The sequence below is a fragment of the Eptesicus fuscus genome, chromosome 22, assembly GCF_027574615.1.
Source record: "Eptesicus fuscus isolate TK198812 chromosome 22, DD_ASM_mEF_20220401, whole genome shotgun sequence".
Classification (NCBI taxonomy): domain Eukaryota; kingdom Metazoa; phylum Chordata; class Mammalia; order Chiroptera; family Vespertilionidae; genus Eptesicus; species Eptesicus fuscus.
In genome coordinates this window covers 28,295,297-28,428,729 of record NC_072494.1, presented here as the reverse complement: position 1 = coordinate 28,428,729, position 133,433 = coordinate 28,295,297, and the positions used below count along the sequence as shown (strand labels likewise).

The 133,433-nt window shown below is 41.4% G+C and overlaps 1 protein-coding gene across 1 annotated transcript; it reads left to right on the top strand.

The window, feature by feature from the left end:
• Nucleotides 1-17,094: 17,094 nt before the first annotated feature.
• Nucleotides 17,095-66,356, top strand: CENPF (centromere protein F). Its single transcript, XM_028152196.2, has 20 exons — nt 17,095-17,182; nt 19,864-20,065; nt 20,825-21,021; nt 23,538-23,659; nt 24,500-24,591; nt 26,051-26,342; nt 27,465-27,667; nt 31,513-31,638; nt 33,529-33,657; nt 34,900-35,022; nt 40,868-41,003; nt 43,295-46,689; nt 47,931-50,738; nt 51,980-52,132; nt 54,635-54,811; nt 55,156-55,317; nt 58,109-58,274; nt 59,388-59,843; nt 61,726-61,904; nt 65,431-66,356. The coding sequence occupies exons 2-20, from the start codon at nt 19,904-19,906 to the stop codon at nt 65,626-65,628; spliced, it is 9,276 nt and encodes a 3,091-aa protein (XP_028007997.2). The 5' UTR covers nt 17,095-17,182; nt 19,864-19,903; the 3' UTR covers nt 65,629-66,356.
• Nucleotides 66,357-133,433: the final 67,077 nt, after the last annotated feature.

The window sequence follows — 133,433 nt, the reverse complement described above, 5'->3', positions numbered from 1 at the left end:
TTCCATATTTAGACTGAAGCAGTCCTTGTTGTCATCTTTAGATACCTTCCTGTACTTAACGCAGAATTTTGAATGAATATATGGTTTTTGATAAAGACACAGGGTCTGGTTTTTTAAATTATACAACTTGTGGAAAATGGTGCATAGCTAGTTTTCTTGAGAGAACATTATTACCACCATTTTCTGTATTATTTAATTTAAAACATTGTTCAAATGAAATGACACTTGGCATAAAACTTCAAAAAATAATGACATCATTGAATCATGAAAACAACATTAAGATTTAAAAAAAGTGATCCTAAGCATGGAAACACCATTTTTGGCAAAAAATAACACTTTTCTGTAAGATCTGTAAAAGGATAAAAATGGATTCTAACTTCAAAATTCCTGATATCTGAAAAATTATACAAAGGAAGAAAACAATGTTAAAAGAAGGAACAAAAATTTTAATGTAAATAATGGCTGTTCTGTAAAGTAAGTTACATTTTTGTATGATATATATATAAAATGTATAAATATAATGATATATATATAATGATATATATAAAAATGTATATATATAACTGAATATTTGTTTTTATTGATTTGCAGCCCACAAAGTCATTGGTACAAATTGTCGTGTAGAAGACAAGTACTCTAGAAAAATCAGTTTGAGACATCTCCCCTATATTTGTGGGGGAATAGTCATTTCTGAATCGAATTCTGTTACTAAGAAAGCAAATATTAACATATGGCCACACAAATCTATCAATTTCCTAAAAAAATGCACAAAAATAAGCGAGTTGTAAAAAAATTGGCAGAATGGGGATATATGATTCACGTATAAGAGACCCTCCACTCCAGCTGTTGGTAGCCATGCCTGGGCCACATGGCTCTGACCTCAGGGTGTGACACGTGGTGAGCTCACCCAGGTCTTAGCAAGAGTTTGTAAGGGGAGAAAGTGACATTTTCACTTGTACTAAAATTGGGATTTCACCCGAGTAGTTCAACTGTGCCTCACTTTGGAGAAAACCTAATTAAAAAATTCCAAACTTATGAAATAAGTATATTTGGGGGTGGTATCTCATTTAAGGTAAATCACCAAGGCTATCACCATAGGCTTATCTGTATCATGTGTACCAGTATTAATTATAAAAAAGAATTCAATATTTACACAAACTCAGTGTTTACACACACACACACACACACACACACACACACACACACACTTCCTGATCTGGACCTGAGGTCAGACATTATTACAGGTTGTAACCACTGGGTATTGGCCTAAAGCCCCTTTTAACTCTAAAACTGTATAGTGCTCTGATAGTTCTCTAAGATGTTTCCTTCTGCACCAGTGGCATGAGGAGCTCACAGTCCCCTAATATGTCCCTTCCCCAAACCTCCTGTTTGAAGAGTAGTGGTTGGGCCAGTGCTTGAGGAACTACACAAGTAGTGGACTTCCCGTGGTTCTAGAACTATGGCTGTTGTACACCTGGATTTTGCTGGACATGTCAGTAAAAAATATAACCTTTCAATCCCCAAACACCAGTAGAGTACTGAGGTAAAATACACACACAAAAAAATAATGTCTTTTCTAAAATCTCTGAAAAAAATAAGTTAATACATAAAGTTTTCCCAACTTCCTGTGTTTCTCCCATGTAGTTTCTTAAATTTCCAGTGCCTCCCAACACTTGTCTATTAGTGGAGGATAGCAGTGCAAAAAAGTTATATATATGGAATACATATATATATATATAGATATATATATATGTATATACATATATATATCTATATATATATATCAAATTATATATATGGAAATACATAAAAGACCACTGACTCTTAGTTTACTAATTTATTTATGCCTATAAATTTAAGCCTGTAATTTTTATTCTTGCATAAACTATCATCATTTAATTCAACCCCTGTATCTTTTTAAAAATATTATTTATTGATTGATGTTAGAGAAAGAGAGAGAGAGAAGAGAGAGAGAGAGAGAGAAGTATCGATTTGTTGTTCCACTTTTTTATGCATTCTTTGGTTGATTCTTGTATGTGCCCTGACCAGGGATCAAACCCGCAACCTTGGCATATCAGGATGATGCTTTAACCAACTGAGCTACTGGGTCAAGGCTCAACACCTCTATCTTGAACTTTCTATGTGCCAGGGCTTGTGCTGAACACTAGATATAAGAGGGTGCTAGACATGCTCTTTGTGTCATGAATGTTAGAAGTAGTGCAGACAGAAATGTTAAATACATTATTACGCCAAATATATTCACATGGACAAATTGTGCTAAACATAATAAAGGGGAAAAATAATATTGAGAGAAAAATGTGTCTCCTAACCTACAATTGGGTATACTTGAATCTTCAGAATAATTCATCTTTTATATAAGGTGTTTCTTATCGATCAGCATGATCTCTGAGTCTGGGCTGGGGAATGTGGAACATCCTGTCCTTCCTTTTCCCATCTCTCTTCCTTCCTCTCCCACAGGTGCCAGGTACCAATTTCTTTTTTTCCCCTCCCTCCTTCAGAAAAGACAAACAGACAAACAAAACAAAACAAAAAAAATAGGCCCCACTTAGATCCAATTATGAAAACCAGTACCTAGAAGAGCCAGCGATCGTCTAGAATTAGCCATGAGAGTGCTCTGCCTGCTGTAAGTGTGAAGAGCCGAGCTGAGCCCCAAAGAGCCGAAGCTAGCTGGGTTGTGGATCATGTGGGCCACTTGCTTTGCATCCTTCTTCTAATAATGAACTTCACCCCACTGACCAAGCACTGGGGGCGGGTGGCGGGGGGGGGGGCGGGCAGCTGTGTGTGGGGCAGTGGGCAGTGGGGACAGGATATTAACTTCAATTTGGTCTACCTTGGTTTTCTTTAGCAATACCAACAGAGGGGAACAGGGGTTGAAGTTAATGAAGTGGAAATGAGATTCTGAAGGATCAGTGCATTTCAATGATTTCTGCTCACCCTCACAGGCTGACCGCAGGCAATTTCCTTTAGACTTCCCTGGGTAGAGCAGCCTAGACTCATGAGAAGAAATTACCTGTCTCTCGTGGAAGCTCTATTCCCTCTATCTACCTCTATCATTGTAAAGGAAGACTTAATAACTTAGGGAGGCTTGGCACACCCTCCTTAGGGCATGCCTACTCCAAGCCCCTTTTCTTTTCTTTTTTTAAATATATTTTTATTGATTTCAGAGAGCAAGGGAGAGAGAGAGATGCAAACATCAATGATGACAGTGAATCAGTGATTGGCTATCTCCTGCACGCCTCCTACTGGGGATTGAGCCCAAAACCCCGGGCATGTGCCCTGACTGGGAATCCAACCTGGTTCATAGATCGACACTCACCCATTGGTTCACACCAGCTGGGCTTGAATCTCCTTTTCAAGTGATTTATTTTCTTTCTCGTAATCTCTAAGAGTCTTCACAAGACTTGCAATCACGGAAGCATTGGGCAGCAGCAGCTTGTCCCTGAACTTGTCTCCAAGGCCCTCTTTTCCTCTAACTTTCCAGAGAGCTAACGGTAGCCCTGCCGTGGGTCCCTTCTTTCCTGTACATTTCCAGAGAGTCACAGCGGCCCTGCCTCGTCTCTCTCCTGTTCGCTTCGTCTATCCTAGCCCCTTCCGTGTTTCACTGGCCCGGGTTTTAATAAACAAACAAGCAAATAAACAAAAAACGTAGGGAGGCCTGGAGCAGAAAACATTTCTACTTTCTGTTTCTTCTAAAAAGCCTTTGAGATATTTTTGTTAAGAGAGAAGGGGTGGGGGGGGGGGAGAGAAAAAAAAAGAGAGAGAGAGAGAGAAGGGGTTTCCCTAGTGTCTTTGGACCCATATTTCTGAAAAGTCCCTCCATGTTACTTCTCTGCATATGGAATGTAAGTAACATCGTATATCTTCTATGTACTAATTTCTTCCTCAGTTCCTCCTGTCCTTTTTGGAGAAATAGCTTTCATTTTTTTCAGAATGCTTTTAAATTCTAATGTCAGAGAACGTCTGCAAAAACCAAATATAGGCTTTGTTGATGTGCCGTGGAGGGAGAAGTTGAAATAACATCGAGGCTGGATGTAAAGCAGCAAAAAGTCATTGATGTTCTACCTACGTGGAACAGTAAATGATGATAAAAGTCAGCAGGAAAAAAAAAAAAAAAAGAATGAAAAGGATAGCCAGAAAAGAAAAGAAGGGCTTTTGTCTTTAATTGACCCTCTAGCTCAAAGGTTCTACCAGAAGTAGTGGAAATTTTAACAGCTCTATGTAGCGAGAGTGCCATGGGTTGAGGTCCTTTATAGGATATTTTTTGAGGACCTAGAGTTTGGCCTGGAAAGAGGTGAAAGGTTGGGCTGAAGAGAGGTGGAGAGAGAGAATTCCAAGCAGAGTTTGAAAGGGGACATAAAGGTCAGAATGAGCCCTAGCCGGTTTGGCTCAGGGGATAGAGCATGGGCTCACAGACGGAAGGGTCCCAGGTTCGATTCTGATCAAGGGCATGTACTTGGGTTGCAGGCTCGATCCCTGGCCCTGGTCAGGGCTTGTGCTGGAGGCAACCAATCAATGTATCTCTCTCACATCAGTGTTTCTCTCTCTGTCTCCCCCCCTCCCTTCCACTCTCTCTAAAAATCAATGGGAAAATATCCTCGGGTGAAGATTAACAAAAAAAAGAAAAAATGTAAAGGTCAGAATGAGCACAGTGGTGGTGATTGTGGTGGGGGCACTGAGGAAGGTGGTCTGCCTTACCCAAGGGAGGGGCTGCCTCAGTGGAAAAGGATGAAGCCTCAGAAGCTTGAGGGTTAGGGACAGGGTAGCAGCCTGCTCTCGGTCTGTCTGGTAGAAAGCCTTCATTAAGAGCTTTGTGAACTGCCAAGGAAATTAGTTCCCAATTCCTCTGAGTTAAAGTTCAACTCCCTCCCCCTCCCCCACTCCTTCAAGATCCTGTCCTTTGGCCATAAGACCTTACAGTTGCTAGAATAGTGAGGCAGAGAAGAAACGGTTGACATGTTTTCCCTAAGCAATTAATTTGAATAACTAGTGTTCTAGTATTCTGTTCATTTGTTTTCCACTTGAAATTCAAAACAGACTCATAACTGCTCCACACAAGGACAAGTTCAGCCATTCTGTCTCTCCCTCTGTTACACACACACACACACATACAGACATACACACATACACACACACATACACACATACACACACATACACATACACACACACACACACACAACACACATACACACACCACACACACATACACATACACACACACACACAGCACACACACCACACACACACACACACACATACACACACACCACACACACCCACACACACACACACACACACACATACACACACACACACACACATACTGCCGGAGTTACCATCTCCTTCCCTCCCTCAGTTTCCAGTAGGTTCTGGCCTAGGCCCCTTTAATAGCACTAGCGGGTGAAGGCAGTGGAGGAAATCTTAGCATCTGACCTTCAGCTCATAAATAAGTATGGCTGTGTATATAGTAAGTTGCAGAGGAAAGCAATTAATTGTCATACCACTTAAAAATGCATGCAACATGGTCCCCCCCCCGAAAAAAAAGATAACGTTGGCCCAAGAATCTTGTATTGTTCTTCTTCTTCTCCCCCCGACCCCAACCCCACACTTAATTTCTGAAATCTACCAGGAAGATCTCAGAGAGTGATTAGAGTTTCACAATTCTGGTCCTTCATGAGGTTCTGAAACACTCCTTTTTGGGACATACATGGCTGTGTTGATCTCTATTAGATATGGTCTTTGCCCAGATGCCTAACTCAGTCTGCTCTCCCACTCTTATCTTCAAGTGAAATCCAAATCTCCAGGAGGAACTTGAAAAAAAAAAACACACCACACAAACACCTGGTCTGGCCCAGAACCTTAAGGGCAGAAAGCCAGAGTAGACTCTCCAGCTGTAAGAATCAAACCATTCATTATCTGGCCTCGGGTCTGCCAGCCCAGAGGGAACAGGAAGCTTGCTTGTGAGTCCAGGGCAATGGAATGCAAAACCCCAAGCAGTTATTGCTGTGGTTTTAAGCTTTGTCCTGGGAGTTAAGAACAATCTGAACTTTCTTCTAAATAACATTCTAGTCAATAAATACCTACCTAGCACCTAGGTCTTAGAATTTACTCCAGTACGAACCCTTTACACGGTATGTTAACACCCTATTAGTTTTTAAAGCCAATCTAATATGGGTACAGAGTGCCCAGGTCGCCTGGCTGATTAAGTTGCTATTTAAGACAGAGCAGATCAAATACCCTCCCTAAAAAGCCTCAGTAGGCATTTGAATGCCTTACGTAAACCTCAGCCAGCTACTGGACAACATTGCCCATGGGTCGCACTTGATTTATAGTTTACAGATTCATCTAGGCGTGAAGAGCCCATTTCAGAGGAAGGGTCCGAGTTTACCATAGTTAACATAGATGGGCTTTGAGACTCCAATCTTGTCAGCAATCCAGTTTAATAGCTCATTTCCAAATCCCTTCTTGGAAGAGGAATTCAGATTACATAATCATGAAAAACAAACCTGTTGCCACCCAGCATGAACTAACATGTTACAGTACTTTACGGCCGAAGGTTATTAAGCCAGCACCCAGCTTCATGCACCAAGGAGAACAGTGGGAAAATGAAAACCTGCCAAGTTTAAGTTATGCCACTTAGTAGTAGTGACAGGGGCAATCCACCTTAGGACTTGGGGTGGATTAAATAGGTGCTCATTACTGCTGATTAGGACTGTATAGTCATTAGCAACCTAGAAGCTATTAGAGCAATTCCTTAGATGAGCTCTTGTTAGTAGGAACACCACCTTGGGAGTTTCTAGTCAGCCTCAAGATTCCCATCAAATGCCTCCTCTGCTGGGCAGCCTTCCCTGACACTGTCCCCCTAGGCAAGTGAAGTAATGAGCTCTGATCTTAGAACACCTATTGAATTTAACCAAAGAATTCTGGGATTGTGGGTTTTTAAATATTTCATTGAAGGTGAACTTGGAGGTAAAAGACCCTAAATTAAAATTTAATTTGCCCTGGCCAGTGCTGCTCAGTGGTTAGAGGGTCGGCCCCACACTCTGAAGGATCACAGGTTTGATTCCCAGTCAAGGGCACATACCTGGGTTGCATGTTCAATCCCTGGCCCTGGTCCGGGCCTGTGCGGAGGCAAACAATCAAATGTGCCTCCCTCATCTCTCTCTCTCTCTCTCTCTCTCTCTCTCTCTCTCTCTCTCTCTTTCTCTCCTGTGTCCCCCGCCTTCCATTCTCTCTAAAAATCAATGGAAAAAATATCCTTAGGTGAGGATTAAAGAAATGTATTCTTTTTTAAATCTACACTTCCTGGTTTAAGAGCCATACACAGACTGTCCTAAGAGTCCTGCTTCAGGTTCCCAAATGAAATCTATCAACATGAGGCTGGGTAGACAACCAGACATTAAGGAGGTTACTTTCTCATTTCAGACAGGTAGCCAAATGAGAAGGCTTTTCTGCCTCAAGCAAAACTTTGACCTAAATTTCTGTTTTCAACACAGAAGTGAAAAAACGAACACAATTTGATTCATCACCAGCTCAGCACATAAACCTTTCCCTGTGGCTAATACACTTCATAAACTTACTATGAGGTGTAAAAACCACCTTAGTTCTTCCAGCAGAAATTACAGGTGAGTGAATGACACAACCTAGCCAACAATAAGTACCAATAGCTATCTATTGACTGCGCACCATGTGGCATGGTGCGGAGAGCTTTACACAAATTATCTCACTTAATCCTCATAACAGCCCCAGAGTGAAGACAGGTTGAGCCATGTGCCCAATGTCTCCAAGAGGGTAGGTGGTGGGGCTAGGAGGTTCTTTGGTTTGATACCGACACCCCTGCACTGTGCAACCTCCTGGTTATCCGATGGCATTAGAATCTAGATGACAAGGAACAAATACACTCTTTAATTGCTATGATCAGCAGGTCACCTTTATACATCCTGAATACATATTCTGTTATCTTTGCCTTTTTCGTGAAATAATACCCTTTCTCTTGGGAATTAAAAATCATATGCACCCCCGAAAAGTGTTGATTACCTGTTTTATAAATATTCAAGGGTTCCTGTTTTCTCGTTCTAGGATCTCAAAAGCACATTCTTCTGGAAGGGAAAATATATAAGGGATAATCTGGTTAGCAGATACCAGTCAAGAGAGATGCCGAAGTCAGATGCCTCCACTGCCTTTACCTTTAGCTGCTCCTGCTTCTCCGAATTCCAAGAAGCAAAGGAGACAGGAATACACAGTTTTCTTCAGTTCCTTTGTGGGTCATTTGCACTTTACCTCATCCACTGAGCTCTTGGGTGGGGCAAAAAGAGAAATGGTTATTCTCCAACATTTTCTCTGCCTTCCTCTCCTAATAACTGTCTTTTACCAGGTAGCTGGGAGAGTACCGTTTGATGAGTTTCTACTATTTGGGGGCCCTTTGGTCTCTCATTCACACATTCTGCATATATCTATTGAATATTTACTATGTGCCAGGCCTTGAACTAGTCCTTAGTGTTCAATGCCCAACCTTTTTGGTGGCTACTCAGAGGACTGGTTTCCTATGAAGTCGGGCAGGCTCCAGACGCTGTTGAGATATCTCATCCTCTCTCAAAATCAGGAGTAGTTTTAGGGTTGGGAGTGTGAAGAAGCAGAAGTCAGGACCCGGGTAAGAGGGGAAGGAAGTGAACCATCATAAGATATTTGTCTAGGGTTTGAGAAGTGAGGAATGTATGGGAGCCACAAAAGTTGCTGCCTAGTTATCTTGCATCATACTGAAGGTAAAGAGCAACTTTTCTGAAACCATGGCTCAGAGACTTGGTATTTACGACTTCCCTTCTCCACAGGCCAACGGGCCTCACCTAACACATTGGGATCTGAATGCGTGTAACAGATATAGGGAGACCATCAATCTCAATTTGTCGGAGACTGTCTAGGGCTCTTCAAAACATATATTATCCAAGCAAAGTTTTGAAACATTTTTAAAAAATGTATTTTAATTGATTTCAGAGAGGAAGTGAGAGGGAGAGATAGAAACTTCAATGATGAGAGAGAATCGTTGATTGGCTGCCTCCTGCACATCCTCTACTGGGGATAGAGCCCGCAACCCAGGCATGTGCCCTTGACTAGAATCGAACCCAGGACCCTTAAATCCGCAGGCTGACACTCTATCCACTGAGCCAAACTAGCGAGGGCTTGAAACATATTTATATTGATTATCAGAATATTAAAAATAATATAAGCAGAATAACTGTTATATATATAATAACTGTTATTTATATATATTTATTATATACTAGAGTCCCGATGCACGAAATTTGTGCAAGAGTAGGCTCTTGAAGCCCCGGCTGCCTCAGCCCTCACAGCTCTGGCTGCCTCGTGGCACCACAGCCCCACACTCTCCCTCCCAACCCCGCCCACTGGTCGTTCCGGAAGGTTGTTCTGCCATCTGGTCTAATTAGCATATTAGCTCTTTATTATATAGGATAATACATATATTATATATATTATTCAGTTTCTTAGCATTTTCATTTGCTAGTGCTCTGTTATTGAGATATTTCTGAAGAATGTAATTTTTCAGTATGGTCTTACTATATACATATTTTTTTCATAAATTTGCCACAGTCTTTCTCACTTGACACTTCTCTGTAGCCCACAGTATTTTCAACTGCGAAATCTCTCTTCAGGTGGTGAGGCTCACGGTATGCTCAGAACAAATTCTGCTAAATGGAGGAGATCCCCAATTCTATTCTTTTTAGTTTGAAATGTGTAAATATTTCAGCTGAGATATTTTCACAGATCCCTTATGTTTGGCTCTATTCAGAGTAAATTTTTAAAACAAATACATTTACAAGGCAAAACTTGCCTATATGTTGTCTCTATTTATATTTTTTAAAAAATATATCTATATATATAAAAGCCTAAGAAACTGAATAGTTGACTGGTCGCTATGATGCACACTGACCACCAGGGGACAGATGCTCAATACACAGGATCGGGCTCCCTCCTGTCTGGATTGGGCTAGCGGGGATCAGGTCAAAACCAGCTATCTGACATCCCCCTAGGGGTCCTGGATTGCAAGAGGGTACAGGCCAGACCAAAGGACCCCTAGTTTTGTATAATTTAGATGCTTCAAAATTGTTAGCTTTTGCAGTTTCATTCCATCCTGGGATAGGATATACATTTGTTAAATAAAAACAAGGAGCTTCATCAAAATATTATCCCGCAAGTCAGGATATTTCAGGGCATAATTATAGAATTCATAATTAAATCCTATAAATTGATTAAGTGCTTAATGTTTAATTTATTCAATTCTTCCCTTGCTTTTATAGTATAAATTTTAATATATCCCCATTTCCAAATTTTATTGTTAATAACTGCAGTTCTCTAAAAGCGTATTAGAGCCCAGCTGGCATGGGTCAGTGGTTGAGCATCAACCTAGGAACCAAGAGGTTGTGGTTGGATTTCCGGTCAGAGCACATGCCCAGGTTGTGGGCTCGACCCCCAGAGTGGGGCACGTAGGAGGCAGCCAACTAATTATTCTCTCATCATTGATGCTTCTCTCTCTCTTTCTCCCTTCCTCTCTGAAATCAATAAAAATATTTTTTAAAAAAAAGCATAATAGAACATTTCTACTCTATAGATTTTTTATTTAGCAAGAAATTTATTGACAAGAAATAGAATATATGAAGAATTTGTATTTCTTTGATCTTCACAATAAAAATTTTTTAATCTTCAATGTTATGATTTTTAACTAAATTTATGATAGCATTCATAATAAAGTCAGATGAATTTTTTTACTTTGATTCTATGAATTTTATGGAAAAAATTGAACAAAGATTGGAATTAATTTTAATTTGAAGCATCTGTTGACACATAAGAATGGAGTCATTTAGCCGTCTGCAGAGTTCTTCTGTTAATTAAACGAAACACATTAACAGCTATTGCTTCATATTTCATGCTTGTTCATGAAAACCTTAAAATAATGTCTAAGGTTTAAAGTAAATTCTGGGGCCTCTGTAGTATATTTATGACTTATATTTTTCATTACTACAAGGCCTATGGTAAATGGTAAATGTTGGCAAACATTTTATTTATGTTTGTACTCATCATCAACTTTACTGAGAAATTAAAATTGTGTACTTAATTTTTCACTAAATATGCATTTTTGTTTTGGTTCTTGAGCTCATTGCTGCTGACAGAGTTCATTAAAAAATCTTGAAAAAGATGAAATAGTAATAAACAATAAAGTAAATAAATAGAGCAGTTGTAGATTTATACGGTTTAGTATATAACAAAACCATTTTAGCAGGATTGTTCATGTTACTCTATATAAGCTCTATGGCAGGCATTCTCTTTTTATTTGTTTGTTTTTTTGTTAATCCTCACCAGAGGATAGTTTTCCCATTGATTTTTAGAGAGAGTGGAAGGGAGAGGGAGAGAGAGAGAGAGGAACATTGATGTGAGAGAGAAACATCAATTGGCTGCATTCTGTGCATGCCCAAACCTAAAACCTGGGTTATATACCCTGACCAGGAATCGAACCGGCAACCTTTTGGTACACAGGACAAACCTCAACCAGCTGAGCCACTCCGGCTGGGCCTGTGTGCTATCCTTAAAGTGGAGGAGTTGGTTTCCTGTGTCAAGAAAGGTTTTGAAAAAGTGGGAGGGGTTATCACTGATAGTTTGGATTTAACCACTTGTTACATGTCTTTGCTTAGGCTATCTCACATACTGCCAGAGAACACCATGGTAGAAAGTGGAAGTACAAAGTGATCTACCAAATCAATCTAGCATTATTTTTGATACACCTATTAATAATAATATTCTGTTAAAAGCAGTAACAACAACTCTGGGACACATTAAAGCAGACAGATACCAGGACAATAGAAGTAAACCAGGAAGTATATTCACCTTATCTATTGACCACAGGAATGTTTCATAAATTAACTTTTTTTTTTTTTTTTTTTAACAAGCAAAAGTTTATTTAGAAAGTCACAGAGGTAGAAGAAGTGAGTCATAGAAGAAATGGGCTCAGGAAACAAATTACAGAAGCAAAAGAAAGACCTATGAATGGATTTCTGTACTACACCCCAAACCTTTTTCCTTTTAGCGTTAACGGTTTTATTGATTTTAGAGAGAGAGAGGGAGAAGGAGAGACAAACATCAATTGGCTGCCTCCTGCATACTCCCTACCAGGGATTGAGCCAGCAACCTTTTGGTGCAAGGGAGGACACCCAATCAACTGAGTCACACCAGCCAGGGCTACACCCCAAACCTTTAAATCAGAACTGGGTATAGCCTAAATTTTTGCATTTTAGAAAATCTTTTCATGATATTCTTAGGGACACTAAAATTTTATTCCTGGTTTAAAGGAATTTCTTCACTTTTCATTCCAATTAGTCAAACACCTGATCATAGGGGTTGGGAGAATCATGCACTTTATTTCATGGTGAACCTAACACCTGGATCAAAACTATTATTGAAAATGAGCTGGAGACCAATTGAACTGTCATCTCCTTGAACAAACTTGTCTAGCAGGTTGAGAGATTGACTTTTGACTATATGTATATTGTCGTCGTTTTGGAACTTTGGGCCTGTACCGGCCGCTTTCTTTCTTTGGGCATCAGGTTTCCAACAAAGGAATAGAAAATATGATAAACATTGATTTTTAACACTTTGGCAGAAATAATCACCACGTAAGCATTCTGTCCCTAAGAAATGCTACTGAAAATTTAAAATTATATAAACAATTCCACTTTATTCATAAAATTACTGTTTCAAGACTCATTAGAATGTGTTTTGAATTTCTATAAGGCAATTAATTGCAGAATGATGAGGGTTTATCTGTCTAAGGTGTTTTCTTTACTTGCTTTGTTTTTTCTTTTTTGCCTGTGAATTTTTGAAAATAGCTTAATCTCATTGACCTCAGCTAATAAGGATTTCAGTCTAGAGGGAATCCAATGCTTGTTCTACTTTCCCAAGTTCATCTTTTATATCTTTCTTGAATGTTTGGAATTTCTTATTATGTGCATGTGTTATTACTTTGTTAATAAGAAAGACTATATAAGCAGTAGGATTATGGATTATGGGCCATTATTTTTTCTGTGGTTTTCCTCTACTCTAAACAAACAAATGTTATATTAAAACAAAGTAAACAAGAACATTAGATACATTGAAGGAAGAGGGAGAGACAGAGGGAGGTAGGAAAGAGAATGTAGTGAGTCAGGGTGTGGGGCTGCAGTGACTTTTAAAGATTTTTCAAGGCATAGGGAATCACCTAGTGGTTGGAATAGAAAAAGCTTTTTAAAAGTTCAAGATCCCTTTGCTCGTGCTTTAGTTCACATCACTGAGTCTTGTCCATATGGCTTGTAATCAATTTGCTTAAAACATATAGCCTTGGCTCATTTGGTTGAGTGTCATCCAGTTCACCAAAGGGTTTCTGGTTCGATTCCTGGTCAGGGCACATATCCAGGTTCCAGTGTGATCCCTGGTCAGGGTATGTGCATCAATGTCTCTTTCTCGCTCTCTCTCTCCCTTCCTCTCTTTCTAAAATCAATAAAATAAAAAAAACCCAAAATGTTGAATATGTTTTTGTAATCAACTTTATTTAAATCATACAAATGTGTTGAATATGTAATATTTACTACCCTGAGCTTTTCTTTCCTTATCAAAAATTCCTTAACATCAAACTTTGAAATTCTTGTTTCAAAGAATGTGTTAAGTTCACTGGTACTTCAGTCAAAAGAAGTCCAGATATGCACAAACCAAGCATAACCCTTATCTACCAGAAACCCCTGGTTCTAAAACCATCCACTACCAGGCAAATCTATTATAATTACACTTCGAATATCACAGATGAGGTAGGTGAGGTCCCATCTACATAATAGAAGCTTCTGATACATTTGAGAGACCAAGACTGATTTTTCACTCGCTGAAAATAATAAATCATATGTGCAGTTTGGGTTATGATTTATTAATAACCAGAGACTGAGATAAGGACGGAGATGGAAGTTTAGTTGGGTGATGATTCCAGGAAGCAAAGTGAGGAGAAGGGAGAGTGACAGGGAAGGAGGAAAAGCCAGGCGTAGGGTGCTGTTTCACAATTGTTGCGGTAGGTGCCAGGGGTCTGATTCTTCCGGGATCTCTCAGAATAGCCCACGTGAAAGATGCAACACAGGCCTTTCTTTATCCACTAGTTCCTGACCCCACTCATTGAGGATTGCCCCTGGACGCTCTAACTGCCCTCAAAATTCCTGGCTGTTCTTGTATACTGGCTTAGCAGGCTGCCTTAGTTTCGGAGAAAGTTCTAGAGCAGGGGACTGGAGTGATCCATGGCTTGCACTTGAGGTGGAAACAGTTTGAGCCCACCCAGAACTACCTACCTACCACAGCTGTGGCTGCCATCAAGGTGGGCCAAGGGGATGGCATCAAAGTCCTTGCTATAGAACACAGCTTAACCTACTCCACTTGTCTTTGTATTGTTTAAAATATATATTTTTATTGATTTCAGAGAGAAAGAGAGAAGTAGAATCATCAGTGACGAGAGAGAATCATTGATCAGCTGACTCCTGCATGTCCCCTACTGTGAATCAAGCCCGAAGCCCGGGCATGTGGCCTGACCTGGAATCAAACCGAAACTTCCTGGTTCACAGGTCTGCGCTCAACCACTGAGCCATGCCAGCCAGGCTCTCTCTCTCTCTTTAGCATGCTGTCACCTTTTCCCACCCAATTCTTTTTCCAGGAGCACCCTCTCTGAAGCACACCCACACTTTCCCCCTCGTCTTTCCTCAAGGCAGGTGAGTACCTTTGCTGGGTCTCTCTCTGTCTCTCTGTTTCTCTCTCCTAAGCTCCAAGGGCCCTTCTTTTGCCTCTGTAACAGCTGGCTCACTTCTACCTCTGTGAATTTCTAAATAAACTTTTGCTAGTATTAAAAAAATTAAAATGTAGAAATATCACAGAAGCTGCTAGAATAGTTTCCATTACATGATTGTTCAAGAAGTGAATGTATTTCTTCACTATTACAGAAGAGCATAGCATAAGGCTTGGCCACATCTAATAGCAAATGTAAATTTCTCATTCAAAACACTCTATTACATGTCTTTCTATTTCTGTTTTCTTTAGGCAGCTAACAAATCTATATATATATATATAAAAGGCTAATATGCTAAGTGTCCCTCCGCCCGTCTGACTGGTCGCTATGACATGCACTGACCATCAGGGGGCAGACACTTAATGCAGGAGCTGCTGAGCTGCAGAGACTTGGCAGCAGCAGTTCTCGGGTGACACACCCTGAAACCAGAGAGGAGAGAGCCCGATTCCTCGAGGGCCGTGCAATTCCACCTTCAGCCATGGGACAGGCCTACCGGAGGGACCCCGCTCACTCTGCAGACGCAGGGGAGGAACCGAAGGAGGTTGGCTCCAGGGCGTGTCTGGCCCATCTCGCCCAGTCCCACCCCACTGACAACCTTCTAATTAATTTTCTTTCAATGTGCACGAATCCATGCACCAGGTCACTAGTAGTTGAATAATAACCTGGGAAGCAATGGGTTTGTAATTGGTGTTGGAGTCAGAATTTGGTTAGAATCCCAGAATGACCAGATACTAGACTGTATGTGTGAAGTACAGGGAATTACAAGAGACACAAGGATGAACTGAAACAGATTTTACTCTATAGGAATTTTTGAGTCTGGTGGGGAAGCCAGACATAGAAATAAATATAATGTGTAAGCATTATATTTCTAGGAAGTAATTATTTCTAAGAGAGTGGGTGAGAATAGGAATGTTTTATGAAGAAAGTGGCATTTGAATTGGGTTCTGAAGTAGAATTTCAGTGAAAGGATAGGGGCAATATAGGTTGTGCTAACTGTCTAAGGAAAGGTAGAGAGAGGTTTACACAAAATTTAGATTCTATTGAGGAGCATAATAACACCAGAGATGTGTTAATTTAACAATCTACCCTAGCTGGTTTGGCTTAGTGGACAGAGTGTCAGCCTGTGGATTAAAGGGTCCCGGGTTGGATTCTGGTCAAGGGCGCATGCATGCTGGGGTTGGGGACTGGATCCCCAGTAGGGGGCGTTCAGGAAGCAGCTGATCAATTATTCTCTCTTACCATTGATGTTTCTCTCTCTCCCTCTCCCTTCCTCTCTGAAATCAATAAAATATATACTGTATATTTAAAAAAAAAAAAAGGACAATTCATTGTTTTGCTCCTGCCTTCAGGAGCTTCTTTTTAGTTGAATAAGGAAATAAAACAAATACATAAACACACACAAAACAGTGGGCTTCATAAAAAGGAGAAATTACACCTTTTTGGAGATTCTTCTGGCTTCAATGCCCTCCTGTGGAATCCCAGCTAACACGTGTCCCTAATCACTCTTTAGAATATGATCAATGCGGGGAAGGGAGGGGTAGCTACGAAGAGCAGAGGGGGAGGGTTTTTTTTGTGTTTTTTTTTTTTAAAGAATATGATCAATGATCAATAAAGGACAGCGGTTAAGAGGTCCTGGGTTGGATTTCAAATCACATAGCTTTTGTGTGCCTCGCTTACCTTTTAAATAAAATGAGAAGACTTACCTAAAAGAATGATTAAGAATGACACTGGATGAAGAATGCATGGCAAGCATTGCTATTTAGTAAACAAGTGAATGCTATTTAACAAACAAGTAGAAAAGTAGGTGCGGTATTAAATGTTTTCACCAGAGAGCACTCTCCCGCTGGCAGCAGGTGATAGACCACACCCGCCTAATCAGCGGCCGGGTCCCCAGGCTTTTGCGGAAAAAGCGGTTCAAAACTTCCTCCAGCAAAAGCACGTGGGCCCCGCCTCCCGCTTCCCCCCTCCCTCCCCCCCGCCACTCCCCCTTTTTCCAACAACAAAAAAGCACTGGAACTCCGGCGCCGGTACCTCACGTGGGGGAAGGGGGGGGGGGACTTGATTTTTAAATCCATCCGAAATGGCCAATCAAAGGCGGGCAGTCCGAAAGCGCGGAAGCGGATTGGTCCACCGCTGCTCCCAGCGACCAATAGGTTTGGGAAGCGAGGTTGGTCGAGACCGGAAGTGGGCGAGTCGCAAACGGGTGGCGGCCGCGGGCCGTTTGAACTGGGGTCTGGGCTCCGAGCCGCGGAGGCTGCGCCGGAACCCGACGCTGCGAGGGCATGTTTTTCCTTCCCCGCTGGTGAGGTGAGCGTCCTGCGTGGGTCCCGGCCACGCGGCGGGCGTGGGGGCGGGGGGACGGGGAGGGGATGCCTGTGGGATGGCGCCCCCCCCGGGGCCCCCGGAGGTGCAGCGGACCGCCCCCTCCCACCTGACCCGACTGGAGAGTCTGGTCCCGGGAAAGCTGTGTTCGCGCTGGGGGCCCGACACCCCGCTCGGTCATGAGCTCGCCCTTTGGGGGACCCGTTTCCGAGCCTGTGGGGTAAAGGAGTTGGAGGTCAGCGTGTATGTCCTGTAACGGGAGCCAGGGGCTCCCATTTGATAGGGGGACGTGGGTCCTTTGTCGCCTGGGAGAGAGAGGCGAGCGTGGGTTTTGGTCTGGGCGGCGGCGGGCCGAGGGTTCGTCGCGAGAGCACGGCCCCGTTGCCTTCCACGTTGTGTGGACGCGTTTGTGCTCCTGGCTCTGCTCCGCTGTGAGGACCCAGAAATAGACGGCGTGGGCCCTGGCCTTGAGCGCGGTCTGGAGGAGCAGGTGTTTCCATTCTCGCTCTCAGCACTGGAGGCGGGAAGTGGGGTTTCTTGGTGGAAATGGGGGATTCTGATAAGGAGAAGGCGTACAAAACGGGCCTGCAGTGCTGGGATCTGTGCTGAGTCACAAGTCGGCTTCCTCGGGCGCTTTTCGGGGTTGGGTGACTCGGGCAGGAAGAGTTGTCCTGCAGATATACCTGAGAGAGCGCATTTTCTGGAAGGGACGATGGTCCTGTAAATCCTCTTTGCAGGAACCTTGACTTCCAAGGGCTTTTCTACACCAAGCCCCCTACATCTTATTTTTAAGGTTTACATATTTTTTTAGACCCCCCCACTCCCCCCGTGGCTCCATACAGATTCTTGGTGCCTTAATCAGAAGAAGTCTGCTCTAATCAAAATGAGCCTGGGTCTGGTCGTTGCTTTAACCCCTTCTTTATTTTTTATTTTTTAAAATATATTTTATTGATTTTTCACAGAGAGGAAGGGAGAGGGATAGAGAGCTAGAAACATCGATGAGAAAGAGACATCGACCAGCTGCCTCCTGCACACCCACCACGGGGGGATGTGCCGCAACCAATGTACATGCCCTTGACCGGAATCGAACCTGGGACCTTCCAGTCCGCAGACCAACGCTCTATCCACTGAGCCAAACCGGTTTCGGCTTTAACCCCTTCTTTATCGCCGTACCTTAGATTTTTGAATTGGAAAAGCATCGGACTTGCCAGCCTTCCTTGCTTATTTCATAACCTCACCTCTGTCATCCTTCTGCATTGCTCCTTTTTTTATATTTCGATGTCTGTGGCGTCTTGGTGGTATGGTCTCAGTGACTGGCAGAACTGTTGAGGTCAGTCGCAGTGTGTGTCTCTGGGATCTGTACCCCCCATCCCTGAATGAGCAAGCTAGGTTTGGAATGGACCGAGCGCCCTGCTGGGACAGTGTAAATTGTTCTTTGTTGGTGGAGAGGCTTGAGACTCCCTTCAGGAGTTTTTTTGGGCAAATGGGAGGGGAGTTTAAGATGTTGCGTTCAAAGAACTGACTTCTGGAAGCAAGAGAATTAAACAGGCAGAGAAAACACCGCTTTCCAAAAGCGTGATATCTGAATTGTTTTCCCAGACCTTTGCTTCTCTCTCTTAATAATCGAAAATCTATTTTTTTTTTAAATCATCCTTAGTACTTTCATCAACTATTTATTAGTTTTTCTGATAAAAAATTTCATTGATACAGTCGATTGAAATAAAACACTAAAATGGTTTTGGGCTTCAGTTAGTAAAAAAAATTTTCACCCTGTTGCCAAAATAACTGTAAAATGAATGTTTTTTTTTCTTTCACTTAAGTACTAAAGGCTAAGGAATAAAGAACAGTTACCATGCTTTTTTCCCCAGCTGATTTAAATGTCCTAAGATTTGGCTGAGAAGGAGGTAGGCCACTTCCCTTTTGGTACCATAAGCTGAAATACGGAAATGAGAAAGTGTTCTGAGGCTATAGAAGTTGCCATCATGATTATCCCCATTTTGCAAAGGAGAAAAACCACGGCACAGAGCAAGTTAAATGACATTCCCAAGGTCACTGTTTCCTGGTCAAGGTCTGTCTGCAGCATGACTTGACTGCATTTTGCAGTGGTTCTAGTACTAACATGTAGTCATAGCTTTGCCACTCATAACATTAATTCAACAAATGAGAACGGGGAAGGTGAGGGAGGTACCTTTGTCACGAGAAACTATGACCAGGTTGTGGATCTCCCAGGGGAAGAGGGTCAAAGAGGCAGTGGGAATTGATCGCATGAAGGGGGGGGGGGGGAGAGCATTTACAGAATAACTTATGTATTTTATTTGCTTATAGAACCCACTTCACCCAAAACATTATGGCAAAATATTCATATTTTGTATAATGGAAACAAACAGTAGTAGAAAGCAGGTAGCAATCTAAGAAGTCAAAAAGGAGGAATAAAAACAGAAAGCCAGGGGGATGCCAAACAAGCATACTACGTGCTTCACACATCAGGTTTATTGGTGATCACCTTCAGAGGACGGGGAAGACAGATGTTATGCTTTGTATCTTTTGCAGTGAGAAGTTTTCAAACTTGATTCTTGGGAGTGGTTCCGCAGACTCATTAATCTCTGAGACTTGAAGTGTCCTTTTCCTATCTATAGTTAGACCAGCAGCCTGGTTCTTCTCTTCAGTTCACTTACAGATGTTTGAATAACAAAGAAAGGAGTCAACATGAGCTGGGCTTTGGAAGAATGGAAAGAAGGCCTGCCCACAAGAGCTCTTCAGAAAATCCAGGAGCTCGAAGGACAGCTGGACAAGCTGAAGAAAGAGAGGCAGCAGAGGCAGTTTCAGCTGGAAACCCTGGAGGCTGCGCTGCAGAAACAAAAGCAGAAGGTACCCCTGACACGCTGGTGTTTACAGCCCGGCACTCATTCTGTGGATGCATTGTTTCATCTTGGCCTGTTTGGTTTAGAGCAAAATGATTTTGCTATATCTTTAGGTGGTAATGACCCCTGTCCTTTTTAGACTCATTTTAATTTCATTTACCTCGTTTTTCTCCATCCTCTGTCCTCATTTCTGCTTACCTGCTTGTATCTAGGGGGGACAGGACAGAATACTTTGTGGTCCAAATAGCAACCACTTTTTGAGAGTGGGCTTTTCAACTTGATATTCCCAGACCTGTCTCTTCAGGGCTAGTAAATGAAAACTTAAACAGCTCCTCTTTCTTATCTCTTCACTAACCAGCAAAGTGGTGATACAGTTACTGCTTCTAAAATGTTTTTGCCAGTGGGATAATTTTCCAGTTTCGTACAATAATGGATTTTAGCAGTCAGTTTTGAAAATGAGTTGCTAAGGAAGATGTATAGGGCTTGTTTTTGTTGTTTTAATTCTTGAAAGCGTACGAAAGCTTTTCTAGGAGGGGTACATGTAGCCCTGACCAAAGGTAATGTAATGCATGACTTTGTAGAACTTTTCTCTCTAGAGGCTTTAAAGGGAGGTCTTTTAAATATCTGCATTCATCGAGCATTGCCACTGGATTATTGCAACCCTGTCTCAGAAAATGAGTCGTCAGTGTTAAGCTCAGATTTACAAATCATACCCAGCAAGTTCACGAAGTAAGAGACCTCTTTCCTTTTAAATAATCCCCGTTAGGTTGAGAATGAAAAAACAGAGGGCACAAACCTGAAAAGGGAGAATCAAAGCCTGATGGAAATCTGTGAAAACCTGGAGAAGGCTAAGCAGAAGATTTCTCACGAACTTCAAGTCAAGGAGTCACAAATGAATTTCCAAGAGGGACAGCTGAGTTCAAGCAAGAAACAAATAGAGAAACTGGAACAGGAACTTAAAAGGTAATTTTTTAATGGTATTTATATGGATGTCTGTGTGTATTTATCAGATGCATTTCTCTTTCCTTCAGTGATGCAATTATTTTTCCCAGTGGAAAAAAACCATGATCTAAGGAAAATTGATTCTTATATACTTCAGTCCTATCATTGCATAGCTCAGTACTATTTAAATTCATTAAATGGTTGCTTGCTTCGCCGAAACCGGTTTGGCTCAGTGGATAGAGCGTCAGCCTGCGGACTGAAGGGTCCCGGGTTCGATTCCGGTCGGGGGCATGTACCTTGGTTGCGGGCACATCCCCAGTAGGGGGTGTGCAGGAGGCAGCTGATCGATGTTTCTCTCTCATCGATGTTTCTAACTCTCTATCCCTCTCCCTTCCTCTCTGTAAAAAATCAATAAAATATATTAAAAAAAAATGGTTGCTTGCTTCATTTAAAAAAATATATTTTTATTGATTTCAAAGAGGAAGGGAGAGGGAGAGAGAAACAATGATGCGAGAGAATCATTGATCGGTCGTCTTCTGCACACCCCCTATTGGGGATTAAGCCTAGTGTGCAACCCAAACAGTGCACTGACTGGGAATTGAACCTTGACCTCCTGGTTCATAGGTCGATGCTCAACCACTGAGCCATGCTGGCTGGACTATAACAACTATTAAGAGTATAGTTTTCTATAATCTAGAAACTGTTAAGAGTATAAAAACTAGACTACAAGAACTATTGAGGACAGTGTTTAAATTCTCACTGGTAACCTTCAAGTGCAGGGCAGGAACTTAATTTCTCCATCAATATCCACAGATGTTTCAGGAACATCTCAAAACATGTTAAGTTTGAAATGTGGATCAAAAACTGTTGACTATTGGCAATCTTGTGTAGTTAAACTTAATAGGAAACATCCTCATTGAGGGCTTTTGGTGGTGGTGGTGGTGGTGGTGGTTTTTGTTCTCTCCCTAGGAAAAAGGAGAAACAGGTTTATAAAAATAATAGGGTATACTTTTATTTAATATTTAAAATAAACTTTTTGTTCTTTAATGAAAGGATAGGGAAAAGGGGGTAAGATGTGAATTTGAGAGGAAAAAGTAACACTGATTTTTCAAGGTTTTTAAAAATTCTGGAATTATTACCAACCTTGTAACACATTAGGTGGTCTGTAGATACAGCTCCACTGTCCAATATGGTAGCCACTGCTACATGTGGCTCTTTAACTCTTAAAATGTGGTTAGTGAAAACTGAGATGTACTCCAGGTTCTGAAGATTTAGTAAAAAAATATAAAATACCTTATTAACAATTTATTGATTACAAGTTGAAATGACAGTCTAGAAAACATTGAGTTAAATATTGAGATGAAATTTACTTATTTCTTGTTCCTTTTTTTTTTTTTTTATGTGAATGGAACATTTCTGTTTGAACAGTACTGTTCTACCTACTGAGAGTTCGAATCTGAGATCTGATTTGCTGAGCAGTCATTTCCAGCTCTTACATTGCTTCTTCCCAGGTTGAAGTGGAGGCTGGGGGAGCTAGGGCACCGAGGCACTTTCTTCACCCTCTGCTTTGAGGAATGCGCCCATGGCAAAAAGAATGGTGCACATCGCTAGCCATCCTAATAGGATGTTCATTATATTTCTCTGTTAAGCTGAAATCAGAGACATTAGAGACTTGCGAGAATCGAATCCTCTTTTCACTTAGGTTGCTTGATTCTGAAAGTTGCTCAGAACTGAAGTGGTAGGAGATTTTGTACATATATACAATATATAGCTTACTTTCCCCATTTCTTTGTTTTCAGTCACATATTTATGCATTATGTTAACTTGATTCTTTTTTTTTTAAATATATTTTATTGATTTTTTACAGAGAGGAAGAGAGAGGGATAGAGAGAAACATCAATGATAGAGAAACATCGATCAGCTGCCTCTTGCACAACCCCTACTGGGGACGTGCCCACAACCAAGGTACATGCCCTTGACTGGAATTGAACCTGGGACCTTTTAGTCTGCAGGCCGACTCTCTATCCACTGAGCCAAACCGGTTTCGACTTAACTTGATTCTTACATCTGTTTTAAAAATGTCATAAAGCACATGGTACATATGTCACATCTACTATGCTTTTGTCATGCCTTGATAACATATACCATCCAGTTTTGTGATTTCAGCCCATGCTTCAGGGTTACCAGTTTTCTGTTTCTGAAGTTGTGGGTTCTTTATATCCCTAGACTTCAAATATAAAATTTTATTGGAATATATCCCCAGCCTCCCACTTCTTGCTTGTACTATATAGTGGATATTACAGATCTTCATTATAGCCTTTATGACATTGTATTTATTGGTTTATATTTCTGTTCCCTAACTAGTCTGAGTTTGTGTGTCTGTCACATAGCCAGGTTAATTAAATGTCTGTTGGGTAAATGAAGAGGTTAGAATTCTTAGGGTGTATTTTGTCAGGTTATTGCTCTGGGAATGTATGGTGTTGGCTTTCTGTAGCTTTCGCTCTGATTTGGCATCCTCTTGGGTCCTTTTCTAACAGGTGTAAATCTGAACTTGAAAGAAGCCAGCAAGCTGCACAGTCTGCAGATGCCTCTCTGAATCCATGCAATACACCACAAAAAATGTTCACAACTCCACTAACGCCAAGCCAGTATTATAGCGGTAAGGAATTTTTCCCTTCCAATAAATAGTTCTCTTATTGAGATTTCAGTTCTGCCTAAGAAATGAGTTAATTCAATTTTGAATTAAATTTCTATCTGGGCATTAAAAAAATGCAACTACGTGCTATAACATATACATTTGTTTATCTGTTGAACTATATTGAGACATTAGATTAATAAGTCTTTATGCTTTTTACTTAAACATTTTTTTTTTCGTCACCTGAGGATATGCCTTTTATTTATTTGAGAGAGAGAAACATTGATGTGAGAGAGAGAAACATCAGTTGCCTCCCATATGCCCTGACCAGGGATCAAACCCACAACCCAGGTACGTGCCCTGAAAGGGAATTGAACCTGCCACCTTTCAGTGTGCAAGACAGTGCTCCAACCCAACTGAGCCCCACTGGCCAGGGCTTAAAATTTCTTTTACTAAATAGGAATTCCACCAAATTGTTAGCACTAATTAATAGGGAAGCTTTAAAGGAAGCTCCCATTTTCAGGGAACGTAATGACTTCAATGTCCACTATTGCCACGTTCTTGTAAATTTCTGCAGAAACACATTCAGGTAGCAGACTTGTTGACTGGCTTACACTTTTCACTTTATCCTTCTATGGTGTGTTTCAAAAGTAATTCAGTTTCAGAATATTCAAAGCACCTGTGTTTCCATGGATTTTGATACTTGAGTAATTTGATCAGTATCTGTTGCCCGAACTGAACTGTTCTTTTTGGTATACTAAGGTAGTCATTTTTCAGCTATCTATTGCATTCATTATTGATCTGAGAATTCCTTCACGGAATCAATGATCAAAATAAAACTGTTATCTCCTTGTGTGTGTTTAGGTTCCAAGTATGAAGATCTAAAAGAAAAATATAATAAAGAAGTTGAAGAACGAAAAAGGTTAGAGGCAGAAGTGAAAGCCTGGCAGGCAAAAGTAAGTCAAGTATGAGCCTTATAACAGAGTATGCAGTCAAGAAAGTACTTTGGTACAGGCTAGAACAAGGTTAGAAAAATCTGCTTTGCGTAGAGCTGGTACATTTTTCTTACACCAAGAAAATAAGTTCCTGCCTCACTGGTTATGACATTTCTTAATTTAAAAATAGATAAGGAGTGAGTAAAATAGAGTGGGAGATTGCATTATCTCTAAATGTTAAATGTTCACCGAATGCCATAGAAACTAGCAATACAGTATGTTTATTTCCCTATTAAGGTCTAATGATAAGAATCATGTTTGGAGAGGGTAGGACCAGTTCTTCCGACACTGGCGTTGTCACCTGGAGGAAATGGCTTATGAGCAGAGAGGTGGATAGAGAGATTTGTTTAACGTCAACAAAATAAAATAAAAAGCATATTTTAGAAACCCTTCCTTCTAGTTTAGGTACTTACTCTAAAATATCTGGTATCTAGAATTTTCCTTCACCATTTTTGCTCATGTGATATTATTTCTTTAAAAAGTACATTTTGGCACTTAATAGTGTATTATATTTCTGCTAAACCTAAGAACTTGATAAGATACCACAGTTTTGCAGATAGTTGAATGACAGATTTATAAGTAGATACATTAAATATTGAGGATCAAAAGTTCTTAATAGAGACTTAACAATTTTAATTCTTTTTGTGCCTTTAACCCTTGTTTTGGAGTCACCAGAATTTTCATTTGTGACAACAGCATTGCTTATGAAGATGAATAATTATTAATAATTCTATGGTTTATCCTAAAAATATATGCTTCATTATCCAGTTTAGTCATTGTTATCAATTCTGCCCCTGATTCCCAGCTATTCTATGGAGGAGTGGGAGTCTCCATAAACATTAAACCTCTCGCTGTGGCAAGAAAAGCACTTGCTATAAAAAAATGAAGTGTAGCATCTACAGCCATGTCAGAGTGGAGTCTGAAAGAAGAACCAAAAAATCCAAAGCATTAGGAAAATCCATAGATGACTATTATATAACATAAAATATCTTACAGGACATTTTCGGGAAAGTGAGATTCTTGAAAGTTTTTTAGGTTAATTTTTGTTCTCTTTGTGTAAAGCTACTGTGGGGGGTAGGGAGAGCGGGTATGACCAAGGACAGGGGGAAAAAATAATCAAATTTCAGAATTCAAAATTGCAGTGAATACTCATGTGTTTAATGGAGTATTTGAGGGATGTAAGCTAAATACAAAAACTGAGCTCATGTGAAATAGCACTGGCTTAACCCTTCAGTGCTGGTCTGACCATTAGAAATCTCACTGGGTATTGGAGCTTAATGGTTCCCTTGACTTGATGAACGTTCTTCCTTAGTACCCAATGGAGATGCTAACCTCTTGGCATGACTTTACGTTCTATTTGAAAATAAGTAGTCTTGAATATTGATTTCTAAAGGGCTCTAAAGAGTTTCTATCTTAATAGAAAGCAAGCCAGGCTATTCCACAAAACACCATGAATCACCGGGACATTGCCCGACACCAGGCCTCGTCATCTGTGTTCTCATGGCAACAAGAAAAGACCCCAAGTCGTCTTTCTTCTAATGCTCTACAAACCCCGAGTAGGAGAGATTTCTCTGCATCTCACTTCTCTGGGGAACAAGAGGTGACTCCAAGTAGATCAACTTTGCAAGCGGGGAAAAGAGATGCTAACAGCAGCTTCTGTGATAATTCTAGCAATTCTCATCTTTTGGATCAGTTAAAAGCCCAGAATCAAGGTAAATTAAGTTTAAATTTTCCTGAGATAATTTTAGAGGTGATTCCAGACATTGTTGGTCTGAGAAAGTGCTCATGTGTTTCGTTAGACACATCAGTGGTGAGCATCCCAGTCTGATGATGTTAAATACTATCTTTTCGATAATGAGAAAAGATATCCCAGTTTTGGAGTGTATATTGATTTGTACTAAAAAGCTGGGCCCCTGAAGCCTTCAGAAGTAGGATGAATGGCTTTGATTGTCTTTCCAGAAGCTGGGTGAGTAGGTTGGTTGCAGTCGACACTCCCCACGCTTCTCATCTGGCGCCTTTTGTGCCCCATGGAACAGCCTGTGTTCTGGCCAGTTTGGGCCAGAGGTGTGGCATGTGTCTGCAGAACAGCTTTGCTCTGTGCTGCCAGCTTGTCCATATGGGAGCAAACCTGTAACCTTGGCTGCTGCACCATTCTGCAGCTGACAGCCAAGGGTACCAGGTGGTGTTTTGGAATCTTCTCTGCAGACTACAATAATTTCCAGGGCTATGATATATTGAAAATCACCGTCAGTGTTCACTGGTGAGAGCTGTCACACTGCCAGTGCCATTGGAACCAATAGTGTGTATGTGGGGGGAAAATGAGAAAAAATTATTGTTAATTTTGGCAGTATAGGAGGCTCACACTGTCTTGATTTTTAGTGGAGGTAAAGCTACCCCAGGATATGGGAGGGTGAATTTTTCACTGTTTATCACTTATTTGCATTGATATGGGCACAGAACACATATTAGTCTGCCAGTGTGTAAAACCAGGTGGTAATTTAAGTAAGGGTGTTATATGTGATGCACTTTTTGCAGCCTTGATCAGGTAATATTTATGATTTTAGAAAAGCATTTTCTTCTCCAAGTTTCTCTAGTAAGAAGAAAATTTGTTTCTCCTGCTTTCTATAGGTTATTTAATATAAATAATAATAGAGACTAACCATTGAGATTAAATCCAATGAAAGTAGCTTCTGTGTTTAATGTGAATTGACTTTTGTTTATCTCACCAAAGACTTCAGAGCAGAGTGACATAAATGATAAATTCTGAATTGAGTTGTAAGTTTTTTGTGAAAAGTATATGTTAATTGAAGTATGGGTTTTGTTTGTGATTTAAGAGCTAAGGGGCAAGATTGGTGAGTTGGAACTACGTCTACAAGGACAAGAAAAGGAAATGAAAGGCCAAGTGAATAAATGGCAAGAACTACAGCTCCAGCTGGAGAAAGCAAAGGTGGAATTAAATGAAAAGGAGAAAGTTTTGAATAAAAGTAGGGATGAACTAGTGAGAACGACCGCACAGTACGACCAAGCCTCCGCAAAGGTACGTGACTGCTCATGAGTTACTGAAAAATTTCCACTTTTTGTGCAATTATTTGGGAAGCGCACTTTACACTTAAATTATGAAATAAATGATAAAATGAACCTTATTAATAAATTCCAGGCAATATCAATGCCCTTGAACTAGTAAGTTCTTTTAGAGTTGGGTATATCAGGGCTCAGTTCTGGATTGCCTGTTTTCCCAGCTGAGGGACTTGAGCTAGTCACTTCTCTCTTACATCTCAGAGGGTGAAGAATAAGAATAAGATTATGTATACACAATACCTGTCACAGTTCCTGGCCCATATAAGAGACTTAAAGAAATGGAGCTTTGAATGACATTTAGGAATTATGATAGAATGTAATTGAACTACTCTTGGGATCCAGTATCCATTTACTCCTAAAGCTCCAATTAAGGCCTGTTATTTGAGGGTTGCTTTTTTTTTTTTTTTTTTGTGGTGGTGTGTGGGGGGAATTTGTTGCTTTGGCTCCAACCTATCTCTCTAGTCTTCTGTTTTTTCTATTATTCATTCACTCACTCATTTGACAAGTATTTATAGACTGCCTACCTATGTCAGCCATTGTTGTAGACTTGGGGATGGAGCAGTGAGAAATTAGACAAAAATCATTGTCCTGTGGAGCTTCATCCTAATGGATGTATCCTTAATATAGAAGTCACAGGTAGTGTGGTGTATGGGGACGAGTGTAGAGAAAAATGGATTATCTCCTAGAACCACCGGCCTTATTTGATGTCTCCTGGACGTAATCTTTATCTGGGCCCAGTGTCTTTCTGCTTCGCATACTCGCCTCTTGGAATACTCTTGACATGCTCCTCTTTTCATCCTTTTATCTCGCCCCACTTTTATGTAATTTTAAGTGTTTTCTCTACATATATTTAGAACCATATCTGACAGTGTTGTAATTTTTGCTTCAGCCCTAGCTGGTTTGGTTCAGTGGATAGAGTGCCGGCAGTCAGACTGAATGAAGGGTCTCGGGTTAGATTCCGGTCAAGGGCACATACCTTGTTTGTAGGCTCCATCCCTGGCCTGGTCACAAGGATGTTTCTGTCATAGGGATGTTTCTCTCTCTGTCTTGCCCCATTCCCGTCCACTCTCCAACAACAACAAAAAATTATTGGGTGAGGATTAACAAAAAAAATTTGTTTTTCCCTTCAACTGTCAAATAACTTAGAAAACTAAAGAGAAGGGGAGCCTTTTATATATACCAATATTGTTGCTTCCCTTCCTCTTCTTTTCTGGTTCCTTTCACATGTCCTTTCATCATTTCCTTTTTGTTTAGACAACTTTTTAAAACAATTTTTTTAATGTTGGTCTGTTGGCTATGGGTTGTTGGCTCTGCCTTTCTCTGAGGATGTCTTGGTTTCCTCTTCATTCCTAGAAAATACAGCCTCAGGGTATAAGATTCTGGGTTGACTGAAGTTATTTTCTCTCAGCACCAACATGTTTTTCCCTTGGGTCCCAAGGGCCCCAATCAATCAGTCTTCTCTCCTTTTAGAGCATTCTTTTTTTTCTTTTTCTTTTTTTAAATATATTTTATTAATGTTTTTACAGAGAGGAAGGGAGAGGGAGAGTTAGAAACATCGATGAGAGAGAAACATCTATCACCTGCCTCCTGCACACCACCTACTGGGGATGTGCCCGCAACCAAGGAATCGAACCTGGGACCCTTCAGTCCGCAGGCCGACGCTCTATCCACTGAGCCAAACCAGTCAAGGCTAGAGCATTCTTATGTCTGTTTTACTAAACAGGGTTTTTAGTTGTTCTTGAAGGGAAAAATAAGGAAGTGTACATCTGTTCTGTCGTCTTGGAAGTGGTAGTCCAGGTTCATTTTTAGATATTCTCCGACTGCAGGACCTGGCACACAGAAATTGTTGATAAATATTGATTAGATCTATGAAGGTAAAGTGGAGGGTCAATGGGACCATAGCCTGCTTTGATCCTTATATGTGTTCTCTTTGTGCAGTCTTGAGTTGGTTTTTTAAGTTAGAAAGACTTGGATTTGAGTTCTGGCCCTGCGACATCTCAATTGTATTGCTTTTGGAGCTATTTAATTAACTTCTGAGCCTCAGTTGTCTAATCAATAAAATGGTGTTAAAAATGCCTGTGTCATAGGATTGTTGTTCTTATTGAAGTAATTTTCATAAAGGCTTTAGCATAGTACTTGGCACATGTGAGTTATATTAATATTCGTAATGATTTTTGTTATATGGAGTTCTTTGTCAATTAAGCTCATTTTCAGTTGCATTTCTGCCAGCTCAGGCCTTCACATATGTAAGAATTACACTTACCCTTTCACATTATGTGCTGTTGATTTTCGTGTAATAAGATCACTGAATCCTTGTTCCATCTGACACATCTGATATAGTGTCTTCTACCAGGTCATGATTGAAATATTTGACTGGACAGTGCTGAGTGCTGAGAACACAGCTCTGGCTTTCTTTCTATTAGTCGTCCCTCCAGGTTAAGACTTGTTTGTTCCGTGTTTCCTGGATTCCATTTTCCCGTGAGCTAAAATCCACCTGACTGAAAATTTAGTCTACCTCTCTCCGCCTTGCCTCTAAGGACAATATAACCTTGTCAGATATGTTGCTGAAATCAAATTATGCATTGTTTATGCTCTCCCCTGAATCTAACCTTAGAATTACCTATTAAATAAAATGGAGCTAATTAACCAAGTTCAATACCATGTTCTTTAGTTTTAGTGAACGTGTGCTGTTTCTGGTATGCTTCTTTTCCAAGTTTTTGTGAACCGTGTGGCATATAAAGCTGTTGAAATCATATAGAAACAAAGTGTTGGGGCTCACAGCAAACCCGGAGTTGAGCACCCACATTTTAGAGATGAAACACAGGCCCAGAGCGGTGAGTGCTAGTTTCATGTGCTGCATATTTTCATGGACTTGAGCTCTGGACACTATTTTAGAATATTATGGAACATTCATGACATCTAGTGGTAAGCTACTCTTACATGGATTGTGCATGAGAATGCCATTTAAAAATTTTTACATAAAATACAAATATCTCCTGAAAGCTCTTTTCTAAGGTATTGCTTCTAGTAATAAAAAATTACTGCTTCTGAGAAACTTTAATGGAATGAGTTGCAGATTGAAGGAGGGCCAGCAGAGGGCGCCAAGGGTTCAGTCCTCTACAATGCCTGCCAAGTGTGGGGGGTTTTCCCATGATTGTCAACCATCAACATTTTGGACCATGTGGGCAATGATTTTTATCTGAATTATTTACTCCTGTATCTCCAGTATCTGGCACGGTGCTTGACATATAGTAGGTTTGCAATAAGTATTAAATTCATATTATAAATAATTTCTATAATACTTTTTCTTGGGGATTAAAATATTCAAGAACAGTTAGGATAATGACAAAGGTGTCTTAAGGTCCAAGGCAATGTATTAATTTTTTAAAAATATATTTTCATTGATTTCAGAGAAGAAGGGAAAGGGATAGAATGATGAGAGAGAATCATTGATGGGTGCCTCCTGCATGCCCCACACTGGGGATCAAGTCTACAGCTGGGCATGTGCTCTGACCAGGAATGGAACCGTGACCTCCTGGTTCGTAGGTCATAGTGTAAATGAGAAGTATTAAATGGTCTAAGGCTTTACATCCTTGCTACTATTTCCCAAACAAATTTTATCTGTTCTAAAATAATTATAGTGCTTTTGGTATATGGCTAATAGTTTGAAACCCAACTTTTTATGAAATATAAATGTCAAAGCATAATGTTAAACTTGAACCAGAACTTGGTACTAATTTTTTTAAAGTTCAAAATATTCTTTCCTTGAATCGTTTTGTATTGCACATTTTTATTTGTTGTTAGTGTACTGCATTGGAACAAAAACTGAAAAAATTGACTGAAGATTTGAGTTGTCAGCGACAAAATGCAGAAAGTGCCAGATGTTCTCTGGAACAGAAACTCAAAGAAAAAGAGAAGGAGTTTCAAGAGGTAAGGTAAATAGATTCATTAGGAGTTTATCAGGATGTCACAGTTCACTCATTAGAAAAGAGCCATTTGTCATTGTTTGGGTGTTCTACTAGGGAAATGCTCTGGGGGGGTGGGGGGGGAGAGGTCACTGTATTTTCCTTCAGTCTTTTCAGTCAGTTTTTGATCAGAGAAGGAACTCAGTAGTTAGAATGTTCTTTTTTATCCATATTTTCCGATTAGTTTGAGATTATTATTCTGAGTAGGAAAGGGTCATATTTCTTCTTTCAAACACTCTCCATTGTGAAAGAAATTGAATTACAATCTCTGGCTGTTTGTAAAGCTTGTGGGTTGGCAAATACATTAGAACAGTAGCTGATGAAGTGGGCAAAGGCTTTGGCAGGCAGGTTATAGCTGAGGATGCCCTTTTGTAAGTACAGCTGCCAATGTGAGGCGAGTTAGCCGGGAAGTGTGTGTGTCATACAGATGGAGAGTCTGTCTGCAGACTTCCAATAGGAGTGACTGCAGACTGGAGCTCACCTTGGTCAGACACCGCCTCATACATTCGTTAAACTGTTTATCCCTTTATTGTTTTTCTCACCAGAACTACTGTATACAGCAGGCATGATATACCCAGAAGGAAGTAATTCTGCCTCCTGGGGAAATTATAACCAATTGTGTATTTAAATTTTTTTTAAATTTAATTTTTTAAAAAATATACATTTTTATTGATTTCAGAGAGGTAGGAAGAGGGAGAGAGAGAAACATCAATGATGAGAGACAATCATTGATTGTTGCCTCCTGCATGCCCCCTACTGAGGATGAAAGAGAATCATTGATTGGCTGCCTCCTGCATGCCCCCTACTGGGGATCAAGCCCGAAACCCCGGGCATGTGCCCTTGACCGGAACCGAACCTGGGACTCTTTAGTCCACAGGCCAACACTATCCACTGAGCCAAACCAGCTAGGGCTAATTTAATGTTTTCATTTCAGTTGACGTTTAGTATTCTGTTAGTTTCAGGTGTACAGCATAGTGGTAAGACATTTGTAAAACTTACACAGTGATCCCCCGATAAAACAAGTATTTAAATATTGTGTCTATTATTTATTGACCAGATAAGATACCAGGTGCTTTGCTAGTTCTGAGTGAACGGGGTGATTAAGATCATGGATTTTATAGTATAGAACGGTGGTTTTCAACCAGGGGTGATTATTTTCCCCTTCCCAGGGGATATTTAGCAATATCTAGCGACATTTTTTATTGTCACAACTGGGGTGGGGGATTTGGAGTTCACTACCAGCATTTAGTGGCTAGGGGCCAGGCCTGCTGGTAAACACCCTGTAATTCGAGACAGTCCCTTAGATTAAGCATTGTCCCCAGCCCAGAATATGAGTAATGCCAAAGCTGGCAATCCTCGTGCAGTAGTGAGGTGATAGGGAAACCCCTCCCCCCAAAAAAAAAAAACACAAAAAAACACACAAGCACACATACATATAAAAAAGTGACTTGCAAATGTTACTCTAGTATCTTTACCTGGTTATCCAAGTTCATTGGTGACATATACTTTGTGTCCTTAATTATAAGGGGTGTGTGGCATTTCAAATTTTAAACCCCATTTTTGAGTGCCTTTGATTGCTCAGCTCTCCTCTCTTTTTGCCCCTGATGATTGATTTAAGAGTGGGGAAGAGGTGGACACAGGCTAGCTCCCATGTGGTCAACTGGCTCCTTCCCGGGACCTCGGAGACCTGGATTTGAATACCAGGACCAGTGCTCTGGCTGATTATGTTCATCATCAAGTGGATGGTCCTCTAGGCTCCCTGTTGTGTCTGGCATTTCTTGTGGGGTGTCTGTGTCACCCTGGTATCTGCCTGGGAACCATCAGCAGTGTGACGCGTGTGTCTTTTGCTTTTCAGGAGCTGTGCCGTCAACAGCGCTCCTTCCACACACTGGACCAAGAGTGCACTCAGATGAAAGCCAAACTCACGCAGGAGCTGCAGCAGGCCAAGAATGCTCACAACATCCTGCAGGCTGAGCTGGACAAAGTAGGCGCTCCTTCCTCTCCTTTTCCTCGTACCTGGTATTTCTGTGCCGCAGCTGACATAGGCTACTTGGAAGGAAAAAATGCTCTATCCTCGCTTTCCTTTTCAAACAGGAGAGCAAACGGACCCTGTCTGGGTCTGGATTCTCTCATTTAGAGAAGAGGACAGTGAATGAGGAGGGGTTCTTAGATCTGAAAGTCTAAGAGCTCTGATATTCTGTTTCTTAGTCATGTCACTGGGTTCCCGTCCCAAGTAATTTATGCCCTCAAATTGACAAAGCACTGAAAATTACAATCTGTTTACTTACTTAACACTCACTTCAAAAATGATGTCCAGTATTGTGGCTTTGCGTTTCATCTGTGTGGTGAAGGCTCCCATATTTATATCTCCGGCCTGGACATCTGTTCTGAACTTGAGACTCATGGGTTTGTATCTGACATTGCCACTCGCATTTCTAACACATCTTACTTGTTAATAATGGAACTCCAGTAAATACCTCATCCCAGTAAATATCAATTCTGATATTCACATTGCTCAGGTCTAAAGCTTCCTGTTATCTTCAGGTCTTCCTTTTCTCTCTCACCTCAGTGTCATCCATTAAAACTCTGCCAACTCTACTTTTATTTATTTACATGTACACACGCGTGTACTTGTATATATCAGTGTATATGTGTGTGCATATGTATATTTCTGTGCATAATTGTATGTGTATGTGTGTGTGCATCATAGAGTGCATTTAAACTTTTTGTGTTAAAACACAAAATCTATATAGAATAAAATTTTGATAAGTCATTATCAGGCGTGCTCTCTTATAAGCATTATCTGTGTTGGGATAGAATGTTATCAGCCACCCCAGAAATCCTCCATGTACTACTTACCTCTCTGCTTAGAAGAAACCTGACTTTACAAAGTCTGTCTGTAGTTTATATCGAATATGACTACTTTTACCATTTCCGGTGCTGGTCTAAGACGACATCGTCTCCCTCCTGGATTACTGTTCCAGACTCCTAACTGTCTCCGTGCCCCACACTTCTTCCTCAGTCTGTCCACAACCAGCGGCCAGAGTGAGTCTGTTAACCTGATGTCACTCTGCTCAGAGCTCCTCAGTCTCTCAGAGTGAGGGTCTTGGCCAACATGGATGGATCAATTCTTTTATTCGGTGACTTTCTTCTTCTTGGAGAAGAAATTAACATTAAGGAAATAAAGAGCAGGAAACTGAACCTTGACCTTATTTTCTCTTTGTAGGTCACATCAGTAAAGAACCAGCTAGAAAACAAATTGGAAGAATTTAAGCAGAATGCCTGCCGAACCGAGCAGTTGTTACAGGCAAGTCAGAGCAAGGAGAATGAGCTGAGGAGGAGATGTGAGGTGAGTGAGAAGCAGAGATGAGTCTTTGCCAACTTCCGTTCAGGATGTGCTGGGAATTGCTACACCAATTTTCAGTAGCTTATCATGATCATTTCATTGTCTATTTTATTTGCCAGAAGTATGACAATGTATTTTGTATATATCCTATGACATCGAACATAGTGCTTTTTCCCCCCATTCTATCTCTATATATAAAAGCCTAAGGGACTGAACGACCAGTCGACCGGTCACTATGATGTGCACTGACCACCAAGGGGCAGACACTCAACACAGGAGCTGCCCCCTGGTGGTCAGTGCACTCCCACAGCGGAAGCACCGCTCAGCTGATCCAACGGGCACCAGACACCAGGCTCATGTGTGAGCCTCTCCCGCCTCTGCGGCAGTGCTACCCAGCAGTGGTGGTAGTCCCGGAGTGGTGGTGGGGCAGGCACAGCAGGGCCAGGATGAGCGGGAGTGATGCGGCACCTAGCCTGGGCTTGGGCTCCTCCCTGGACACCTGCCGCTTCACGTACTACTACATCCCTCGGGGGATGTCGGACTGCCAGTTTCGGCCTGATCAAACTGGCAGTCCGACATCCCCCGAGGGGTCCCAGGTTGCCAGAGGGTGCAGACCAGACTGAGGAGTCCCACCGGTGCATGAATCCGTGCACTGGGCCTCTAGTTCTGATATAATTACTAATATGCATGTAGCAATTATAGGAAAACTTGACTTGTACTAAGGACATGTACTACTCTCTTTTTTTAAAAAAAATTGTTTTAGACCATTTGGGAGGTAGAAAAATAGAAGAAAATGAGGGGTTTTCTAAATGGCAAGAAACAAAATTGGTGAAGGGGTAAATTGAAATCCCTTTTCCAAGGGTTGGCTTTTGAATCATCAAATATTAAAAACCTGGTGGAAAGTCAATGATTTAAATGAGCCAGAGTAATGACAGATGAAGAGTTTCTAGATTTCAAGTTCTTGTGAAAATATCAAGTAATTGTAAATTATGTTACTCTGGCTTCAAAAGTCAGCTGTAGGCTCAGTGTTGAGCATGGTTGTCAGTGTTTTCGTAGATTCGTGCTTTTGTGCACAATGCTGGGTGATACCCCAGTGGTGTGAGTATAGAACTACCCTGACATTACTTCTACTGATAGGGTTTTCTCCATACTTACTTAATTTGGCTTCTCCCTGAATTTACTTAGTGGCCTGGAGTTTATTTTAAAGGGCTTAATGAAGAGCCATTTAGGGGCGCTTATTAGCCTGAGACAATTTGAATAGTGACATAAATCAGTGTGGCATTATTACAAAGAAGCACAGCAGAACAGAAGTTTCTCCCCCATCAAATGTCACAGGAAAGAAATTGTTCCACTCATTCTTTAAATATTTTGCAGTCACTTACTATATTGTAAAGATTCTCTCTTTGAAATTCTCTGTAAAGAGCAGTCATTTATGCAGGTGAGTAGAGTCGAAAGGTTTTTATCCCCCAGATTTGGAGAGAGAACATGGTTGTAAAATCTGAGCATCTGTCAGTAGCACAGGAGCTTGCAGCTGCCTCAGAAGGGTAATACGGCTGGAGACAGGCGGCCGCAGTTCCAGCCACTGGAGTGGAAGGAAGCTTCGTATCAGATGATGGTTTCAACAGCGAACGTTTTCAAATGGAAGTGTTTTGTTTCAGCAAAACAAATGTTTGCCTTTTGGCCACTGGGGACCAACCAGCAGATGCTTCTGCTAACATTTCCACAGGCAGACTGGCACCGAACTCTTCCCTCTGTGAGGTCCCCTTTCAGCCAGGAACTCTCCCACGATGCTGGTGGAAGCGTTTTGTAAAAGCAATCATCTGGTTAAGAGGCCACAAACACTTTTAAAACAGTCTCCTTGGCCGAGGCGCAGTAGTGGGCTGGGCGTTGTCTTGCAGGTGTTTCTGAAGACTTGGGTGAGCCCACAGGGTCTGGTGTGCCAGCTGAGGAGCTCTCCTATATACTGTGAACTCGCCTATACTGAGCTATCTGCCCACCGTGTTGCACTAATATTTCATCGATCTCTGTGTCCAGTGAGGGCAGTTGTGTGCAAGGGCCTAGCACAGGGCCAGGGAGTTCATTTAGTGTCTGTCTTCATTTATGTGTGTGTCTTCATTTGAAGATGATAAGAACTCACATTGAGCTGGCTCTTGCATTTTGAATTGGGATTGGTATCAGAAAAGTGATTTAGCCACTTAGAGCAGTGTATAACTTAATGGTATAATGTTGGCAGCTTTAGTGTGAGCGAGAGCTGAAATTGTATTGCTTTTCTGCCACCTATTTGCTGAATGACCTTGAGACAGTGACTTTCCTCTTCTGAGTCTGACTTTATTCATGTGCATATAGGGACAAATAATACCCCTTCCTTTTCAAAGCTTCATCAATGATTAAATTAAACCCTGTCCAGTACATAAGTGCTCAGTAAATTATTGCAGTCCACCTGCTCATTGCTTTGGTCTTCACAACTGTTATGACCTGTTTGCTGTCACCAATAGGCACAGAAAGCGATGAGCCACGGGACAGTGCATTTGAGATTTTACACATTTAAAATTTGCCTGTTCTGTTCTATCACTGTGGGTCTCTTTCTGTATCTAATTATAAGTAAGTACTAACAAGTTTAGCATGCCGATAGGTTTTGGATGCCGAAATAATGTGACAGTTGTACTGAAATTTTCCTTGTTCGTGTTTAGCAAACTAATATGCCACTCACAATGAGAAATCATCAGTAATGGAAACGTGATTTAATGGTCCAATCAAGGGTAAAGTTAACGTTTAGTATCAAAGTGAATGGAGAGTTTAGATACACTGCTCATCCAGCATTGGCTGCCAGCCCCATAGCATTGGGTTAGGCCATCATGTACCATCATTTGACAGCCAAGGTAGGGGGAACACTTGCTTGGGGACCTTTCTGAGCATGGGATCTGTATTGCACCAGATCCTCTAAGGGGCTTGTTCTGGCAGACAGGAATGATGAGGTGGAAGGGAAAAACACATCCTTTGCATCCTTCCCTTGTTCATGATACAGACTTCGCCCCAGCAGGGGATGTATTAAGCATCAGTCATGGATGGGATCATGAAATAGTGCACAGTAACTGAAATTTGTTTTGTCTGGCCCTAGGAAAGGATGCTTCCCTTGCTGCTCCTAAACCGAAGTTGATTTGGGTGGAATAGCTTGCTAAGCTCAGATGCTGGCTTGTGTTTATAGGGATTTTTGTTGCATTTATTCAGACTCGTGCCCAGTTTTGCACATCATGTCAGGATGCAGGAGATGCCTAGGAGAATGTATCCTTGTATGCTTAACTCGTTGTTGATAATGAGCTACCCAATCAAGACTTAAGTGGCTGTAGCCTTGCAGAAAACTAATTGCTGATGGATAGCAGTCTTCAGCTCCATTTTCAGATGTTCATTTTCTAAATTCTGGCTTTTAAAAATCCTTGGGTTGGTCTTAGCCATAGCATTACAAACCTGCTGGGTCCCAGGATTGGCTGAACATTTTTTTGTTAGAAACAAATATTTACGGAGCTAATGCCAGAATAGAGAAAGACATGCTAATCTTGCCATTTCACTTACAGTTCCTGTAAATGTCTCCAGTTATGGACAGAGGCTGTGGAGATCAGCAGACATGTAAACATAAGTTGTCCCCCTCCCTCTCTGGGATGCCCCCAGCTTTAGCTTTGCACATGGTGTCTTCTCACTTTTCTTGTCACCTCCAGATGTAGATGCCATTTAATTTGATTGGTTTTTTAGGGCAAGAAAATATTTTATAGGTTGTAAATAAAAATGCTGTGTCAACCCAGGCGGGTGGGTAAATGCTAGTTCCTCTCTTACCTTGAACTCATTCAGCTGATCTTAGCACTGATCACACACATCTGGCTGCTGTTAGATTTTGGGAAGAAATATTAATGATGCCCCATTCACTTGTTAAGGTTCTTTAAGGTATTTTTCCTTTCCCATTTGTGATAACTTTTGATGATGATTATCCTGTGTTTGAAGAACAAACAAGTGATTATAGTGTCTACAATTTAATGATGTTAGTTTAAGTCAATAACACTTAACATTTTAAATATGTGTGTGTGTGTATATATGTGTATGTGTGTGTGTGTGTGTATTGATTAATTTTAGCGAAGAAGTGAGAGGGAAAGAGAGAGAGAAACATTGATGAGATGAGAAACATTGATCTGCTGCCTCCTGCATGCCCCCTACTGGGGGATCTAGCCTGCAACCTGGGCATTGCCCTGATCGGCAATCGAACTGGCAACCTCTCGGTACATGGGATGATGCTTGATCAACTGAGCCACACTGGCTAGGGCACACTGTTGTATCTTAATGATCATTCTTTGTATGAATGTCAGCCTCAGTCTTGAGATCAGTTGGAGCGGCCCTTTAGTTCTGATTGATGTCTTAATTTGCCAGCAAGGAAGGGAGGCAGGATTAGGACAAAGACAGGAGTTTAACTACAATGGGTTCTGTCTTATCTTGATGATGAAATGAGCATATATATATGAACACAGCAGCTGCCAGCAAGTTTTCAAGTACTTTCTCCTAGCCAGATTCCCCCTCTTCTTGAATTTGGCTTTGCTACCTCGGTACCCATCTGCTGGTAGTAACCAGACTGATAATTGAAGGCAGCTTTCCAACACAACACTGCCAGGGCCATCTGTTTTCTAACGGTGCAGTAGGGTTTTGGAGGCTGGGTCTTAATTGTTTCTTTAAGATTCAGAATTTTCTCCTACTACTCAGAGGGGGTATTTTTTAAGTGTTTTTTTTGTGTGTGTTTTTTTAAGTTAGCCTTACGAATTCCCCCTCCCCCAAGGATGTGAGACCCTTAATTCTGTCAGTATATGCCAATTCTTTGTAGTCCAAAGGGTGGCATATCATATAAGCTGAGATATTTAACAGCTAAAAAAATCATTGAAGGTGGAAAAACAGGTTGAGGAAGTAGAGGATTTATGATACTGTGTGTCTGATATGGTTAATAAGCAATAGTACTTTTCTTTGGCATGCATATATTGCTTGGTTTTAAGATTCCTCCCCTCCCCCAAATATGTCTCCTTAGATAATACAATGGGGCTACATCTGCGTCTCTGCTACTTTATTTACATTTCAGTACATGGATACTTCATTTAATCAGGTGCCCAAAGAATCTGTTTTTACTGTGAAAGCTCAGTTTCCTCCATCTAGAATGAATTCTTCCTTTTGTGCTCCAGCCCGATTTCCCATAGTACTCGCCACCTCTCTTTAGCAGTTAGCACATCCCCATGTATTAAGTGACTGGTAACACATCTTCCCCTACTGGGTTACCTGCCCTGAGGGCAGAAACTGTCTCACTTAAATTTACATCTTTTATAATGTTCATTTCAGCATGTGGTTCATTGTAGACTTTTTTGATAAACACTTATTAAAGGTAATTTACTCATAAAGACATCCCCTTAACAATGAACCTCAAGTTGTAGAGTCAAAATTTGTAGTGTGAATTTTTTTGTTCCTTAGTACATCAGGTATTTGCAAAAATATATTTGATATACATTCAGATATGGTAAGAACTTGGAGCTTGTGTCCTTGATTTTTCTTATGAGCTAACTCTTTAACAAGCTTAGGGAAAACCAGAAAGCTCAAAGAAATATATTTTTGAAGGAAAACGATAATTGTCAGATTTTTTTTTTATTTGTTTTAACTTCTATTCATAAACTCATTTGGCTTAAGAGTTTCTAACTTTGTTAAGCACTCAAAGGAAAGTGTGATTCCTCCCCTAGTGAGATACAAAATCATTTCCATTAGGGCCTGTCCTAAGGCAGAAGTCGTAGTTTGAGCATTTGTTTTGATTTAACCAAGAAAATGTGCACTTTAGGAAATGAAGAAGGAAAACAGCTTCCTTAAGAGCCAGTCTGAGCAAAGTGCCAGAGAAGTCTGCCACCTGCAGGAAGAACTGAAGAAGACCAAGCAGTGTTTGACTCATAGCCAGAATTTTGCAGAAGAAATGAAAGGTAAGGAAAACTTGATGTTTTATAATTATTTCTCTAAGCTACCATTCCTGAGAGAGAGGATGGATAGCATTAGAAACTTTGCATTTTTCCGTATATTCTCCCAGAAAGATGTCTGCATTCGATGTGGAGAAAGTTTTCTCTCATCCACTTTTTAGTTTCCAACGTGATAGTTGGACATTGTTTTATTGGAGCACATTGAGTCCCCAAACGCCTGGTTTTCAGCACTTTGAAACCAGAGGGGTAAATATTTCCCACACAAAAGTAAATTGTCAGTGCTGACTGTTGCCTGAGAGTGCTATTGATTGTCTCAAGTGTGTTTGTTCGTTACATTCAGACAGCTCATCTCCTCGCTCATTACCATTTCCCATATAATGGAAAATCCCTTTATGAAATGCATGTGTCCCAGCCCTTAATGACCATTGATTTTTGATGACTAACTTGACTGAATGATTTTATTTCCTTACTTTAGAGCTACAGAATTATGCTATACACACTAAATGAATCCACTGCTAGTTTCCCATTTATCAGTGTACCATATGTCTTCTACTTCATTTATTTTCTCACCTGGGGTATTTGCACATCTGAGATTTTTTTTTAAATCCTTAACTGAGAATATTTTTATTGAATTTAGGGAGAGAGAAAGAGAGAGAGAACCATCAATGTGAGAAACATTGTTCAGTTACCTCCTATTATATGTGCCTCAACTGGGAATGGAACCTGCAACCTTTTTTGGTGTGCGGGACAACACTCCAACCAGATGAGTCGCCTGGCCAGGACTCTAGGATTTCTTTTAACCTGACCTGTGGATTATGTGTCACACTTACTGGTGACTGTTTTCTTTTGAAAATTCCCATCTCCCAAAGATAGCTTTCAATTTTTCCACAGCAGTGGTAAAAATGTCAGTCTCTCTTAAAAGAAAACCATGGCAAAAGTGAAGGGTTGCAGGCATTTTCCAGTGTTAGTCATCAGGGTTATTGTCTCAGGTCCTCGTGAGCAGAGGTGATTGATGGCCCTTGTGGTCAACTGAGAACCCTCAAATGAGGGTAGGTAGAATGAGGTTAGCATTAAATATAGGAGCTGTATTGTAACATCTGCATTTAGAAGACATCCTGTCCTTATCATCTACCATTAAGTTTCTCAACTTACATTCTCCCTCAAAATATTTGGGGTGTATAAAGCCTTCCCACCACTGTTGAATGAAATCATTGAGCTTATTCTCAACTGGATGGGACCATTGGGTAGAGTTGTGTTGTTGGACAGAAAACAAGATTTTAAAGGAGTTTGAAATTTGGATAATTCTTGAATTTATAGACACCACCCTTACTGCAAGGGGCTGGGATGTGGGTGACATTGTTCCTAAGTAATATTCCTATATAGGCGCCTCAAGAGTTAGTGCCGAAACCGGTTTGGCTCAGTGGATAGAGCGTCGGCCTGCGGACTCAAGGGTCCCGGGTTCGATTCCGGTCAAGGGCATGTACCTTGGTTGCGGGCACATCCCCAGTAGGGGGTGTGCAGGAGGCAGCTGATCGATGTTTCTAACTCTCTATCCCTCTCTCTTCCTCTCTGTAAAAAATCAATAAAATATATTAAAAAAAAAAAAAAAAGAGTTAGTGATTTTAGGATTTTTTTACTCTTTTGTATTTAATTCTATAGACTTTGGCTAAAATGGTGCGTAGTTACTTATTTTCCTGGAAAATCAGTATTACTCCACAGTAACATGGGTAATTCCATTTCAGTGCTGCTTTTGACACAGTTTTCTTTCTTTAAATAAGTATATCAAAAGAGTTGAAAAATATAGTCAGAGATGTGGTGAGTTTGTATCCAACCATTGCAAAAAAGCAAGTATCACAATGATCTTTTACCGGTGGAGGGTCTTGCCTTCAGTTTATAAAACATGCAACATCATTGAAGCACAATAAAATGAGTATTCCTGTACACATATACATAAACATGTACACAGAAGAAGAAGAAAAGCAAGTTGCAACACTTAGGAAAATGATCTGTTGGTATTTTATATATTTTATGCAACAACCCTTTATTAAGCTGCTTAGAAGGAAGATGAACAAATGTATTACCACCCCTAAAAGGACCATGTCTCTCATTGCTGTAATTGACTTTATATGATGATTGTCAGGTGATCTATTTTGCAGGAGGTACCTGGGCAATAATGCCAGTTTTTACAGGGCTGAGAAGTTGTTTGTTTAGATTTTTTTTTTTTTTTCAGTTTAAAATTTTTATAAAGTAAGTATTTAAAACGGTGACAGTGCTTTTTATTATTTTATTTTCAATAGCTAAGAATACTTCTCAGGAAACCATGTTAAAAGACCTTCAAGAAAAAATAAACCGGCAAGAGAATTCCTTGACTTTAGATAAACTGAAACTTGCCTTGGCTGACTTGGAAAAGCAGCGTGATTGTTCTCAAGATCTGTTGAAGAAAAGGGAACATCACATAGAACAACTGAGTGAAAAGTTAAGCAAAACAGAGAGAGAGTCTGAAGCTTTATTGAGTGCTTTGGAGGTAAAAAAGAAAGAATTTGAAGAATTGAAAGAAGAGAAAACTCAGTTTTTTCGTTGGAAAAATGAAAATGAACAACTTATAAAGCAAATGGAATCAGATAAAGAAAGCTTGTTGAGTAAAATTAATCAGTTGGAAACTTGTCTTAAGACACAAAAAATAAAAAGCAATGAATACAACGAGAGAGTAAGCATATTGGAGATGGAAAGAGAAAACATAAATGTTGAGGTGAGAAACCTCCACAGTGTGATTGATAGCAAGACTCTCGAGGTAGAGGCTCAGAAACAAGCTTATGCAGAGCTACAGCAAAAAGCCGAGTTCTCAGATCAGAAACATAAGAAGGAAATGGAAAATATGTGTGTGAAAGTTTCTGAGCTTACTGGGCAAGTTGAAGATCTGAAGCACAAGCTTCAATTACTTTCAAGTGAAATAATGAACAAAGACCAGCGTTACCAAGACTTGCATGCAGAATATGAGAGTCTCAGGGACCTGCTAAAATCCAATGATGTTTTGGTGGCAAATGAGGCTCATCACAGAAATCTTTTGGCTTTTGAGCAGCAGTCTGCAGTGAATAATTCCTTTGCAAATATAGGGGAACAAGGAAGTATGCCTTCAGAAAGGAGTGATTGCCATGTAGAAGCTGACCAAAGTCCAGAAAATTCATCCGTCTTACAAAATAGAGTCATTTCTCTTGAGTTTTCATTAGAGTCACAAAAGCAAATGAACTCAGATCTGCAAAAGCAGTGTGAAGAGTTGGTGCAAATCCGAGGAGAAATAGAAGAAAACCTTGTCAAAGCAGAACAGATGCATCAAAGTTTTGTGGCAGAAACAAGTCAACGCATTAGCAAGTTACAGGAAGACACTTCTACCCATCAGAATGTTGTTGCTGAAACTTTAATTGCCCTGGAGAACAAGGACAGAGAGGTGCAGCTTTTGAATGGAAAATTGGAAAGTGAGCAAGCAGAGATTCAAGAATTAAAAAAGAGCAACCATTTACTTCAAGGATCTCTAAAGGAGCTACAACTTTTGTCTGAAACTCTGAGCTCAGAGAAAAAGGAAATGAGTTCCATGCTTTCTCTAAATAAAAAGGAGATTGAAGAGTTGACCCAGGAGAATGGGGCTCTCAAGGAACTTAATGCAACCTTAAATCAAGAGAAGATGGATTTACTCCAAAAAAGTGAGAGTATTTCACAGTGTATAGTTGAAAGGGAAAAAAGTATTTCAGAGTTATGTAATAAATATGAGCAAGAAAGACTTATTTTATTACAAAAATGTGAAGAAACAGGAAATGCATATGAGGATCTCAGTGAGAAATACGAAGCGGCACAAGAAACAAACTCCAGATTAGAAAGCATGCTAAATGAATGCATTAGTGTAAGTGAAGATAGTAAAAATGAGTTGGAACAGCTAGAGGAAACATTTGCAAGGGAACACCAAGCATTTGTAGCAGAATTAGCTTTAGCTAAAGAAACTCACCAGAATCTAAAACAAAAGTTGGAGTCATTGCAGGGAGGTCTGAGAGCTGAGATTGAAGAGCTTCAAAACAATTCCAAGAGCGAGGCTGATGATTTAAAGCGAGAGATCATGACTTTAAAGGAAGAGCACAGCAAAATGCAAAAGGAACTGGATGCCTTATCACAAGAGAATGAGCAGCTGAAAAACTTAATGAAGATGAAACATGAGCATCAGAATCTAGAATTGGACCTAAATAATGACTCCGTGACAGAAAGAGACAGTGAGAAGAGTAAATGTCATGTCCAACTTCCAATGGAGCTTGAAGTTAAAGATACTTCTCAGGACAATTACATTGCACAATTGGAACAATTAGAAGCTAAGCTAAGAAATATGGAATTACAACTTGAGGAAAGTGAGAAGGAAAAGAAGTACCTACAGCACGAATTACAGAAAATTAGAGAATTAGAATCTAGAAATTTGCAGCAAGACATTCAATCACAAGAAATTAGTGGCCTTAAAGACTGTGAAGTAGATACAGAAGAAAAGTATATGTCCATGCTTCATGAGTTGTCAACAAGTCAAAAGGACAATGAGCAGCTGCAGTGCTCTCTACAAATGGCATTGAACAAGCTGAATGAGCTAGAGTCAATGTGTGAAATGCTGCGCAGTGAAAAGTTTGAATTAATGTCTGAGCTGAATGACTCAAGATCAGAATGTATCACAGCAGCTAGTAAAATGGCAAATGTGGAGAAACTAGTCAGTGAAGTTAAAATATTAAATGATGAAAATAGTCATTGCCAAGATAAGTTAGTGGGAGAAATGCTAGAAGGTGAATGTGGTAAACAACAAAATTCAGAGACATCTGTGTCCTTAAATCCTTTAGATAACAGTCACATCTATGAGCACTTGACATTGTCGACCAAAGAAGTTCAAATGCACTTTGCTGAATTGCAGGAGAAATTCTCATCTTTACAAAGTGAACACAAAACTTTACATGATCAGCACAGCCAAATGAGCTCTAAGATGTCAGAGCTACAGTCCTATGTTGACGTGTTGAAGGCTGAAAATTCGGTTTTGTCAATGAGTCTTCGAAACTCTCCAGGTGACTTGGTAAAGGAAGGGAAGATAGAATCCAGGGCGAGGCATTCGCTGTCACTGTCATTCTCTTGTGTGGCTGACAGCCCTAGTCTTAATAGTGTGGGTGAATTATCATTTTGCAAAGATCTTTTAGAACAGACAGGGGAAACATCCCTTTGGAATAGTTTGGAAGGGAATGTTTCTACAAACCAGTCTAACCTAGAGGAGGTATCTTGTAGCAGTCTGGAGGAGGAGGATCTGCCCAAGACTGCTATCCCATCAGCCTCAGAGAAGAGTATTGAAGAACTTGAGATCCTCTGTCAGATATACCAGCAGTCCCTTAAGAAGCTAGAAGAAAAAATGGAAAGTCAAGAGATCATGAAAAAGAAGGAAATTGAAGAGCTCAAACAGTTATTAAGTTCTGAAATGGAAGAGCTTGACTGTCTTAGGAAGCAGCATTTGTCAGAAAATGAACAGTGGCAGCAGAAACTGGCAAGCGTGACGATGGAGATGGAGTCCAAGTTGGCAGCAGAAAAGAAACAGACAGAACACCTGTCACTGGAACTTGAAGTTGCACGACTCCAGCTACAAGGTCTGGACTTAAGTACCCGGTCTTTCCTTGGCACCGACCTTGAAGATGTAAGTACATGGATTTACATGCTGTTTCTCTAATTACATGTCTAGCAGATACTCAATAAATGTTTGTTGAATGGAAATCAATGTTGAATTGACCTTAAAAGTAGTTTTAGCGTTCAAGGGCATTAAATATCCCAAAGTTTTTTTAAAAAAAAAAACAATCCAGAACTTTATGAATATGAGTAAACCTTTTTGGGAGCTATATTTCTACAGTTATTACATTTAAACACTATTATATGGGAAATTACTAAAGAGGGCTTTTAAACTCTCCTGGAGAAAATTATATGGCATCAGAACAATGTCTTCAGGATGTGTATGTTGTGTGTTTTCATTCTTTGTGAGTTAATAAAACACACATATATTAAATTAGAGCTTAGGAATGCTTTTGTGATACGAATTTTAAAGTCTCTAGCCCTTTCAGGCTATTTTTAATGTTATAGAGTTACAGTAATGATACTAATAAAAGAGTATATTACATGTTACTGAATCATTTTCTAACAATTTGCTCTGATACAAATCTAATTTGGTATCAGTCGTTTAAAAAGACATTTCTTTCTTTATAGAATAAGAAATTGCTTAGTTATAACTTTGTCCTTCTAGTCTGCCAGCTAAACTAATAATTCTTCATGGTCGACGATTCTCACTTTGTTCCTTCTGCCTCTGTAAGATAGGAAAGGCAAGTGGTGAGGAGTCAGCAGGAGTAGTCATAGCAGCTGATTCCCATTTTACAGATGAGAGGAAGGTGATATCCAGACGTGATTTTTCTGAGAATGTTAAGCCCTTCAGCTGGAATTCTGCTCAGAAAACCTTATTGCCTTTTCTTGAAGAATATCAGAAATGCTTAAGATGGAAGCTGAGCATGTCATGTGGAATTGTTTAGCCTCTTGTTTGATAATCACAAAGAGATATTTTACATTTAGGCTATCTGGACTATTTCTAGCAAGAAAAACAATATATGAAATTTAAGTGTATGCCAATGTGGATGATTAAATAACTGAAGGTTTGTCTTCATGATAAAAGACCTTACCAGTGCCTTGCCCAGAGAGAACACTTACTGAATGTTTGTTTAATTGTGGAGTATTTGGATGGAGAGAAGAGAATATTGTAGGAAATATTTTATTTGAAGAGATGTATTTAGCCAAGGTAAGAAGCCAGTTGCTGTATAGTAATAATTAAGCCTATTTATTCTATTATGATTCTTCCTGAAACATAAAATGTATTCTTGTTATGTATTACAACTGCAGGCTGTTCAGGGTGGAAATGATAACTGTGACACCAACGAATCAGAAGAATGTACTACTTCAGAAACTAAGAGAGCACCAAAGCAGGACATTCATCCAATTTGTGAAAAAGAGGTTCAGCAAGACCTCAGTCTAGAGGAGGAGAAAAGCACCAAGCCTGAGGCAGTTCTGCAGGCAGGAGAAAGTGCTCAGGAGCTGTCCCCAGAAACCAGTTCTGATTCCCCACTGGAAGACAAAACCCAGGACTTTCCAGAATGCATTTCTGAGTCATCCCTTTCTGGTCCTAATCCTTTGGTACCTATGGATTTTCTAGAGGCTCAGGTAACCACTCAGAATCTCCAGCTGCAGGTAAAAGAGATATCAAATGAGAATTTGAGATTACTTCATGTCATAGAGGAACGGGACAAAAATGTTGAAATTTTGCTAAGCGAAATAAAAGAGTTAGGTTCAAAACTCAATTTACAGGAAGTACAACTAGCTACCAAGATTGAAATGTGCAAAGAATTGGAGGAAACCATAGAGAAACTTAAGAAAGAAAAATCTGATTTAATGGAAAAATTAGAATCCTTGTCTTGTGATAACCTGGAGTTCCACCAGAGAGTAGAAAGTTTGGAAGGCCTCAACTGTAGTTTAGAAATGGGCACAGCTAAATTGTCACATGAAGTTACTCAAGATAATGTAGCCAAGGTGAACGACCACTGGAGAGAGAGGTTTCTTCAAGTGGAAAATGAGCTGCAGAGGATCAAGTTGGAGAAAGGCAGCATTGAACATCATGCCCACTCTGTGGAAGCTGACATAGAGAGAGTTCAAACAGAGAAGCTGCAATTAGAAAAAGACTATGAATCTAAGCAGCAAGTTATAAACCATCTTGAGGAAGAACTCTCTATGCTCACAAGTGAGAGAAACCGGCTTCATGGGGAATTAGATACTTTGTCAAAAGAAAATAAAGAATTGGACTTGTTGTCTGAAAAGATGAAGGAGAAAATTCAAGAGCTGGAATCTCATCAAGACGAGTGTCTACAGCACATTGAGGTGATGGGAGATGAGCTGAAGGACAAAACACAGCTCCTTCAGAATTTGTCCTCAGATAATGTCCGTCTGCAGGAGCAGCTGCAGAGTTTGGAAAAGGACTCACACGCACTGTCTTTAGGAAAAAGTGAGCTGGAAAACCAAATCGGACAATTGAATAATGAGAAAGAATCGCTTGTAAGGGAATCTGAAAGCCTAAACACCAAGTTTCATGAATTGGAACAGGAAAAGCTGACCATTGCCAAGGCCTTGGAGGCTGCACTAATGGAAAAAGGCGAGGTCGCCATGAGGCTGAACTCAACGCAAGATGAGGTGCATCAGCTGAGAAGTGGCATGGAGAAACTGAAGGTCCGCATTGAAGCTGATGAAAAGAAGCAGCTCCACGTCTTAGAGAAACTGAAAGAAAGTGAGCGTAAGAATGATTCGCTTCAGGATAAACTTGAGAATCTTGAAAGAGAATTGCAGATGGCGGAGGAAAACCAAGAGATGGTAATTCTTGATGCTGAGAATTCCAAAGCAGAGGTAGAGACCCTAAAAACACAAATAGAATTGACCACTGAACGCCTGAAAGCTTTAGAATCAAACCTTGTCACAATAAAGTCTGAAAAAGAAAATCTGACTCAGCAACTACAAGAAAAACAAGGTCAGGTGTCTGAATTAGACACGTTACTCTCTTCATTAAAATATATATTAGAAGAAAAAGAGCAAGAAAATATGCAGACAAAAGAAGAATCTAAAGCTGCAGTGGAAATGCTTCAAACAGAATTGAAAGAGCTGAACGAGGAGGTGTCAGCCTTGTTTGATGACCAAGAAACCAGGGAGGTCAGAGCACAGAGCCTGGGCTCCCCAGTGCAGGTCGTGCACCAGCTGAGAAACAGCATCGAAAAGCTGAAAATCCACTTAGAAACTGATGAAAAGAAGCAGCAGGAAAGTAAGCATCATGCAGACTTGCTTAAGGATAGAGTTGAAAACCTTGAAAGAGAACTAGAGATGTCAAGAAAAAACCACGAGCGTGTGATTCTGGAGGCTGAGAACTCCAAAGCAGAGGTTGATACCCTAAAAGCAAAAATAGAAGAGATGGCCCCAAATCTGAGAGATTTGGAATTAAACCTTGTCAATATAAGTTCAGAAAAAGAAAATCTGACAAAAGAATTACAAAAAGAGCAAGGACGAGTATCTGAATTGGAAACATTAAATTCTTCATTTGAAAATCTGCTGCAAGTAAGAGAGCAAGAGAAACTTCAGCTGAAAGAAGAATCTAAAATGGCTGAGGAGAGGCTTCAGGCACAATTAAAAGAGCTAAAGGAGAAAGTGGCAGCCTTGTGCAATGACCAAGAGACCTGGAAGGCCAAACAACAGGATCTGAGTGGTCAAGTAGATTATCTTGAACATGAGAAGTCTAAGTTGCTGCAAAGCCTTGATGAGGCCAAAAGTAATTACACTATTTTGCAATCTTCTGTGAATGGCCTCATTCAAGAAGTCGAAGATGGCAAACAGAAACTCCAGAAGAAGGATGAAGAAATCCATGTACTCAAAAATCAAATCCAAGACCGAGAGCAGCTTGTCTCTAAACTGTCCCAAGTGGAAGGAGAGCAGCAAGTTTGGAAGAAGCAAAAAGCAGACTTGGAGAATCTCACAGTGGAATTGGAGCAAAAGATCCAAGGGCTGCAGTCCACAAATGACACTTTGCAGGACACCTTCGAAGCGCTGCAGACTTCTTACAAGGACCTGGAGAAAGAGCTTGAATTGACAAAAATGGAAAAAATATGCTTTGTTGAAAAAGTAAGTGGCTTTATCTACATTTTCACTTGTCATGAGGGAGGGAAACCACTGGGTGAGTTATATTTCCCTGTGGATGGTGTCTGCAGTATTGGACCAAACTTTTTAAAGGTCTTGAACTTGGGAGACATTGAGTTGGCTCCAGTAGTAGTGACTCTTTTGCTTGGGACACATTTGTCTGGGACTCTTCTAAGGATTGGTCCAGGTTTTCAATGTGGCACCTGGACATGGGAGAAGCTCTGGGTCATGCACACTTCCTGGTTCATTACACTTCCCTTTCTCACAATGCATCAGAATAGTACCCTCCAAGACACAGGTGAGAATCTGCTATAAAGGGTATAACATATACTAGTTAGAATCAGAAGGGATCCCCTTTGTCCCTGGGCTGCCTTTAGGAGAAAGACCTATTAGGATGGTGATATAATTGTCAGGGCAGAACCTTCATGGCTCCTAGTGTGTATCCTGGGGATTTTGTGCTTTCAGTTCCCCTCTCTTGTATTTTCTTATTTAAGTCTCCTGTTATTTGTAAGCTGATGATTAAAGGGAAGATCTGCCCTCAGGAGGCTCACTTATTAATGAAAAATTAAGTTTTTTGCCTTCTTTGCTTGCTTACTGATCTAGCAAAGTGATTTAATCGAATCACATTTTTACTGGACAAATATTAAAGGAGAAAGGGTGTGTCCAGAAAATGCAGTCAATCATAACTTTATTTTCCAAGAATTTCAAGTTTTTGGATGGCTAGCAAGAGATGGCAGTTCTGGTAGAGATGATTAGAAAAACTATAGCAGGCTGTTTCAACGTCACGGAGCAGATGCAAACGAGAGCTTTAGCTGGCCGGAACTGATCAGAGTCATGTTTCTTGCAGAGCAGTATGGCATTGGAGGATTAGTAGAGATCCAAGAAATGATACAAATCTGAGACGCTGCCTCATACAGTATTCTCTGAGGTTTAAGTTTAATTCAAATTAATGCCTTTATGAAGGATTTTAATACTGAGTAATATTATCTTTTCTTGTTATTCCTTTCCTTATTGCTGTCTTTTATTAAATCTTTGCTGAGAAGAAAAGGTAAGCTCCCCAGTAGGATTTGAGCGTATTAATTGAGTGGATTAGTAAAAGGAGGTTTAGCTGGGTCCCATTTTCTTACTGAAGCCTGAAGTGATGTCATGAATATGTTGTATCTGAGGGATTAATTTGATCAAAACAGAAAACCAGAAGCAGGTCCTGATGAAAGATTAAATTTCAGGTGGACGCTATGACTTTGAAGGAAACTGAGCTGCAGAGGGAAATGCACGCGATGATGCAGAAAATGACGGGTTTGGAAGAAGAATTCAGTGGGGAGAAAAACAGGCTCACTGAAGAATTAAATTTAATGTCGGAAGAAATAAAGAACAGCAAAGTAAGCTTTTCTGTGACAGATTGACAATTCAGTGTGCACGCTCTCCTTGTTTGTTTTTGTAAGACCTTTGGTAATGTACCAAACTTTCTTAGCTTTTGAGAAAAATAACCCCACGCGTATGTCACAATCAGGTTTGCAGTCATCTCCACCAGCCAGCACTGTCATGAACCCAGGAGTCACAAGAGGCCTCTGAACACATGACCAGACCTGTCTTGGAGCCCAAGTACTTTTTTTCATGGAAGGGGACCCTTATACTGTAAAATGTTTTTTTATTGATTTCAGAGAGATGAAAGGAGACGGGTCAGGAGGGGAGGGGAGATAGAAACATCAATGAGAGGGAGTCATCAATTGCCTGCCTCCTGCACACCCCCTACTGGGGACCTAGTTAGCAACCTGGGCATGTGCCTGGGAATCAAGCTATGACTTCCTGGTTCATGGGTTGATGCTCAACCACTGAGCCACACCAACCGGTCGTGGATGCTATTTTAGAGCCGGGTTAATGTGACAGATCTATAGCATCTGGGCTGCCACTCCCCACTGCTGTTCCCATAGCAGACACTGCCTCCCTTCCTCCTGAGTTTCTTAACACTGAGTCCTGGGTAGCAGCCACCGTGCATGCAGAGCTGGTAGATGCTGGGAAACCTGTTTGCCACTCCCAGATGTCCATATGGTCCTCATGCAGCTTCATCCCTAAGGAATACTTAGGAAAGGATAGCGGAATAGAGTTGTGATTATGAACCTGAATAATCACAAAAAGTTGAAATGACATTTGTAATAGCCTATATAAGAAAGAAGTTGGGTAAAGTTGTACTTTTTTTTAAAGTACTATATTTAAGCTAATGAAAATTTAAATTTTTTGGTGTTTAATCTCGGAAATTGACAAAGAATTTTCTGGCAATGCTGTGTAGGAGTTCCTATTGATAAGTTTGAGTATTGCATCTGCTGAAATCTTTGGCACTGAGCATCTTGGGACTATCCCAAGAATATTGTTATTCATACTTCACTTATAGGCTCTAAAAATTGCTAGGTGTTTAACCTTAAGTTTATACATATGAGAGTGTTAGCTTGCTGTGGCTTCATTCATTTTATTCATTCTATAAATAACAAGCACTGGTAAGGTTAGGGGATAGAATGTCGACCCATAGCTCTCCTGTGCTGCTTGTATTCATAGAGCTTGCGGTTTAGACACACAGTAAGGCATTAAGTAAGAAATATGAAATAATTATAAACGGTTAAGTGCTATAAATGAAAGAAATAAGATTCTTGGGATTGGGCTGTGGGGATAGGCAACAACCTAATTGAGATCGGGTGATCAGAGAATGTTGCCTGCAGGATGAGGAGTCAGACCCGAAAAGAACCAGCTAGAGCATGGAACCTCGTGGGTCTAGGGGGCAGTGTGGTAAAGTCTTTGTGTTTTTTAGAAATTGAAAGGAAGCCATTGTGCCCGAAATCAGATGGAAAGTGATCTGAGAAAAGATTAGGGATGAAGGAAGGCCATGGTAAAGTGTTAGAATAAAGTCTGAAGTGACCCAAATACACGAGGCAGGAGTTTAAAGGAAAGTTTTGGGGTGGATATATTCATTTGGCTAGTTCAGAATATAGGTCATATTTCAGAATTAGGCAGTGGTAGAAAATACAGACCAGGCCCAGAGATACCCCCATTGTGCAGTGTGATGTGGAGGAGGAAGAGCAAGCCGGGAAACAGAAGCCATGGTGAGGCCAAGCAGGGGCGAGTCGTGTTCCAACAGCCAAGAGTGGAGGCTCTCAAGGCAGGAGGGTCAGAGCCTCAGGTCCTACTTACAGGTCAGACGAGATGAGGACTGAAGCGTGTTCCTTGTATTTACAACGTGGAGGTGGACGATGCCATGAAAGCTATTTCAGGAGAAGTTGGGATGAAACGAGGCTGGAGTGGGTTGAGTGAATAGGAGATGAGGCAGTGGACATAGTATGTATATAGACTCGTATAGAGGCAGCTCTGTGGGATCAGGCACAGGGGAGGCAGGTGCCCCCAGGGCTGGGGTTCTGCCTGTCCTGCACAGAGGAGGGGGGCTAAAGAGTTCAGGTCATTGAGAAGGAAATTCTTAAAGTGATAAAACATGGAATCTAAGCTGGCCAAGGAAGAAAACTGTAAGTCTGGAATGTGGAGGTCGTCATGGTGGTGCTGTTGATGAAGTCAAGGAGTTACTGCAATGGAAACACTTACATAAGCAAACTTGGTAGCCAGGAGGGTATAGTCCCAGAGTGGTTTAGTGGGAGTCAGGTTTCATGGATTCTGTGGTCCCACTGGAAGTGACCTTAGGAGGTGGCTAGGCTAGAACGGGATATTGTCACTGCAGATGAAGTTGCAATTTAAAGTGAATACACTGCTAAGGATTATAGCATTATTCTGTATAGGTTTTTGTCTTGCCTATAAACTCTTCTCCCTCAGTACTCAGTATTTCCTGAAGACATATGTCAATGTTCTTAATTATTTTCCCATGATTGTATAACTTTATTCATTAGGGTCAATTGAAGGAATTCATGCTAGAAAATCATGAATTGAAAAGGAGCTTGGATTGCCTACAAAAAGACCAGATGGAAAAGCTAGAGAAAATGAGAGAAGAAATAGCTGGATACCAGCTCCAGCTCCAGGAAGCTGAAAAGAAACACCAAACTTTGCTTCTGGATACAAACAAACAGGTGACCCACGGAGTTTGGTTACTGGGGGAGCTGGATTGTGTGTGTTGACCTTGGAAGTGAGGCATTTTTTTTGCAAGGAGGTCAAAGTTCTGCATCATTATTATGCTATATGACCTTAGGAAGGGTGCCATCATGTTTTTCTCACTACCTTTCCCTCCGTTACCTGCACATGTCTCATTCATAACTGCTTTTTAAAAAATACCTTTCCATCTTGGAGTAGAGTAGTAGGCGAGGCGCAAAGACCATTTGAATTGGCCCTTGAAACAGCAGTTCTACTTTTAGTTCACTTTGCTTACAATGTTTTTAGCTGAGCCTCCTGGCTAAAGTAGCATTTTCTGCCCCAGCATGAAACGGAAATCCAGACCTATCGGGAGAAGTTGACGTCTAAGGAAGAGTGTCTCAGTTCCCAAAAGGTGGAGATCGACCTCTTGAAGTCTAGTAAAGAGGAACTCAATAACTCTTTGAAAGCAGCCACCGAGCTTTTAGAGGAATTGAAGAGAACCAAGGTATGTTTACTCTTTTTTTTTTTTTAAATATATTTTTATTGATTACAGAGAGGAAGGGAGAAGGAAGAGACATAGCTGAGAGGGAATCATTGATTGGCTCTGTCTCCTGCACACCCCACACTGGGGTTTGAGCCCACAACCCAGGCATGAGCCCTGACTGGGAATCAAACCATGACCCCCTGGTTCATAGGTTTACGCTCAACCACTGAGCCACACCAGCAGGGCAATATGTTTACTTCTCATTGCTCCATGACCTTGAATGGCTTATGCAGAATCACCGTGGTTTTAATGGTATTGAATTACAAGGTTTCATTTTAATTTTTGTGAAAAAGTTTTTTGCAGTTATAAATAATATCACTCATCAATTTTCTGCGAAGTTATTTTTAAAAGTCAGTGGATGGCCTACAGTCTCATGGCATATATGAACTTCATCCACTGCTCAGCGAATTCTCTCAAACTACTTCAAGACTTCTCAAGATGGAGGTGAAAGTTGTACCATGACAGATTAGGGTGGGCCCCTAAGTAATAATTTGGTGGTAATTCCAAATTCTTGCTTGATGGGTCTCCACGTTCATTGCTGTCACCAAACCCACTTCGGCAAAGGTGAGGCAGAGCATTTGGTCAGGCACAGGTAGGTGTGCATTCTCCTGTTCCTCTCCACGCAGGGATTCTAAAACTGTGTTCTTTAGATGAAAAGGAGGTGAACCCTAGTCCCAGGGTTCTTAGACTGGAGGTGGTGCTTCAGGAATTCTACTTGTAAAGGGATGTTTTGATTTCTACAGATAATTTTCACAAAATGAATACCATCCAGAATGTATAATGAAGCTGGATAATAAATATTGTCCCATAAAAGCCTTTGTTAAAAGATGATTTAAATTTTAAAGATTATGATACTAATTGTATATTGAATATATTCAAACAGAAAACTAGGTATTAGCTTCTTAGGTTTATTGCTCATATACACTTATATCAAGGTGAAGGAAATATACCAATAAAATACACACCAGCCTGGCTGGTGTGGTTCAGTGGTTGAGCATCGACCTATGAACCAGAATGTCACGGTTCGATTCCAGGTCAGGGCACATGCCTGGATTGCAGGCTCAGTCCCCAGTAGGGGGCATGCAAGAGGCAGCTGCTCACTGATTCTCTATCATCATTGATGTTTCTATCTCTGTCTCCCTCTCCTTTCCACTCTGAAATAAAAAAATATATATTTTAAAAATAACACTCACAAAATTTAGAATAATGTTAATGATCAACGATGTTCTGTTACAAAATGAGATATGTTAGTTTTAATAATGGAAAGATGTAGTTTCAGGTCTACTTTTTTATTTATTCACTTTCTGCCTTTTTAATCTTTGACAGTTTTACTGTGGGGAATGTCTGTGTACATATCATGTACAAAATGGTACATTGTTGAGTCTATTCAGATCACATGTAATTTTAATGAGGTACCAGTTGATAAGCATTGTTGAAATGGAATTAATCCATCTCCAAACCAATTATGGTTGGATTCAGAAATAGAAAATTTCACAAGTGCAGATGAACTGCAACATTGCTAATACAGGATCTCAAGGTGAAATACAGAGAATTAAATCACTAGCAACATGATTATGGTGCTCAAGTTCTTTTATTTTAATAGTTTGGTTTGCCTTTATATATTCATGGTCTCTTACCAGAAACTCTTAAAGCTAATTTATTTTAGAATTCTGCATTTTTTAGATATTACATAATACAATGCACATGCCACATCCTCCTATATAATAAAAGGCTAATATGCAAATCGACCAAACAGTGGAATGACGGGTTGCTATGATGCGCACTGACCACCAGGGGGCAGATGCTCAACGCAGGAGCTTCCCCCTGGTGGTCAGTGCGCTCCCACAGGGGGAGCGAAGCCAGGCTCACAGCTGGCGGGCGCAGCGGCTCCCACCACCACGGCAGTGCTAAGACTGTCCGACAGACATCCCCCGAGGGCTCCTGGACTGCGAAAGGGTGCAGGCCGGGCTGAGGGGCCTCCCCCTCCCCCCCCCAGTCCCTGCCCCCGAGTGCAGGAATTTCGTGCACTGGGCCTCTAGTATTATATAATATCCTAGCAGGCTCTCGGGTAGTAATCATACCAACCCCTATTTCTGTAGCAAAATATGTGACTGTTCTCACAAGGTAGGATAAATAAAGACTAGAAATACTTTGGTATCCAATCAAGTTTTGCCTCTAAATTATTTTCAGAGTTTTTTTTAGGATGTTGCAATTGTGGTGAAGGAGCTTGAACTTGCATTGCTGAGAAGTGCATGATGCCGTAATTCTCTCACCATTCTATTCACTTTATAGTTGAACTATATATAAGACTTAAATTTGTATTGTGAGCTTTCACTTGGTGTGACTAAGACAAATGCTATCCTAGGTATTGAAATTTTGCACCAGCAGGAGATTACAAATGCGAACATAATTCTCTGAGAATTTTTGATCCACCAAGAATATGTCCATGGACTCTTATCCCTGCCTCGTGTTGGATAAACACAGGCAGCGTGAGCCACGTAAGAGAACATTATCTTAGCACCATGCTCTATGCTTGCTGATGCTAAGACGGGAAGTGACAAAACCATTGTCTATTGGGGAGACCTGGAAAACTGAGTAGAAAGGGTGAATTGTTTCATTCATCTTTAGATGTTTCAGTTTGAACATAATCTTAGATTTACAATATATGATTCTTAGTTATATCTCATGATTATTTTTCTATGTGCTCACTAAAAGAAGTTGAAGGTTTAAAATTCAAGGTTTTGCTTTGTAGATGGACAATCTAAAACATGCCAGTCAGCTGAAGAAGGAAAAGGAGCGTGCCCAGGGGAAAATCAAGCTGTTGATCAAATCCTGTAAGCAGCTGGAAGAGGAAAAGGAGCTGCTGCAGAAAGAGCTGTCTCGCCTGGAAGATGCTGCGCGGGAGAAACAAAACTCAGGTGGGGTCAGCTGGGCATGGCCAGGCCAGCTCGCTGGTGTGTGTGCCAGGCATGGTTTTAGCACTCTGTTTATTACTGCCCGCTGGTTCTCAGCAGTTGTCCATTTCCAGTTTTCGAGTTTTGTGCTCAGCTTGGGGTCATTCATAGAATTTAGAATGAACCCTGAACTTTGAAATAGGATTGTCACATCTTCTGTTCTATGAAACGTAAAAAGCTTGGCAGCACTTTTTTGCTAGTGAGCCATTCCAGGGTGAGTTTTCATGTGATGATGTCCCTCTCAGTAGCTCCTACGTCACAGGCAGATTGGCCTCTGAGCTGGTGCTGGCAACTTACAAACAGCTGGTTCTGGTCATCCTGGGCCCATCCTCATGGCTCAGCCACATGGGAGGGTGGGAGGCTTATTTTTGGGTGTGGTGATAAAAAAGAAAAGAAAAGATAACCTTTCTCCACTTATGCCCGAGGGGAATGCCGCTTGCGGTGTGGAAAGATGATGGCGAGCATTGTATGCATGGCTCTTCTGGACCACGCTGGGCAGGGTGTGTCAGTGGTCTTCCCCCTGAGAAGAGTCCTCAGTATATGGGGCTCCAAGGAGGTTTTCTAATGGATTTAATAGCAGCTACGAGTTGCCAAGACTCCCACTTCATAGCCTCCCCCAAGCTTTTGTCCATCAGACGCTCCATTGCTTTACAAATGGTTTTCAGAGCCTTTTGGACCTGCCTTGTCACAGGTCCCCTTCTGCCTCCCAGAGCCGTCACAACTGGGACTTCATATTCTTTACCAGCTTACGTTGTTCATTCACGTATGGTGGAAAGAATGGACTGGGATCATAAGGGATGTGCTAAATTAATCCATTTGATCTCATGAACAACTATAAGAAAGTTTGATAGGCTGGAGGAAATACATGCTTGAGATTTGGGTATGTAAGTTGTCCTAATAAGAATATTACCTTGATGTGATCCCTCCCAAATGAGGGTTGTTTAAACTCTAAGAACATGCATAGATATATCTCTCCAACTTGTAAAAAATAAAAAAAAAACAAGCCTAAGGTTTTCTGCTTTATGACGTCCAGTGTCAACTAGAGGAATGTGAAGTGACGCGTGTGATTTCTGACAGGTCCTGTTGTGGATGCTAATGTAGATGAATTAATGACCGAGGTGAAAGAACTGAAAGAAACCCTCGAAGAGAAAAGCAAGGAGGCAGACGAGTATCTGGATAAATACTGTTCGCTGCTTATAAGCTATGAGAAGTTGGAGAGAGCCAAAGAGATATTAGAAACACAACAATCTCAACCGAATGTCCAAAGTTCTCCTTCGCCGAAGTCAGTTGTCCCAGGATCGCCTCCAGTCCCTTCTGTTACTGAAAAGCAGAAGTCATCCGGCCAAAGTAAAGGTTCAGGCAAAAGGCAAAGGAACAGTGGGATTTGGGAGGATGGGGGAGGGACAGCACCGTCCACCCCAGACACGTTTCCTAAGAGAAGCCGGAAGGCGGTCCGCAGTGGCGCTCACCCTGCAGAGGACTCAGAAGACGCCGAGTTTGAGCCTGAGGGGCTTCCAGAAGTTGTAAAGAAAGGTACGGCTTAGTTGTAGAATAAGATTATCTGTGTTCTTTTCAAAGTCCACATGGCGTTTCCCATGCAAAAGAGAAGCATTGAGTTTTAGGTTATTGTGCAACTGTACGAACTAAAGTTCAGAAGCAGTCGCCTACTTTTAAGGCATGTATTTTCCTTTCTGTCATGAGACCAAATAGGACCTAGTTGCTCATGTCCCACTGCAGAAACGGCTGGTCCATTGGCAGAGTGACTATTTGAAACCTGTTTGGAATTTGATATTCCTGTGCTGGAAAGTCCCCAACTGTAGGACACCCTCCTAGCTTTCCTGTCTGTAGTCAAGGGCTGGAGGGTGGACCCGAAGATGCTGGCCCCCTGGCTGGAGCCATGTACCACCTTTTTTTTTTTTTTTTTTTGGTTAATCCTTACCCAAAGATATTTTTTCCTATGATTTCTTTCTTTCTTTTTTTTTTTTAAAGAGAGATAGTGGAAGGGAAGGGAAGAGACAGAGAGAGAAACATTGATGTGAGAGACACATCGATTGTTTGCCTCCCACACACACACCGACTGGGGCTGGGGATCAAGCCTGCAACTGAGGTACGAGCCCTTGACTCTTTAGTCCTCAGGCCGATGCTCTATCTACTGAGCCAAACCAGCCAGGGCAAGGCTTTTTTTTTATTTATTATTAAGTTGTCCTCCCAAGTGTGGCCCAGGGACGGGGAACTGTTGTTACTGGTTCATGACCCCTCCACCCCCCCCCCCAAAAAAAATGAACACACCAATATACAAAAATCAAGAGTTAGAGTTTCAAATTTTCATAGCAGTTTGACATTGTCACAACATCTAAGCACATAATCATTTCTCTATTGATTCATTCTTACTGTATTATACAACAGTGTCATTCCATAGCAGATTTAGAAATTACGGACCCCCACACCCCCCAAATTATCAAAACTGATTCTTTGCCATAGATGGGTTGAGAAGCACTGTTCTAAGTAACTCTAGCCCTTAGGAAATCTAACTCCAAGAAAGTGAGATATCTTTCTCCTTACTGGTTTTTATTTGTAGTTAAAGAGTTAAAAACAAACCAAACCAAATGTTGCTTTAGTTAGTTTAGTTTAGTCAGTGCCACTCCATAGTGTGTGATAATCCTGTCCATTAGTGTCCTTGGGTTGACTTTCTCTTGTCATCACAAGTCACGTGGGGGCCTTCTGTGGAAGGAAGGGATGGATGCAGAGTGAGATTGAAATCCCGCTTAGCAAGGTCAGATCTCTGCCCCTCCTGGTCTTCACCCGAGGGGAGTCACTTGAAGTAGCTGTAGCATTTTACACTTTCCTCCAGAAACAACAACTGGCCTTTTCATTTTTATTTTTCTTTCCATTTTACCCTCTTCCTCACCACCCCCTTCAACCCAAATTTTACAGGGCCTACCTGGTGTGTTTTTTCGATCTTAGAAAAACACAAGTATAGAGATCCTCATAGAAGCAGGAAAATATTTTCTGTTTTCCCCTTCTTTTCCCATTGTGGTTTTTTTAATATATTTTATTGATTTTTTTACAGAGAGGAAGAGAGAGGGATAGAGAGCTAGAAACATCGATGAGAGAGAAACATCGATCAGCTGCCTCCTGCACACCCCCCACTGGGGATGTGCCCGCAACCAAGGTACATGCCCTTTATGTTTCTAATAAAAGAAAACCTGTTAGTTAGTTAGTTAGTTAGTTAGTTAGTTATTCATTCAGTGTGACGACTCCCAGGTAACTGAGAAGGTAATCTCTGTTCTCTGTAGCTAGGAGAAAGCGTTTCGGAGTCCCGCTTATCTGTTAAAACGTGACCTAGTGCATATCTTTTCCATTATGGATAGAATTGGACCTGGCAGTGTTGATAGGCAGTTTTTTTTGTCCTTAGGGTTTGCTGATATCCCAACGGGAAAGACAAGTCCCTATGTCCTGCGAAGAACAACCATGGCAACTAGGACCAGCCCCCGCCTTGCTGCCCAGAAGTTAACTCCATCCCCATCCAATATCCACAAAGAGAACCAGGCTGAGGCCTCCAAACCAACAGCTGGTGGCAGCAGATCACAAAAGGTAAACGCCTGTGAACAAGTATCTGCCATTTGAAATCTAGCAAATGAGAGTGCTACCAGGGCTAGGGTTTGACACTGCACCCTCTGACTCAGGAGCTCTTAAAATTCAGGGGTGAGGAGGAAAGGTCTGAAAGTTCCTTTCACTCATTCAGGTCTGTATTAGAAACATTCTGTCATTTTGTGCAAGGATTTCCCCTCCTCCATCAATTACCCCCATTCCTTCCTCTCCCTCTCTCTCCCTCTCACACTTAGATTTAGCGCTTGGGTGCTGGTAACAACAAAACACTGCAGCGAGCATACTGCGGTAGGCCCTGGCTCTCCACTGACCATGCAAGAGCTTTCCATAAAGCAACCAGTGCCCTAAAGAGTGAAGCTTCCGAGCTCGACCAAAGCTGTTACCTGTGAGATGAGCCCTGACCTCAATCCAGGAGTCGGGCTTTTAGGTCCTGACGGGGCCAGGCCGGTTCCTCATGGCTGGCTGGCAGCTGCTCCTTCCTCAGTGCACACGAATACCCATGCTGCTGGTCCCACACTTAGGGGATCAAGTGAAGTATTTGGCTCTTAAAGCAGAAAATCATGACTAGGTAGTAAGTACCCCAGACTCCCATTATGATATGCCAGTCCACTTTATTGTAATTGCCTGCTTGAAAGTCTGCCTTCTAAATTGCAGAGTGAGTTCTGTAAGCCTCTTTTTTTTTAAAAATACATTTTTCTTGATTTCAGAGAGGAAGGGAGAAGGATAAAGAGATAGAAACATCAATGATGAGAGAGAGTCATTGATGGGCTGCCTCCTGCACGGCCCCCTATTGGGGATCGAGCCTGCAACCCCGAGCATTTGCCCTTGTTCAGAATTGAACTCAGAACCCTTCAGTCTGCAGGCCGAAGCTCTATCCACTGAGCCAAACCAGCTAGGGCTGTGAGGTTATTGATTATGTTTATGCTTTCCCAGTGTCCCATGTCGAATGCAGCATCTCACATTCAACAGATGTTTGTTGAGTGGGTGGAGCTGTTGCTGTTGTCCTGAAGTGACTGCAATAATAAATAGAGGTTTTAAAGGTGTGCTAGGAAATTATCCCACAAAATCACCAACGGGTCACTTTGCCCTCCTCTGATGAGGAAGTAAGTGATGGTACAGCAGTTTGCGTGTGGAGTTCAGACTTACTTTAGAAAACAGGCTTTGCACACTAGGGGGCCTGCTCTCCACACTGCTGTTGAATCTGTTGAGCGCAAAGTCGTAACCATGGTTTCCTGCAGATCTGCGACCCCTGTATTAGCTACAGGCGGCAGGAGGCACCAGCGGTTATGAATTGCTAAGCAATTTTGTGCACGTGTGCAAATGAATGGGGGGGAGTCCCTCTTGAGAGGAGGTTATAGGAGACTTCGTGATTAGATGCAAACTTCAAAACCCAGCCTGCTGAATTTTAATTTAATTCAGCATTTTCCGAGTCGCCTTATAAAATGCTTGCCTCATCTGTTAAGCATATTTTATTATTCAGTTTGAAAAATATAGAGCAAGGCATCATTTTCCTAAAGCGGCTGCTCAGAAACCCAGGACTACGAGCCTTCACCTGAAGCCACTGGCTTGAGTTTTGAGCGAGATGATTCCCTAGGTCATTTAGCAGGACCCTCAGTGACATCTGACAAGTTCAGAGGGGAAAGTGGGTGAAGTGCAGGTTAGGTGAGGGTCAGTCTCTGTTATGTCTCTGGTTGAATAAACCCAGGCGCTCCTAATTTGCTGGGGACCAGGGAGCCTGACGTGTGCGGACTTGATCTGAACCTGGGGTTGGTCGATGCTGGTGGATGGGCCACTGAATTGGGAAGATGGTGAAGCGTCACCGCAGCATCAGTCACTCACCACTTTAGTGGGACTTTGAGTTTTTTCCTTCTAATGAGGTCCATTTTCACCAAGCTGTCCGCATCCTCGGCTTCTCCCCCTGTGGCTGCAGACATAGTTTGTAAGACAGTCAGGGTTTCTGTGCCCTTAGGAGTTTAAGTACCTGGTGCATTTGACCTCATCTCATTGTTCACAGTCTGAGGCTAACTGACCAACATGAGGATCAAATCCATAGTTTAAACTGATCACAGACTCTAATTTCCTCAACCCAGTATCAGAGAAATTGAACCTAGAGGTGGGGGAAGTCCAGGATAGACCTGGGCTATTGAACTGGGGGTAAGGAAGAATTTTATTAGCTCAGAAAAGAGAATCAATGTGATCTCTCTCTCTCTCTCTCTCTCTCTCTCTCTCTCTCTGTCTCTCTCTGTCTCTTCCATGGTGGACCTAGAAATTTGATTCTCCTGCATCTGATGGGTTCAAGGGAAACGCCTGCCTTTTATATCACTTTCTACTTTTTAAAAAAGTACCATAAAACTCTGTTTTTTCCCTTCAACTTTCCATGACAGTGATTTTCCACTGAGTTCTGGTCCTGGCCCTTGAGGGCTGCTGCTCCTTTTACGTGTCCTGCACATAATCTGAGGTCGGGGCGAGCTTTCCAGGGATTTGATCTGTTGGCCAGATTTGCTATGTTTTCTGTAATGAAAAGTATTTAGCTGCCTTTTAAAGCCACATTCTTCCTATGGAAAGAATATAAATGGAGACATAATTTCCATTCTTTCTTCTTACTGCTGCCGAGGGAGGGCCCTGGCGGCCGCCGTGCAGGAAGTGACTGTCGCTGAGCTGCTTCTCAGTCGGTGCTGGGCACGTGTGGCCCTTGTCAGGGCCCATCCTCTCGGTTTTTTAAAGATCTTCCTAACTTTGGTTAAGTGGAGTTTTTGTGCCCGTCAGCTGTCTTGTTCCTCTTTCTCTCCAACCCCCTGTCTTCTTTCGCTACTGTGTAACCCTCAAAAAAGTCTTGACTCTCCTTGGCTTCTAAGTCTCATATTTTCTGAGATCCTTCTGGCTTTTAAAAGACCGGTCATCAGAACGGAGATTTACTGTCATCAGACGTGATTATTAGATGGCTGCCCTTCGGCTCTAATCCAGATCCAATATGGAAGCTGACAATGATGCAGGGAGCAGGAGAAAAGCGCCGTTATATGAGGAACAGGTGGTGGGCCATTGAAATGTTGTAGATCAAGCTTATGCCCTGTGGAGGTGGTACTTCTCATTGGATTGTGCTCATTTGAATGACAAGTGGTTCAGTTAGGGTAAACGGAAGCTGGTTTGGGTTCTCTGAGGTGTATATTGAAGGTTTGCTGGGTAGTCAAGCATATTGTGGGCACAAGAGGTAAGGAGGACATAGTCTTTGCCCTCAGAGAGCTGCCCTCTGGTCTGATGATGTCACACTGGCCTTGGGAGCACGTCTCTGCCCATCAGAGGCATCAAGGACAGTTTGCAAGGTGACTCGTCAGAGGTCCCGTTTGACATCGTCCTAGCTGTTAGGTAGGGCCTGTTCTTAGGTAAGAAGAAATGGTAAAACTATGTACAAATCCTAGGGAAGAGAATAGCCTAAATTTTGATGACACAGGATTCTTCATGCTGTACAGATGTGAATGTGATCGAAACTCTAACAAAGGTGCTTGTGTTGCAGGTCAAGGTTGCTCAGCAAAGCCCCGCGGATTCAGGCAGCATCTTCCGAGAACCCCCCGTGAGACCTCTCTCGGTCAGTAACCTTCCTGAGAGACGTTCGGCTGGCAGCCCCAGGGAGGGCCTGAGGTCCAAGCGAGGCCAGCTCGCCCCCAGCCCAGAAGCTGGCACCAAGCCCAACGAGAACTGTCGGGTCCAGTAGAAGAGACTTGTGTGTTAGGACCCGGCAGGTGGCCGACAGGGGCTTGTCTGTGGTCAGGGACACATTGTCAGTGGGAAGACAACAGTTCCTTGTCCATCTAACTACATTGTACTCTTTGGATCCCCTGTTAGAAGTATTAGGAAAGTTTGGAAGCCCTGGTCACCTTCCTCATTATACTCCTCTTCAGAGCTGGACATTGTAGTGTAGAAGGAAGGTTTTTTGTAATGTTGCATTGAGTGGCAAAGCATTATATCATATAACTTGTGTTTGTGTGTGGATTTTATACTAAAAAAAGCGAAACATTTTATACTTCCAATGAACAGCTCCCAGGTAAATGCAAACTTGCCTGTGCTGTTTCCTCTATTTAGTGTTAGGCATGAGATAGTTTCAGATGGAGAATTTCTTTGAGCTGAGTAAAATGAAGGAAAACCATGTTACATGTTCCTAAGGAAAACATGCTCACATACACACACATGGCTGTGTCCACCCTTCTCTTCCAATGTGTTCTCTAAACCTTTGCTTATACAACATGTACATATTTGTGTGTGGTGGTGGTGGGAGCTGTATGTTGATTTCCAAGTGGCCTGGTTGCAGGCTCCTCAGAGATGTAATATATCAAATTTTCTGTCATTGTGATTTTTTTTTTTTTTTTTTAAAGACCAGTTTGATGTACATTCTCACAAGCAGTGGTGTTGTATTAAAATAAAGCTTTCTTTTTCTTTCTAATAAAAAAAATCACCTTTGTTTCTGTAAAAATGATTCCTAAATATAAATGCATTATGAATATTGTGACCACTTCTTGCCAACTTCTAACACCTCTTACAAAAGTGAAACCAGTCTAGCAAGTGATACTAGTGTATGTAGTGGGTAAACATACTCAGCTATAGTAAAAGGCGATTCGGAATATAGGCCATGAAGATTGTATGGGAATGTACTGTGTCCAGCCAGTATCTACCATATTGTATGTCCCCATTAAATCATATCAGCAAGGATATAAGTATGTGGTATTTTCCAGCTCATTTTGACGACAGGCTTATTTTAAAAATATATTTTTATTGATTTCAGAGAGGAAAGGAGAGGGAGAGAGAGAGAAACATCAGTGATGAGAGAGAATTATTGATCAGCTGCCTCCTGCACACCCCACACTGGGGACCAAGCCCTGACCATGAATTGAACTATGATCTGGTTCATAGGTCAGCGCTCAACCACTGAGCCACGCCAGCTGGGCTGATGACAGGGTTTTGAAAATATGCAGGCATTATGAGCCATACCAAATGTAAAAACTTTGGACCGAGACCTTGTGTCCTTGAATCAGGGTAAAAAATTTTCCAGGACACGAGTTAGTAAAAGATCATTTGCTCTTGGCTTTCGGTTCAGATGGATGTATAAACCCTGACCCGTGTTCATTTGTATTTTAACCTCGTCCTTTGCAAGGTGGCCTCTGTTGGATAATGCTGCTGTGACACTATGCTGCTTGGTATTCATGTACTGAAAGCTGATACCCTGACTTCCCTCCTGTTTCTCCGGTTGCTCGAGGCCATGGTCTGGTGCTGGGTCCTTATCACAGATCATCCCGAGGCTGCCATGTGCTCAAGGGCATGGCCCCGTACAGACCTCGCTGGGGCCAGCTCATCAGCTTTGTTGGCTGTCCTCAGTGACTGGAAGATTCCACTCAGAAGGGCTGGATGAGTCGTCCTGTGGGTCCTTGAAAGCCTCTTCACCTTTTCCTGGGTGGGCCGGAGCTGCGGCTCCTTCCTCGTTACAGGGCATCCTCGGCGTGCCTGCCATTTTCATGTTCATAACCCTGTGAAGGGACAGCCAGGACATTGTTCATTTCCTTGGCCTAACAACGCGTGTAGACTAGGAGCTGAGCTGCATGTAAGATGAAAAGTAAGGCCTGGCCAGCGTGGCTCAGTGGTTGAGCTTTGATCAATGAACCAGGAGGTCGTTCGATTCCTGGTCAGGGCACATACCTGGGTTGCGGGCTCAATCCCCAGTGTGGGGTGTGCAGGAGGCAGCTGATCAGTGATTCTCTCTCATCATTGATGTTTCTCTCCCTCTCCCTTCCTCTATGAAATTAATTTAAAAAAAATTTTTTTTTAAAGAAAAGTATGCTACAGTCCCAGCTCTGAAATACCTCACAAACAGTCGAGTCACAAATAGAATCCCAGCTGACAAATCTATAAGGAAATAGACCAAGCCCAGAAGTCTAGGAATTGAATTCTCATCTGCACTATCTGGGGGTTGGCTGAGATGATTCTTTCGTCTTGAATATTCTGTAGGCACTGAGACGGCTGTGTTTTGGGGAATTGTCAAGAGTCCAAAGGGACTGCAACTTCAACGAGAAGGGAGTAAAACCCCACATTTTAACAGTCTGATTTCCTAAGAGTCACCCCTCCACCCCTGCACACACGCGAACCTTTAGAGACTTGTGGTTTTCCTCATTTGATGCCAATCTATTTTGTTGGAACCACAGTGTCATTTTCACACATTTGTTTGGATCTGGAAGGATGTCAGGGCACATCTTACCAGGGCCCCCTCACTCTAGGAGGGGAGATGTATTCCACTTCCCAACCGTTTGAATCCACAAAGATGCCTAACTGCTCTTAGCATGGCTCAGACCATTGATCTCCGGTTCTTCCAGAGTCATTCAGGCTGTGTCTGTACATCTTGAAAGTAATTTAAATGAGAGAGAAACTATGGTCAATTATTTTTTAAATATATTTTTATTGATTTCAGAGAGGTTGGGAGAGGGAGAGAAACATCCATGATGATAGAGAATCATTAATCGGCTGCCTCCTGCACAGCCCCTACTAAGAATTGAGCCCACAACCCAGGCATGTGCTCTGACCAGGAACCGAACCATGACTTCCTGATTCATAGGTTGCCACTCAACTACTGAGCCATGCCAGTCAGGCCTATGGACAATTATTTTAAGTCAGAAGTTGTACTAATCATTGGTTGGCCTCTTATATTTCTCCTCTGTGGCTGAGAAAGGGGGTAAATGATTTCTTGGAGGACACTTAAGTACTGGAGTTGGTAATTGAGGATCGTTGAACTCAGCTCTTCCTCCTACTTCTATTCCTGTCATAGAATAGAGGAAGGGGTGCTGCTGGGTCCACTGATGAGAGAGAACAGAACTTGGAGTACGTCGGGACACCCAGGCTGTTCTCATTAGAAAAGTGCGAGGGCCTCAAGCTAGCATCCTACCTCCCGGAAGAGCCAGGTGTCTAATGCCACCACTCACCTGAGCATGGCTCACCTAAAAACACTGTGCAGAGTTACAGACATTTTCTAAAGTCGTTTCACATGTTGCTCAAACCGTACACCTTTGGATCTAATGGAGACATTAGGCTGGGATGAAGTAAGAGACACAGATAGCACTGACTCCTATGTCTGGGGACACCGTGTTAATAATTATAATCATGTATCTCATGACAATATTGCAAAATGGAGATTATCTTTATTGGATAAATGCTGGAATAGGGTCAGAGAGTTACAGTGCAGATATTCAGGTGACATAAGAATTTCTACTTTTCTCTCTGCAATGCAGACCTCAAGTCTAGGGCGATGGCATCTGACTGTGTTACCTTTTACTACAATTTTAAACATAAAATTATAACTGCTAATTTAATGCATAAGCATATTTACTTTAAATATATCCTTTTAAAGAGTGTTTTAGAAAACTTTGCAAAATCAAAAAGATTTGTAAGGCTTTGAATATGAAAGTTTAGTATAAAAGTAGACATTTAAATATATATATATATATATGTTTCAGAAAGAAAGGGAAAGGGAGAGAGAATAGAAACATCCATGATGAGAGAGAATCATTGATCGGCTGCCTCCTGAACGCCCCTTACTGGGCATCGAGCCTGCAACCAGGACTTGTGCCCTGACCAGGAATCAAACTGTGACCTCCTGGTTCATAGATCGATGCTCAACCATTGAACCACACCAGCTGGGCTGATATTAAATAATCTTGTGAAATGGGTCCTATTTTAGCACTTAAGAAGAGACCCAAAGAGGTTATTAAGTTTGTGGCTCTAGTCTTCATCCCCAGGCCACAGCTCCCGGACTGTTACCGCTAACCCCCCAGGGGAGAGAAAAGGGATCCCAGGCCCAGGAAGCCAGACAGCAGTTTGACAAGTCCTTTTAGAATCCCATTCTGAACCCAGTGGGAAAACCTTCCTTCTTTTAGGGCCGTGGACAACTCCACATCTAAGGAAAACGTGCTTTATTTAACTTCATTCAACCCTTTGTTATTTAATTCCATTTAACCCTTGACATAGTCCATTTAACCCAGCCGAAGTTCCCCCGTTATAACAATAGGAGATTTCCCTTCTTTTGCTCTTCCCCAGTGGTTGGAAAATAGCAGCTTTCCATAGTTGGATGTTTTAGCAAAACACTGGGATATTCCTGAGTTTTAAATGTGAACAGATCCTCTTGCCATTGAAATCGCAGCTGTGTTATCTAACGGCATTTGCTGGCTGGGAGCCCACCCCCTCCTGCTGGACCTTGGGCAGTCCCTGTGAGGGGGTTACTTGTCCCGGAGATCACCTGCTGGTTGGTTGAACGGTCATCTTCTTGGACTGAGCCCGGCCGCGGGCCCTGAGGTGCCCTGTGTTAGCCCGCAGTCCTTGGTCTCCTCTGTGCTATTTAGGGCAGCCTATCTCGCATACCTACACGGTGGGCTGTGGGCACCTCCCTTCGAAGCACAGACCCGTGGGGAAGGGAAGACGTGCCCTGCTGTGATTTGTACTCGGGTGTTTCCTTCTGAAACAGCCACATTCGGAGCAGATGAGTGAGCTGCCTCAGTGCATTCAGAAGTGGGCATTCCATCTAGGAGACAATCGGCTCCCTCCATGTGGGTAGACCAGATGATTACAGACTTGCTTGTAACATATTTTAATGAAAGAATTAATCACTGGAGGAGACCCATCATTCCTAGCACTTAAAACGAGTTCTTACTGAGAAGATTTACTTCACACTCCACTTACCAATCTGTTGTTTTGAAAACCAGAAGCCCAAATTAGCATCCTAAGTCTTGTCCAACACGTATAACAAAATTAGATTTTTTTTTTCTCCCTGGAGGTTGTCATAAACTCATTCAAGGAGAGAATATGTTGCTTTGTAAGAGTCACACTGATTTCCCAAATGTGGCATAGACTGTAGTCAATAAAGACTTAACTTTTTAACCAAATTCACTCAGTTTTTTGTTTTGTTAATCCTAACCGGAGGATATTTTTCCCATTGATTTTTAGAGAGAGTGGAAGGGAGGGATGGGGAGAGAGAGAAACATCGATGTAAGAGAGACACAATTGGTTGCCTCCTGCATGTTCTGAGGATGGAACCTGCGCTGAAATCCACATACATGTCCTTGACTGGGAATTGAACCTCCGACCCTTTGGTATGTGGGCCGATGCTCTAACTGCTGAGCAACACTGCCAGGGTCCAAATTCACTCAAATTTTTAAAAATTATTATCCACAGACAGAAAATGTTGGTTGCTGTGATAGAGATGATTGATTGCCTACCCAACTGTCACTCCTACTTTCTTTCTTGCCATTAACACCCACTTTTGTCCAGGCAGCATTTGCTCAAGAAACATGGCCCTATCACCAGGGAAGGCATTACTTAGCATAAGCCAGTTGTGATCACACCAGTCTCTGGTTATGATGACCACCTACAGTAACCAATGCTGAGAACAGAAAGCATTTCCAAAACACAGGGTGTCCGATCAGAAAGATGGGTGTTTGTTAAGCCTCTGTAGCAACTGTGGACTTAATTAACAATACTTGATTCTTATCAGAAAATAGACCATTATTTTTTAAAGCAACTTTCATTTGGAAATCCTGTTACTTCACCCACAACCTCCTTGATTCAATTGCAGAGTCTGCTCTCTGCTTTTTTGTTGTTGTTAGTTGACAACTACACTCTGTACACTTCCTTTGAGTTTGACCTGCTCCCTGAGCAAGAGAGCCCTTTGAAACCCATTTGCTTAATAATCTTCCTTTCTCTGCCGTGAAAAGCCATTCTGCTTAAATGGGTACAGGGCACCTTCTGAAACCCAAGTTACACAAGGGGAGACATGGAGGAAGCACGTAATTTTCTAATGACTCCTGATGCACTCCTTGAGGTCAGTCATTATTCTGCCTTTTGTGATTTTCTAAACACCGGGTAATTTAAATTATAATAGCAACAAGTCCAAAAATCAAATGGCTTTTAGAACATCCACCTTTTCTATGATAACAATACGGTTTGATGACCTAGGTTTTCTTTATCACTTTGGAGATGAAGAAGTTGAGATCCTGAATAAGAAATCATTGTCTCTGCATCCCCCACGATGCCCTAAAACCTAGTCACCACACATTGCTTTACATTTCCTTCGCTTCTCTTTTTCAAGTCCGCTCTCTCCAAATGGCACTTAGCCTAAAATTCTTTGTAAGCTTGGGAGTCCCTAACACAGTGCCCTGCGTGGAGAAAGCTTAAGTAGTTATTAATCAATCTACAGCTGAATGATGAAAAAAGCAGAACTTTTAATTGCTCAAAGATTTATTTTCCAGTTGGAAAAATCAAGAATGTAATTGTGGTCTTAGATTGTTACAAAAAGAAGAAAACTCCCGAGTTAAGTAAGTGTTATTTCTTTCTTTTTTTTTTTTTTTTTACCTATATTTTATTGATTTTTTACAGAGAGGAAGAGAGAGGGATAGAGAGTTAGAAACATCGATGAGAGAGAAACATCGATCAGCTGCCTCTTGCACACCCCCTACTGGGGATGTGCCCGCAACCAAGGTACATGCCCTTGACCGGAATCGAACCCGGGACCCTTGAGTCTGCAGGCTGACGCTCTATCCACTGAGCCAAACCGGTTTCGGCAGTAAGTGTTATTTCTAAGGCTGCCATGGCCATGATCACCTGGCCAAACATTTTTTCTCTCTACTTAGACTAAACATCGAGTCTGTCCAGATTAAGGGGTCTATGGTGCCTTAACCCACCATTCCTACTCCTGCTCCCAAACTATTTCTCACCGTTCCTTGGGGTCGGTCCTGACCCCTAGTTCTACTGAATCCTCCGGGGCCCAGGTAAGCCTACCTTTTCTGTGCAGTCTTCCCTGACCATGCTCCCTGGCCCTCACCTCCTCCTGGGAGTGACAGCCTCTCTGGTTGGCACTCAATCACAGCAATGGAACATATGCTATGCTCTTATGTATATTCCTGTTTCCTCACCTGAATTTGAGGATTCCCTGGGGACAGTAGAGTGTCCTATGCCTTTATTTTTAATCTTTATTGTTGAAAGCATTACATACAAACCTCCCCACCCCTGCTTGACTCTAAGCGAAATAAGCTTGCCCTATGCCTTTTTATTCTCTTAGCCAGTAGTCGGCAAACTGCGGCTCGCGAGCCACATGCAGGTCTTTGGCCCCTTGAGTGTGGCTCTTCCACAAAATACCACGGCCTGGACGAGTCTATTTTGAAGAAGTGGCGTTAGAAGAAGTTTAAGTTTAAAAAATTTGGCTCTCAAAAGAAATTTCAATCGTTGTACTGTTGCTATTTGGCTCTGTTGACTAATGAGTTTGCCAACCACTGTGACCTAGGCCCTTACAGGCCACGCCTATAAGGACTTACTGATGATTGGCACCTGGATGGCAGTTGCCCTCCCTTCTATCAGGACGTGGAGGGGTGAGGACTGGACAGGTGCACTGACTTCTCAGCCTTAGCCCTGGCTGGCACTAAGAGCCATCCTCTTGGGCTTTTGACAAAACAAGACCAAATGGTTCTTAATAAGCAATCAAATCTTTGCCCACAGCTGTTTCGACTGATGGACTGGGTGAGTGTCTTATGGGAACTTTCCACGAGATTAATCTCTGCCACCGAGTCCACAGAGCTAGTCCCGTTATCCAAGAGAATGGGGCACTTTTCTCTCATTAGTTGGCTCACCGTTTGCTCCTGGTCCAGCTAATTTTCCATCTTCCTCCGAGATAAATAAAGAAGGCCTACAGTTCAAGGATCTCGTCGCAGAAAGGTCAAGAGATGGAAGCCCAGGAGGTGTGTATGCACTTCATCTTTTCCCTTTTAATAAGGTGACCTTATTGGGCTCCCCAAGTATAGTACAGCCTAATGTATCCATTCCTCCTAGCTTGGAACTGGTGAAAATGTCCTATGTACTTCAGATGTCCGTCTGTCTGCCTCATCAGGGAGGAACAGGTTCCCAAAGGAATGTTAAAAGGTGTGTCCGATCTCAGGAGGCATGTTTCACCTATTTAACTTTTGAACTTCTTTTTTAACATCCCTGTTTTGACTTACATGAACTTTCCTCCTGTTCCTCAATGGTGATTTTCTCTCAGCCTCAACCCTACCTTGCTTTGTGATGCCGCCACGGGCACTCTGGAATCCATACTTATGCTTTGCCATCTGATTCCCTGATGGCTTTCGGGTCGTGGGTGCTCGAGGGACCTGGAGCGTTGGAGGTGGGAGGGACTAGGTCCTGCTAGTCTCCTCTCAGCATCACCCTTCGGCTCACTCTTCGCTCTGGCCCTGGCACTTTATTTCAGTAGCAGCATCGGGGGTCAGTTCAGCATTTTCCCAACACGCACCAGCCTCATCACACGCCCTCAGAGACCCAGCCCCAGCCCCAGCCGGCCTTCCCCCAGGTCCTCTCATTCTAGTCATTTTCATGCCTCCCCTCTGTTCCTTTGGCCTTAAGCAGGGTAGCTGCTTATTGCAGTCACAGCCTCTGAATCCTTGGGTGTTTTGTGTGTTTTTTTCCTCTTTTTTTCCTCTTTCAGTTCTAGGATACTTAATTAACAATACTTGATTAAATTCACTCTGTTTAAATAACTGGTGTCATTTCTGTCCCTTGATTGGACCCTGCCTGACACAGATGACGGAGGTGGTTTTATGTGTTTGGTGGTAATACAACTAATTTTGAATAAATTCTTTAACCCATATTTTTCACCATTTAAAACATTTCCACCGCATGTGTCGGAATGCATGACACGTTCTAGAAACCATTGTTCTCTCCACCAAAACCTACTGACCGGGCTTTCTGTTAATACTTCAAGACTTAAAAAAACAACAACAGCACCACTACAAATATCCATTTCCAGCAAGTGAGAATTGATACTGTTCTGTGTTGCTCTGTCTCCCCAGATCCCAGAAAGAGGGGCGTATCCAAGTCAGCCCCACTCTTGTGACACCTTGCAGATCCCAGGAGGGAGCAACACAGGCCGCTCCAAGACTTGTCACCCCCAGGAGGCTGAAGGTCATGGGCCGTCCCTGCTCCTGGCAGGGGGAGGAGAAACCCCAGGGGGAGCAGTGGAATTGATTTAAATATTCCTTCCACCTGGCGCAGCGGGCCTCACGGGCTTTCGGGCAGGTGTTGCGGCTTGCTTGGAGCGGCTACTGTGAGGTCAAGGAACTGTCTCCCTGGAGAGCCTCTCGCTCAGAGGTGCTGTTGCCATTACTCCTTCGGTAGCTACTTCTGTTTATCATTTCTTTCTTTCTTTTTTTTTTTTTTTGTCATTGGGGAATGGAATCTTTGGCAGAGCTGAAGTTTTTCATTTTAATGAGGTCTAATTTGACCATTTTTTCTTCTATGGGTCATGCTTTTGGTGTTGTATCAAAACTCGTCCCCACGCCCAAAGGCACTTCCTCTGATGCTTTCTTCTAGAAGTTTATACTATTGTGTTTTATCTTTAGGTCTATGGCCCATTTTGATCTGATTTTTTGTGTGAAAGATGTAAGGTGTCTGGATTTTTATTTTTTTAAATTTTTGCATAATTTTCGCAGCAGCATTTGTGAAAAGGATACCCTTTATTGAATCACCTTTACCCCCTTTTCAAAGATCAGTTGACTATATTTGTTGGGTCGATTTCTGATGTCTCTATTCTGTCCCAGGTTCATTCATTTTCTGATGGTGTTCATGAAGCACCTACAACAAGAATGGAGGGCCTTTCTATTTAGGCACAAAGATGAAAGACAAAGTCGCTGCACGTAGGTGGCTCTTGCTCCTCATACTCAAAGCAAGAGCTCACAGTAGAGCTTGTAACGGCTACCTGGATGTATGCGCAGGGAACCAAGAGTTTCCAGAATGCACACAAAGCATCCAGCCATCTCTTCCCACCTCTATCATGACTGTTTCCCTCAGGGCCCAAAGCACTGTCATCTTTTACCGGGATTTGTACAATCGTCCCCTAACGAGGTTCTCTGAGTCCGTGCTTTGCCTTTAAAATAAAGTGGAACGGTGCCATTCCTCTGCTCAGAATCTGCAGTGGACTCCCTTCTACCTTGGAGAGAAAATCAGTGTCCTCACAGGAGCCTTCGCACGCTGCTCCCATCATGTTCCTGACTCACCTTCTAATTTCACCCCATCATTCTGTCCTGGCCTCTGCTATCCCTCAAAGGTGCCAGGCAACCTTGTTTCAGGGCTTTGCATGTGCGTGTCACTCTGCCAGGCGACTGCATGTCCTCTTTCCCACAATTCCTTTAGGTGTTGATACTCTGCACTATCACCATTCATTACCTGCTCAATATTTTCTTTCAAACTCTCTCTTTCTCTCTAGTGAGTTTCATGAGATTATGGAATTTTGTGTCTCCTTTCTTTCCCCTCTTTCTCCTCATCCTTTCTTTCCCTCCTTGTGGTGCTTAGAATAATGCTTGTAATATAGTATGAGCTCATCAAATATTTATGAAATGAAAGCATGGAAAAGAAATAGGGATCCTTTGGGGGTAACCCCAGGGCAATCTCTAGGAAAGAGGAGCTTATAGAAATCATTATGGACATGAGAGCCTAGACATGAAATAAATGCTGAATAAAAAAAACAACTATATACTCAAATACCCATTTTACAGTTGAGAACACTGAGGCACATATCCTTAAATGGTTTCCTCCAATCATGCATTCACGTAGTGGCAGACGTGACATTTGATACTGTAGAGATATTGTGTTGTTTTTTCATTTCATCATTATAAAGCCATAATCACTAAAGCAAGATGAACTAATTGGGTCAAGGGGATTCATCCGAAGCCAGGAGGAGGCTTCATAAGTTAGAACAGTGGTCGGCAAACCTCGGCTTGTGAGCCACATTCGGCTCTTTGGCCCCTTGGGTGTGGCTCTTCCACAAAATACCATGTACCCTAATTAAATTAATAACAATGTATCTACCTATATAGTTTAAGTTTAAAAAATGTGGCTCTCAAAAGAAATTTCAATCGTTGTACTATTGATATTTGGCTCTGTTGACTAATGAAGTTTGCCGACCACTGAGTTAGACTATTTCTCAGTAGGACTTTGAAGGGAGAGAGCCTCAAAGGAAAGACAAGGAAAAAGAGCTCTCCCCAATTCTCTATCTTGCTGGGATGTCGGAATGCAGGAGGGTGTACCAGAGGGTCCTGACGCAACCTTGACAGGTAGTCCGGTGACTTTTGCTTAGCAGCTAACAGAGGCCATGGAAGGAAGGAAGGAAGGAAGGAAGGAAGGAAGGAAGGAAGGAAGGAAGGAGCTGAGTGGATTTCACATCCCAGCCAGGCCTTCTTTCATTTGCACCACAAGGCAAAATGCGGGGCGATTAGGAACACCTGCGGCCGCTGAGAGACGGACACAAGTTTCTCGCTCCTGGGCTTGTCCCAGGGCACCCCGGAGCTGACCCGGAGAAAGGCGTCCTTCTCCGAGGGCCCCAGCTGGAGGCCCCCCGCTCCAGCACAGGCCTTCAAGGACGACGCGGGGAAGCGGTGAGTGTAGCTGACTGCTGTCAGCGTTGTCCAGTATAGAGGTCCGCACCAGGGGTGGGAATGTCTGCATCCATGCCCCACTCCAAGTTCAGTTCAAAAGCAAGTGGCCATGGAACTGCTGTAGTGGTATCACCAATGCTCTCCTTGGTGCTTGTGTAGGTCATCGGGTGTGGTCTTGGCAGGCTCTCCATCACCGGTGTTTATAGTTCTTCTTGGTTTGTGTGACCTGTTTTACTGAAAACTTATACCACCGGAGAACAAGCAATACTGACTTGTGTTTCCAGATTTATGTAACTGGTTCCATATGGCTTTGATAATCCTATCGTATCTTTAGACAGTTACAAAAGATATTTTTCCTCATGGGGTGTCAGGATAATAACTTGAAAAGTTGAGGGCTGTCTTATGAGGAATGTAGAAGATTAGAAAGTCAAACAACTACCTTCAAAAAAAAAAATTTTTTTTTTAACCAAAACTGATCTAGGAAGAAAGGAGGAGAGAGATTCCTTTTGTAAATTCCACATAAATTCCACAGAGTAAAAAAAATGCTGCTTTCTTGTTCAAGGCTGCTGTAAATATGTTTCTTAGTTGATTGTCTATCAGAAAATCATAATGTGTTTTAAACATGTTCAGAGTTTTCTCTTTAAATTTGCCATGCTTACCATGATTCAGGGTACTGGACTGAAAGTTTGCTTTTGGAAATTTAGAAGCTTACACTGGATTCCTCATTCAATAAAGTGCAACCAAGAAAGAATGGGAACTTTTTTTTCAGAGTATACAGTTTCCAGTTCTGCTTTCTTTTATTATTGTTATTTTTGGACACTCAATATTATTTTGTATTAGTTTCAGATGTACAGCAGAGGGTTTAGGCCAGTGGTCGGCAAACTCATTAGTCAACAGAGCCAAATATCAACAGTACAACGATTGAAATTTCTTTTGAGAGCCAAATTTTCTAAACTTAAACTTCTTCTAACGCCACTTCTTCAAAATTGACTCGCCCAGGCCGTGGTATTTTGTGGAAGAGCCACACTCAAGGGGCCAAAGAGCCGCATGTGGCTCGCGAGCCGCAGTTTGCCGACCACGGGTTTAGGCAATCATATAATTTTCATAGTGTTCCTCCCGATAATTCAAGTGCCCACCTGACACTCTCAAGAATGGAACATTTTGAAAATTGATGCATTACCTTGTAATTTTATACTTTTATATCCATTATAAGAGAAAAAAGAGTTTTCTCTTTAAGGAATGCATCATAATACCAAATCTCCTCATCCAATATTTCTATTCTTAGGACCACGTCAGTAAGTCAACTGCTCTGTAAAATCAGGTTTAGCCTGGCTGGAGTGGCTCAGTTTATTGAGTGTCATCCCATGCACCAAAAAGTTGCTGGCTCGATTCCCAGTCAGTGCACACACCTGGGTTGTGGGTTTGATCCCTGGAAGGCAACCTATCGATCGATGTTTCTCCCTCTCCCTCTCTCCCTTCCTCTCTCTAAGCATGCCCTCCTGTGAGGATTAAAAATAAAAATAAACATAAAGTCCGTTTCAGGGATGGAAAGAGCAACTTAATTTTCACTGTTCAGGGTCTGACTGACAGCATTGAATTTTTTCTTTGCATATGGCCACATTTTCTCGTACTCAAAAAGAGGGAAAAAAAGTGTGGAACTCTTTTTTTTTTTTTATTCCCTCTGAGGGTTCTTCTCTTTCTCCTCCTCCTCCTCTCGGCTGAAAGGAGCAAAGATAAATGGGAATGGTTATTAAAGGATCACTTGTTACAAATAACTGATTAGGAGTTGGACCGTGTCAACAGTTGTTGCTCGCCAGCCTCTTGGCAGAGTTCTGATCACGTTAGGTTTTGAGTAATCAATTTATTCTAATATGAACCATATTGGATGATTGAGATTTTATGCCTTCTTATTTCCTTTAAACAGCCTTGTGAACCAAGTGCTTATTATTTTGAAATGCAGCCAAATCCTGGCCACCACAGGAGTCCAGGATTAAGATGGGGAGCTTAGTCCTCTAGATATTTTCTTTAAAAAAAAATATTTTTTCTATTGTTGACAGTATTATAGATGTCTTCCATTTCCCTCTCCTTTATCCCCCTCCACCCTGCCCCCCCTTATCTGCCTCCACCCTGTTCCCCCCTGCCCCCAGGTCTTCTAGATAGTTTCTTATGCAGAAAATTCCATTTCTGATTTTATTTTGTATCTGCTGATTATTCAAGTTTTATTAGGAAAGTGACAGTAACCCTATAATCTATGGGAACTTTTTCTGTAATAAAGCCTTGCTCCTCTTTATTTTGCCTGTTGTAGGTAAACAGTAACCCAAAATTTAGTATTCAAATTCAGTAATAAACAGCAACCTTGGGATGGGTGGAGGCCCCGAGAAGAGAGCAGAGGGTTTTTTTGGGGGAAAGGGTTTTTTGTTTTTGTTTTTGTTTTTTTGTCATGCAAATTGACAACCAGCAATGCAGAGAGTTAGATAAGCTGAGAGGTTGTGCATAGAAGTTGTTTGGGCTCTCCCTGGGCATGGAGCTATAACAGAGTCATGTTCTAAAGGTTACATAAGCCAAATATTTTGAGATATATAGGGGAGCAGAAGAAAGAGAGGAATTTCATTTGAGCACCTAGGGATGAGGTGGAGAGGCAGCTAAGATTTGAGCAGAGGTGGCCAACTCAAATGCCTGTAGGGCGCAGGCTGGTAACCTACATGCAGGGATGCTATTAATAACATGAAACAACTGATATGTTGCCAATACTTACCAATCAGAGTGGACACTGGCCATATCCTTTATTTCCTGGATCTTGGGGAGATTTGGAGGATCCTCAGGGAAGGGTCTGGGATAGCTGGAGAGGCAGGGATACAATTGGAAGGCACAGGATAGTGCTGACTTATCAAACAATGTAAAGTACTTCAATGGTCTAACAACTCGTTGGGATAAACTGTACTGGTGGATTATCAGCCCCTCCCACGGGGTAAAGTGGACTCTCTGAAGAGACAGTAGAGCGTGGTGTGGACTGTGGTAAGCTTGAGTCTCTCTTAGTTGCAATCCAATGGATTTTATGTTCATTGGAAATGTCCTTTATAAAAACAATTCTTTAAATCTGTGAGGGTAAAACAGCACATCCACGGGGTGATTGTGGGCATTCGTCATGAGACTTTCTACACAGATTCTGTCTTAATAGCTGATATAATATAATACCAATGTTTCAGGTAAGAAGCCTCAGTTCTTTTTGACCCCTTCATTCATTTCTCCATTTCTTCACTTATTTACTCAACACTACTGGAACATTATTTTTGTTCTTCATGCTTTGTCATTTATTTACTAATATCTTGGCTATTCATCTCCATCTCCCAACAAACTTCTTGGAATAGTATCTGAGCCCTGCCGTTCTTGAACCCTGACATCATACAGTAATTCATTTACATTTTGTTTATCTATTTAACATTTATTGGACAACAACCATGCAACAGGCACTATATGAGGTGCTGATATAGAAAGACTTATAAGGCAGTCTTTTCTCATTGCTCTCAGGAGCTCACTGTCTAACGCAACTCAACTATCCACTGACAAAGTATTATTGAGATTCTGGTTGACATCTTCCTCAGTCCTCTGGGATCTGAGATGTTGATTGAATGGCCTTCTCTCTTCTTTGTGTCCCACTCCCTTCTCTTCATGCTACCATGGTGGTTTCCTCGGCACCTCATCTCACCTGAGGACCTCATTCTTGTTCTGTGTTTTAACATTTTTATTGAGCTACTTTGCTTTGCAAACCTCACCTCTCCAGGCCCTTCATCCCCTTCTCCATTTCCTTTGTGGCTTTCAGACTTGCTTGTTCAATGCCAAGCCCTCCTAGCTGCCTCAGGTCTTCACCAGGAAAACTTGCAGCAACCCAGTTCCTCAATGCCAATGGCTTTCTCTGAGCTGCTACTGAGCTCACACTTCACCGTGTGGGAAACTGTGCCCTTGCTGCTGGGCTGGTACATAATGTCCCAAGTTTCCCAAGGTCTGGCTAAAGGTGAAATACCATGTCCAGTAGTGGAAGGATGCTGCTTGGCAAAAAGAACCAGTAGACACTCACACTGACTTAGAGGGAAATGGAGGAAAGGCAAAAAAAGAGAAGGGCAAGTGAACTTTTTTTTTTTTTTTTAAGGAAATGCTTCCTTCATCTAAACTTCATCTAAATGAGGGGCTATGAATAGTGTGAGTTTTGAAAGCAGTGCTGTGCAGGCCAGACCATAGAGGCTGGTCTGGTTCCATTCAGAGTTGCTTGCTCCTCACTTTACTGCCAGATCTGTGACAACCCAACACAGAGAAGTTACCAGAGAGAGTTACTCATGGGTGGACGAGGCTTCTCCCTTTCTGCTGCTCAGCGTTGTCTGGTCAATGCTGCTTCCATAGACCTCTGACCTGGTCCTACTGCCTTTTAAGGATTAGAATAGGAGAAGAGCTATGTCAGCTTCCAGACATCTGTCTACTTCTATACAAGGAAATGACTGCTACATGGAATGCTATGTGTTGAACTGGGTCCCTCCAAAAAAGATATGTTGAAGTCCTAACCCTTGGTATCTCTGAATGCGACTCTACTTAGCAATCAGTCTTTACTGATGTGGTCAAGTTAAAATGAGGTTATTAGGGTTGGTCTAACCCATATCACTGGTGTCCTTCTAAAAAGGGGGAATTTGGACATACAGACAAACACAGAGGAAAACGATGTGAAGACACAGAGGGAAAAGATGGCCATAAAACTTGAGTGACACATCCACATGCCAAGGAATTCCAAAGATCGCTGGCAAACACCAGCTGCTCGAGAAAGCCAGACAGAATTCTCCTGCAGAGTGTCAGAGAGAACGTGGCCCTGCCAACATCTTGACTTTGAACTTCTAGCCTCCCAAACTATGAGACAATACATTTCCACTGTTTTGGCATGGCAGACCTAGGAAGCTCATACTCTTTATTTTGTCAACATTCCCACAGCAGGCCGGCCTACGATCCACCACAAGCCATATAAGAAAACTAGTGGCCCGGTGCATGGATTCGTGCACATTGAAAGGAAATTAATTAATTAAATTGCCAGTGAGCATCATATGTATCAGCCAGTTGGTCACGTCTGATTAATGCCAGCAAGAGCTTTATATGTATTGTGTATGCACGAGTCAACGTTTATTTTTAAATTGCCAGTGCGTGTCATATGTACTGGCTGGTCGGTCAGCCAGATGGTTGGACAGATGCATGGTTGGTCACTTAGGTTTTATATATATAGATATGTTTATTTTGCTTGCAGTATGGATAGAACCACTGTGTTCTGCAGACACATTTGCACACAAGGCAGTATTTATCTATAGGCTCATAATATACAGTATCATCTCAGTTATTCTAGAGTAGTATTGTCCATAATACAATAGCCACTGTCACATGTGGCTCCTTTTTAAATATATATATTTTTATTTCAGAGAGGAAGGGAGAAGAGAAAGAGAGATAGAAACATCAATGATGAGAGAGAATCATTGATCAGTTGCCTCCTGCACACCCCCCACTGGGGATCGAGCCCGCAACCCAGGCATGTGCTCTTGACCGAAATCGAATCCGGGATTCTTCAGTCCATAGGCCAACGCTCTATCCACTGAGCCAAACCAGGCCACATGTGGCTCTTTGATTTCACTTATATGTGGAATCTAGAGAACAAAATAAACAAGCAGAATAGAAAGAGAATCATAGATACAGAGAACATTCTGACGGTTACCAGATGAAAGAGGGTTTGGGGGAATGGGTGAAAAAGGTGAAGGGATTAAGAGGTGCAAAATGGTAGTTACAGAATATCATGGGGATGTAAAGTACAACATATTAAGTGCTCAATAGTCACATGTGGCTGGTAGCTAGTGTGTTGGACAATACAGTTACGGAACCTGTCCATCAATGCAGAGCGCTCTTTCTGCTGGAGAGAACTGTGCTGGAGAAGGGGCCCTTCTAGTCAGTTGAATGTTCTGGTCAAAAGAGACACTGCATATGCCTAAAAAAATAAGTATATAAAACAAGAAAGAAAGAAAAAGGAAAAAGAAGCCAATACAGTGGACACTGAAACTGTACTTTGATAATTATGAAAGGATGTTGTAATTTTGAAGGGTTTTAGAGACAGGAGTGTAAATTTCACCACTCACTGTACTGACCAGGGCCATGATGCTGGTGAGTTGAGAGTTGGGTTGATTGAATGCTAAATAAATCAGCGTTTGCTATCTAAACTGTGGCCCAAATATAAAACCTAACCAAGCCTGGGGAATAATTTAGGAACATTTAAAGTCATTAGATTCATTAGCTCTGACTCGAGCAAGACAAAATAAACAACCCTCCCAGCCTGACTTGGAACCAATTCTTTTACCGCCTTCACAGTCAAAGCTGAACCCTCTGCGTTTAAATATATTACAAATGTTTTTCTTTGTTTGGCTATGTTGATCCTCATGTCTATATTGTTGTTTTTTTCAGTGTTTGTTCCATTGTTTTCTGTACCCTAATTACTCACTGTCTCAGAGCTATAGGACTGCTAAGGACTGAAGAGTCTAGCTTGTCTTTTGCTTCCAGTCTGCATTTCAGCTCTACAGACTGTCTCTCCCTCCTGTGTTCTGGGCCCCATCCTTCATGGGAGTAGCATCAGCCCAGGAGTGGACCCAGCAGCTTGTCTCCTGGCTTTTTTCATAATGGAATTTTTACATTCTTTCCAAACCTTTGGGTCAGAGTGACATTCAGTTTGCCCCTGTGACCCCTAGCTGTAATTTTCTTTGTCTGGTCTATGGGGAGGGAGACTAAATTTCCCTTTTTATTGTGGTTAGAGGGTTCACCAAGGAACAATGGCAGGAATGCAACTCGGGATTCTTAAATCATGGATGACTAGATAACACTTCTCAGAAAGAGGGGGACTCCACGAATACATCTATTCTTAAGTGACCGGTTGGCTTAAAGAAATTAATACTCTTCTCTAAAGAATCATTTTATCTGGATTCAAGAGCTACGTGGTGCTGAAATTTGAAATACATTCCTGGAGAAGGACTTCACCCCAACTCCTAAGGGAGAAAAGTCACTATATTCGGCTTCACTGATAACAGTGATTTGGACTTTTATTTCTTTTTTCTCCACCAGAAAAAATGTTGTGTTAGTTATGCTGCCAAGAGCTACAGAGCTGAGTGGGCTCTAATGAAGGCTTATTAGAGTGGGATGACGGAGAGGCTGCTGGTGAAGCAGGCTAATTGTCTGCTGGGGCCCTGAGTGCTCCTTGGGAAGACTTGGCCAATGGGCTGCTTACCTTCCCAAGGCCAGGCATCTGATTATGTAACTGACAGGTTATGATGTCAGCCAAGAGGAAGGCTGAATAGATGAAGCAAGAGAGAGATGTTTCATGGGAGAACATTTTTTTATGTTGCGGGTAGAGAGGTTCTACCACATTTTCAAGCCATCCCCTCACCCCAGGCTTTCTATCCTCCCCCTGAATATGGAAGATACATGGTATTTCTCATCCTAGGAAATTCAACAAACAGAAATCCAACAAAAGGACCCAGAACATCTTTTGAAAAAAAATAGCTATTATTGGAAAAAAAAACTGTCAAAATTACCAAAGAATAAATACATATGCAGGATTTCTTTGAATAATGAGATTTGGCAGAAATCTCTGTTCTGGTTTTATGCAAATTCATTAATTTTTTTCTCCACTTGGCTTCTGGCCACTTCAGGGTTCATTCATACTGGTTTATAATGAGATGACTTTTCTCTTATATCAGAGCTATTCTAGACAGACCGTTCTTGGTTCCCACTCCCACATTTGTAGCTGCAGCCCAGACCTCCTTCTTGGACTCCAGATCTGTATGCGCCATCATCGTGTTGGCAGCTTTTCCATTTGATCCCATGGACATCTCAGAATTAAGTGTCCAAAGCTGTCCTTCAACCTCAAATCTGTCAACCAAGATTCTTCCCATGTCCCTTTTTATTTTTTTAAATATATTTTTATTGATTTCAGAGAGGAAGGGAGAGGGAGAGAGAGAGAATCATTGATCGGCTACCTCCTGCATGCCCCACACTAGAGATTGAGCCTGCAACCCAGGTATGTGCCCTGACTGGGAATGGAACCTCCTGGTTCATAGGTTGACACTCAACCACTGAACCACGCCGGCTGGACCCATATCAATTTTTAGTAATTCCCAAAATTCACCAGCTTAGGCCAAACACCTTGGATTCAACCTTCTTTTTGTTCCCACATCCCACATCTACCAGATAGAACATTCTCTTTGAAAAAAAATCTCCAGAATTTGACTACTTCCTACCTTCCTCATTGCTACCATCTGCCACCACGATCTCCACTTTGGGACACTGTCACAGGGACAGTCTTATTTCAGTGCTTTAAATGACCCCATTTGATATTCTACTAAAATTCAGACCTTCAGTCAGATTTAAAGTGCTCCCTGTCCCCACTTGCTGAGTCCTGCACTGGGGAGGGAGAACAGATGCTTCTGTCCATACCCCCACCTTGTGCTACTTTTCCAACCCCTGCTCACTATCCCAGGCTTTTGACTCCTGAAATGGGAAGAATAAGTTGAGAAAATGCACATTATTCAGAGGTTGGTATTTTTATGCTCTGCCCTTGATGTTCATGAAGCTAGATATAGGTCTTGCCCTTGGGATGCATTTTGTGGTTTCTAGGAAACTCCCCCACTGGGAACCCCCAGTGACCAGTCCTGTGATGTGGGATGTGGCTGGCCACTCAGCAGCACAAGCTCTCAGCCCCTGACATGGGGCCTTACCCCACGACTCTCTGGTAAACCTCTTAAGCAAGGTCTCTTTGAAGATGGCTCCAGCCTGGCTCCCACGAGGCCCATGTGTGGTGGGTGGGAACCTCTCCTACATCCTTGCTGTGTGAAAGCACAGTTCACTTCCAATGCTGCGCACTTACTTCCTCTGAGTGCCGCTCCTTAGCACAGCTGAGCCCTGGCCTCTTCCCTTGAGATATTTCAGCTGAGTCAGACACCAGTCCACAGAGACATCCCCTGAGGCCCCCACACTAGATCTTAGCATGGGGAGGGGGTAAGACACCCCTCTTCTACCTTTTGTGGAGGGGACAGGGCAAGGGAGTGGGGACAGAGCCTAGTGAGGGCTTCTTCAGAGAAATTCTTGCTCTCAGCCTCTTTCAACTCCCAGCCTGTTGTACCCTCAAGATTGGTGCTAGGTTAGAAATTGACACATGGGGGTCTTGCAAGGCCTGGGGCATGTGAGAGCTATTATTTTGTTGTCAGTCTACGGGGCAGACAAACAGATAGAACGAGCCCCAGTTTAGCATGCTCCACAACTTTAAAATAACAAGAAACGAGTTGGGGTTGTCAGGATGTCCCCTGATTCTCCCTGGCTCCCACCTGCTTCCTCCTTCTGGGCTTGGAACCTTCAGGTGGTCACTTTCTCCTCCATGTCAGGTCTCTGCTTAGACAGAGCTTCCCACAGAGACCTGCTTTGCCCACCCAGTCTAAACCAGCCTCTCTCCCACTCTCTCAGCTCCCTCTTCCTTTCCTCCATGTATTATGACCGTGTGTAATCATCTGTGTATCAATGTGATTGATTTCTGTCTCCCACACCAGACTGTTGGCTCCAGGACAGAGGTTCAGTTACCTTGGTTCACAGCAGCCTCCTTGGGGCCCAGGACAGAATCCAGCACGCAGCTCCTGCTCAGAAACGTTGGGGACCTACCGCGCAGTTGAAAGCCACATCGTTGCCTTGTGTGACTATTGGCTCTGCTACTTACTAGCCATGGCTCTCAGGGAAGTTCTTTTCTTCAGCTGTAATGTTGGGGCAACAGTGATATCAGTTCTTTGGTGATATTATCTGGGTTAATACAAATAAGTGTTTAGAAGTGGGCCTGGCACATATACTTTGAAAGTGATGAGGCCTGGTCGGCGTGGCTCAGTGAGTCGTATTTTATGGTGTGGAAGTGGACAACCTGTTTTCCCACTCACTCCTTGGAGGGCATCCGGGTTGTTATATAAACCAAACATAAGATAATTAAAATAGAGATATGACTGGCTAAAACTAGTAAATGAAATTGGATATCAAGTTTAATTTGAAGCAAAATGATGACACTATAGAAGTGCTACAGATTTGATGGTGAAAAGATTTAGTAAAATACCAGTTATTTTATGATGTCCTGTAGTTATAAGAAACTTTACATCACTCTGGAAAAATGTTCATCTGACTATGATGTCTCTAGTTGTTAAAAAAGAAAAGAAAATGTTTATAAACCCAATGATAGTTATCAATTTGCATGACTCTCATAGAGCTATGGGAGATTCTTTTAAAACTAGAGATGTAGAGAATGTTCTATTTTTTGTTATTTTTGTGAAATTCACAAAAGACACATAAAATTAAAGCACTGGAAGTACTTAGATAAGAACTCCTTTCAAAGGTGTAGAATTCTTGATAATTTAGGTAAGATAAATTGTCTGAGTGAGAGTTAAATGATCCTTTTGGGGTATAACAGAAACATGCTATAATTTACTAAATGCATCAAATTACTGGGCCCCTACATAAAGAAAGAAATATCGTCTAAATATAAGTTTCCTTTTAGGGTAGTGGCTTACTTTTCCTGTTTCCCAAGATGCCTGCAGCTCTTATGTGCTTTTTATATGTAGCATTAATTTCGCAACACAATGCTCTTGAGAATTCACAGCATATCTTGTTTCCTCAGAAAAGTATTTTAGAGGATTACATTGCTTGGTTTTGTGTTACTGGCCTCACATAATCTCATATGCTCTATAAGACTGGATGAAAATTAACTTGGAAGTTTTGGGAAATTTTATGGATGATAATGTAGATACCTATTTCATCATCATATCTGCAATTGGCATTCCGTTTTCTCCAAGGAAAGGGATATAGGCACTGGTTAATCTCTAAACCTCTTGATCATGATAAAAAGTTACCCAACTATAAACTGTCAGGAAAACTAGTTTGGTTGATACTTGCTTCCTGAGATTTCCAGTTGCTAATGCAATATGAGGTGGGAATAATAACAAAATGACTAGATGAGCCACAGTTGGCTGGAAAATTCCTCTTCTCAAATGATGGAATCTAAAACACCAGTCAAATGTCTTCATGTCATGATGTAAGCATAAAATAAAAGTAATGACACGTGATTAATTAGTGAATTGTGGGGAAATGACGGTAAAGCAATCTTTGACAGCCTGGGAAAGGAATATTTCTTAAACGGGCAGTCTATTTCACTGTACTGGAAGGTGGTGTTTGAATAGAGCTTTTAGGTTGGAGCTATAAGGAACTGCCATTTTTGTTGGTCAAAAACTGACGATTTTATGTGGTCCGGTCTATACAGACCACACATTGGACAAGACATTTCTAAACAGCAAAATCGCAGCCTGCTCTCATTGTGGCGGGTGAGCAGGGATGAGATGGGGAGAGAAGGTGTAGCAACTGGACCACATGACACAGGAGACAAGGAAGTCAAGTCTTTTGTGCAGCAAGCTAGTGATTTTAAAATGTCGAGCAACTGTCAATCCTTCAGCCTCATCAGCACCTCTGTGCAGAGAGGTGTTCACAGGTGCACTGAGGTGTGAGTCTGGATCAGTCTAGAGAAAGAGGAATCAGCCATCCCAGCATGGCAGGGACCTGCAATCGATGCTAAAACAGTATGGAGAAAGAAAAAAAAACACACATAGAAAAGGCAAAAAATAAATAAAATAATAATCATGGAAAGATATGGAAGTACAGAGAAAGGAGCAGTGCCTCGTATCTATTTCTGTCCTGGTGTGTGACATGTTTATTTGTTGCTCTATAAAATAGCTCCCGTCTCCCTCCCCCTCCCCCGACAGATCTGTGGGCTGTACTGGTGTCACCTGAGAACTGCTTTGGATTTATGAACCAGCACACGCCAGCGAGGAACAAAGCCACGCGTCTCTATTTGAAATGTAGCTGCGTTTCCAGAATGAGTTGTTCAGGTTGTTGGCACAAGTAGCCCATGTCAGTTTTAGAAATCGTACAGCGTCCTGGATCTGAATTCCTGTTAGCTGTCCTTTGCCCAATCTTCTACCTTTGGTGTATTATCAGCCGTACAGGGGAGACGATAAGAGGCTCCTCCCTGGCTGCACACCATAGGAGATGGAAGGAAAGCAGTCGTTCTGCTTGGTTTGCAGGGCTCAGTAACGGTCTATGTTCTCTCTGGTTGAAGAGGGAAAACAAGGACATGAGGCCAGACAGAGTTTTGGAGTTATTCTCAAGGCACTTTCCTGGTTCCCCGGGGAGCATAGATGGAGGACAACCACAGCACAGAGCAGGTAAAATAAAAATTTAACGCACAGTTACAAATCCTGTGGAAAGGGGTCGTGTTTATATCCTTGTCTGGCTCTGAGTGACTGTGGGGTGTTGCCTGGCGCTGACTTTTAAGAGAAGACTCAGACGGCAGCCAGTTGAAAACCAACACGCATGGAAGAGAAGCTGTCACAAAGGAGAACAATGCTGAAGTGAGGGTAGGAGCGGGGAGGGGAAAGCTTGGATCGTTACAGGCACCCCTTGCTTTCTACAAAGTTCCTTTCTGTCTAAAAGATGAACTGAGCCCTAACTGGTTTGGCTCAGTGGATAGAGCGTCGGCCTACGGACTGAAGGGTCCCAGGTTCGATTCTGGTGAAGGGCATGTACCTTGGTTGCGGGCACATCCCCAGTAGGGGGTGTGCAGGAGGCAGCTGATCGATGTTTCTCTCCCATCGATGTTTCTAACTCTCTATCCCTCTCCCTTCCTCTCTGTAAAAAAAAAAAAAATCAATAAAATATATTAAAAAAAAAAAGATGAACTGAACGCTCAAAGATTTCACCTCGTTTTTCCTTAAGAGAAACTGCCTACTATAGGTCACTCAAGTTAAAATGTAAACAAACATGGGAAACGTCAATTCTATATGAATCGAGACCTCGTGAAGAATCCAAGTGATTTTTGCTTTTAGTGCACTTTCAACCTGTGTAGATTGTAATTCAACGTTCATATGCCCTGTGCACATTTCACTCCCACGCATCTATCATGTGCAAGAATGTAACACCAGGCATCAGGCTGCTGATATTGTCGGTGTATACAAAGATAATGCAAGAAGAAAAAAAGTTATGGCAAATCTTCAAAAAAGTAGAGTTAACCTGATTCTTCCTCGGTTTGAATCACTTTAAAACCATATCACATTCTTCTCGGAGATGTCCTCTGCTTCTGATTTGGTTACCAGGAAATAGTTAAAAACCCACATGAGTATTAATTTTTTTTAAAAAAAAGTATTTTTATTGATTTCAGAGAGGAAGGGATAGGGAGAGAGAGATAGGAACAGCAATGATGACAGAGAATCATTGATCGGCTGCCTCCTACACACCCCGTACTGGGGATTGAGTCCACAACCTGGGCATGTGCCTTGACTGGGATCTCCTGGTTCATAAATCGATGTTCAACCACTGAGACATACAGGCCAGGCTCAAATTAATATTATTAGGACATTCTGAGGAAGCCAACATTACTAAGATTGGAATGTATCATTATAATTTTAGATAACATGAAATTGGCTGCAAACATGTTTTCTTGAGGACAGATTTCTGGTTTATTTCTTAGGCTTCACATCCCCGTGGTCAAATAAGTGCAAATATTTATCATCCCACTGTATTTTACTAACCATTCCTCTCCCTTCGCAATGCAAACTCAGTCAAGATAATGAAGCCTGCTTCCTTCCACATGGCCTGACATGGGCCTGCCAAGTATCTAAAAGGCTGCAGATTGAACGAATCAAGTGGTTGTTTGAAAAATCAGATTAACAAATTGCAACATATTAACCACGTGGTCGGATTTCGTCCTCCCCCTTAATGTTTTTCTATATATAATATTTATTTAAAAATATCTCAGGGGTGAGGAAACATTGTCGACAGTAACATTTCAAAACCTTTCTGCTTTTTAAATGTTTTCAACCATCTCTTGACCAATAACCTTGGCTTTAATTTTACAGACAAGGCTGAGCTCTGTATCACTCGCATGCTTTCATTTTCCTCCCTGTCACCTCTAAAATCCCTGTGTATAGGCACTAAATCCATTGACTGGTATCGTTGTAAGAGAAATGGGCAGGGGACTTAGACACAGAAATATAGGAGAGAAGGCCATGTGAACACAGAGGCAGAGACTAGAGTTGACCTGTCATAAAACAAGCAAACCTACTAGTAGAGATACCGGAAGCTGAACTAGGCAAGCAAAGATTCCCCCAGAGCCTCAGAGGAAAGGTGGCCCTGCCAGCACCTAGATTTTGGACCTCCAGCCTCTAGCGTGGTTAGAGAATAAATTTCTGTTGTATTAAGCTACCAAGTTTGTGATAGTCTGGTAAGGCAGCCCTAAGAAATGAATACGGTTTGATTAAGGTTGTACTTGTCAGTCTCTCAACTACACAGTTACTAGTTTTCCCTCTCCATTCTCACCACATGAAAGCAAGTTGCTAAGTCCAGCCCACACTTGAAGGGCGAGGAGGTTACACTCCACATTTTGAAGTGGGGAGTATTTGGCATTCCTCTATAGATTTGTCTCTTTTCCCCCCTTTTATATATTCAATTATTCATTTATACCACCATGGCCTTATGTATGCTTATCTTAAATTTTGGTCAATAGGAGTTCTTCCAGTCGGCTATTGTGTCCCTTTGACATGTCCCCATCTTTTTTTTTTTTTTTTTTTTTGAGTACTCCTTTACTTTCTGGTATCTCCATAGGTTTTTGATGCCACTAAACACATACCAAGTTTCCAAGCACTTTTTATTCTCTCCATCCTGATGCATTAGTGTGTGTGTGTGTGTGTGTGTGTGTGTATGCTTCCTCAGAATTTCCTAATAATATTAACTTGAGCCTGGCCTTATTATTGTTGCTTATCTTTAAGAGAATTCAAGTAAAGTTTCTCTTTACCATGATACTTACTGAGGTTTTGCTAAATAGCCTTTCTAAAGTCAAGGGAATTCTATTTCTAATTTCCAATAATTAGAAATTAATTTATTAAATTGTATTAGGACCTTCTTTATGGACCGATTGCGGTAATGATGTGATTTTTCTTCCAGTGTTAATTTGCTCTAGGCCCATTTGTTCCTCTTTCTAACAGCCTAGAGTATCCATAGAGCTCTGCTCCAACACCATACTTATTTCAAATGAATCAAATCTTTTTTTTCTATCAGACTTCTTCACTGTCCAACGTTCACATCCATACATAGTAATTGGGAATCTATGGGTGTGAACAACCTTAGCCTCGGACTCTATTGATACATCTTTGCTCTTGATGATCTTTCCTGAATCTTCCTTTGTTGCCCTGTGAGTCTCAGCTTTCTGCGGATTTCTTGGCTGTAATCTCCATGTCTTCATTGTCTATTTCTTCTGTAGTCAAGATTTTTTACTTCTTGGTGTTCAAATGCAGTTCTGCTTTGGCACTTTCTTCTTTCACTTCCCTCCAAAGTTATTTCAGATCACTGTTACTTTCTGCACACAACAATTTCCCTTGTAATTTCTTCTTTAGCCCAGGTGTTATTTCTTGGAATATGTTTCTGTTTCCAAATATGCCAGCTGTCATACTTTTTTATTATCACCTCTGGGCCGGTCTGGTCGGTAAGTTCACTGTGACTGTCTTTCCTTATAATACCTGCCACAGATATTTTATACCTCTATAAGGGCTTAATGCACTTTTATGATAGAACTGGTAGTTCTCAGTAGAAAATTACAAAATTGATGTTTACACAGCATCGTTATCATTGCAGGCTATGCTGATTGATATTTTTTGTGCCAGACTGTAAAGAATTATCCTCTCAAGAAAGTCATATCCTGTAAATCTCCCAGCTGAAGAGGACCATTGAACAAACAAAAAGCTTAAGAATTGCAAGTAGATGATTATATTCTTACTTTTGATGCAGCTCATATATCGGCCTAGCGATTGAGCAACTCTCTCCCTCCTTTCATTATGAGGGAAGCATGCCACAAAGCTGTAAAGGCCTTGGAAAAATAATGACACAGCACTGTTTTCAGCTCTGTATCTATTTGTTTGCCCAACCCAGTGGTCGGCAAACTCATTAGTCAACAGAGCCAAATATCAACGGTACAACGATTGAAATTTCTTTTGAGAGCCAAATTTTTTAAACTTAAACTATATAGGTAGGTACATTGTTATTAACTTAATTAGGGTACTCCTAAGCTGGCCTTTGCTAAAAACTCAAGGGGCCAAAGAGCCGCATGTGGCTCGCGAGCCGCAGTTTGCCGACCACTGACACAACCCAATGAAGCCAAATGACTTATATAGAACTATAGGTGCCATTTCTTGTTGTAATATCCCTTCACACATGTGGCTATTGCACTGTCTGCTGAAGATATTTGAAACTCCTCTCCACCTCAAATAAATTGCTGTGGGTTTATCACTTTCCTAGAAATGATGAACTAAGAGTCATTATATGTGGGTCCGTGAAAGACATAAATATGTATAAATTTCCATTTAAAATTTCTCAGTTAATTTTAAAGCACAGAGACTAAGATATGAATTACGGACACATCTTAAATCACTTACTGGCACAAGGCACTCATAAATAGTTTGATCAAACAGTCCTTCCATTGCCAGTTCTATGCTATTTATCATCCTGACCCTAACTATTATTTATGGATGACAGCCTAAAGACAGTGACCCCGGGTGAACGACTGTTCTGCAGCGTCTATTGGTCACAGCGTAGAAGTCACTATGGAAACCGTGATCTCTTTCCGCCTCCCCTTTCCCACCCTCTTCCCATTTACTGTTCAAGAGCTTCTGGATACGTTCGTGCACACTGCACGGGCAATGAGAACTGTGGAGCAGATGACCTTAATTTTGAATGCAGAGCAAGTTCCTTGCAGGAAAGAAGGATGTCTCTGATGTAGGGAGGTGGACTGGGAAAGAGACACATCCTTGGCCAAATAGAGTCTAAAGAGCCCCACCTAGTCCACATCAGTGAGAGGACCTCCCGCCGCCCCACCCCCAGCAAAAGGCACGTTTATCTGTAGTACTTAGTTGTTTGTAAGGCACATCTGTTTCTGCTTTATTATCGATTCTTTGGGTATGAAATGTGTTTCTAGATATGAAAACTCCGTTTGTAATACTGTGCCTATAGGGAATGATGGTTCAGCTTAAAACGTCGTGACTTGTAGTTGTCCAAGGAACCCATCAATAGGTTGTAGGGAGGGGGTCGTAGGCATCTGAATGTTTCTGTGTTTATTTCTCTCTGTGCAGGGGCATGTCTCATCACAAACAATGTGCTCTTTATCTCGTGAGCACGTTCGGTTCATTCACTCATCCAACAGAGGATGACCATGTTCTCCCTCAAACTTTTCGCAGAGGTGCATGCTACCCCTTTCCCACTGGGTGGGGGCCTAGGGGAGTGAACACTTCGGTGTCTTTCTCTTTGGATTACCCAACTTTATTGGTCAGTGCTATGGCCTGACGATGGGAAATTGCTCTCTTTGGAAATGCTTGTGGCCCGTGTTCACGCAAAACGGGCCTACGTGACTATGCTCCACATCATAGCTTCCTGGAAGGGGCTTCTCAATGGACTAGGGATAGAGAAGGGGAAGTCTGACATTGGTCTGAGGTTCTAGCTGTATTATCAGTCTGGGTCCTTCCTTCTTTCCCAAGAACCAAAAGATACTATCTTTTGGACTGAATGGGAAGTACTTCTACTTGGTCTTCATATTTTGTTGACAATTTGCTCAGCCTCAGATCAACTCCTTAAAAAAAAATCACCATCAGCTGTGGGATCAGTTTCCCCAAAGCCTCTCAATTATGTCCCACCCTGGAGTAGGTTACCAAACTTGCCTCCTGGATCCAGAGATAGGACTCTTTTGTGGGCACCGGCGTCATCTAAGTTGGGGTTTGCCCACTTTACCCACATGTGAGTCCCTGGTTGGGTTTTGTGAAATGCAGATTCTGACGCAGGACCTCGGGTGGGCTCTGAGAATCTGCATGTCTAACAAACGCTCAGAGGATGCCCACCTGCTGGTCTGCAGACCATACTCTGAGGAACAAAGACGTAGGTAATTTCTGAAGGCTTCTTCCAGCCCCAGGCTTTAAGGATCTATGAGTAGTACATTTCATGTTTTATTCCTTAGCACACTTTTCTATCTTTTTTTCTGTATCCTCTCTGGTTTATTAGAGATTCCATCATTTATTTAGCAAATGTTTTTTCAGCACCTACAATATGACTGGCATTCCTGTTCACAGTGAACAAAAAACAGGTGAACACCCCTGCCTTTAAGGGAATACCATAGTTTAAGTATGACTTCTAAGTAAGAAACAAATGGCATGTGTCTGTTACACTACCTTTCTTCTGTTCCTAGTTTCACAAAATAACAGTTTAAATTATTTTTACATGACAATGGCACATGGCCCAACTCTTTCTTACCCGTGCTTCTATGTGGTGGTCTCTATTTAATGCTGTTTTAAGCTTTATTAGGAGCTTTAAGAATACTCAAACTGTTTACAATATTATCTTTTTTAGGATGATCAGCTTGTATCTTCTGGTTGAGAGTTATTAATAGGATAAACCATGAAGGAAACGAATGCTAAAACTTTTGCAAAATAAGCATTTTTTTTTTTAATAAAAGAAAATTTGAGTTCTAGATCTCTACAATTTTCTTTTAGACTGACTTTCCCTCTCTTATTATTTTGCTTTTCTTTTTCACCACAGGAAGGAATCCTCAATAAACGTTAAAATTCAGGGTGTCTTGGTGCGTGTTTCTTTCCACAATACATTTCAAGGCAAAGCGTTTGAAGTGGAGGGAACTTCAAAGTTGAACCCCAAGCTTTTGAAGTGGATCTCCCCGAGACTGACTTTTAAAACAAGAGACTAATATGCTCCCTCTCCCTTGTGCTTCACACATGACGGAGAAGAAATCTGTAGTGATAATCAGCGCCTCTACCATGACCGAAAGAATTTAAACCAAGATGCATGCGTGTCCAAATGGTAATTTAAGATTTTGGAGGCGAAGTAAAAAAAAAAAAAAAGTGTTTGAGAGTATAAAAGGAAGGTTGGAGGCTCTCTTTACTATCTGTGAACACTGTGTTAAAACAACTTTAATTTTCAAGCTTGGTTTGGAAAATGTGAAAATGACTGTGAGGTGACTATAAAAATGCAAATTTAAGATATTTAAACTAACCCACCTCATAGAGCTCAAGCCAATCTATTTTTAATATGTGTTTAAAATGAGGTCAAATGTCCTTTGAAATAGAATAAAACAATAAGAAGGGATTTTCAGAAAAGTACAATAAAACCAAAATATCTAGTTCTCTTATTTTTTTTTTAAAAGCAAAACTGGATAATTGGTTGTGATAAAATAGTTCTAATAGGTACAAATCATAAATATATGGCAGGTTCCCTTGTTTTCTAAATGAAGTTATAATTTTCTAGAGCTTTCTAAACTCTAAATTTTAAAAAATATATATTTTATTGATTTTTTACAGAGAGGAAGGAAGAGAGATAGAGAGTTAGAAACATCGATGAGAGAGAAACATCGATCAGCTGCCTCCTGCACACCACCTACTGGGGATGTGCCTGCAACCAAGGTACATGCCCTTGACCGGAATCGAACCTGGGACCTTTCAGTCTGCAGGCCGACGATCTATCCACTGAGCCAAACCAGTTTTGGCAAAACTCTAAATTTTTATGTTAATCAATGACATGTCATGTTGGAAAAAATCTCAAACTTGATGTCTTTTAATTTTGAATTTATCGTCTCCAACCAGGGCTGAAAGAATGAAATACAAAGGAAATACAGAAGCATAAATCTTACAATGCTAAACTATGATAAAAAGATACACTTATGAGAAAAGAATATGTAATTTCTATCTGAGCATCACCTTAGAGGCGAGGCCTCTGCTACGCATGTTACACGTATGTTTCCTAAATTCCTGATCCCCATTTCATTGGTGAGGAAACAGGCTTATGGAACTTGAGTAACTTGCCCAAGGTGACATGGCTAAAGACAAGGAACTGAATGTGGTCTGAACTCTGTTGGTTTTCCAAATCCATTCATTCTGCCTCTGAGCAATCACTGTTTTCTCAACTCACCCTCCCCAAGCCCTCCCCTCTGTGAAGAAGACAAATTGTTACAATGTGATTTTATAGATGGAGAAACTAAGGCTCAGAGATGTGTTTTTTTCTATGAAGAAAAAAAGTTCAGAGTGACTTGCAGAAAAACAAAACTAATAAACAGCGGTGGCAGGACTCAGGTGAGTTTACAGTGCCATCTCTTTCTGCAACATGGAAGTTCACAGGCGTTAATTCCTGCCCTGGCCTGTGTGGGTCAGTGGTTAGAGCGTAGACCCAGGCATCAAAGGATCACGGATTCAATGCCCCGTCAAGGGCACATACCTGGGTTGTAGGTTCAATTCCCTGGCTCCAGTCAGGGTGTGCAGGAGGCAAACAATTGATGTGTCTCTCTTACATCTATATTCCTCTCCTCTCCTCTCTCTCTCTCTCTCTCTCTCTCTTTCTCCCTCTCTCTATCACTTCCTCCCTCTGAAAACTCGATAAAAAATTATCCTTGGGTGAGAATTAACAAAAATAACAGATAATTAAATTGGCATAAACTGGGATAGTAATTTGGCACTATCAAAAATGTCCAATGGCCCTAGCTGGTGTGGCTCAGTTGGTCGGAGCATCATCCCATGCACCAAAGGGTCACAGGTTCAATTCCTGTTTGGAGCACATACGGGATGCAGCCAATCAAGATTTCTCTCTCTCTCTCTTCCTCTCCCTTTAAAAATCAATAGAAATATATCCTCAGATAAAGATTAAAAAAAGAAAGAAAAGAAAAAGAAAAGGTGACTAAAAAAAAAATCGATTCCTTTTCTCTGTTTTTTTTTTTAAAATCTCTACATTATTAAATGCTAAAGATTATTTATTTCTTCACTCATTTGTCAACACATATTTCTTCAGTGCCTAGTATTTTACTTATGAGGAGATTAAAATATTTAAGGGAGTTAGAACATTTAAGATGCTTCTCACTAATTCTTGTCTCCAGGCAAGTAAAAAGAAAACTTGCATTTCACACTTCTCTTGTTTGAATCAAACAACAACGAAATCTCAAGGTAGCACCTGTCTCAGCTTTCATATTTATTTTTAATTTTTATTTCAGGCCTGCAATAAGTTGGATCAAATTTCAGTCAGCTGAGACATGACTTAGTCAATTTTGTTGGCAAATTGCCTCCTTGACTCAGGAAAAGTCAAGGCCTGATCGTGCCTGTGGCCGAAATGATCTCTTTGTATCCAGGAGGACATGGCCTTGCCTACTTTAAAGCAGGAACAAACTCAAGTCAAAGGAGGGCTTTAGTGGGGAACACTTTCTTCATGCTGGGGCAGTGTGAAATTGATGTGGGAGCAGCAAGTGTGTTATTATAAAGAGTAAAAAGTACTTGGGATCGGGGCAGTATTATTTGTCCATCTTTTCCAATATCTTTGATTTTTAAATTTTTATTTGTAAACTAAGACTTCTGATGACACGTAAGCTGAAGGCCCATGTGACCTTCACATCCTCATGTCTTTTACAGCTATGGTCCGATTGTGAGGGGAAGTGTTTGGGGTGGGGTATGGGTTGGAGTAGAAAGTTTATTGTTAAAGTTTTATTAATGTTCAATGAACTGAAGGACAACTACTCAACTGAAATGGCATTTCGGAAAAATACATAGAAAATGCTCATGAAATAATGAAAACTAAAAAATGAGAAGACTACAGATTGAGACTACAGATCTTTTCTACAGATAGTAGAAAAGACTAGAAGGTAAAACATGAAATATTAGCTGTTATCTCTGGGTTGGGATGTTTACTATGATCTTAATGTTTTTCTAGTACTTTCCTGTGTTTCTAAACTCCTTGTGGTGATCATGTATTATCACTTCAGTAGTCAGAGAAAAGCTTCACCAGGAGAAATCTTTATTTCCTGGTTTTGGGGCTCAGACAACAAGATTGCCTTTATGTTTAGATCTAGTTAAAATTTGACTCACAGATCTTGTTTACCTCTCGGCCAAATGTGGCCGAGATTCTGTTTATTTCTTTTTAAAATATGTTTTTATTGATTTTAGAGAGGAAGCGAGAGGGAGAGAGATAGAAATATCAATGATGAGAGAGTATCATTGATTGGCTGCCTCCTGCACACCCTCTACTAGGAATCGAGCCCTAAATCCCAGCAAATGCCCCTGACCGGGAATCAAACCGTGCCCTCCTAGTTCATGGGTCTACGTCCAACCACTGAGTGACACTGGTGGGGCACGGTTTTCTGTTTCTTCATCCCAGTACAGAATGCTGCGTAGTCATATAGTACTACTCAAGAAGAGATGGAAAACAGATGAGACACTTTAAATAACATCCCCAAAGAGAGAAAGCAACAAAGAAACGGAACATCATAGAAAAATCAGAGGAATAACCAGGTCAAAGATTCAGAAATCTTGCATTACGTTTCAGAAAAGTCAACCAGTGATTCTCTTGACACCCTTCTTGATCTTTCCTCACGTGCTTCTTTCCTTTTTTCATTTTTCCCTTCCTTCCTTCCTTCCTTCCTTCCTTCCTTCCTTCCTTCCTTCCTTCCTTCCTTCCTTCCTTCCTTCCTCATATTCTTTCCTTCTCTTTCAAACCTCTGTGTTTTTTGTTTGTTTGTTTTGATAATTATACTAATTAGAACTACCTACTATGTACACTGCAATGTAAGTTCATAAGGGGCTGAACCAGGTTTCCAATTTAGGTCCTCGGACTCCCAAACCCTACTTGCTCCTCCTTATTGAAATCCAAGGGAAGGAACTAGTGTTTGATGTTTTTTTTTTTCATAGCAGCACAATTTACAATAGCTAAGATTTGGAAACCGCCCAAGTGCCCATCAGCCGATGAGTGGATAAAAACAAAAACAAAAACAAAAAAAAAACACCTGTGGTACGGCCCTAGCTGGTTTGGCTCAGTGGATAGAGCGTCGGCCTGTGGACTGAAGAGTCCTGGGCTCCATTCCAGTCAAGGGCACATATGTAATACTTTCAACAATTAAGATTTAAAAATAAAATAGCACCCCCCCCCCCCCCAAAAAAAAAAAAGGAAAATACAGATTGCAAAAATGCTTGTGATGTTTCCAGGTCCTTTTGATTTTCATTCAAACAAAAAAGAAAACTACACCAAAAGCAATCATATCTTCCAGCTTTTCCAATGTCTAAGGGCAATGCAATATGTGCAACAGATTCAGATGCCGTCTTCAGAATCAGAATGCAAAGACAAGCTAGAGCAGCCAAGTGCGTGAGCTGCTGAAAACAAAGGCCTGGACCACAAGCCACGGACATTTATATTCATGTTTCTAAATAGCTCTCATTCATTATTCACTTAGATATGATTCTCCTCTTCAGCTGAGATGAAAGTAGGAGAAATTTCCACTTGATATGGGTGCAGTGTTGAATCAAAAAGCAATTTGTTTTTTTGTTAAAAGATAAAGGTGCTGCAAAGCTTCCCTGTACAAATGTGGCCGAGATTCAGCACCAACAAATCCTCCCTGTTCGTTCTCTTGACAATGTTTGTTTCTTCAGTAAATTGCAAACAAATTTGCGACGTTGATGACAATGATGTTTTAGCAATGATGACTGCCTTTCACTGTGGATCGAATCTTTTGAAAGTCTTTCTGTCAAGATCTTTGAAGAAAATAAATGGTGTTTGTTACTACAAAGCTTAATTACCATGCAACTAATTGGCAATTCACATCTAAAGCTTAATTACATATGGCATCTATGTTCGTTTTTTTGTTTAGCAAGTGTTTAAAAATAGCGTAATAAAGTGAAATTCACATTGTATAAAATGAATCCTTTTAAAGTGAACAGTTCAGTGGCATCTAGTGCATTCACCAAGTTGTGGAACCACCATCTCTATGTAGTTCCAAAACATGTCTATCACTCCTAAGTAGACCCCTATCCATTAAGCAGTTTCTCTACATTCCTTCCTTTCTCCAGCCCCTGGCAACCATCTCTACATTTGTCTTTTCTGGATCATTCCTATAAATATGGAATCATTTACCGTGACCTTTTGTGTCTGGCTGATTTCACTCAGCATAATGTATTTGAGGTTCTTCCCCATTGTAGTATGTATCAGCACTTCATTCCTTTTCCCCCCAGCTTTACTGAGGTGTAACTGACTAATCTATAATAATCAAAGTATAATATGCTAATTAGATTGGACAGCCAAACGACCTTCAGGTTGAAGCCGGGGCTGTGAGGGCCAAGCCCCTTGCACGAATTTCGTGCATGGGGCCTCTAGTAAAGCTATAATGTATTTAGAGTGTACAACGTGATGATTTCATATCCATCTACACCGTGAAAGGATTTCCACAATCAAGTTAACCCATCAATCATCTCCATCACCATATATATATATATGTATGTATATTTACCTTTTTGTGTGTGTGTGTGTGTTAAAACACGTATCTATTGTCTTAGCAAATTTCAAGTATTTAATACAGTTTACCAACTGTAGTCACCATGCTATCCATTGGTCTGGTATAACTTATTTATCCTCTTTTCCTCATCCCTAGCCCGTGGCAACCACCATTCTACTCTGTTTCTGTGAGTTCAATTTTAAAAATATATATTGTTTTAGATTTTACATACAAGTGCTATCGTGCAGTTTTTGTCTTTCTGGCTTATTTCACTTAGCATACTTTTTTTACTGGTTGTTGCAAATGACAGGATTTCCTTATTTTTTTAAGACTGGATACTATTCCTTTGTATTTTCATGCCACGTTTCTATGTTTACTTATTTATTTATTTTTCTTGCGTTCTCTCTTTCTTTCAACACCTCTTCTGCTGCCCAAGCCCTAATGTTCTGGGAGTCACCTAATCAGTAATTAGGTGCTGGGACCAGGTTAATTCCAGGCGTAGCCTTTGTAGTTACGGGGTATCAGGTGCCTCTGAGTGCACTCTGTTTGCAGTGGCCTGAAGACCCTCCAGAGTGCTCTGTGGGGTGATGAAAAGGAATGCTCTTGTATGTCACAATCTTTCTGGAACTCCTGACATGTCAAATTATCATCTGGGGACAAAAGGGAGAATTCAGGGGCCCCTAAGAGTATGCTAAATGTCATTCCTAAATGGTAGAGTTTTAAGGAAACACCTGTTAGCATGATAAGCCCCCTTTTAAATCATCTTACCCCATCCATGTGTATGTGCAAGAATCATTACAAGATCATATAGAAAGGTACTTCACAAATCACTTAGCAAGAATGGCAATAATTAACAGTTTTCCTAAAGAAATACTTGAAACTTGAACTATCCAACTATCGAATCAATCCATTGCTAACTGAGTAACCTTGAAACTACTTCACTCTAAGGAGCTTTACAAGCTGTTAGACACCGTTTCGCATATCAATTCGTAGCTACTCAACTCTTAGCTGACCTTTGACTAGTTCTGGTCCCTGAATTAAACATAAAGATAAACTTGTGACTCATCTGGATTTTAAATTTTGGATGCTGCTAGGAGAAAACGTTAAAGTAAATATTGCATTTTAATATGCTTATTTTTCTGAAGAGGGTGAATTGAGCATTTCAGATTTTCAAACCCATAATTCACTTCTCTATGTTTTTTCAAATGGAAAAATGAGCAGAGGAAAAAACCCATCTTTATTACTTTAGCTCTTTGTATTATCTGACTTTGTGTTCAGTGAGATCATTTCCAAAAGGTTAAGTGACTTGGAAATTTACAAGATGTTTTTAGTTTCATGTCCTATTCAGTTTGTCTCCCAGGAGAGGATGTTGAAGACGCTGCCCATGTTAGTCATCAGTATTTCTGACCTGTGGAACCATTTAAGTAAAGCTGTATTCAAGGAGAAGGGACGAGAGTCATAAAGATAATATGTATCTAGAGCTATAGCAGACAGAATAAAATACCATGTGATTCCTGTACATATGGTGCTTTTAATAAGATACTGTATTTCAGAGTGACATAAAAATTATAGAACAAAGAAGATGGTATATAATTAAGAGCTCAATCATGTGGTATAGATTGTAAATGCTAAAAAGATTCAAAGAAAGGAGACATGAGTGTGGGTTTGGAGGATGTGAGATAGACAGCAGAACGATCTGGGACTTTGTTATTGAAGGGGAGGTAGGATTTGTTCAGAAGCCACGAGGAAGGAGTACAGGCTCTCCAGAGGGAGAGATGAGGAGGTGGCAGCCCTGGCCAGTGCAGCTCAGTTGGTTGAGCGTTGTCCCATGCACCAAAAGGTCACTGGTTCAGTTCCCGGTTAGGGCACATGCCTGGGTTTTGGGCTTTATCTCCAGTAGGTGGTGTACAGGAGGCAGCCAATCCACCTTCCCCCCCTCCCTCTCTCTCATATCAATGAAAACATATTTCAAAAAAAGATGAGGTGACAAAGGAGTGTTTTTGCCCAGTGGGAACCTGCTGGAGGAAGTTCTGATTGGAGAAAAGCCATTTCATGGGAATACAGTTGAAGAAGATGCTTTCTCATGATGATAGAACCACTAAGCCACCCAAGCAGCTGTTGGTTCTGGAAATAATTTTTTTTCCTACCCTGTCAATTTGGGAAGATATATCTGAAGAGAGGGTTGTGAACAGATAATGCAACTGTTTTGGTGGACTGCATCCTGGCCCGGGCTCTCCCTCGCTGTGTGATCTTGGGAAGGTTCTTCATTGGTTGAGCCCCCTCACCTCTCTTCTGTCTACTTGTCTTGCTTCACTTTCTCCTATTTTTCAACACACACCTTTCACACATATCCAGCTGATTTCTGCCTCGGCCCATACACTTCCACCTTCTTATCTTTATACTGAGGTCAAACTTTTTAATGAAAAACATCCTCCTGTGGCTTGAGGCCTTTGCAGGTTATTGGTCCTCTTTGATGTCCCTCTCCTCTAGACTCATGACATTTTGAATCTGTAGTATCCCCCATTCAGTCCTTACTCATAAACTCTCATATTATTTTTGGGGGTGTGTTTGTGTGTTTCACACTTGGTTACAATTTTTTTTTTATAGCAGTTACCATCCTAATATATAAAAACCCTGGGTTGTAATGACTGGTAACCACTGAGGCTAGACCAACCGGAAGTCAGTCTGCAGTCAGTGCTTCACTCCCTTAATCTTTTGCTCATGCTCAACAAATAGCTTTGCATCTACCACGTGAATTCATCTTAGAGTATTTGTAAGGACAAATTTGTAGATGAAAGGTTGTTGGCACAAAGGGATGGTGCCTTTTAAAATTTGGTGGACATTGATAAGCTACCAACATCAAAGTCGCACTAGTTTTGCAACAGTGAGAAGGATAAGGGCCTGTTTGTCTCTGTTCTCACCCAAAAAGTGTCAAATGTTTTGCTTTTTGGAGATTTAGTAAGTTCATAAAAAAGGTAATAAATGATTTCAAAGTTTTATGTAGAATTTCTTTTACTATGAGTGGAGTTCAATATCTTTTAAATGCTTGAGCCATTTCTATTATATTACAGTTTATCTGTTTATATACTCTGTCCATTTTTTTTTTTCTATCAGTATGTTGGCCTTTGTAGGAATGACTAAGGTTGGCCATTTACTAAGGCCTAAAGCTGTATCTCTTCATAATGTTTAAAATATGTCTTCACATAGAGTTTTTACATTTGGATTAAGTTTATTTCTAATTTGTCTTTTTTACACTCTTTTGAGTGTGTGTGTCTTCCTCTCTTGAGTGTCTTCTAACTGTTTTTGAGTGTTTTTTGAATTAATTTTGAACTCAGTTATCTTTATGAATTCTCATATTTTTTTGCAGTGTAGTAGTTTTGAAGTGGGTTATCTTGGATTTTCAAGGTTTATAAGCATGTAATTTTCAAAGAATGGAAATGTACCTCCTTCTTCCTACTGTTCATGCCTTGTATTTCTTTCTTTTATTTAATTGCATTGGTTAGTAGGTTGAGAACAATACTAAGCAGTTGTAGTGATAGTTAACAGCCTAGTCTTGTCCTTGACTTAATGGAAATTATTGCTTTTTGACTCTTTTAGAAAGCAATTCATCTCATCTATGTTTCCATATTTATTTGGACATAATTGAGAAGTCTGTTTTGATTTGTGGTTCTCTTCACCCCCCCCCATCTGTGTTTACTTTTTCTTATCTTTATTAATTTACTGTTTCTTTGCAAAAGGCCACCTACTAAAATTGAAAGTTCATGTTTACCAGCGATAGGCAGCTGCTGGGTTTGGCCTTCATATCCATGATTTTACTTTATTTTTCACATCTGGAGATTTGTCTTCTTTTCTTACAACCTCAGCAATGCATTGACACGTGTTTAAACTATTTTATATAGCATTTGCAGGTGTTTTGTGGCCAGTGGCTTCTAGTCTTCTATATGCTGTTAATGGAAATCCTATATATTTTTATAAAAAGTTACCAATATTTGTGTTTTAGGAAGTACTTTTCTTTAGCTACTCTCACCCCTTTCTCTCTTACTGTATTTCTCTCTTCCATCCTTCTTCCCCTTTATTACGATTTTCATCTTGTAAATCTTGGCTTCTGTTTGGTTAAGTAGGATTTCTTGGATTTGAAACATAGTTCGAGAAGCACAGACAGAAACCACAAGGCTTCACTGGCTACACAGGGTGGATGAACTGCAGTTGTATTTTGAAAGAATCCAGAAGAAACTGTAAGTGACAACACCAGGCTCTCAGATGCCCCTCAGCCAAGGAATGTGGATGCAGAATTTGAGCTTCTGGGAACGAAACTCTTTCTAACGTTCAGAACTTTCGCCAACTCTGAGAAATGTGTGACCTCCCCCCTGGCATTTTTCTGCGAGATTGCATGCTTGCTCTACAGTCTGTTCCAAATGTAACAGTCTCTGACATGTAGTATTGGGTTTTTCTCAGCTAAGGAACCTTGTCTTCGAGGTTTAGCTAAATATTCCCCAGGTCCCTGTCTCTACCTTCTTTGTTCAATGTTCTCCTAAAGTTCAATGTTCTCCTAAAGTTTTTATTAATATCTGGAGGCTCTGATCCTATAGTCCATTTTGATTCTGACAGCCATGTATCCCCTTCTTGGTACTAACTGTATTTTTAATTTATATTAATATTTGTTACTATGTATTATTATTTAATTTCTCATTTCAAAAAATTACTCAACTAAATGGTAAAATCTTTAAGGGAATGCATAGTTTGTACTTCCTGGAATCCCTAACACCGTGCCTTGCTCATTCATATTCATGATTATTTGACGAATATTGGTCTCATCCTTGGCCTCCATGTTCCATGATGGCAAGAGTCTTGTTCATTTTTGCTGGCTATTGAATCCCTAGGGCTGAACACAGGAGTTAAACCACATAACAAGTTCTCAAAAGATTCATATTAATGTCAATACTCACTCTGCATTCTAAGGTATTAGAAAGCACACTGACTTCTGAAACAGACAGACTTTAGTTCTGCCCCTTAATAGCAATAGGAAGTTGTATAAGTTAATTAATCTTTTTGAAACCAGTTTGCTCATTTGTAAACGAAATGATGATAGTGCTAGCCACACATGATTGTTGTAGTAATTTAGCACTTAGAATGAGCTTAATAAATGGTTTGCTTGAAATAGATATGGAATACAAATGAACGGTTGTAGAGAATTACTTAATGATCCAGAAAGTTCACTACAGAGTAACATAAAAGTGTGTTCCTTCCTGAAAGTCCTAGAACACCATAAATCAGAGGATCCTGGGTCACCTCCTAGGAGGACTCTGAACTATCATCCATACAACCTCTGCCTCACCGCTCTTTACGGCAGCATTGCCCCATGGGCTGGCCCCGAACGATCGATGTTTAGAATGTTTATAGATGTTCTGTGTCAAAAGGGCTTTGTACTCAAGAAAAATTTACCGGATCTAAATTAAAAAGTTGTGTTCTTTAAGGAGTACTTCTCATACTTTTTAATATGCCTCGAGTGTGCTATAAGTTGTAGCACTTTCCATTCTTATTTGCCCACCAATCCTTTTTCTTTTCTTTTCTTGCATCCTGCAGGATTAATTAGTGAGTGTTTCTCAGACTACCCTTGAAAAAAATTTAGGACAGTTAGTTTCTAGTCTTGTGCCAAAATGCTATGAAAGTAACCCATTCCAGTGACCAAGATGCCCTTGAAAAAAATTTAGGACGGTTAGTTTCTAGTCTTGTGCCAAAATGCTATGAAAGTAACCCATTCCAGTGACCAAGATGCCCTTCTTTAGAATATAGAAGAAGGGGGTAAAATAGACTTATGGATAAGTGTAACAGATATTCCTAAAATTCATGCTTTGTGAGAACAACCACTGTGACACTTAAATAATAAGGCAAGTTTAAAAAAAGTTGCCTTAATCTCCCTACAACCTTTAAGAGGCTCAGATCACCACCTCCCATTAAGTGTGGAAGATTTCATTGGCATGCTGGCGAGAAACAGAAAGCTTGTTTTTATTCTAAATGCATGCCTCTGAGCAGAGAAATTTAAGCATAACAGGAGTAGAGCCTTACAGGTGGAACTAGATAGAAATAAACGAGAATATAACATCCTGCATTGCATAGCCAGGAGATTTTATTTTTGACTCTTTATAGGGGTTAGAAAATGAGAAAACTTCTATTCATTGGAGATTATATGCTGCAAGTTGAAGTCTGGTTGCCATTTTCAAAGTTTTGAGATTCTTTTATGAAGCTGAGAAATTACTTTTTTTTCACATGTCATGGCTGTGAATCTGTGGGAAGCATTATACACACTGTGGGTATTGTCCCAAATCAACATCTTGTATGATTGCAGTTTACTTTTTAATGATTTCCAAGAGCTGACGTTGAAAAGTTGAGCTCTCTCCAGAATGTTTTGCTTGGACTCTCCATGCGATAATCTGAGATATTGGGAACAGTAATCCCAATAATATTTCCCCCTTTTTAATATTTTCTTTCATTTTTTAAGCAAAAATTTTCAACTTTGCAGGCTTTTCCCTCCAGAGGCAGAAACCATTAAAATTTCTCTGAATACGAAGTTAAAAGAAAGAAAAAAAAAGGCTGGTGTGGTTCAGTGGTTGAGCATTGACATACGAACCAAGAGGTCACGGGTTTGATTTCTAGTCAGGGCACATGCCCAGGTTGTGGGCTTGATCCCCAGTAGGGGGTGTGCAGGAGGCAGCCGATCAATGATTTGCTCTCATCACTGATATTTCTATCTCTCTATCCCTCTTCTTTCCTCTCTGCAATCAATAAAAAAATAAAATAAAATAAAATAAAATAGGCCTGGGGAGGCAAGAGCCGAGGATCTTCTGTGACTTTGTCCACACATCTTAAAATTATGTATGTATCTTAGAAAGGCAATATTCAATAAGGTAAAGAGGTCTATAGGTATCTTTTAATTTTCACATTTGCTTATAACATAAGCAAAACGAAGAAAACATTCTCAAAACCTAATTTTTGTTTATCATGAAAAGCATTTATTGAGAGTTTACCATATGTCAGACTTCAAAATGATGATCGAATCATCACAACAGAAAAGCCTGGATGTCTCCCAGGTCCTCAGAGCCAGGTTCTTGTCTCCTTCTAATGCCTAGCCAGCTGCTGCTGCAGAAATCTACGCAAATTACTGGGGAACAGAGCCACACTTTCCACTCCATTCCCCCTCCCACCTCGCTCTCTCCTCCACCCTTGCCTGTAAAGTGAAAGTACCCTGTTACCAATGCAAATAAATTGGTAACCTTGAGTAGGGGTAAGGTGTGTAATTGAGTGTGGGGGCAGAGAGGGGATGCCTATCTATTCATCCTGTTTGGACCTCAGCTCAGCCAGCCATACCTGCCTGGTTAATGATGGAACACAGGTTAGCATCTGGGCCCCTCTCCTAAGAGACCTTTGCTAATGCCTTAGGGCCGTGGTGGGCAAACTGTGGCTTGCGAGACACATGCGGCTCTTTGGCCCCTTGAATGTGGCTCTTCCACATAATACCACGGCCTGGGCGAGTCTATTTTGAAGAAGTGGCGTTAGAAGAAGTTTAAGTTTAAAAAATTTGGCTCTCAAAAGAAATTTCAATCGTACTGTTGATATTTGGCTCTGTCGACTAATGAGTTTGCCGACCACTGCCTTAGGGGAAGAGGCTGAATAAGAAGTTAAAAGGAAATCAAATGAAATAAAGTAAAATGTGCACCATTAAGTATCTCTTTAAGAAATTGAGCTAACATGCAGAGTTGGCTAATAGGATGTAACACCAGAGGATTTCCTCCAGGTTAGCCCAGTGACAGTGGGAATGGAAGAGGATTATGGCTGGAGCCCTCAGCTTGGCTCCGGAACCTCCTGAGAATGGGAGCATCAAGGGAAGGCGGTGTCAGTCATGACCATTTGTGTGCCTGTGAGAGATGCCCCTGAATGGCCCTGGACTTAGAGAGCTGGTCTGGTGCTAAGAATTATAGTGAACCTGGAAGTAGGTCTGTTACTGTCACTGTGAGCTTTTTGTACCCTCTAGGCCAATTTGTTTCGGGGAGATATAGGTCATACAACCTGATGTTTATAAATCTGTTGGTGAGAAATTTAGATAAGAGGTTCTATACTCTCAGTGTGCCAGTGCTGTGCTTATTGAGTTATTAGATCTAATTAATTTTTCTTAATCTAGGAGTGAGAGAATCTAACAGGATTCTGTTGTTGATTTTCATTCTCTTATTTCTGTTTTTGACATATATCATATTTTCATTTCCTTATGGTGGCCTTTAAAAATCCTATGAAAGATTCACAATATTTTGACATGAACAGTGGGTAAGTGGGTTAAAGTCTGCATCTACATATATGACGCAGAACGAGGACTCAAAATATTTTTTTAAAGTTCTGTTTTCTGAGTCACAAATTCCTTCTTTGCTGAAATTCTCTCATATTATCGTATTAAATCCTGAAACTCTCAAGCAGAGAGCAAACATTGTCTTTCTAACAGGAAATGAATTATCTGCCATAATTTTTAGAAACACATTTAATAGGATCCCTGATGGGCATATGACAAACAATTCCCTTCCTAACTATTTACTTTTTCCTGGCTACCATATATCAGGTGACTCTTACATGGATTATTAAAAACCTGATTTTTTAATCTATCCATATCTACACAAAGACACACATTATTCTGGTTCAATTGTTGACAATTGCTAATAAATAAAGGCGATTTTTATATTTTTAACATAGGTCCATGTTTTCAGGATTGAATAAGAGCTAGTTATTCAAATAACTGTTGGTTAACTAAACTGGACTTAGGTGAATAATTATGAATAATTTGCATTTTCTAATTAAGTGCTTCTCCCTAGTTCAAATATGGTTATGCCACTGACTTCATCCGTTTTAAATTCTATGGGAAAAAAAGTCAATATGAACCTTCAGTCCTCAACAAATACTAGTTTCTTCTATCAGCTTGGTTTCCTGCCTGTTTCTTAGCCCTCCTGTGCTCAGCCTACCTTGAGGCTTTAAAAAATGTATTTACATAAACTGGAAGGCCTTCCCCAGTCCTCTTTTGCCAACATCCAGTGAGGCCTTGTTCAGGATATCTGCACACTGATAATTTCCTTCTTCAAATTCTTCCAAGTTTGTTGACACAATGCAAATGAATCTTAATATATATTGTCTTGTTCTCTACGTGTCTACCATGTACTTTAGCACAAGTATTAATGGATATTGGTTTTGTTCATGATTTATTTCATCGTATATGTATATTATTTCTTTAATTGTACTCTAAGCCTTTAGAGAGCAAGCTCTATATCTCAGTTTAATTATGTTGTATTCCCTCACACCTGGAGGAAGGCTAGTGTCTGTGAGAGGTGGTTTAATCATCCCTTAGGCACTGGTTTGGTTGCCATTTGATATTTTCTGAGAATAGCTTTTAATTAATCTGTGGGCAGGTTAATTCATAGACTAATTTAGGTAATTTAATAAGCTTACAAAGTTAAAAATGTCATTAGCAAGATATTGCTCTGTTAACTATAAAAGACTAAATTTGGAAGAGTTTTATTTCAATACTAGCGTTCCCATTGCAGGAAAAATCCTGCAATAGGATTTCCTGCTGCACTCTACCCCACCTCCGTTCCTCCCTTGTTGCCCGCCCCGCCTTCTCCTCCAGCCCGCCTGCTTTTCCCTTCACCCCCAGCCCCGCCTCTGCTCCGCCCTTGTCACCTGCCCCGCCTTCTCTGCCAGCCCACCTGCTTTTCCCTTAGCCCCCGGCCCTGACTTCGCTCCTCCCTTCTCCTCCCCCCGGCTTGCTTGCTTCTTCGAAGCTTTACTCCCTTCTGCAGCTCTTGGCTTCTTTCGACGCTGTCTTGATATGCAAATTAGCCGCCATCTTTTTTGGGGGTAATTTGCATACTCGTCCTGATTGGTTGGTGGGCGTGGCTTGGCTGGTGGGCATGTCTTAGGTGTAGCGAAGGTGCGGTCAATTTGCATATTTGTCTATTATTAGATTAGATTGTTACTCAGTCACTGAGTTCTTACTGAATGTAAGGCATTTTTTGAATGTGTCCAGGCTGAGAGAGAGTATGCATTGGTAGTTATTTTTTGAAATTATGTTTTAGCCCTGGCCGGGTAGCTCACTTGGTTGGATCCCATACACCAAATGGTGGTGGATTCGATTCCCCGTCAGGGCACATATCCAGGTTGCCGGTTAGATCCCCGGTCAGGGTGCCTGGGAGAGGCAACCAATTGATGTTTCTCTCTTACATCCATGTCTCTTTCTATCTCTCCCTTCCTCTCTCTAAAATAATAATAATAATATTAATAAACTAATTTTTAAAATTAGGTTTTAAATTCAGCCTAAGGGGTTGGTTAAGATATAACATGTATTGTTGTTAGTACTTTGAAATTCTCTAAACATTTTTATGATATGTTTTTTAAATTATAAAGTAATACATGCTTGGTGTAGAAAACTCGGAAAACCAGAACAAAACAAAACAAGAATTCCACATAATCTCTCTGGTTTCCTCGTCACTAATATTATGGTGTGTTTTGATACTTACAGGACTTTTTCTATGTCAGGAATGAATCTAGAACTTTCTGAGGCCCAAACTTTTACATTTTGGAGGACTTTATTTAAAAAAAAATACAAAATTAGAAATACAAAATTGAGTTCAAAAGAGAATATATATATATAAAGGAAATCACAAAAATCACAAATTTTATCAAGTTAAAAACTACCACGAATGTCACCCAATCCAGAAAAATAACTATTGTGTTTAGTATCTTACTATGTGATACTCCTCTCGCCTGCATTTTGGGTTGAATACTCAAGGACTGCTTCTTTGTAAGATGATTTTATAATACCATTTTCTATAGAGAAACTACTTCAGTCTTCCCTCTCACATAGTTGATCAAAATTCATGCATTATTATTGGTTATTTACAAGTCTAGTGTTTAGCTTCACACTCATTGATCTTGCCTCCTCTGTAACTTTTTCTGTTACACAATCGGGGAGGGATTGGTGTTTCTGGCTGGGGCAAGCCCTGCTCCCACAAAGGCTGTCTAATCTGGAGGGGATGGAGGTATCCATGAGACCGGGGTCAAAGTGGCCCTCTGAACTGGAAACTGGGCAGTGACTCATTCAGATCCTTCTCCTTGGGATGAAGTTAGGATCTGGATGTTGTAGAAGATTCTCCAAGGTATGTTCTTGCTGGGCTTGGGGAAGTGAAGGTAGGTCTGGCAGTCTGCAGGCTCTTGAACCCTCAAATGATCCTGCGGGTAGAGAGGGTGACCTCTATTCTGGGGCAGTGGCTGAAGCTTATTTTTTCTTGGAAGCAGACATGTCTGACCTTGGAGGGGCTGGTGCAAAGGGGCGCCTGGAGCTGAGGGGCGATGGCTTGCTAACCTATTCCTCTTCTTGATATATATTTAAACAAAATAGTACTTGAGTGCCCTGATTTTGTTCACTTAGCAGTATATTGTAACTTTTCCCCATGCTAACAAGTATTTGTCTAGAACATGATATTTTATAGATGCTCAGTAACCATCGTATAACAAAATATACCATCGTTTTCTTAGCCAATCTTTTATTGCTAGACATTTAGGTTCATTCTAATTTTTTAAGATTGTGAACAATGTTGCATTCAAATGATTATGCACATATCTGACACCATCTTTCAGGGCAATTTTTTTCTTAGGATAAATTTTTGGAAGTTGCAATGTAGGTAAAAGAGTATACAGAATTTTTTAAGGCATATATATATATATATATATATATGTATACACACACACACACACACACACACATATATATACACACTAAAGCTTGACATATTGTCTAGCTGTTCTATACAAATATTATAACAATGTTATTTTTAGAAAGGAAATGACAGATGATGAGAGGAAAGGACTTTGCATTTCTTGAATGAAAGGCACTACAAATTAAGACTGTTCACACCTTAGAGAGAGCCGTTAGGAACTGCGGACTGTTCTGAGAGCCATACAGAGACATGCCTGCCTGACGTGTTCGTCAGAATAAGGCCACTTGGGTACAGCCTGCGTGAGCAAGACTCCTAAAGCTATTTACTGACATCAAAAGCCTGTGAGCTGTCACTACGTCTTGCTACTTAGGCCATATGTATGATGTATGATCTGATACTGAAAGACATGTAAGGTAGAATCTTGAAGGTTTGGGTGTCGTTCAGGAAGCTGAGAGAATTTGGTATGATAGGGGTTCAAGCCCCCTTCATATTCAGGGTCTGCAGTGCAGTATTAATGTCCTTTGGTTTTGACGGAAGGAAACAGCCAGGAGTTTCTAGTCGGGCATGAGTGCATTGCCATGGTTTTATACTGGCAAGTATGATGGTGTGATTATTTCCTATCCTATCATATTTACTATGAACTATGAAGAAGCAAGGCATACAGCATAATAAAAACTACAGAATGCTATTAGTGAAAGGTAAAGATTAGGAAACGTAAAGATTAGGAAAAAGAAAGAACACATTTAGCTGCTAAGCAATTAAACCAATTAGTCTTTAATAATGACTAGAATTTCTACATGATACACAGAAAAGATTTAATTTATAACAAATTTTATGGTTGTGGATATCTAACATCTCCTATACGAAGCCCACAATTTAAAATTCATTCAAGTTTAGTATCTAGGGGAGATACTTTAGTGTGATGTGTTAAACCTAAGTCAAAGAAATGGAATAAAAAATTTCATTTCAGATTCCATGAAAACAAGAAATGATTTCTTTCAGGAATGGGCTCATGTGTCTAACCTAGGAAATGCAGAGTGAAAAACTGCCAACATAGGTACCAGCCTCAGGTAGACGGTATGACATTGAACTGGAAGAAAGAAAAGGAGCATTACCAGTAAAACTTGTACACAGCAATGGGACAAAGGGAGAGGAAAAGAGAGGAAAGGATTTGTGCACCTGGCTGAGAGGCTGTAGTTAGAATTAACGACTTGTCTTTTCCACAACCCTTTTATAATCCATTGCCTCAAGCGTTCGGGGATCAGGATAAACCTTATCGTGCCTTTAAAAAAAAATTCTGTATTCAAAGTGCCTATTACAGTGCCTGGCACAGAGTAGGTTTATTAATTACCATTTCTCCAGGATGTGACTGTATAAGGGGGGGTTCCACAGATGATGTTCTGGGTTCCAGCCATACTCTTGTCCTGCCCCACCAGATAGTTTCTGCCTGTCTATTATTTTTGCTAGGTGGAAATAATCCCTGGTACCATCACATTCTTTCCCTCATTTTTACCCCCTTTCAGGAGGAGCCTGAAATTGCTGGCTTCCCATTCGTGGAACCCTTTGTTATTTCCCACAAACTTGCTTCTATTTCAGAGCATTTACTGCCTCTTTGTAAGGTTGAGTCCTTTAGGGCACCATAACCAAGTCTCTCATAGGCTCATTATATAATGTCTGCTACCTGTAGATGTTGTGGAATATGATAAAACCATATTGCTCCTTTTACTATAATGTGTGTTTAATGTGCAGAAGAAATGTTTGATATATTCTTACCATGAGGATTGTTCAGGCAGTTCTTAAGGGTAGCTGTTCTATAATTTAGTTGTAATTTTGGTGTGGTGGTGGGAGGAGGCAAGCTCAGCGTTTACCTACCCGCCATCTTGACCAGAAGTTACCATGAGGGTTAAGAGAGCAGGCAGAGCAGCAGGTGTAGGCAGGCTGCAGGAGGAGCGGGGGGGATCGGCTACCTGTTCAGTCTTCCTTGTGTCTCCCACACTTGCTGGGGCCCAGTTCCCTATCTTTTGCACTTGAAGCTGGATATGAGAGAATTTGTGCCACCCCGGTCATATGTACAACTTGGATCTTGTGGTCACCTGTGTCCTATGTAAGTCATTCACTCTGAACCTGGGCTTAATAGCAAGCCATGAGCGTCTAAAGAAGGCCCTCCCCTCTGGTCTCCCTGAGCAGCGTGTTACAGTCTCCATACAACGTCCTGACCTACCTGTGGCCCTTCAAGTTCCCCAACATCGTTGGGTCCTAAGGTTGATGGCAGAACTCCTGGCTCTACTGTCTGTCCAGCCAGAGAACATTATCTTGCCCTTGGCCTCACTCAAGGCCAGTGGCTGTCAGGTCCCTTGGTAAATGTATCAGAGCATCTCCCCAAATGTGACTTATTTTGCCTTCCATATTGAAGGGACACACAGTATACTGTGCCCCTTTTCTTATTGGTGGGGTGAGGAACTTGTCTTTTCCTTTAGAGGGGATACCCAACACCCCTAACACCAATGAACCCTGGCTTATCTTCTTCACTGAGTTATCGGGCCCCCTTAATCCTGTAGGATCTATTCCCTGCTCTCTAGCACCTGCATCTCTTTCTAAGGCATTGAAAGCACCTGCTATTTTCTGCTCCCCAGGTCCTGTGAGCATGCGATGATGTCATCAAAGTAGTGCCCCAGCATAATGGTTAGGTGGCCAATGTTCTGTAGACTCAGTTATGGCCCAGATCAGACGGTTGGGTTAAGCTTGGGGCAAGACTGTTAAGGTGCACTGCTCTCTTGACAAGTGACAGACACTGACTTCTGGCATCATGTCTATATTGGGATACAATGGAAGCACTTGCCAGATTAAGAGCTGCCTTCCAGGGGCTAGACCTCTATTGCTTTGCTCCTTTAAGGAGACAACTTTCAAACAAGTCCTTTTTATCGTCATGTGATTCAGCTCCTCATAACCCACTTCTGTTTCCAAGAGCTGTTCCGCACTGGCCAGGCTGTAAGAATTAAATGGGGTGTATTGAGTCACCAATCCAGCATCTTTTTAATCTTCGATGATGACATTTTCTCTATAATATCCCCCAAGGAAGCAGTTAGCTCTTGTCTCTTTAGGTTTTGGATTTACTGTTTTGGTGAGGAGGAGGAGGAGGAGGTATTGACTTCTACTTCTCTTTTTTCCATCTTATCCCTTACTTTTATAGGCTAGTGAGACAGTACAGGGGGGCTTCCAGTTCCTGAAGATACCCATTTCAGTTCTTGGCTCAGAAACTGGGGGGAGAAACCCTTCAAATGTGTTGGAAAATTTACTGATATTACCATGTCTGGGCTCCATTTATTGTTGGTCACATCAGGACTCTATTTATTAGGTTTGGAACATTTTCCCTTGCAAACAACAACCATTACTCTCTCAGTGAGCTATCCATATAATCTGTTTTGTGGATGCCCTGGTCACTGCCAAAGAACGGGATCACCCGATTGCTGGCCTTGACACCTATTAGGAAAGGTACCCTACTTGGCTGCTGGAGTTGAAGGCATTTGCTACTCCAGGATTCTTCAAATCCAGTGAAAACCAGAAGGCCCATTTCAGGATGGTACCTTGCCATGGAATCCCTAACTTAGGCAGATCAGTGACTCAAAGAGCTTTTCATGGGTACTGGCATTGTCCTCAAAGGACTCAGCGAAGGGCGTGCCCTCTGGATCACAGTGGGGCACATAGTCTGGGAGTGAGTGGGCCTGGGTCATGTGGTAGAAACACTTCAGCATTGCTGTCTGTCATCCAAAGTCTTCCGGGCCCATTCACCACGTTACACCGAGGAATTCTGGGCACTTCAGCTGTACTCTGTGTGGCTCGACACGGAGGCGAGGGTTCTGTGAGCCAGCTGAGCACACTGTTAGAACCACTCCCAGCTACCAGGCAGGGACATCAGACCCCGGATTTCTGTGTTGGTGTTGATAAATCCAGCCCCACTATACAGCTACATTCTTTTCTTCCTCGGCCAAATACTTCAAAATACATGCTGGCACATATTTCCTAGAGTTTGGCCAACATAATAAGCAAGGAAAGTTCTGAATTGTTTTTGCTGTATTTTAAATTTTTATTTGGGGGCTTGATATTTTGTTGGCCCCTTGGGGCATGTTTGGATCTGGCTGCAATCACAGGACTGGTGATAACAAGGTGTGTGTGCATGCATACATGTGTTTGTGTGTGCTTGTGTGTGTGTGTATATGTGTGTGTATGTGTGTGTGTCCTGTATCTACATTCATGTTGGAGTGGAGCCTGAGGAGAATTGACTTCATCTTTACAGGTAGTTCTCTGAGGCAAGGAAGATACCTTAAAATTTTTTTCCACATATGCATATCCCATTTGAGTTTGCAGCTAGATATGTAAACTATAGTGACATAAAGACCACCCAGAAACCTTTGCCAAATGGTTGAAATCTAATTTCCCAAAGGATTTCTTATCATAACATCTCTTTCCCAGACTAAGGTGGATTTCCCTGGGCCAATGGGGTTAGATTGGCTGAGATAGAACTGGTCTCTTACTTTCTAAATCAAAATCAAGACCCAAATTATTCCACTGAGACCTTGCCTCGAATCTGATAGTCCTTGGCATCCAAAATCCCCTTCTGCTCTCTGTAACCTCGGTGTGTGTTTTTTTTTCCTTTCTTTTCTTTCTCTTGCATTGAAGCATTCGGTCTTCCCTGAGAAAAGGAGATGAACTTGTTTACCACACATATTAATATATTAGACTCAAACATGAACTTGACTTTTATATACTCTCTTGGGCATACAAGCATATAACTGCACATTTGAATCAATAAGGAATTCAATGAACATGCTTAAAAGTAGAAACAGAAACCCTTATACATCACTTATAACAGTGCTTATTTTTATACAAAAAATAATCAACTGAACTATAAGAGAATATAATAAATCAGACATATTTTTTTCAGTAACACATATAATAAGCAATTTAAAAATTCAGACATGAACCCATCCTTTGCAAATTTTACCAAATAGGCGTTCTTTTCCCCGAATAGAGTTTGTGCTCACTTGCCTGGGGATCTGTGGAACCTGGCAGCAGAGACAAGTTCTTTTGATTCCTGTTGAGATACTCACGATGCCAAGTCGCTGCTCGCGTCCCTGACCTTGGGCTGATGCCGCTCGGGAGAATGTTATTTACCTAAGAAAGAACAAAGCAGCCACCAGAGTTTACATTTTAATATATTATTTTTTTTATTTTTATGAAGACATGATTAAAACAACCATAAAACACTGTGAAAGGAAATAACTCTGATTTCACCTCTAATCTGAAGCCCCTGCCAGAGCAGCTGTTTTCATTCTCTTGAGTTCCCTTCATTTCTGGATCAGTCAGGACACGCTTAGGCCGCTCTCAGGCGGCTCACCTTCCGTGGGCACTTAGGAAGCTTTACGTCTATTTGATTCTAATCAATTTCATGTATCAACAACCACACCACCGTTTCTTTCTAGACTTCCATACTTTTATTCCTCCTTCTCTCTCTCGCTTTCTCTCTGCTCCCCTTGCTTCTTTCTCTTGACTAAATTGCTAATCTGCAAAACAATTATTTTTTAGTACTACATGTCCAAGGAGGATTAGCAGTAGGCTCTGGCCAACCTTTCATCTCTCTCCCTCTCTCTCTTTCTCCCTCTCCCCCTCCCTCTCCCCCCTCCCCATTAAAATGCTTTCCTGGACACCACACCATTACTCCCTGGTACTCTAATCCATTCAGAGATTTAAGCAATGGGTATGATCCTTTTGACTTGATCCTTGCTTCAAGGCTGGGTTTTAACCAGCTTTGCTACTCCAAGCATTTCTAAGTTTTGCACTTTCCTGTTAGGGTCTCTCTGAATTTATGGACTCTGTTGCCTTTCTTTCTTGCTTTCAAACCGGGACCATTAGTTTCTGAGATCTCGCTCATGCAAACCTGGCCCAATGTAGCAACAGCACGAGGACACAGTATTAGCGTCCTTTCCTCACTGCTTCCCCCAGAGCTACAGTTCAGGAGGTGTGTGATCTGCTCCCCAAGTTACCACCCATGACATTTTTTTGCAAGTTTTTGCCACCGAATAACACCGATTACCGACTTTCCAATATCGAATAAAATCTGTTCACAGATGAAGCCAACAGTGTTCTGGCTGTCTGCCAACAGACCCCTCGGTTAAGGTTTTTGTTTTGGTAGCGCTCTGCTGATAGGTACGAGTTTTTACATCGGTCTGAGCAACTCGGTTCTGGTGCAGCAACAAACATCTCTAAAATCTTGATGACTTAGGACAAGGAGAATTTACTTCTTTTGTTCCTGATGTTCTAAGACTCTCTGATGGAGAGTCGCCTGAGCATGTCCTTGGGTGGCTGCTGAGATAGGAAAAGGGGATGTGCAGGGTCATGGGCTGAAATGACACATGTTCGTGCTGCTCACATGTCCCTGGTTGTGATAAATCTCATGGTCAGGCCTAACTTCGATGTGCAGTCCTACTGTAATGGGTTAAATTGCACCCCCTCAAAATATGTGGAAGACCTAATCCCCAGAACCTGGGAATGGGACCTTATTTTGAAATAGGGTCTTTACGAAGAGAATCAAATTAAAATGAGCCAGAACCGGTTTGGCTCAGTGGATAGAGCGTCGGCCTGCGGACTCAAGGGTCCCAGGTTCGATTCCGGTCAAGGGCATGTACCTTGGTTGCGGGCACATCCCCAGTAGGGGGTGTGCAGGAGGCAGCTGATCAATGTTTCTCATCGATGTTTCTAACTCTCTATCCCTCTCTCTTCCTCTCTGTAAAAAAATCAATAAAATATAGTTTAAAAAAAATTAAAATGAAATCATCAGGGTGGGCCCTCAACCGCTATGTCTGGTGTCCTTATAAAAAGGGGGAATTTGGACAGAGACAAACACGCATAGAAGGAAGACGATGTGAAAATACAGGGAGATCTACAAGCCAAGGAATGCCCGAGGTACCAGAAGCTAGGAGAGAGGCCCTCAGAAGAAACCAACCCTGCTGACCCCTTGACTTTGGACTTCCAGCCTCCAGAACTGTGGGAAAATACATTTCTGTTTCTTAAGTCACTCAGACTGTGGTACAGTAGCCCTAGCAAACTAATAACTGATTGTGTCCAGAAGGAGGAGGAAGCTGGGATATTTGTGAACAGCATGAAGGACCATCACAATGTCTTTATTTACATAAAATATACATAATTTTATTATTTTTTAATCCAAGTTTATAGAAAAATTCCTTCACTTAACATCATGTAATATGTCTTTGTGTTTCTTTATGCTGACATCTCATTTTCATTGTTAAATTACTGCATTACATAGTAAAGCAGGGGTCCTCAAACTTTTTAAACCGGGGGCCAGTTCACTATCCCTCAGACCATTGGAGGGCCGGACTATAGTTTAAAAAAAAACTATGAACAAATTCCTATGCACACTGCACATATCTTATTTTGAAGTAAAAAAACAAAATGGCAAAAACACCCGCATGTGTCCCACGGGCCGTAGTTTGAGGATGCCTGGAAAGTCTTTAATTGACAATTTTTGTGCTGTGAATAAGTAGTATTCATTGCAAAATCAAACATTTAAAAAGACTATAAAGTTTTCAGTTGACATCAATTTCCAATAAATCAGTAACTATGAGGTACCTAAAGAGGATACACATTATACAGTATTGCCAGGAATATACCTGGTGCTGAGTCTTAGAAAGTCAGAGAATTATTGCCAGAATATGACTGAGTTTATTTGTATAGATAACATGTACCAATCTGTTCTGTTACTAGGCTGTCTCAGAGCTGAAAAAAAAATTAGAGATAAAAAAATTCCATCTCTAAATATTTCCAGCAGAATTTCATTTTTATCCCTTAATTCAGAGATAAATAAAGCAAGCCCTGATTTTCTAGGGAATAGTCCATGAAAAAAGTCCAAATTAAATTTGTTCTTATTCTCAATACCTGGTGTTGCTCAAGAAGAAGACACTTTGATCTTGAACTCTACTCAGATACATGTGTCCTTGAAAGGGAAGTTGTATTACATGCTGGAACACTTTCTTCTTTCCCGCTCCAGTGTTAAATTATGTATGACTCCCTGGTGTATATAAATATTTCCTTCTCGTTGGAATCTCACTTGCAGATAGCAGAATGTCATAAATATAAGTAAAAAAAATAGTAACAGGCTCAGCATACTCAAGGTATATTAATGTCACACATGTATGAAAAATACATGAGATTCTGTCTTAGAGTGATGATGATGCCATTTTTATTTCTTATCTATATCTCACCCCAAGACAAGTGAACCACATGACAGAACAAAATGAAATATTTTCTTTAGGCTACATTTCATGGTTTCAGGGTCGAATTAAATAAATTCTTATTAAGTGCCCTGAAATATGGGTAGTATGCTGAGACCATGTCTGTACCAAGCCTAATTTAATAAACTTAAAAAAAAAATTTCAGCACAGTATGTGGGAAATAAGGTTCTGAACTCTTGTTCTTATAAAGTGTTTGCAATATTTCCTATCTATAATAATAAAAGTGTAATATGCTAATTAGACCTGACATCCTTCCGGATGTCCTTCCAGACGACCTTCCGGACAAAGCCAGGGCTTTGAGGGCCGAGGCAGAAGCAGCTGCCATGGCAGGTGGGGGCCGAGGGCAGCAGGGGCTGAGGCAGAGGTGGCCCCCCGCTGCGGCCGGGGCCGAGCCCCTTGCACGAATTTCGTGCACTGAGCCTCTAGTATTTCATAAAACTCCAGGTATGGGGAAGTCAGAGTTCTGGTTACCTGAGAGTGTTAAGGAAATGCCCTGTAAAATCAGTCTCATAATTTTTTCATTAGCATCAACCAACACCTTTGTCTTCACTACCATCACGACTCAGTTGTTTACTGAGCAATTACTACATGCTGGGACTGCACCAAGTGCTTTACATGCATCGGTTCATATAGTCTGCACAGGAGTTGGATCAAGTAGTAATTGTTATCCCATTTTATAGATAAAGAAAGTACATTTCAGAAAGATTTTATCCAGGGGTACCTATAGCTAGTGAGTACCTGAATGCAGATTTGAACCACCTTGCTGTCTCAAACTCTTACCGTTATTCCAGTAATTTCCAAAGTTTATTCATGTAATAGCACCCATAGAAAGTGATATTTGTATGAAGACTAGGAAAACTGAAGGGGATTTGGGAAGATTTATACTAGGGCTTGGGGGAAACAAGTTATTATATATAAAACTATGATAAAAAATAAAAAACAAAAAATGAGGATAAAATTAAACTTTAATTTTATAAAACTTAAAAATAAAATCTTGTCACAGTTTAAATAAGAGACATAAACTCACTTCCACAGCCATGAATTTTTGGTATTAGGCTTTAGACTTGAAACAATGAAACAATTTCTGACCAGATTTTTAAATGACAATTACATTTTTTTTTTTACACTTAACTTCTCTCTCTCTCTCTCTCTCTCTCTCTCTCTCTCTCTCTCTCTCAAGTCTTTATTGTTCAGATTATTACAGATGTTCCTCTTTTTCCCCCCCATAGCTCCCCTCCACCTGGTTCCCACCCCACTACAGGACAATTACATTTTTAATGACAATCTTGATAGGTACATTTTACAAACAGGTGAAAAACATTTAAATTCATTTGAATAGTCATTTATAATGTTGAATTATATTTAATAAATCTGAGGAATCCTTTTATGATATTGAAAGAATCAGTGGTAAATTTCACGTGAAAACGGATCGGTTCTGAATCCAGTCTTTTTCAGCTGGGGGATTTCGGTGTAATGATAAGCTTTGCTTTCTCCTGGGGCTGTTTCCACAGGACTCCCATCCCCGCATCCCCATTCGCATTAATAGCTCACCTGGAGACTTTGAGCAGAAGATCTTACCCTAATGGGGTCACTGAGTGTTGTGCTGAGAACACGCTGTATAGAGGCAAAAGTGGAAGGAAGGAGACTGGATATAGTTTTCCAATAAGATTTTTTAAAAAAGGGATTTTGGCTTAGAGACTTGAAGTCGCTTGTGCAAGTTCAGAGAAAAGAAACTTGGATTTGAACCCAAGACCCAGACTCATATTCACCCATCAGATAACATTGGGTGCTCAGTGCTCCTGTCAAGGTCCTTCCCTGTTGAATGATGTTTAACATGAAAAAAATGAGCAATTTCTAAATGTGGTCAAAGTCTTGGTTCATCTCTTAAACCACAAGATTTACTTCTTTGCCATGTTTCTTTGCTTATATGTCTCTAGATATGAATAGGGTAAAGGGACCACCCTGCCTTATATCCATCAGCAGTACATTTCCAGCTAATAGATGGCAGCTATCGCCCAGAACAGTATCGAGTGAGTATGTATTCATGATTATTGATTATCCAGTATGTGCCAAGCATTGCGCTAAATGGTGGGATAGTGTACTACCAATTTAGTGGGGGGAGAGAGGGCGGGGAGGAAGCCCTGTAAGTAGAAAATGGGTTGCTGCATATCGTATCGTTCCAGAGGATGATGCCATGAACTCTAATTGAGGGCACAATGAAAAGCTTCCCAAAAAAGGTGACATTCAAGCTGGGTTTTGAAGTGTGAATAGGAGTTTGACAAACAAAATACGTATGTGGATGTGCATCAAGGTCATCTGAGTTTTAGCCACGTGGTGAGGTGATTTCATGATACTGTATAATGGAAAGAATGCTGGACAGGAAATCGAGAAACACACAGAGTGATTTGTACACTCTGATTTCTGGACAAGTCATTCAACATCTCTATCTTGCAGACTGTTTTGTGAAAGTATTTTGAATATATATTGTATTGATTTTTTACAGAGAGGAAGAGAGAGGGATAGAGAGTTAGAAACATCGATGAGAGAGAAACATCGATCAGCTGCCTCTTGCACACCCCCCTACTGGGGATGTGCCCGCAACCAAGGTACATGCCCTTGACCGGAATCGAACCTGGAACCCTTCAGTCCGCAGGCCGACGCTCTATTCACTGAGCCAATCCGGTTTCGGCTTGTGAAAGTATTTTGAAAAAGAAAACAATACCCGACAAACCTAAGGAGATTATTCTCTCCCAGTACTGGCATTTCTACCCTCACTCTTTCATAACAAGAGTTCCGATGATCCCTATTTGAAATTCACGTTTCCTCCCTTGCCCTCTCTGTTCCCCAAAGTCATCTTTTTTTCCTTTTCATGAAGCATTTCAAAGTTGATTCTCACTCAACACCGCAGGCTCACTGAGGAATGAAATTTAAAATTCTAATTCATATTTGAGCTCCCAATATAGGTGCAACATTGGGCTTTGTACTGCGAGCCCTGCCCATTGCCTCGGGAATTCCTAACCCAGAAGAAGAGACTGTTAGATGCAGCGATAACTCGGACACAGGCAGACAGGGACAAAGGCGGGAACCTGTGCTGGAGTAGGCGAGGGACAGATGCCCTGCACACGGGCAGCTCTCCTAGAAATCTAAGGTTAAATGAAAAGTCGTGACAGGTGCCCCCCAAGGGCAGCGTGAACATAATGCCCACAGAGCATTATTCTATTTACACCCCGCTTTCCTTTACAGGGTTTCGTTTGGTCCTCACAACAAACGTGGGATATAGGAAGGCATCATTTTAGTTTCTGGGTAAGAAATCCAAACGCGGGGAAGTGAACTCACCTCCTGAGTTTCCAGTAGTGGGTGGAGCCATTGGGGATGGATCTCTCAAGTCAGTGACCTTTTCATGACACCAGCCGGCAGGGCACAGATTTTAGAGGCTGGAGGTGGGATAGAATTGGACCGACTGGCAAGTTCTTGACCTGGCTGCTCCTTTTAAAGAATTGTTGGTTGGTTGATTTTTTGGTGTGGGGATGTGGGGATGAACCGAACCACCCACATCGCCAGTTTCATGCATTAACCAACAGGTGGCACCAGGTCCCAACGCAAACCTCTCTCCCTGCAGCTTGAGCACACAGGCCGCTGACCTTCCCCGAGGCCTTATCCGTTAAATCAGGCCGATGAAAGTAGGGCTCAGAGCTGCCTGAGATGGTCAGGGCCTGCTTACTACACACTTCACGTCAATAAGCAAGGACTGGAAGGCAGGCAGGAGGAAGGGGAAGGCATCAGGGCTTTGGAACATACGGACTTTAGGGTGCCCACTCTGCCAGTGAGAGCTGAATGCTTTGGACAAGCACCCCGATACGCTCAACTCCAGCTCCTCACCTCTCAGGGGAGGTGGCCAGTGCCTACCTTTCACAATGGTTTTTGTGAAGATCAATCATAATGTACATACAGTGGCTGGCCCATGCGAGCGTGCTGCAAATGGTAGTGGTATTTATCCATATCTATAACAGAGATAACCAGGGGTGGGGAACCTTTTCTCTGCCAAGGGCCATTTGGATTTTTTTATAACATCATTTGTGGGCCACACAAAATTATCAACTTGAAAATTAGCCTGCTATATTTGATCAAGCATTTAATTAACTCACCCCGAATGCCTTGGCAGGGCCAGACTAAAGGGTTTCTTGGGCCTTAATATGGCCCGTGGGCTGGATGTTACCCACCCCTGAATAAGGAAACCATGAGTATACCCTTCATAGAACTCCCCACCCATTTGCTCTCAGAAAGGCATGTCCAAATAGTTAGTCTGATGTCTACTATTGGAAGGGTATTATTCTTGCAACAGGACTATTTGGAAGAGGATTCTTTCATGAAGAGTCAGCAAAGTGAAGAGTATTAGGTGCTAGGAAGGCAGGAAATAGAGTCTTTGTGCTATGAAGGCTTTGGTCATCTTTCTCAGAAACAATATTATTTTGTCAAAACTCCCAAAAGGTAATAGACCAATGCATATTTATTAATTAAATATTTTACCTTATTGAAATATAAGATATAGACTCTCCCTTCTCAAAATTTATAGTTTAATAAGGGAGAAAGGACTAATATATGAAATGACTGAGAATATCAGATTATGATTATGTGTATAGTTAATTGCTTAGTGCGACGTTTGTATAAGATTAAGGGTAGTTTTTATTTCCTGTTCATCTAACCTGACTCTGCTCATTTCTGTGATGTTTAAAATTGGTGCTTATCAGAGGACTTTCTGGTGAATCATAGCCAACACTTCAATAAATAATCTGAAGGACAATAATAAATGACATCCACAGAGGAGGTCTCTGTGCTCTGAACCATGTAGCCCAATACCTTGGACAGAATTAAATGAACTAGGGAAGGACACCTTTTTTAAGGCAACCAAAACAGTGCATCAGAAACTTACTGGGTGACCCAGGAGCATGATCTACCCCATGGCGAATGCACAACACAATCAAATCCTCTATTCAACATCAAAAGAGTCATCACAAAGATGGTGCTAGATAGGAGGAAAGAGACACAGAGAAAAGTGATAGAGAGAGAGAGAGAGAGAGAGCGAGAGAGAGAGAGAGAGAGAGAGAGAGAGAGACATGGATGTGAGAGAGACACATTGATTTGTTGCTTCCTGCACGTACTGGACTGAGATTGAGCCTGCAACAGAGTTATGTGCCCTTGACTGGGAATTGAACCTGAGACCCTTTGGTTCGCAGGCTGATGCTCTAATCCCCGAAACAAGCTGGCCAGGGCAAGGGAAGTTTTTTGTTGTTTATTTATTTTTTTAAATACAGAGGTTAAACTATGTCTTCCATGTGTAGGTCAACTTTTGCTTTTGTAGTTCCTGTTGCTTTGTTATTTTGGAGCCTCTTTATCTGCAGAATTCTCTTTTGAATCCTGTTTCTCATGTAGCTGGATGTGGTAAGAGATGCTCCAAGGTCCTCACTAGCAATTAATCTGTCTCTTTAGTCTCTTCCAATTTGTGACAGTTCCACATTATTTCTGTATCTTTCATGACCTTGACACTTTTGATGAGTACTGGTAAGTTATTTTGCGGAATATCTTTCAATTTGGGTTTGTCTGAAATTCTGTCATAGACAAGGTTATGCATTTTTGAAAAGAGTACCACAGGTGATGTTGTGTCTTAGCACATCATATCAGGAACTAGATATGTCTTACTGCTGGTGATGTTCATTTTGGTCACTTGGTGAAAGTGGTGTCTGCTGGGTTTCCACCATAAACTTATTATTATTTAAATATGTTTTTATTAATTTTAGAGAGAGAGAAGCAGTATTTGTCCCAACCTATTGATTAATTAAGTCAGTGCTTCTTTGCAAATTACATTTCTGAGACAGATTTCTTAGACCAATTTGAACATCTCTGAGCCTTGATATTGCTGTCACTAAATCAGTTAATATATAAGTAGCATAATCAATATTTTCAAGCAATGTCCTCAGAGGTGCTGGAAATGTGACTTTTTTTTTTTAATGATTTGACCTGATCTCTACCTTAGCCTCATTTCTTCCTGGTAGTAGAAAATTTACCTGGTTAATTCTAATATTGATTAAGTATTTCAGATCAGGTATATTTTAGGGCTTTTTTCTGCCCAAATGACTTCTCAGAGATTGGTTCGGAAAGACTGGTAATCAATCACTTTTTTGCAGTAGGCCAGATTGATAATGCATCCTCTCATCTCCTTCCCTGCCTATTTCCCCTCAGCCTTCACTCCCTAGAAAATAGTGGCAAATCGACCTTTTTAAGACTCTCTCTCTCTCAAAGACTTTGCTTATTTTTATGGACCCCCTTGGAAATGAGCCCAGTCCTCCTTTGCTCTCTGAATGCTAAAATTATCAGGAGAGGAGCATTTTCTTCTATCTGTTCTCTTACTCCAAGAACTGAGCTTGGATGAGATGTAGGGCTTGAAGTCCCTTCTCTAAAGATGCAGATCCCCCCACCGCACCCCCAGATCATCATGTTTAGAACTTCCTCATTCTTTCCAATGTCACATTTCTGCTCTATGTTTATAGTCCATCATTTACTTAACGGGTAACCTGTTGATGGATATTCTTTGCTACTGCAAACAATGTAGGGTGAATATCCTTGTACCTTTGATGGACACTTCCAGTCTGATCTCTGCATTGTCTGAATGGCCTCCGTGGTCTCTACACTCTTCTCAGAAATGTGTGAGATTACTGTTTCTCTACAATTTCACCAACACTGAGGCCTACCAAACTCTTGATATTTGGCAATCTGATAGATAAAAAAGTGCGCCTCATTTTAGTTTAAATTTTTTCTTTTTCTTTTTTTTTTCTGGACTGAGATTGGGCATCTTTTCATGTATTTAAGCGGCATTTATAGCTTTTACATTAGACTTGTATATTTCTTTCTTTCTTTCTCCCATTTTTCTATTATAGCTTTGATATTCCTGTCTTTTTTCTATTCTTCTATTTCCTGAGGTCATTGTAAGGGAAAGTATCCTTTTATCTATGGCATGGGGTTCAAATATGTTTTCCCTTGATTTTTCATTTGTATTTAGACTTTGCTTATGGTGAGTTTTGCCAGGCAGAATTTTAAATTTTGATATTATTGACTTTATCAATTGTTTTCTTTGACATATTAAAACATCTGTGGATATTTAAAGCTAGGAAAATAATAAAAGAAATTGCTTTTCCTTTTCCTCTTGGCCAGAACTGAAAGCAGGGGGCAGGATTACTGTTTCTCAGAAACTTTATCTTAAGTAGCTCCTCTGTAGGACGACATCAGAGTGGAATTGAAGTGTTGTATGCCCAGTTTTCACACACACAAATAAAACATGTTTCTAGTTTGTCCCAATTTATAGACCTAATAATGTTTTGTATATTCCTGCAAAACTGTGGACAAGTTTATTTTGTTATTGTTGTTTTTCTTTATTTTTCTCTGCAAAAAGTTTTGTTGTTTCCATTTGGTCCCATATGGCCAGTAGTTTCGGGGAGACACTCAGGCAAAAGGCAGACACCAGGGGATGCAGAGGGGCCCCTCAAAGGCCTCTGGGCTCCACAGGCTCCTAGTGGTGCTGGAGGGGGAGCCTTTCCAATAGACACTCGCCCCTCCCAGCCTGGGGGCCGGCAGCCTGCGGAGGGGAGCCAGGTGTGGCCCATCTTCCTGATGAGTTTCACCTCCTCACCCGGAAGTGGCTCTGCAGGAAGTCAGAGCTGAGGGTCAGTGGGCAGAACCAGGGCACGCAGGTCCACAAGGGCCTGGGTCAGGTTCCTCCCCAAGGCCAGGGCGGCCTCCCTGGCGCCCTGAGTTCTGCCCGCTCATCTGGGGGAGGCCTCAGCGCGTCCTGGGGGAGAGGGCGGCCACCGCGCTGGGTTTGCAGCTTTAAGAGACGCTCAGAGCCCTCGAGCTTCTCCGCCAACTCGAAGAAGGGCCCACGCCCTCCAGAGCCACATCACCCAGAGAGAGGTAGGTGTGGGCGGCCCGCGGGGGCGGGGGGCAGGGGAGCCAGGCGGTTTACCGCAGCCTCCACGTGGTGGGGTGATTCTGACGAATTTGGGAGCTCACGGTTGTTGGGCGATAAGGAGTTAAGGTGCGTAGGCTGGTCTCGGGGTGGTGCTGAAGGTGGTGATCCGCCGCCGTTTTTAATCTCTGTTGTTTTTTAGTAAAGAGTCTTTTAAAAGACTCTGCACTGCCTGGCCGGTGTGGCTCAGTGGTTGAGCAATGACCTATATGAACCAGGAGGTCACGGTTCAATTCCAGGTCAGGGCACATGCCGGGATTGTGGGCTTGATCCCCAGTAGGGGGCGTGCAGGAGGCAGCTGATCAATGATTCTCTCTCATCATTGGTGTTTCCATCTCTCACTCCCTTCCTCTCCAAAAATCTTAAAAAAAAAAAAAGACTGCATCCCCCTTGACTATATTGGAAAACACTATTTATCCTTCAAAACTCAGCTCAAATCTCACATCTATAGATCCTTAATAAATCTTTTTGGACAAGATTTTCTGGAAGAAGAAGAAAAAAAAAAAAGAATGAAAGAACCAAAACCAAACCAATGGTGTAGAGCAGTCAGCTGACTCAGTGCCAAGCATGAGAACACAGGCAGGTGGGGTATCCCTGTTCCACTATGGATAACCACTATCCTCTACCTCACTGCCCAAGTTCATGGACAAGAGTAATACAGAGAAGAGCATGTAGTGCTTTTTGCTTTCATTTCTCGATGGACTTCAGTGAAATAGAAAAGAATATTCTAGAACATGTTTTAGCATTTATAACACTCTTTTTTCAAAACTTCTAGTATGATAATGCTGCTGGGTTAGGGAGGGTACGAAATGTCTTCTTATAAAAGAAATTTCATTTCTAACTGCTGCAAACGGGAGCTTGTCATTTCCTCTTTTCTTACTGCCATAATTTTAGATAATCTGGCAAGACTATTCAAGTAATTGGATGTGTGCCCTCTTGTAACCTCTTCCATGTCGACAGCATGGTTTATTGTTAGGAACAAAGTGTGGCCTTAAAAATAAGTGAGCCTGTGGGCTCATTATTGTCAGTAAGATTGACTTAACATGAGCTAATGAAAGCTGAAATTATAGCCTTGGTTAGAAATTTCTCCAAATGTAAATGTAATGCACCCCTGCAGCCACCTCTCCACAGAATGTAGCGCAATGACAGGAAGAAAACCGCTTGGCAATGCAACTCATTAATAAAGAGATTGTAACACATTGTCTTTTAAAATGTTTAAAGCTGCACATTGACCTATATTTGCTATTTGTTGGAAACCCTCAAACTCTTCTGAACATCGCTGAACATGGCTTTCTCTCCTTTTGTTTTGTTAATCCTCACACGAGGATATTTTTTTACATTGATTTTTAGAGAGAGTGGAAGGTAGGGAAGGAGACAGAAACATCAATGTGAGAGAGACACATTGATTGGTTGCCTCCAGCACATGCCCTAACCAGGGCCGAGGATTGAGCCTGCAACTGAGGTGTGTGCCCTTGATTGGAATCAAACCCAGGGCCCTTCAGGCTGCAGGCTGAACCAAACTGGTTAGGGCCCACATGGCTTTCTTAATGAAGGGGCAGGGGCTGCTGCCTGACTTAGGGATCAGGAGGGGGTTAATCAGAACTGCCAACTTATTTTCGTTTCCTTTAAAATTATTTGGCTCCCAGATAGGATTTTGTTTTCTGTTCCTTAGGAGTCATTTGGAAAATTACTGTTAAATGGCATAGACCTTTGAAGCTGTGACTAAGTGTCCAGGTGCTTAAGCTTTCAAATGCTTCAAAAAGAAAAATGTTGTCCCTGGCCAGGTAGCTCAGTTTGTTAGTATCGTCCCGATACCCCAAGGATGTGGGTTTGATCCCTGGTCAGGGCACATACAAGACTCAACTAATGAATATACACTGAGTGGCCAGATTATTATGATCTCTGAATGCATAATAATCTGGCCACTCAGTGTATATCCTATATAATAAAAGGCTAATATGCAAATTGTCCCCTCGACCAGGAGTTCGACCAGCAGGCAGGCCGGCCAACCGCCCATGTCCCCTCACCCTGGTCAGGCTGGCCGGACCCCACCCATGCACGTATTCATGCACCAGGCCTCTAATATATATATATATATATATGTGTGTGTGTGTGTGTGTGTGTGTGTGTGTGTGTGTATATATATATATATATATATATATATATATATATATTTATATATATATACTGAGTGGCCAGATTATTATGCATTCAGAGATCATAATAATCTGGCCACTCAGTGTATAAATAAGTGGGTAACAAATTGATGTTTCTCTCTGTCTCTTCCCTTTCCTCTCTCTCTCTAATATCAATAAAGAAAAATATCTTTGTCATCTCTCTCAGCATTTCTTGTACAGCAGAAGAAAACACATAGGCACCTAACTTAAAAAAAATGTTATAAAATTTTTCAAAATTTTAAATTCAAGTATAATTTACATATAGTAAAATGCATCGATTTTAAGAGTTTAGTTTCATGAGTTTTGATAACTGTGTACATCCATGTAACCACCACCCACAAAAACCATACAGATCATTTTAATTTCCTCTAGAAAGTTCCCTTGTGTCCCTTTATAGTCATCCCACTCCCCCTTTAACAAGAGGCAACCTGTTGATGGACCGTGTGTTGTTTTTGGATACTTGCTTCAGCCTGCAAGCTGACGCTCTCTCCACTGAGCCAAACTGGCCAGGGCTTGATTAACATTTTTATGGTAGTTTTGTTAGTGCTATGTCATTCTTCATTTCCGACTGGTCTTTTTTCATGGTTGGTATATCTTTTCTCATGCTGTTGAGCATCCTTGCCAATTATTATGAACTCTGTATCTGATAAATTTCTCATTTCCATTTCATTTAGCTCTTCTTCTGGAGAATTCTCTTGTTCTTTCATTTGGGGCTTGTTTTTTTCTCTCCCCATTTTGGCTGCCTGTTTGGGTTTGTGTCTGTGTATTAGGTAGATCTGGTATGAATCCCAGTCTCTAGTGCAGGACAATGTCAGATGCTGTCTGTGACTGGCCCAGAGTACCCTGGTTGGAGCTATTAAAAATCCACAGCTTGTGGCTCCCTTTGCTGGGTCTGGGTGCCTTTGGAAAGGACCAAGACGTGCACCCAAGTCTGCTTTTCCTAGCCCCAGACCCAGAATTAGATCAGGCAAAGACTCAAAGCTTCCAGAGACCTGCCTTTGCCTGAAATCTGATTGCTTTTCAGTCTTGATTAGCTTCAGGCTGTCGACCACAGGGTAGAAGGAGAGGTTTTCCCACATGGTAGGGCAATTGCTCCCCCTTCCCCTCTCCCCGCCAGGCAAAGGCTACTTGGATGACAAAAGTCCCCAGGAGAAAGATTTCATCTGTAGCATAAGGGACTGACTCTGTACAGAAAAGTGGAGTATTTGCCTTCAGAACTCTAACCCCAGAGCCCTCAACCCTGGCTTCTGCTCACACAGCTCCAATGCACTCTGCCCTACCTCTGCCAGAGCCCCAGGTGAGTGGCTACAAGGGAAATTTTGTGCGTTGGCCCTTTAAGAGAGTGCCTGCATATCTATCTGTCTCTCCCTGGCAGACAGCAACCCTGCTGCTTTTCCCAGCTAGCTGTTGCTCAGTTC

What these genes read in the sequence shown, in the direction of transcription:
- CENPF (XM_028152196.2), top strand. Translation starts at nt 19,904, where the DNA reads ATGAGCTGGGCTTTGGAAGAATGGAAAGAAGGCCTGCCCACAAGAGCT. An exon ending in GCCAAGCCAGTATTATAGCG is followed by an intron (nt 23,660 to 24,499) that starts GTAAGGAATTTT and finishes GTGTGTGTTTAG; the next exon opens with GTTCCAAGTATGAAGATCTA. An exon ending in AAGAGAAGGAGTTTCAAGAG is followed by an intron (nt 31,639 to 33,528) that starts GTAAGGTAAATA and finishes TTTGCTTTTCAG; the next exon opens with GAGCTGTGCCGTCAACAGCG.